This window comes from Xiphias gladius, chromosome 5 (assembly GCF_016859285.1).
Source record: "Xiphias gladius isolate SHS-SW01 ecotype Sanya breed wild chromosome 5, ASM1685928v1, whole genome shotgun sequence".
Taxonomy (NCBI): domain Eukaryota; kingdom Metazoa; phylum Chordata; class Actinopteri; order Istiophoriformes; family Xiphiidae; genus Xiphias; species Xiphias gladius.
In genome coordinates this window covers 1,533,046-1,674,205 of record NC_053404.1, presented here as the reverse complement: position 1 = coordinate 1,674,205, position 141,160 = coordinate 1,533,046, and the positions used below count along the sequence as shown (strand labels likewise).

At 43.8% G+C, this 141,160-nt stretch overlaps 8 protein-coding genes and 1 pseudogene across 28 annotated transcripts in view; 3 read left to right on the top strand and 6 right to left on the bottom strand.

The window, feature by feature from the left end:
* idi1 (isopentenyl-diphosphate delta isomerase 1) overlaps nucleotides 1-3,696 on the top strand; it is a 5,382-nt gene extending 1,686 nt beyond the window's left edge. Inside the window, exons 3-7 of the mRNA XM_040126880.1 lie at nucleotides 604-776; nucleotides 889-981; nucleotides 1,082-1,212; nucleotides 1,336-1,440; nucleotides 2,956-3,696. Of these exons, the coding sequence (XP_039982814.1) occupies nucleotides 604-776; nucleotides 889-981; nucleotides 1,082-1,212; nucleotides 1,336-1,440; nucleotides 2,956-3,168 (715 nt within the window). The 3' untranslated portion in view covers nucleotides 3,169-3,696. The remainder of the gene's footprint in view (nucleotides 1-603; nucleotides 777-888; nucleotides 982-1,081; nucleotides 1,213-1,335; nucleotides 1,441-2,955) is intronic.
* A 1,201-nt stretch (nucleotides 3,697-4,897) lies between these two features.
* LOC120789821 (copine-3-like) lies at nucleotides 4,898-14,752 on the bottom strand. Of its 2 annotated transcripts, XM_040126877.1 has the most exons (17): nucleotides 14,595-14,752; nucleotides 14,040-14,188; nucleotides 13,514-13,693; nucleotides 12,968-13,042; nucleotides 12,800-12,871; nucleotides 12,602-12,682; nucleotides 11,790-11,879; nucleotides 10,732-10,830; nucleotides 10,375-10,461; nucleotides 10,214-10,273; nucleotides 9,995-10,128; nucleotides 9,676-9,730; nucleotides 9,488-9,539; nucleotides 9,174-9,307; nucleotides 7,913-8,149; nucleotides 7,473-7,585; nucleotides 6,830-6,933 (listed from the first exon to the last, which is right to left on the bottom strand). In XM_040126877.1, the coding sequence occupies exons 2-16, from the start codon at nucleotides 14,169-14,171 to the stop codon at nucleotides 7,475-7,477; spliced, it is 1,599 nt and encodes a 532-aa protein (XP_039982811.1). In that variant the 5' UTR covers nucleotides 14,172-14,188; nucleotides 14,595-14,752; the 3' UTR covers nucleotides 6,830-6,933; nucleotides 7,473-7,474. The 2 variants fall into 2 exon arrangements, with proteins under 2 accessions (XP_039982810.1, XP_039982811.1); XM_040126876.1 differs by lacking the exon at nucleotides 7,473-7,585 and having other exon boundaries at nucleotides 4,898-6,933; nucleotides 14,595-14,751.
* An 11,430-nt stretch (nucleotides 14,753-26,182) lies between these two features.
* LOC120789818 (copine-3-like) lies at nucleotides 26,183-41,890 on the bottom strand. 7 transcript variants are annotated; one of them, XM_040126866.1, is made up of 17 exons: nucleotides 41,515-41,678; nucleotides 39,776-39,994; nucleotides 39,174-39,353; nucleotides 38,918-38,992; nucleotides 38,735-38,806; nucleotides 37,992-38,072; nucleotides 37,229-37,318; nucleotides 34,175-34,273; nucleotides 33,901-33,987; nucleotides 33,594-33,653; nucleotides 33,298-33,431; nucleotides 29,818-29,872; nucleotides 29,645-29,696; nucleotides 28,870-29,003; nucleotides 28,426-28,662; nucleotides 28,218-28,332; nucleotides 27,440-27,545 (listed from the first exon to the last, which is right to left on the bottom strand). In XM_040126866.1, exons 1-16 carry the CDS (start codon nucleotides 41,554-41,556, stop codon nucleotides 28,222-28,224), a joined length of 1,728 nt encoding a protein of 575 aa, XP_039982800.1. In that variant the 5' UTR covers nucleotides 41,557-41,678; the 3' UTR covers nucleotides 27,440-27,545; nucleotides 28,218-28,221. The 7 variants fall into 7 exon arrangements, with proteins under 7 accessions (XP_039982802.1, XP_039982801.1, XP_039982804.1 ...); XM_040126868.1 differs by lacking the exons at nucleotides 28,218-28,332; nucleotides 41,515-41,678 and adding an exon at nucleotides 41,841-41,890 and having other exon boundaries at nucleotides 26,183-27,545; XM_040126867.1 differs by lacking the exons at nucleotides 28,218-28,332; nucleotides 41,515-41,678 and adding an exon at nucleotides 41,841-41,885 and having other exon boundaries at nucleotides 26,183-27,545; nucleotides 39,776-39,966.
* A 1,446-nt stretch (nucleotides 41,891-43,336) lies between these two features.
* On the bottom strand, nucleotides 43,337-55,046 carry LOC120789819 (copine-3-like). Of its 4 annotated transcripts, none has more exons than XM_040126873.1 (16): nucleotides 54,933-55,046; nucleotides 52,939-53,111; nucleotides 52,649-52,828; nucleotides 52,483-52,557; nucleotides 50,533-50,604; nucleotides 50,360-50,437; nucleotides 50,187-50,276; nucleotides 49,372-49,470; nucleotides 49,200-49,283; nucleotides 49,005-49,064; nucleotides 48,573-48,706; nucleotides 47,677-47,731; nucleotides 47,188-47,239; nucleotides 46,942-47,075; nucleotides 46,430-46,663; nucleotides 43,337-44,610 (listed from the first exon to the last, which is right to left on the bottom strand). In XM_040126873.1, the coding sequence occupies exons 2-16, from the start codon at nucleotides 53,095-53,097 to the stop codon at nucleotides 44,491-44,493; spliced, it is 1,626 nt and encodes a 541-aa protein (XP_039982807.1). In that variant the 5' UTR covers nucleotides 53,098-53,111; nucleotides 54,933-55,046; the 3' UTR covers nucleotides 43,337-44,490. The 4 variants fall into 4 exon arrangements, with proteins under 4 accessions (XP_039982807.1, XP_039982809.1, XP_039982806.1 ...); XM_040126875.1 differs by lacking the exon at nucleotides 54,933-55,046 and adding an exon at nucleotides 53,919-54,064; XM_040126872.1 differs by lacking the exon at nucleotides 54,933-55,046 and adding an exon at nucleotides 53,791-53,895.
* rmdn1 (regulator of microtubule dynamics 1) lies at nucleotides 54,423-58,909 on the top strand. The gene is made up of 10 exons (XM_040126879.1): nucleotides 54,423-54,590; nucleotides 54,958-55,063; nucleotides 55,966-56,050; nucleotides 56,318-56,477; nucleotides 56,560-56,649; nucleotides 56,735-56,790; nucleotides 57,715-57,802; nucleotides 57,922-57,952; nucleotides 58,144-58,277; nucleotides 58,415-58,909. Exons 1-10 carry the CDS (start codon nucleotides 54,459-54,461, stop codon nucleotides 58,454-58,456), a joined length of 924 nt encoding a protein of 307 aa, XP_039982813.1. The 5' UTR covers nucleotides 54,423-54,458; the 3' UTR covers nucleotides 58,457-58,909.
* A 226-nt stretch (nucleotides 58,910-59,135) lies between these two features.
* On the bottom strand, nucleotides 59,136-93,740 carry LOC120789816 (NEDD4-like E3 ubiquitin-protein ligase WWP1). 3 transcript variants are annotated; one of them, XM_040126862.1, is made up of 26 exons: nucleotides 93,539-93,740; nucleotides 83,976-84,030; nucleotides 82,020-82,111; nucleotides 81,620-81,758; nucleotides 78,134-78,258; nucleotides 77,687-77,839; nucleotides 77,374-77,446; nucleotides 73,989-74,170; nucleotides 72,574-72,994; nucleotides 72,213-72,308; nucleotides 71,377-71,551; nucleotides 70,068-70,122; nucleotides 69,409-69,493; nucleotides 67,575-67,703; nucleotides 67,025-67,097; nucleotides 66,850-66,921; nucleotides 66,633-66,721; nucleotides 66,338-66,497; nucleotides 65,955-66,088; nucleotides 64,546-64,686; nucleotides 64,307-64,427; nucleotides 63,952-64,056; nucleotides 63,674-63,770; nucleotides 62,885-62,957; nucleotides 62,301-62,442; nucleotides 59,136-61,746 (listed from the first exon to the last, which is right to left on the bottom strand). In XM_040126862.1, exons 3-25 carry the CDS (start codon nucleotides 82,087-82,089, stop codon nucleotides 62,343-62,345), a joined length of 2,868 nt encoding a protein of 955 aa, XP_039982796.1. In that variant the 5' UTR covers nucleotides 82,090-82,111; nucleotides 83,976-84,030; nucleotides 93,539-93,740; the 3' UTR covers nucleotides 59,136-61,746; nucleotides 62,301-62,342. The 3 variants fall into 3 exon arrangements, with proteins under 3 accessions (XP_039982796.1, XP_039982795.1, XP_039982797.1); XM_040126861.1 differs by lacking the exon at nucleotides 93,539-93,740 and adding an exon at nucleotides 91,233-91,444; XM_040126863.1 differs by lacking the exons at nucleotides 77,374-77,446; nucleotides 77,687-77,839; nucleotides 78,134-78,258; ... (2 more) ...; nucleotides 83,976-84,030; nucleotides 93,539-93,740 and having other exon boundaries at nucleotides 72,574-72,830; nucleotides 72,944-72,994; nucleotides 73,989-74,164.
* Nucleotides 93,741-100,417: 6,677 nt separating this feature from the next.
* On the bottom strand, nucleotides 100,418-108,743 carry LOC120790085 (agouti-related protein-like). Its single transcript, XM_040127367.1, has 3 exons — nucleotides 108,647-108,743; nucleotides 101,686-101,756; nucleotides 100,418-101,448 (listed from the first exon to the last, which is right to left on the bottom strand). The coding sequence occupies exons 1-3, from the start codon at nucleotides 108,741-108,743 to the stop codon at nucleotides 101,239-101,241; spliced, it is 378 nt and encodes a 125-aa protein (XP_039983301.1). The 3' UTR covers nucleotides 100,418-101,238.
* Nucleotides 108,744-118,842: 10,099 nt separating this feature from the next.
* Nucleotides 118,843-132,814, bottom strand: snx16 (sorting nexin 16). Of its 9 annotated transcripts, none has more exons than XM_040126942.1 (9): nucleotides 132,616-132,814; nucleotides 131,392-131,427; nucleotides 130,555-131,086; nucleotides 129,839-129,925; nucleotides 127,989-128,137; nucleotides 127,514-127,583; nucleotides 126,547-126,683; nucleotides 126,212-126,334; nucleotides 118,843-121,818 (listed from the first exon to the last, which is right to left on the bottom strand). In XM_040126942.1, the coding sequence occupies exons 3-9, from the start codon at nucleotides 130,933-130,935 to the stop codon at nucleotides 121,701-121,703; spliced, it is 1,065 nt and encodes a 354-aa protein (XP_039982876.1). In that variant the 5' UTR covers nucleotides 130,936-131,086; nucleotides 131,392-131,427; nucleotides 132,616-132,814; the 3' UTR covers nucleotides 118,843-121,700. The 9 variants fall into 9 exon arrangements, with proteins under 9 accessions (XP_039982876.1, XP_039982877.1, XP_039982875.1 ...); XM_040126943.1 differs by lacking the exon at nucleotides 132,616-132,814 and adding an exon at nucleotides 132,245-132,601; XM_040126946.1 differs by lacking the exon at nucleotides 131,392-131,427 and adding an exon at nucleotides 124,321-124,362 and having other exon boundaries at nucleotides 121,713-121,818.
* Nucleotides 132,815-137,055: 4,241 nt separating this feature from the next.
* Nucleotides 137,056-141,160, top strand: part of LOC120789601 — a 6,144-nt pseudogene continuing 2,039 nt past the window's right edge.

Genomic DNA, 141,160 nt, shown 5'->3' with positions numbered 1-141,160 from the left:
AATAAAGCAAGCTGCACTCACGGCGAGATAATCTCAACGTGCACGTCTCCTTAGGTCGTAACACGGAGGGCGAAGGGACCGGCTGGTGGGGAACAACACCGTGGCACCGTCCAGTACCTGGATCGTTTTTCTGACAGTCAGTCGACCGTGCGCCTCAGAACAAGCGAAAACAGTCCCAGGTAAGGGACTGTTTGCCCGCGTCTTTACATCACACTGCGGGAATAGAAAGAAGGGAGCAGACAAACCGTAACATGTTCGTAATAGACGGATTATGCAGTTCTTGAAAGCGTTGCAGGCAATATTGAAACAGTGAGAAATCTGGTGAGTGTCGGAGTTAGTTTGTAAAACGTACCCGACTCGAGCGTGAAAATTCCTTCTCTAACTGCGGGGTGGAAATAAAAACTCAAGGCCCGCTCACTAGCTTTTTCTCGAGCTTTCAACAGCTCCCCCGAGTCTTCCTCGGCAGACGGAGTGTCCATGTGCTGCAGCCCCGAGAGCTTCAGAAACAGCCAGTCGGGTGTAGGAGTATTTGGTCTTAAAAAAGTTCTGACCTGCTCCGGAAAAACACACTGAAGCATTTCTACTGTGGTCTGCCCGCTGCAGTGAGGGGAGACACCCGCAGTCTGCGGTCAGAATGCCCGAGATAACCACGGATCACCTGGACGAGAAGCAGGTGCAGCTGCTGTCTGAAATGTGCATCCTCATCGATGAGAACGACCACAGGGTTGGAGCTGACACCAAGAAAAACTGCCACCTCAACCCCAACATCGAAAAAGGTGTCCGTCTAGCGTGCTGAAATGCTCACACACACACACACACCTGTAGTACATCTCCTTTTTCCCCATGTCAGGCTCGTGCTTATGGTAAATTGTCTCTTTGTTTTGCCAGGTTTGTTACACAGAGCTTTCAGCGTCTTCATTTTCAACAACGAAGAGAAGCTGCTCCTACAACAGCGCTCTGACGCCAAAATCACTTTTCCAGGTCAGCGGCACACCCCTAAACCTCCCAGTGTGACCCCCTAGAAGCAGTCCCAGCATCAGTAGGCAATGTCTTTAACCATCTCCTGTGTGTGTGTGTGTAGGCTGTTTCACAAACACATGCTGCAGTCATCCTCTACACACAGACAGTGAGCTGGAGGAGAAGGATGCTATAGGAGTGAGGAGAGCTGCTCAGAGGAGACTCAAAGCTGAACTGGGTATCCCCATGGAACAGGTAATGTACTCTGTGTGTGTGTGTGTGTGTGTGTGTTGAAGTCCTGGCTTCCTGCATCGAATGGAAGAGGATTATCGAGGACTGTGGTGAACCTATGCTTGCATCTGATCTCCTCTGCCTCAGGTGACACCAGACGAAATGACATATCTAACAAGAATCCACTACAAGGCCCAGTCAGACGGTGTTTGGGGAGAACATGAGATTGACTACATCCTCTTCATGCAGAAGGTAGCACAGTAATGTCTGATGGTCTTAGACTTGAGTTACTTGGAGTTCGATACACATCACATAACCTAATGTGAGTGTTTTCCCGTCTTCTAACCATCGGGATCGAAAAACTCTCACACCTGTTTCCCAGGTTCTGACTCTTGCATCCTGTCCGAGTGGCCAGAGATGACGAATGTGCGTGTTCGATTTGAACAACACAAGACAATTACAGGTGCCCCTGTATGAAAGTATAAAGTGATAGAAAGTAACATTAATATTGAGCGATAAAGCTGACATCAAGACTCGTTCATTTGGGTTTACATCGTACACGTTGAGCACAGACAGTTTCGGGTTTGGGACTTTCTTTGCGTCTTGTACATACCCTGTCACTTTCAGGTTTCCATTAAGCACAGATTACTCAGTAAAGCACACATGGCGGCCTCACTGTGTGCGTCAGTGCATAAATGAGTTGTTGGTCCATTGAACACCGCTTCTTTTAGGAATCTGCTGAATGTGAGCGCAGTTTATCCAAAATAATAAAGGTCTAATTTAAAATAGATTCTGACGCACGCCCCTTTGATCAGGTAATAACGCAGGACTTGGCTTTACTTTTGTGGTGCACATTTGAACCCTTTAGAAAGGGCACTATTTGTTGTTGAAAAACCTAATGGGTTTTTCAACAAAGGCTGAAAATGTTGTTTTTCAGAAAAAGGGACTCTTAGGTCTGTGACTCAAACGTAAAGAGTACACGATACTTGGAAGGGCACAAACAGGAAAGTCAAGTGAGGGTCTGTCTAATGACTCACTGGCAACGTTTTGTGGTCAAGTCTCCGGTTCTTTGTTCTCGCTGAAAACAGAAAAAGCTTTTCAGCTACAAAAAGGAACACGCATCGGTTGACCTGGTCGGTCCCTAAAATGTTTTAGCGTTCTCCAGCACACGTGGGCAATTGCAGGGCGCAGACTAAGTGCTCTGAGCTTGACTGCTGCATCTCTCTGAATTTTTTTCAAATCTTACTTTCCTCTTTAAACCGCAAGCTTCGAGAAATGATGGAACCAGAGGAACTAATTAAACTAAACTAGCAACGAAAAGTCCATTTTGCCTTTTCCACTGCATCTTAAGAACCATTTAGAAGTACATTTGATGATGAAACACACTTTTCCCACATGAGGCAACAGAAACCAATTTGGTGCCAGTAGAGTCACAGTTAAAGAGAGACTGTCAACTACATCAGCTTTGGGAAGTCACTGTTTTCTAAGATGTTAGATGGAAGTATGGGCTCTATATTAAGCTGCAACATCACAGCAGAGGTCCCTGTCATTTTCTCAGTGACCCTTGCAAAGTTGGTTGACACTTTCCTGAGGAGATACTGGATCAATGTAATTTGCAGCTGAACTACTACTGACGCAATGCCTTGAGGCGGTTGTGTTTCACAAGAGGATCGACCGGTTTGAGTGAATTTGGATTGACTTTCTGCACGTGCAAGATTATGAACAGTCACTGTGTGTGTATATATTTTTTTTTTTGTCTCTCCGAAGGCCGTGGAGTTGAGCCCAGACCCCAATGAGATCAAAAGCCACTGTTACGTGAGCAAGGAGGAGCTGAAGGAGATGCTAGAGAAGGCCAAGCGCAAGGAACTAGAGATCACACCCTGGTTCAGCCTCATCGCAGAGACCTTCCTCTTCAAGTGGTGGGACAACCTGCAGAACCTCAAACAGTTCATGGACCACAAAAACATCCACCGCATGTAACCGCAACCAGGATCAGGCCCGACCTCAGTCCTTTCGAACCTTTGCGTCTTACAGTGTTTGCCTGACAGACAAGCACAGCCAGCTGAGCTGCTGGAGGTCCCTGACCTTTAGATGTCAAAAGATAAGTATCATAAGTGTAGGATTTCCACGCCAGAATAGGGAGTGTGTAAGAGGTGAGGTGGTGCTCAGTAGGTTTGTAGCTCTGAGGTGCATTCATAGGCACGAGAGGCGACGCTAGTAGGGCAGGACTGACTCTTTAGTAAAGAAGTACGTCAGGTAATCAGTTCTGATAAGGATTTACAGACTGAGCGGAGGACATCTAACATCTTAGTTTATTAGACAGAACATGAAGAGAATAGCCTATTTTTCTATAAAAATGTAAAGTAACTGAGTACAGGTCTATAGGCTGAAATTAAGAGTCTCCAAGTCACAACAACCACTATCACTCTGTTTTTTGTTGAAAATGAAATCAGTGAACAAGCTGTAAGGTTGTACCCTTTCACACAATAAAGTATTTGATTATGGTCATTGGTAGTAGGTGGCTGTTGTTGCATCGTGCCACTGGGACATTTTGGCGATATTCATAAGACGGTAGCAACATGTTTGACAAGATACCTACGACTGTTCTGAGGAAGTGAGTTGGTGCGCCTGGAAGTCATTTACCTCAATGATACGTTCGAGACGAAAAGTAATAAGGGTATAATGGTGAAGCACGCAAAGTCCTGTCACGTAGAACAGTCCACCAAGTTTAAAAGTCAAGTTAACTTTGCCGCTGCCTTTTAGAGGGGAAAAAGACCAACTTTTTAGCTCTATCAATGGATAGTACCATAAATGAGTAGATTCAAGTAGTTCCATCGTATCACTGTATCGCCTCATGAGATCACCAGAGCACTCTGGAGCGAAACGTACTGCCCAGTGTCAGAGAGCTCGGTCTCTCCCTGAGCAGGTCACGGCTCCTCCAACAGTAGAATGACCCTAAACATCTAAAAGCAGCCCAGGACGGATGAGATGAAAACACTGGCCCGTTCTCAAGTCGAGTCTTGATCTCAATCCAACTTAACGTCTACGGAAATAGCTGAAACTCACAGCTGGGAGAAGCGGAGCAGTTTGCTCAAGAAGAGCGCTGCAGAACTACCTGCCGAAAAGGGTAGAACTGTCATTCGGCGCAACAGAAAACACCTGATCGCAGTGATTGCCCAAAGGATTTGCTACAAAACGATAGGTAAAGGGTCCCAGTATTTTTGTTCATGCCTTTTTCCGTTGTTGTATATTACGTTACATCAAAAACCAAAAGCTACCTGTCTGTTTTATTTAATGTGTAATAGGGAACAGTGGAGGCCAGTTACTTTCGTCGGTTTCAACTCGTTTCAGAGTAAAATCTTCTTTTTTAAGTGGAAGGGTCTGTATATCTGTAGACAACTATAGCTTTTACCATCAGACAACCAAACTTACACCCATGTGGCCAATTACAGCCCATCAAAGGTTTACGTTCAACGATTCTTTGTGTATCCGCCCAAACACACACAGTATGTGGAGTCTACTATTTGTCTAGAATGGTCAAATGCTGCCCTTGTTCCAACGACAACAAAGAAGTGACTTCAGCTTTAGGTGATTTCTGTATGTACACACTGTTGGGGACCGACCCTGAAAGGTACAGAGTGCTGATGAATTGCTTTAAAAAGGTGTTAAATAAGTGTTAAGTTCAACATGTACTGAATAAGAGGTACTTTATTTGCAAGCTCGATACACTTTTTGGAGGCTGACACTAAGGCACATTATCCATTTCTGTTCAGCGCTGAGCAGCTGATACATAACATGAAACATCAGATACACATTTTATAGATTTCATGGATTAATCATATAAAAAAAAAAAACAATAGTTAACAATAACAATGAAAAGACACACCTGCAGTAAACATGCAAGGATATCAATAAACCATACTTGCTACAGAGAGAGCATGTTCAATACTGATATATGCTCTGCTGAGAGTTTATTAGGAACGCCCAGCTAAAACTTAACGCATTCTAGTCCAACGGTCCCGCAGAAAATCCTCCTTCATGGAGGTTTCAATGCTCGGTTTGTGTTGAAACTGTGTTAATGAGGTGTTTATTCAACTGGATGATCATTTTGGAGGCTGTGGTCTTTGGTGCTTTCGAACTGCATTACATTATGTTGACAGCTGTTCCTAAACGACAGACACACCTCTCCGTCTAATGCAACACAGTTCAACAGCAGCGCAACCTGCAGCTTCCAAAATGATCTCACAGTTGAATCAACACCAGGTCAAAACAGTTTCAGCACAAACGGAACATTGGGACCTTTCTGAAGGAGGATTTAGTAGAGGACTGCTGCATTAGACCACATCAGTTTTAGCTGGGCGTACCCAATAAACTGACAACTGAGTCTAGATGCGTATGAGGCCAGTGTCCTGAACAGACTGTAAACCTGGCCTAAATCCAAATTCAATGGCCATAACACTGGGAAAAAAAGCTCCCGTCTGTCCGTGTCCAGGGAACTACCCCACAGTGTCTTTTGCAAATCAAAATGTCAGAGATGAAGTAACTGGCACGGTGGTAAACCACAGCAGATTAACAGAAATACTGTGGGTGATGAGACGGGCAAGGTACAACCAGATCCACCGTGCGGGTCCTTTTCTAGTTATCACAATATTTCAGAATCATGTTTAAAGGTATAAAAAGCTCTGGGTCTACAACCAGCACACACAGTTTGGCTCCCCACTGAGTAAAATAATCAAATACTAGACCTTTGTAGTATATCGTGTTACTACAGGTGAGTACATAGGGAGGCATGAAAAACAATAGACATTTATACAAATATATGCTCCATTGACCAACTACAGCAGCAACTACAAAGCTAACTGGTAGATGTTAAAAAAAAAAATATATATATATATATATATATATAGCGGTTTATATACATTATATATGAGGGGGTGACTTACCTATACCTGGTTCGCATGCATTTATCGTTGCCACGATTAAAAGATCATTTACATTATTACTAATGTAACGATGCTGCAGCCATCAAAAAGAGACATAAAAATAAACTGCACACTCAGTGCATTAAATTAATTGAACAATAATTCTTTGAAGTCCAGCAGCAGGGTAGTTTATAACCTCGTGTGTATATTCTGCTGTGAGGCTTTTTTTAAAAGCTGTCTTGTTTTCATAAGTGCTACAGAGACACGGAAGGCTTAAATCTTTGTGCCGTTTTCTCTTTGATACATTTAAGAGTGCAATTCCCTGCGCATCGACTTATTCTTTTAAAAGGATGGAATGATTTAATCAGTGTTTGCTCTTCTTTTTAAGATGCAACAGCACTGAATATCTACTAAAATGAACCTACGTGGATGTTAATATCTAACAAGAGCTAGATCTATTCTGACACTGTAAAAGAAGAGATTGGTCAACAGTGTGAAGTGCTTATGAAGGCTGTATAGTGTGTGGTTGGTCTGGTTGTCACTAACGTAGCTGCAAGCTGGTATTTCATTGAGATGGTGAGATAACAGAGTTGAGTTAGTCAGGTTTAGGGAGGGAGAGGGAATCTAACTGCGTGTTGAGATGAAGCTGGGATCTAACTTATATCTGCCGGAGATGAGAGTGGTCCTTGTAGTGTCACACAGTCCCTGCGGGGTTTGGTGCAGGACTGGAGTTGGGTGGGCTCAGTTTCATGGTATTCAAGAACTCCACCAGCTGACCTGGAACTTCTGCCAACACACTCTTTGCCAGTGCTTCTCGGGGAGCCTGAAGTACAACAAGGAGGAGTTTAACCAGTACGAAACATTCATTACGTCTATATAAATTATTCATTGTGTGATCGTTATCGCCACTGGTTTAATTAGATGAAGGGAGTATGATTGAGAAGCAGAAAGTCATGCACATGAAGACAGTTTGAAGGACAATTCCACCGGCTCCTCCAGAGCAGCAGCTTGTACAAGCTTGTTGTACAAGCTGCTGCTTCTCATATATTGATCGAGTGACGAGTCTAAACCATAAATCCGCTGACTCAAGCCAGATCCTGAGGTTTACTGCTAATGTTGAAAATACATGAAGGTAACAAGCCGTTATTGTAGCTGGATCACTGAAACAACTGCTTTGTTGTTTCAGTGATCTTGAGAGGAATTATCCCTTTTATGTAAACATGAGCATGTGGAAGGAAAAATGAGGAGAGCGGTCACTACATGTGGTGAGTCATGCAGTGATTCAGTGAGGCAGTTCATTTCATAGGAGCCAAGCAAAGACTAGGATGGTGGTGGGTTTCATGACTGAAAAATCGGGGGTACCCCTATGAAGGATTGGGATCGTGGGGAGGCTTCAGTTTGAATATACTGAAGAAGGAGGCCACTTGCTGGGGTAACTCGGCCAATACACTTTGGGCAAGAGCCTGGCTGGGCGCCTGAAATGAAATAAATACACAAGGCACACAAATAAGCCGAGTGAGATCTGAGTTGAGGTGCTGGGATTCCCTGGGTTTGACACGTGTATTGGCACTGGACGGGGATACTACTCTGCTGTGTTTGATAACTGGCTCCAAAATTATACAGGTTAAGTGAAAAATGTTGCAATGAAATGCTCAGGGAAAAAAAAAGTGTGCATGCAGTTTTTATAGCGATGAGTTGGCTTACTGAGAAAAATCAGCTGAAATCATAACCAAAACCACTCGTGTTTCCTTATTTCATGTGTAGAAATTAGCTGTACAAAAAGGTGTCAGAATGTTACTCACATTTTGGAACTGCCTGAATGGTACAAACTGGACGATGTCACGCATGGCGGCCTCGCCCGTCTTAGAACGCAGACGTCCGTCGTCTCCATCCAGGAACTCCATGGCGCTGAAGTCCGCCCCCCCTACTCCGACAATGATGACTGACATGGGCAGACGAGAGGCGTTGACGATGGCGTCGCGGGTGTCATCCATGTCCGTGATCACTCCGTCAGTGATGATGAGCAGAACAAAGTATTGCTGAAGAACAATAATTAACAAGTTGTCTGAGCTGGCGTTTGGGTCTTCATCAAAACTTGCCATCTGTACTTGGGAGATACTGGCAACAGTACAAGATTCCCAAACAAAGCCCTGTGGATTTTTAGTTTTCCTCCTCCGCTTCATTAAAGCGTCATTTAAAACTGGCTGTTGTCAGAAGACGGTTTAAAATCAAAGGGTTCACAGAGTTCCAGATACATCCAGCTATTGTGCAGCAGGAGGCCTCGTTAGTACCTGTCCTGAGCATACAGATCTAATAATAGCCATTAGCCTGACATCTGAAAACGGCTTCAACTTATTACGTAAATCACCCTGCTCCACTGTGAAAATTATATTATATTATACACAGAGAATTGGGAAACGAGTACCAACAGGTTTTTCCCTCACCCTGCCCATTGTGCCACAACCGACGGTTTACTGCAAGTGTAAATAATGCGTGCAACAGGCAGTGGCAGTGCAAGTGTAACAATGAGTACAGCAAGAAGATGTTCATTTTTGAGCAAGTCAAACCCAATTTAGTATTTTTTTCTCATCCATGTGCAAGAAAGCTGGGGATGCCACTGGCACCGCATCTTGTTCTCAACATGACCGATGCTTCCGAGGTCAATTCAGTCCTCCACACATTTCTCACACATACAAGGGAATCCAAAGTGAGATCGAGCGCAGACCTACACCAACGCTGTGAAACTCAAGCTTTGCGGTCGGAGATCATTTTCAATAGCTGGTCAAATTTTTCGTGCTGATTTTCCTGTTTCCCTAGACCTGCTATCTCAAAAACCCTAAGTAATGACTTCACTTATCTTTTTACACAGGTCTCTCTTTCAGCCAGAAGATTAATGCTGGTGAACTGAAGGAGCGCAAACCACCTCCCTTTGTAATTATCTGATGGTTGGAGAACTACTTGATCAGTTATATATAGGGAGCATATGTTCATGCAGAGGTGTGAGCCTGGTTACGGGAGATAACAGACATATTTCTGGCAACGGCTCAACAGACAAATACTCACCGATGCAGTGGTCTGCTGGAGGGCCTGCTTAGCAAAGCTGGCCACGTGGTTGATGATAGGGGAGAAGTTGGTGGGACCATAGAGTCTGACCTGGGGCAGACACACCCGGTAGGCCTCCACCACCCCTTCAACACCTACACACACACACACACACACACACACACACGCAGAAGGGGGTCATACTTGTATCAGCACGCTGCAAACTGAGCACCACTGTTTTTAAGCTGCTTATGTACAGTAGATAATATCACCTGCTTCAACCTGTCTGCAAATGTATCTCAATGAACCTACAGTACAATGATCTGTGAACACACCTGCGCAAAATGGATTTGACGGGGTGAAATTGAGAGGAAACTCGTGGGACACCTGTAACACAACACCATCAGATATCATTTCCAGCGCAAAAAGGTCACCGGATGACCTTTCAGTTTTCAAACTGTATGCAAGCAGCAGTCTTACGCTTGCGCGGATCACAAGTCTCATATTTAATTGCGAGGCTTACCTGCCATGTGGGAGGAATCTGGGCTCCAAAGCCAAAGGCGGGAAACATCTTGTCACTACACAGAAAAGACAACAAGGTGTGCTTAAAAAACATGAGTACATCAGTCACAGAATATTTTGTCTTTGTCATTTTTATAGTTTGTCTTCTGTCTTCAGAACATTTCAGAAAGTTTGGAAAAGATTTGTACAAAACTTTTGTTTGTTTTTTTAATTGAAATCATTTTGAAATTTGCTCCCATTTGCACAGACGACAAATCTGTATGTGAAGTGCTGAATGTACAATGTTGCACTATGTACCAGGTTATACGCGATGCGCCTACCTGTCATAGTCCTGGATGACATTACCCACAGACCAGATCGCAGAGAGGTACTCGTTAACACCCTGAGGACTAATGTAATGCAGAGACTGAGGAGACCTGGGGTCCCCGTTGGAGCCTGTGAAGTCGATAGCCACCTGCATGCAGAGATCATTACCCTTACTAGTCACTCAGGAACACAACTGCACCAAAGTTGTCATTAGCAGAGAAGCCATGACTCACAGTGAAGTTGATCTGACAGCCTCCCATAATGTAATCCAGGAATGAATACTCCTTCACCACCTACAGAAAAGAAAAAGAAATCTGTGAAGACTACACGCAGGGAGTAATCACACGTGAGAACACCTTCGACGTAAGAAAATAAGACACACACAGTACTATACCTGGCAGTGCTTCACGCTCACGATACCAGAGTTCCTGTAGCCCTTCTTCTTCTGTTTCTTCTTACTGTTGATGCATTCAAACTCCGCCTGAGGACAAAAACAAAACAGCATAGCTGTCTGTGTCAATGCCTGATTACTTACTATGAGAACAGAGACGGATGCTCTTATTCAAAAAAGCTAAATCAGGTAGAGGTTTGGTGCATTACTTCGTTTGCAATACTTATACAGACAGGCTGTAGCTGGAATTGTACTGCTGATATAAACTGTGAGAGTATTTGAAACGCCGGTTGTTACGTCCATACAATGTGAACACACACACACACACAGACAAACACACACACACACACACAATCATACCGGAGAAGTGTGCGATGCTTCTTGGAGGCGTGTCATTGTGGTCTCAAAGGTTCCAATGAGATCATGTGAACCATCGTTGTCATAGTCATAGCAGACAACCTGGAAACAGGTAAAAACCCTTGGTGATGTGGTTGAAACTGGCAGGGAAGAAAAATGTTAAATCATTCACACAAGGAAAAACAAACTCTTACGGAGTCAGTTCACTACAAAAAAAAAATAATAATAATCCAGACCAAAACAGTTTTCATTCAAACTATATTCTCATTTTCCACCTAAGAAACAGTCTCGACAAAACCTGTTCACAGCAAGTTCTACAAATTATCCAGAGTAACAGGGATACATAAAACAGACGTTACTGTCAGATATCTCAAAACCAGAACAAATCAAATCAAGCAGCACAGCCACATACCACTACAGGTGAGAGAAACCTTTTGTAATCTGAGTGAACTGACCCTTTAAGTCTAAAAAAAAGCGGAGATGTAAAAAAAAAAAACCAGAAGAAACAAACAACATGCAAAAGTGAGATTCAAAGCATAACTCTCTGTAATACTATTGTACATGATTTAAAGAAGAGTAAGTAGCTCGAGACAAATGTTTTCTACGAGAGAATCGAGTTGGATGACGGAAACTTGGAGGGCTGGACACCCTGCTGAGGAGGGGTCTTGTATCGTTACCCACCTACTCCATTCACACACTCCACCCGTTAAGTGATGGTAAGATGGAAAAAGACAAACACTGTGACACTCTGGGTAACTCACTTGTCCAGTATGGGTGGAAACAGCTTCCTTCCTGACATGTTTGCTTCAGAGGTTAAAAAAATATATATATCATCAAGCTAGTGCTAAATACACTATGATAAGTTCATGTGTCTCCAGCTGTCTGAGAAGGAGATCCAACACAAGTTTAATCCAAAAACTATTTTCATCATTAACCAAAGCTCAAAGGGTTGTATTATGTCATAAACATGAAAATAGAGAGCGCCACTGAAATCAGACCAGTTGTAGGTGCACGTGGCAGTTCCAGCTGTGCAAGTGGTTGGTGTTAATAAATAAGTGTACCTTTATCGGTCTGTCCATGTCTCCTCCACAGAGAGACTGCAGGGGGATTCGAAAAGGTCTCCATGTTGGATTCAAGTTGTTCTTCACCACCTGAGGACCAAATACAGGAAGATTATACAAGCACAGATTACTTTATCAGGAACAAATGAATGCGGAACACGTGCAGATTCTTAAGGTCCGACTGAAACCACGTTTTGTCGTCCTTTTTTTGCAGTCAAAAAAGGTGCCAACATGTTTTTAAAACTTTTGTTGACAGTGGAAAACAGCAATTTCTCCATCCCGGAGAGAACCTAGCTGGAAGAAACTTATTTGCTTTTTCCTGTACCGCTGCTGACAGGAGTCTCATTTAGATCAGACTGACTGCTGGAGATCTTCTCGGAAAAGAGACGCAAATCATTTTTATGCAGTTTGGAGTTGCCCCACAATGCGGGGTTCATCCTGGAAACGGTCTTTTTTTTTCTAACCAAGCTTATTTTGAAATTTGAGCTGATGTACTTCTACCTGATTAAACTAGGTGAGTATGATTGGAAGGAGAAGGATAAATATTTGTTGAGAATCCTGTTGGTGGCTTTTCATAAATCCCTGACTACAAAATGGCTGGAAAAAGAAATGCCTGGTGCTGATGACTGAATTGACCTGGTTTACAGTATCTGTGTAATAGAGAGAATAACTTTCAGCATTCGAATGCCCTTCAGGAGGTTCAGCTGTGATTCAGACTGTCTTCTGTCCAGTAGTTGCTAGTTCAATTGTCCCGCTCTTTCTACAGCTGTTAAACGGCCAGTGGCAGCGCTGTGATTGGCTGAGCGTGTTACCTCCGTCCTGTGAGCCAGCTGCCAGTCAGTTTCTGTCTGCTTGTAGAATTCCAGGTAAGGGTCAGACTTCCCAAAGAAATCCTGGAAAAACGAATAAAGCAATGAAACACTCCACCACGTAAAATGCACCTGAATTAATAGAAAGTTTTCCAAAAAATGAATGGCAGCATTTAAGAGTTTAAAAAGAATAACCCATACCTTGTTATCTAGTTTTCTTGCTTGCACCTCAAAATTCACCACCCTGTTGTCTTTTATTTCTTCCGCACTGATCTGCAGCAGAACAGAGGATAAATACATAACAGGGAAAAAACTAAATACAGACAGAAAATATTGCAAAATTTCTTTCTAGCCCTCTCTGCCACTCACTGTGATGGTGCCTTTTCCCGCCGGCGACTTGTTCTTCAAGACGAGTGGTCGGGTGACTTTTTTACTGGACACAACCTAAGATTGAGTTTTTAAAAAATAGGGTGATAATAGGTTTGATAAAGAAGAAGCAGCTGCGGCAGGCGCGGCCGAATAGATCATAGCTCACCCTGCAGGTGAGTACAAAAGAGCAGCCTACAGGCCACAAGGCAAACGAAACACACACACACACACAAAAAAAAACAATCAGGCAGAAACAACATCTGAGGTCAAATTCCACTCAGAGTGTCTACACAGCAACTGTTTATCAGGGACGTTAGGGCTCCATCTATGACACGATGAAACAGTGGCATCTTATGACACTGCCCCTGTCTGACCGATTCCACTGAGGTGTCGGTTTACGCTTGACACTGAGGGGAAGCTTTAAAAACTTTGTTCAGTGAAATTTAGACCATAAAGCCAAACAGTCTGAAGTGAATTCCTTTGTTATCAGCTTTAGAAGCCAAAAGCCTGCCTTGTCCTTCCAGGGGAGGAGAGGAGGGACCTTACCTGGCCCAAGGTGCACTCCAGTTCCCCCAAGAAGTCATCGTCACTCAGGTCAACGGTCTTGTTGTCGATGTCATAAATCCCAAACTTCAGTTTCTGCACTATTTCAAAGTAGTAGTCGATGACAAACTTTTTGGCAAACTTTGGGCAGAGGCAGTTCTGGACTTTCTCCGTGCGCTCCACCTGTTGGGAGCCAGTGGATTGCTTTGTGAGAGACTCTATTTCTGCAAACTTTAGGGAGGGAACAGTAGTAAGTATTGGTACACGTGCACTGATGAAACAGGAAAGGGACATAACGTGACTTCTGCTTTGAACAACCACTTTTCCTTCTGACGGTTAACGATCTGCACCGCTGCGCCTGGGACAATGTTTGATTTCCATTACCCCGCATGATACGTTTCTCGGAGCCGGGCGGGTCCTTCCCCGGCCGACCTCGGTGTGTTTGGCATTCAGACTTGAGCAGCTTCGCTAACATGAACTCTCTGATATTAAATGTTAAATGACCCCCAGATCCAAGCACCCCACTGACCTCATACCACTCGGAGCCAGAGCTGCTCATTAACAGGACGCAGAGGGGGTCGGACTTGGAGCCGATGTCTCTGTCCAGGAGATTCTCACAGGACAGACTCAGCTCCACCTTGGTCACACACTGGGCAGCCATGTCTGACTGGCAACAAGCTGGGCAAACGACACGCACAAGACAGGCACATTACTGCTGTGGTTGTCTCTGTTAGTATAAATGCGTGCAAGCTAGCCGGATAAATGGCGTTCAAAAGCCTTACAGTGCTACTGGGTGCTAACGGAGCGACACTAACATGCAATGGAGCCACTGCGGCGGTTAGCCGCTAGGTTTAGCTTCGCGCAGCGGCACAAAACAGTGGTGCTTCACCCAGGAGCAGCCTGGTGAACCAGTTCACCGAGTCTCATGGAAAACGTGACACATGAAGCGTTCATGAGGCTCGGTGGGTGTGCAGCGAAAAAGCGGATGGGCTAACGTTAAGGCTAGCAGGGCTAGTAGCCTGAGCGCCAAGTCTCCTGGACAACTTGCTAGTATAAACAGGTGCCAAATGAAGTCCAGACTTACCTGGTAAAGAAGGGACACGGTGCAGGACTCACTGGGAGGAAACTACTGCGTGAGAAGATGACTGCGGTGTCGGCAGGAACGGACCCTCTGCTGCCGTTCCAGCCCAGACGATTTCCGGTCTGAGCTCTGCCTTCGACGCAGCGAAAGTCCGCCCACCCTCCCCGGACACGTCTCCTACAAAACGGCACCGGCGCGACCTGACACCGTCCGATGATGTCTCTGAGCCGTGTTCAGAGCCTTCACCTTTGCCCCGGTACTTTATCCGTGTCTGCCCGGTGGAGCTGAGGCTTGTCGTCGTCGTTGTAGCTGCATCTCTGGTGCATTTTGAAAGTTTTATTTTGAAGGGGTCACCGGGCGATTGAGTAGCTGTGGACGATGAGTATAGACTGTCCCCCGGTGCTCACACCGTCCGCCAGCACCCGTTTTATTAGAAAAGTTAAATGTTTATATATATGTTATTATATATATATATATATATATATTATTATATATATATATATTATTATATATTATATATTATATTTATAAATTTATTTTTGTATTCTTTTATTTATTTATTTTTGTTCCTTTAGTGTGTTTTTACGTCCGTTTAATAGATTTAATGGCAGAGGCGCTGTGACCGCACCGGTGCATCTGTCCCTGCGTAGCGGAAGCTTCGTGCTGCTGTTTTGCTTTTCGAGTGTTTCATCCACATCTCTACCCCGCGCGAGCCGGTACGGAGCCGGTACGGAGCCGGTACGAGTAGGTCTTCACCCGCCGAGGTCTTAGTCTGAATCGTCCTGATCAGAAGAACGCGGGACTGCCGCGGCACTGGAGGCTCCCAATGAGCGTCTCCGTCCCCGAAGGACCAGGCGAGAGCCAGGGTCGGTACTTACGCGTGTGTGTGTGTGTGTGTGTGTGTGTGTGTGTGTGTGTGTGTGTGTGTGTGTGTGTGTGTGTGTGTGTGTTTGAGATAGAGAGCGGTGAGAGTGGAGAGCGAACGCGAGGCTCTAGTCATATGAGACCACATTCTCCTTATTCTGATGTTTGATGTGACCATTAACTGACGCTCCTGACCTGGATCTGCGGGGTTTTACGCACCGCACCGCTGCCGCATGCTGCGGCTCAGGAGGTCGCGGTTTTCTGTCGTCTCCCTCTTCTTCTACCAGTCTGTTCGTCCTGCTCGTCCTGCCTGTCTTCGGTGGACCAGCAGCGTTGTATCTCGGACTCTGCCCCTGCAGCTGGGATGCTCCCCGTTGAGATCCTCTTACCTCGCTCGGATTGAAACCCGAAGCCGGACCTGATCTGATGAGGAGTCCGCAACATTAAATTAAGTTGTGTGTGTCTCTAGCTGAAAAAAGCACAACCAACCGTATTTGTTGCTGTAGAGAGGAATGAAGAAATCCATCTAACGCACTTTCAAGGGAGCTCCTGTCTCCGGAACAGAGTTCCCCGCGGCCCCAATGGAGTTTCCACCACGTCAGACGCGCAGGCCAGCTCTAGGAAAATAAGAAAAGGAGCAAGACGCACTGGAAACACTGACCTGTGTCCCACAACCATGATGAACCCACTATATAGTTATATATACAACATTTACTCCTCAGACAACCATATGTTTGATATGGTGCAGCACGTCTACGGGGCCCCGGTGCTAGACGCTACCAGGGGCCTCACCGGCCCCGCCAGACACTCAGGCCGGTTCTGCGGAGCAATTAACGGACACAGGAGACAAACACAGTCAGTCACAATTAAAAGGCATCACTTCAGTTACAGGTCCAAGTGAAGAGACAGACCAAAAGCTGCAGCAGGTCCAATGTCTTCAAAGCACCAAAGAGCCTGGGGCCTGCAGGTCCTCCAGGACCTGCTGGATGTCCCGGGTTGTTCATGTGAACGAGGGAACCATCCCGTCACACTCTCAGGTGTTTCCTTGGCGGAGACAGACTGCTGCTGCTGCTGCCGCTGCTTCTCTCTTCCTCGGTGTCCTTCCTCTTCTTCCTCTTCGTCCCAGTCTTTGCACACTGCGTAGACTCTTTGCTGAACTTACAGAGGACTGACATGAGAAGGTGTCCGCCTTCGCTGTAGTCGCTCACCCTCCAGCGGTTTGTCAGCTCGGTGCTCTCAGAGCTGTACACAGGGGAGATGACTCTGGTCACAGTCCTGCCATCAAACTCCATCCGTCGGACGCAGTTTCTGCGGTCGGCCTTCAGTCCTCCCGGCTCTGCCCTCTCAGGGTGAACTGGAGTCAGTATCACTGGAAGGGCAGAGCTGGAGCCTGCAGCGGGCATCAGCGTACCTGCTGGTTCTTCCATCACAGGAGACGGTCTGGTGTTCTCCAACCGCTCCTGCTCCACGCGGACGAAGGGTGTGGCGGTCTGAAGAGAGCGGAAGGATCCCTTGAACGGAATAGTAGGGAAGTCCTTCGAGCCTGTGACGAGGTTGTGATACAGGCTCAGGATGGAGTCCCTCATGGACGGGATGGTCGTGCTGCTCAGGGGACGGTTCCTCAGGTTGGTTACTATCAGCTGAAGGCATCGTCCTGGCAGAGGAAGAGCAGCTAAATGGGAGGAAGGAGGAGGACGTCGTCAGTCTCATTAGTCAGGATGCCATGATCGGACTAATGAAAGCCTGGATTATTGAATCCAAACAGCGGCCTTGGCGACTCTAAAGCACAGTTCACATCATTTCACACAGAAGAGCACAAAGACCTGCTCAAACGTCTTATTTAAGATTGTTCATGTGGTTCGAGCCCAGCGTGGATCACGTGGATCACATTGAACAGCGTTGAGTCCAGTCCATGTATATGTATGTATATATATGTATATGTGAGATAAATATTAGGTTTTTTGATTCTTTAATTAAAGAATGTGTGTACACACGTGTGTGTCTGTGTGTGTGTGTGTGTGTGTGTGTGTGTGTGTGTGTGTGTGTGTGTGTGTGTGTGCGCGTGCGTGCGTGCGTGTGTGTGTGTGTGTGTGTGTGTGCGCGTGTGTGTGTGAGAGAGAGATAGAGAGCGGTGAGAGTGGAGAGCGAACGCGAGGCTCTAATCATATGAGACAAACTTCCCCTTAATCTGATGTTTGATGTGACCATTAACTGATGCTCCTGATCTGGATCTGCGAGTTTTCTACGCACAGCACCGAGGTATATATATAAATATAATGTATGATATATGTGTATGCATGTATATATATATATGTAAATGAGATAAATATTCGGTTTATTTATTCTTTACTTTACGACGACGTAGCTTGTGACGCTCCAGCTAACAACGACATAGAGCAGAGTCACGTGGTCTTTACCGTAGCGGTCATCCAGCAGGCGGAGGATGCCGACGGTCAGCAGGTGTTTCTCCCGGAGTAAACCAGTGGAGGCCATGCTCTCCTCGCTGCAGCGGCTGCTCTCCCACGTCCAGATGTTTGTCACCGATGTTTGCACTTTTTTTCTTTTTTTTTTCTTCTTTTCTCCCAATAAACAAATCAGCACAGTTGAGGACTCTCACCTGTTGCCGGGAGCCCAGCTCCTGTCAGTCAGGGCCAGGAATGAGATGAGAAATGTGGAATCTGTTTTTATAAGAGCATCTGACCACGTCAGTTCTCATCACCATGACTACCTGTAACAGCTTTCTGGTACCAGCTCGAATTAAAATAAAGTGTTTTAATCAAATAATTTCGATATTGACTTCAATAGGTAACATTACTTAATAGGCTATAAATGAAAAAATACGAGATTTTATAGTTATTTAATGATAAAAAGCATATAATAATAATAATCATCGTAATAATAGGGGGGTTGATTTATGATTTAAAATCAAAGCCTACGTTTCTTAGAGCTGAAAAATGTACAGTCCCAATCATAATAATTAATAATATAATTGCTTCAGTTGTTAATACATTAAACGTGTCATACATTTTCCTTGTCATGTTTGTAAACTGAATATCTCTGGGCTTTCCGTCCATCACAAATGAGCAGTTTTTGCCCAATAATAGATTTAATGGCAGAGGCGCTGTGACCGCACCGGTGCATCTGTCCCTGCGTAGCGGAAGCTTCGTGCTGCTGTTTTGCTTTTCGAGTGTTTCATCCACATCTCTACCCCGCGCGAGCCGGTACGGAGCCGGTACGAGTAGGTCTTCACCCGCCGAGGTCTTAGTCTGAATCGTCCTGATCAGAAGAACGCGGGACTGCAGCGGCACTGGAGGCTCCGAATGAGCGTCTCCGTCCCCGAAGGACCAGGCGAGAGCCAGGGTCGGTACTTACGCGTGTGTGTGTGTGTGTGTGTGTGTGTGTGTGTGTGTGTGTGTGTGTGTGTGTGTGTGTGTGTGTGTGTGTTTGAGATAGAGAGCGGTGAGAGTGGAGAGCGAACGCGAGGCTCTAGTCATATGAGACCACATTCTCCTTATTCTGATGTTTGATGTGACCATTAACTGACGCTCCTGACCTGGATCTGCGGGGTTTTACGCACCGCACCGCTGCCGCATGCTGCGGCTCAGGAGGTCGCGGTTTTCTGTCGTCTCCCTCTTCTTCTACCAGTCTGTTCGTCCTGCTCGTCCTGCCTGTCTTCGGTGGACCAGCAGCGTTGTATCTCGGACTCTGCCCCTGCAGCTGGGATGCTCCCCGTTGAGATCCTCTTACCTCGCTCGGATTGAAACCCGAAGCCGGACCTGATCTGATGAGGAGTCCGCAACATTAAATTAAGTTGTGTGTGTCTCTAGCTGAAAAAAGCACAACCAACCGTATTTGTTGCTGTAGAGAGGAATGAAGAAATCCATCTAACGCACTTTCAAGGGAGCTCCTGTCTCCGGAACAGAGTTCCCCGCGGCCCCAATGGAGTTTCCACCACGTCAGACGCGCAGGCCAGCTCTAGGAAAATAAGAAAAGGAGCAAGACGCACTGGAAACACTGACCTGTGTCCCACAACCATGATGAACCCACTATATAGTTATATATACAACATTTACTCCTCAGACAACCATATGTTTGATATGGTGCAGCACGTCTACGGGGCCCCGGTGCTAGACGCTACCAGGGGCCTCACCGGCCCCGCCAGACACTCAGGCCGGTTCTGCGGAGCAATTAACGGACACAGGAGACAAACACAGTCAGTCACAATTAAAAGGCATCACTTCAGTTACAGGTCCAAGTGAAGAGACAGACCAAAAGCTGCAGCAGGTCCAATGTCTTCAAGGTCCTCCAGGACCTGCTGGATGTCCCGGGTTGTTCATGTGAACGAGGGAACCATCCCGTCACACTCTCAGGTGTTTCCTTGGCGGAGACAGACTGCTGCTGCTGCTGCCGCTGCTTCTCTCTTCCTCGGTGTCCTTCCTCTTCTTCCTCTTCGTCCCAGTCTTTGCACACTGCGTAGACTCTTTGCTGAACTTACAGAGGACTGACATGAGAAGGTGTCCGCCTTCGCTGTAGTCGCTCACCCTCCAGCGGTTTGTCAGCTCGGTGCTCTCAGAGCTGTACACAGGGGAGATGACTCTGGTCACAGTCCTGCCATCAAACTCCATCCGTCGGACGCAGTTTCTGCGGTCGGCCTTCAGTCCTCCCGGCTCTGCCCTCTCAGGGTGAACTGGAGTCAGTATCACTGGAAGGGCAGAGCTGGAGCCTGCAGCGGGCATCAGCGTACCTGCTGGTTCTTCCATCACAGGAGACGGTCTGGTGTTCTCCAACCGCTCCTGCTCCACGCGGACGAAGGGTGTGGCGGTCTGGAGAGAGCGGAAGGATCCCTTGAACGGAATAGTAGGGAAGTCCTTCGAGCCTGTGACGAGGTTGTGATACAGGCTCAGGATGGACTCCCTCATGGACGGGATGGTCGTGCTGCTCAGGGGACGGTTCCTCAGGTTGGTTACTATCAGCTGAAGGCATCGTCCTGGCAGAGGAAGAGCAGCTAAAAGGGAGGAAGGAGCAGGACGTCGTCAGTCTCATTAGTCAGGATGCCATGATCGGACTAATGAAAGCCTGGATTATTGAATCCAAACAGCGGCCTTGGCGACTCTAAAGCACACTTCACATCATTTCACACAGAAGAGCACAAAGACCTGCTCAAACGTCTTATTTAAGATTGTTCATGTGGTTCGAGCCCAGCGTGGATCACATTGAACAGCGTTGAGTCCAGTCCATGTATATGTATGTATATATATGTATATGTGAGATAAATATTAGGTTTTTTTATTCTTTAATTAAAGAATGTGTGTACACACGTGTCTGCGCACACACAGACACGTGTGTGTCTGTGTGTGTGTGTGTGTGTGTGTGTGTGTGTGTGCGCGTGCGTGTGTGTGTGTGTGTGTGTGTGTGTGTGTGTGTGCGCGTGTGTGTGTGAGAGAGAGAGATAGAGAGCGGTGAGAGTGGAGAGCGAACGCGAGGCTCTAATCATATGAGACAAACTTCCCCTTAATCTGATGTTTGATGTGACCATTAACTGATGCTCCTGATCTGGATCTGCGAGTTTTCTACGCACAGCACCGAGGTATATATATAAATATAATGTATGATATATGTGTATGCATGTATATATATATATGTAAATGAGATAAATATTCGGTTTATTTATTCTTTACTTTACGACGACGTAGCTTGTGACGCTCCAGCTAACAACGACATAGAGCAGAGTCACGTGGTCTTTACCGTAGCGGTCATCCAGCAGGCGGAGGATGCCGACGGTCAGCAGGTGTTTCTCCCGGAGTAAACCAGTGGAGGCCATGCTCCCCTCGCTGCAGCGGCTGCTCTCCCACGTCCAGATGTTTGTCACCGATGTTTGCACTTTTTTTTCTTTTTTTTTTTCTTCTTTTTCTCCCAATAAACAAATCAGCACAGTTGAGGACTCTCACCTGTTGCCGGGGGCCCAGCTCCTGTCAGTCAGGGCCAGGAATGAGATGAGAAATGTGGAATCTGTTTTTATAAGAGCATCTGACCACGTCAGTTCTCATCACCATGACTACCTGTAACAGCTTTCTGGTACCAGCTCGAATTAAAATAAAGTGTTTTAATCAAATAATTTCGATATTGACTTCAATAGGTAACATTACTTAATAGGCTATAAATGAAAAAATACGAGATTTTATAGTTATTTAATGATAAAAAGCATATAATAATAATAATCATCGTAATAATAGGGGGGTTGATTTATGATTTAAAATCAAAGCCTACGTTTCTTAGAGCTGAAAAATGTACAGTCCCAATCATAATAATTAATAATATAATTGCTTCAGTTGTTAATACATTAAACGTGTCATACATTTTCCTTGTCATGTTTGTAAACTGAATATCTCTGGGCTTTCCGTCCATCACAAATGAGCAGTTTTTGCCCAATAATAGATTTAATGGCAGAGGCGCTGTGACCGCACCGGTGCATCTGTCCCTGCGTAGCGGAAGCTTCGTGCTGCTGTTTTGCTTTTCGAGTGTTTCATCCACATCTCTACCCCGCGCGAGCCGGTACGGAGCCGGTACGAGTAGGTCTTCACCCGCCGAGGTCTTAGTCTGAATCGTCCTGATCAGAAGAACGCGGGACTGCAGCGGCACTGGAGGCTCCCAATGAGCGTCTCCGTCCCCGAAGGACCAGGCGAGAGCCAGGGTCGGTACTTACGATATATGTATATATATCCCTGCACAGGCTGCTCTCTCACGTCCATATATATATAAATCATATATATCATATATCACATGTATGATATGTATATATATCATATTAAGCAATAATATGATATATAGATCACGATGTATATCATATATATATCATAAAGTGAAGAATAAATGAACCTAATATTTATCTAATATATATATATATATGTATATATATATATATAATATATATATAATATATATATATATATATATATATACACATATAATTATATATATAATATATATATGTATACGTATATATAATATAAATATAATATATATGTATATGTATATATTATATACATATACATATATATATATATATATATATATATATATATATATATATATATATATATATATATATTATATATATGAAATATGTAAATGAGATAAATATTCGGTTTATTTATTCTTTACTTTACGACGACGTAGCTCGTGAGGCTCCAGCTCATAACGACATAGAGCAGAGTCACGTGGTCTACTCTCGTTTACCGTAGCGGTCATCCAGCAGGCGGAGGATGCCGACGGTCAGCAGGTGTTTCTCCCGGAGTAAACCAGTGGAGGCCATGCTCCCCTCGCTGCAGCGGCTGCTCTCCCACGTCCAGATGTTTGCCAGATGTTTTTTTTAATAAACAAATCAGCACAGTGATTTTCATATATTTTCGTGTACATTTATTTAATGATAAAAAGCATATATAATAATAATCATCATCCTGATCAGAAGAACGCGGGACTGCAGCGGCACTGGAGGCTCCCAATGAGCGTCTCCGTCCGCGAAGGACCAGGCGAGAGCCAGGGTCGGTACTTACGATATATGTATATATATCCCTGCACAGGCTGCTCTCTCACGTCCATATATATATAAATCATATATATCATATATCACATGTATGATATGTATATATATCATATTAAGCAATAATATGATATATAGATCACGATGTATATCATATATATATCATAAAGTGAAGAATAAATGAACCTAATATATATCTAATATATATATATATATGTATATATATATATATATATATATATATATATATATATATATATATATATATATATATATATATATATATATATATAATTATATATATAATATATATATGTATACGTATATATAATATAAATATAATATATATGTATATGTATATATTATATACATATACATATATATATAATATATATATATATATATATATATATATATATATATATATATATATATATATTATATATATGAAATATGTAAATGAGATAAATATTCGGTTTATTTATTCTTTACTTTACGACGACGTAGCTCGTGAGGCTCCAGCTCATAACGACATAGAGCAGAGTCACGTGGTCTACTCTCGTTTACCGTAGCGGTCATCCAGCAGGCGGAGGATGCCGACGGTCAGCAGGTGTTTCTCCCGGAGTAAACCAGTGGAGGCCATGCTCCCCTCGCTGCAGCGGCTGCTCTCCCACGTCCAGATGTTTGCCAGATGTTTTTTTTAATAAACAAATCAGCACAGTGATTGTCATATATTTTCGTGTACATTTATTTAATGATAAAAAGCATATATAATAATAATCATCATCCTGATCAGAAGAACGCGGGACTGCAGCGGCACTGGAGGCTCCGAATGAGCGTCTCCGTCCCCGAAGGACCAGGCGAGAGCCAGGGTCGGTACTTACGATATATGTATATATATCCCTGCACAGGCTGCTCTCTCACGTCCAGATATTTGTCACCGATGTTTGCACTTTTTTTTTCTTTTTTTTTTTTAATAAACAAATCAGCACAGTGATTGTCATATATTTTCGTGTACATTTATTTAATGATAAAAAGCATATATAATAATAATCATCATAATAATAGGGGGGTTGATTTATGATTTAAAATCAAAGCCTACGTTTCTTAGAGCTGAAAAATGTACAGTCCCAATCATAATAATTAATAATATAAGTGCTTCAGTTGTTAATACATTAAACGTGTCATACATTTTCCTTGTCATGTTTGTAAACTGAATATCTCTGGGCTTTCCGTCCATCACAAATGAGCAGTTTGTTGCGATAGGTATTTTTTCACTGTTTTTAAAATATTTTCTCCTTCATATTAAACACAGGCCCTCGATTCTATTACTATTATTCTCATTTTATTTCATTTTTTTTATTGTAGGCTCATGGTGTATGTCCGTCTGTGAGGAGGGTGCAAACATTTAAGGTCCCATCTGAAACGCGATTCCTTCCGTCGGTTCTGTATCTTTATTGGGCCGATTCGAAAGGCGGCGTGCAGCGCGACGGTGGCACAACCATGCTGCTAATGTAAATGCCGTGAGAAAGGCCGACGGCACTCTCGGGTTGACAGACAGCCGCCCGCCACCGTGCTCCTGACAGACGGAGTTTGTTTTAATGTTGCAGAAGAAAGGCGATTTGGAGATCTGACGAAAGTAAAAAGCAGAGTCTTTTAGTTTCAGATCAATTTTCTTCCAAATGGAAGAAAAAAAAAGATTGTTGTCGTTCTTGGAGCGAGCCTCTCCATGGGTAGTAATGCAGTCCCGCGTTCTTCCGATCAGGACGATTCAGACTAAGACGTCAGGGGCTGAAGACCTACTCAGCCCGGCTCCGTACCGGCTCGCGCGGGGTACAGAGGTGGCTGAAACACAAAAGCACGAATCTTCCGCTACTTCTGCACCGATGCGGTCACAGCGCCTCTGCCATTAAATCTATTATTGGTCAGCTCCTTCTGAAAAAGCACCACTTGAATTCATGTTTTTTCCTCTCAAAGCCCTAACTCCACTGTCTGACTCTGTCCATTAAACTGTATATATGGTACCTCGTCGTAAAGTAAGAATAAATAAAACTATATATATATATTATATCTATATCTATATTTTATATAGATATTTTATATAGATATTATATCTATATATATATATATATATTTATATATGTGTATATATATATATGTATATATATATTTTATTACTGAAGCACTTATATTAATTATTATGATTGGGACTGTACATTTTTCAGCTCTAAGAAACGTAGGCTTTGATTTTAAATCATAAATCAACCCCCCTATTATTATTATGATGATTATTTATATATATTCTTTTTATCATTAAATAAATGTACAAGAAAATATATGACATTCACTGTGCTGATTTGTTTATTTAAAAAAACATCTGGCAAACATCTGGACGTGGGAGAGCAGCCGCTGCAGCGAGGAGAGCATGGCCTCCACTGGTTTACTCCGGGAGAAACACCTGCTGACCGTCGGCATCCTCCGCCTGCTGGATGACCGCTACGGTAAACGAGAGTAGACCACGTGACTCCGCTCTATGTCGTTGTTAGCTGGAGCGTCACGAGCTACGTCGTCGTAAATAAACCGAATATTTATCAAATACGTGTCCAACGTCAGAGAGGAGCCTGAGGAGCCGGTCTTGTATGTAACAACGTACAAGACGGTCCAGCATTGTTATAGGTCCAATGCCAACCACTGAAGCTGACTAACCTCGGTCTAAAATAAAGAGAACTGGTTTATTTACTGCTTACGAGGCCTTAAAATAGAAGTTTGGTTTTCAACTGTATCTTTAATTATGGAGAAAAGAAATCTCTACACACGTTATAATGTTATGAGTGTCTTGTGATAGAGAAATAACGTGATTTACATACGTGTGTGATCATTAACCTGCCGCAACAACTTGAGAAGTCAGACAGGCCTTGCAGTAAAGTGAGCCTGTCCTACGGACGACACAAATGCAAACACACTCCAACGCGTCCCCTATCGTTGTGCTCAGTCCTCGTCCTCGTCTGTATGTTGTGTTGAACTTTGCTAAATCTGTTGTTTTGTGATATTATTTCTCACAGTCAAAGGTTCATGTAATGATCTTCATGCTCTCCTGACTTCACTGTCATCCATTCATCCACTCCCTGTGTCTGACTTTTGTGATAGGCGTTTAAATGAGGCACAGAATTGGCCGGTAATTCGAGGTGAAAATACATAACGTACGTCTTTAATATTGTGACATTTAGGAGGTGACACAAACATAAAACAACAAGTATATTTGTCTCATAATGTTCCATTAAAAAATCTTAAAGTACAAAATGGCTGTTATGCAGGTTAATTTCGATTTTTTTTCCATTCCATTTCCATAAAATACTGATAAAATCAAAGTCCAGGACAAAGACAAGCATATTACATAAGGCAATGACACTGTGATCAGTGCAAACAACTTAACATAGGAGTGTATTACGATACATTTAATGACATGTATCGGGTCGTTTTCATAAGCCAGCAGAGTTAGAAATATTTTACCACCTCCCGTAAAGACAGAGTGAACTTCTGCTGTTAATCAATGTAAACGTTGCATCTTAGCAAATGAAGCTCTTCATTGATGTAATGAATCGCTCCGAGAGATTCAAGATGGAAGCACCAAATATTACGCAGAAACAGATCGGGAGAAACAGCTCCAAGGACACGATGCCATCGTTTTTGTAGTGCAAAATCTAAAAAAAAAAAAGGTATTATTTTGATCAAACCTACTAATCTATCAACACTTATTTGTAAACATCACTGAACTTTACCCGATTTGTGTTTGGTAAAGTCATTACTCTGCCCAAGGTCCATGATTTCAGTGGAAAGCGTAGCTACATTTCCCCGGGGAAAATCACCAAACAAGCGCTCACTGTAACGTGGAGGCAGTGGAGGAAAGGTTAGCAGGAACACGTTAAGTGCTCCGGCCCTTTCATGTAGAGTTTCTGACTGACAATCTGACAGACCAATCGGATGGCGGTCACAGGCCGGCTCAGGTTTTCTACAGAAACCAAAGACCTTGAGTCAAGTCGCACGTGCTTCGACTGATTCCTCGCACCAAGTGATCAAATAAGAAATGATTCATTCTTAACAATTCTGGCACTTGAGTCACATAAAGGCATATGTAAGTGTTACATTAAAAATCTACCCTACATGCATGTTAACAAATATTAGGAAATGTCCGTGTACTATGGCTTCGTACTATTGGGACATAATTTGCACAAAAGGCGACAACCAGACCGGATCTCACATGCTCGTATGACCGTGGAAGGGTTTTGGGTTATGAGTGATACACTTAGAAGAAAAGGACCTCCAAATACACAGTTTCAGAGTCGCCTACAGTAAAATCCGGATGATGTCTGACTGGACATGTGGAAGGGAAAAGCTGATCCTCAGGATACATCGGCGGTGGGTGCTGATGCTGAGGGGTCGGGGGGAGGTGCGTCGCTGCGGGGTGGCCTCAAACTCATGGTACCGAAGAAGCTCACCACCTGACCCGGGACTTCTGCCAAGACACTCTGAGCAAGCATTTCTTGAGGACCCTAAAGAGACGGGGCAGAGACAGAGGAAGAAGGTGAGCGTGACGGATACTGTATATGTACAAGATTCAGACAGAAAGAGCAGGGGAACTAACTGTAGCAAGCAAACAAGAGAAGCAGAGATGAGCCACAGGTGTCTTGTACGACCAGGTACGGTAGGACTATTTCATGGAGTTGATGATCACTACAAATAGCACGCTGCTATCACACTACCACAAAATGCTAAGCTCGCAAATTTTTGCGCAGAGTGACGTTTCAAAATTGACAGCGGCAATACCTTACTGTTTCACATCTTATCATGTTGCTGGTATAGAAATACATACGATTTCATTTTTAAAAAAAGGCACCAGCACGTGCACCGCCAGATATCTGGTATAGTGTGCAAAGCGTAATTCTGATTGATTCTTTGAGGGGTTAAAGCGAGCAGTCGTCTTTTTTGTTTGTTTTTTTTTTTTAAACTTTCTAGCAGAGTTACATGAGAAGAACGACACCGCCCTCATATCTGAACACTCCCGCCCCTCATACTGGTTTTCAGTATGAGGGGCGGGTTATAAATTCCCTGAAGTACTTCAGTGGGATCATTTTTGCTTTAATTCAAAATTCATGCGGCTGTGGATCAAATCGGGGGAGGAGGGAGGACAATGGGGTCGGTGGGTCAGTCGGGGTAACTCCTACATTTCTAGGAAGGACTCGGTTCGCTGGGGGGCTTCAGGTCAAATAAATTGAAGAAGGAGGCCACTTGGTCAGGCAACTCTGCCAGTACGCTCTGGGCAAGGGCTGCAGTGCCTGCCTAAAAATAAGATGTGAGGACATTGTTTAAGGATTTTAAAGAAGCTCAGGGTGGAGCATACATACCAAGACTGTGCTTTATGACTTAGCTTACATTTTGGAACTGCCTGAATGGCACAAACTGCACAATGTCCCTCATGGCTGCCTCGCCTGTAGCCGAGCGCAAAATCCCATCGTCTCCATCCAGGAACTCCATTGCACTGAAGTCCGCCCCCCCTACCCCAACTATGATGATAGACATGGGCAGACGTGAGGCGTTGACGATGGCGTTGCGGGTGTCGTCCATGTCCGTGATCACTCCGTCAGTGATGATGAGCAGAACAAAGTATTGCTGCAAAACAACCAAAGAGACAGAATGAAGTAAGTGGAAACTATATGCATCTCCAGTGATTGTTACTGGGTGGAAAAGAGGAACTGGTTGAGATCACGTTGTCCCTGTTAAGTTGCTTCTGCCAAACCCCAACTACACTGAAAGACATTTGCACACAACGGCTACAGTTAAACGACTATAACCGACTCTAGACTTCCATCAACTCACAGAGGCACTTTCCTGCTGCATGGCCTGCCTGCCAAAGTGGGCCACGTGGTTGATGATGGGAGAAAAGTTTGTGGGGCCATACAGCTTCACCTGGGGCAGACACTGCCGGTAGGCGTCCACCACACCTTCCACACCTAAGACAAGACAAATAAAAAGGAAAACAAGCACAAAAGCGGTGAAGAGAGCCACGGTGAGAATAACTTTATACGTATTTCCACAATGATTTAGCACAACTAGAACTGGACAGCACATTTATGATCATCAATGTGCAAAGAAATTAAAATTTCTTCTGAGATACTGCAACAAAGATTGTTAGCCCAGACTTATCTTTTCATTGCTAGGTTCTTTATTCGATCTACGACAATGTAAAACAGAAACATGCAGCAAATCCAGTTGTGCTTGTTGAAGCATTCAACACCTTAGAAATGATCAAAGTTGTTGTCATCACTTTTCTGATGACTGACTAATCAGTTAACAAATTTATAATTTCTCCCCTTGTCGTTGCATAAGGCACATGTATGCTTTGAGCATCCCATGCCAACATTTTCGTGAAAGAACTAGTGAGACCAATCTCGTGCCATGCTGTGCCAAGCCAAACCCAGGAAGAGCACGAGTAGATCACAGCAGCTTTTCTGTCGGCTGGAAAATTCCATTCAGACAAACTCCAGTTGTGACTCGCCTCTTAATTTAGCTAAATGACCTAAAGTACATTTCCTGATCTGTCTCATTAAACACACAGAAATGTGAAGTCCCATCAGCTTTAGTCTGTTATTACCTGCACAAAACGGGTTTGATGGATTGAAGTTGATGGGAAACTCATGGCTGACCTGCAAACACAAAACATTATTAATCTGGATGAGTTAACGACGCAAGACAAGCTTTTTCATGTTTTAAAGAGAAAGACTTAGACAAATATGAAAGTATGTTTTAACTGATATAAACATTCACCTGCCATGTAGGAGGGATCTGGGCTCCAAAACCAAAAGCAGGGAACATCTTGTCACTGCGCGAAGGAAGTGAAGCAAAGTAGGTGTTACAGTCCAAGCAAGTTTACACAAACAAAGGATTAGACTGCAGTACATAACACTGCTGGCAGAGGAGACCTATACAATATTGTTCCTTACAGCTTCATTTACACATAATGGGACATTCACGGAAAGAGCTGCGTGCCCCGGCTTCACACGGTGAATCCATGGATACAGTCCTGGTTGAAATTATTGGCACCCCTGAGTTTTTAGTACAGAATTCAGAATATCTTGGGAAATAAATTCAAATGAACCAATGATGGAGAATTAAAATAATGAATAAAATGTCCAAGGTTACCGAAGAAAAGAAAAAAATCAAAAACATTCATAATAGTGAAATACTACACAATAAAAAATGAAATACTAATACTACTGTCAGCCTTCACTAATATTCGGTGGCAGTGGCAGCCTCTAAACGTTTCTCGTAGCCGTCTAGAAGCTTCTTGCACCGGCTGCTGGTAGTTTCTGTCACTCTTCCACTGCTCTGCCTTCAAGCTCCTTTAAGTTTGCAGGAGTCCTTTTTTCAATGGCGGATTTCAGCTCTCGCCACAGGTTTTCAGTGGGGTTTAGGTCAGGACTCACTGGTGGCCAGTTTGAAACAGTCCGTCTTTTCCTCTTCAGCCATTCTTTTGAGCTGCTGGACGTGTCACCTTTGGGTCGTTGTCCCGCTGAAAGACCCAAGACCTTCGCCTCAAACCTAGTTTTCTGACGCCGGGTGACACATTTCGCTCCGAATCCTTCCTTTGATACGTTCAACGCCTCCAGCACCAGAGGCGGCAAAGCAGCTCCACAGCCTGATAGAAGCTCCTCCAGGTTTTACTGTCGGTGGGCTGCTCTTTTCCTTACGGGCTTCATTTCGTCGTCTATAAACAAACCGATGCACTTTATTCCCAGAGAGCTCTACTCTGGTTTCATCCCTTGGCCTTCGCCCATGGAGCCCTGCTTGGTTTAGTGCGGGGCGTCTGGTACGGGCTGAAACCACCACTCCAGATTGATCCAGATCAGCCTGAAGCTCTTCAGATGTCTTGTGTGGTGGTTTTTCCTCGACCTCTCATTGAGTTTCTTCTTAGCGCCGCGTCCTGGAAGCGTCTTAGCGGTTTTATGACTCGAAAACCTCTTGATAACATTAAATGCTGTTGAAACAGGGATCTCAGGATCTTTGGCGACTGCCTTGTAGCCTTGGGAACTATTGTTTTTTGATAATAGCATTTCCGATGCTCTCAGAAACTGGAAACAATCAGCCCCTTGTTATGCAGTAAAAATGTCAGTCATTGGTTAATTCAGGTCATGTGAACACTGAAAATTAAGCACAGGTGAGTCTTATTTGTTTTTTATTTTGTTTGAAGAACTGATTTGAATTCATCAAAATGGGGCCAATTCTGTCAAGTGTACATTTTATGTCTGTATCTTTTATTTCATTTCTTATGAAAGCATTTTGTTGTTGTTCAGTAGCCTTGGACATTTTAGTAAAATACTGTGATTGTACAAAATTGGTTCATTTGCATTTATTTCTGAAGATATTCTGAATTCTGTACTCAAAATTCAGGGGTGCCAATGATTTCAAGCAGGACCGTACAATGTCACGTCATTTTCATCATTTAACATTATCAAAGAGTGGATTCATTATCCAACAGTGCACAAGTGCACACAGTGAGTCACAGGACCTTAAGTTTCATTCCTATTAACTCAAATGTGTCATGACCGCATTGTGTTGGAAAGTCATTTATTCATTCATGCAGTTGTAATGAACTTTGAAAATTCAAGGAGAGAATGCTGGTCTGATTAATTACTGTCTTGTATGAGGCTTTTCTTTACTTTTTCTGCCCCAGTTGCACCATAAATTTTTTTTTTTTAATCGACTGATCTGATATGAGCAGATCAATCCCCTCAGCATCTTAAAATTAGCTCTTGTATCCATCACTGTGTTTCCTAGTTTACTAAACTGATTTTGTGCGTAAGAAATGACGATTGAGAAAATACATTTACTACATATTAGTTGTCTTAGAAGGCGGCACAAGATTGTGTTTCCACCGCCATTAATCTGACAACATTCACACATCCGACCTAGTCAGATTTCTGTCGTGACTTTTCTGTAAATGTTAAATTCCCATCAGGCTAACGTCAAGGACCGGGACAAAGGCAACATCTATGTCAGACTGCTGCTCATTGACTTCAACCAGACACTGGACTTTCCAGACCAAAAGACCCAAGTCTGTTAGGTTACACAACTCAACCTCCTCCACCCTGATCCTGAGCAAAGGAGTCCTACAAGGCTGTGTGCTAAGTCCTCACCTCTACTCCCTCTCCATCTGTGACTGCACACCAGTGCGTGGCTCTAACATCATTATCATCATCTTCACGTTCTCAGGGGATATTACGGTGTCTGACCTGATCAGCAACAATGATGAATCGGTCTACAGGGTGGTGCTGATTAGAACGAGAACGAGTAATTTGAAGTTTCTTGGCGTCCACATCTCTGAGGGCTTCTCCTTGACCCTCAACACCTCCGTTTTGGTCTAGAAGATGCAGCAGCGACTGTACTCCCTAAGGAAACTGAAGAGAACTCACCTGTTCCTTCAGATCCTGGTGAAATCTTATTGCTGTACCACTGAGAGCATACTCACCAACTACTTATTGGCTTGTTCTGGTACCTGCTCAAAATCCTGATCTAATCTGACCGGAAATCACTGCAAGGGGGGGGTGAAAACTGTCCAGTGCATCATTAGTGTTGAGCTACCTGCCGTCAGAGACCTCCGGCGCAAGAAGGCCCATTGCCAAAGATTCCTCTCACTCTAACCACAGACTTACAGACTGCCCTCCCATCCATGAAGTGGTACAGGCAGCTGAACAACCGTACTAGCTGGCATAAGAACAGTTTTTTCCATGCTGCTGAACTCCAACCTCAAACAGTGAATCATAACCACTAATCTGTATGTATCCCTACTTACTGCCCTTTTATTCTGCATGTATCAACCCACTGCACATATTTTAATGTGCATATCCACCCTGGCCCATAACATGTATTATTTTGTTTATATTACTCTGCCATGTATTTACACATTTTAATTCTTAACGATACTTCGTTTTTTTGGTTGCTCTATTCTGCACTTCATGTTAGATGCCTAACTGCAAGCAATTGTACTTTGTGCAATGACAGTAAAGCTGAATGTTATCTCATCCAGTCTGTAGCTGGGTTGGGACTGACATAAAAAACAGACGTTCACTGTTGGTATTTTTGTTGTTGAAGCGTTTTTGCTTACAAGCTCTTCTTTTGGATCGAATATTTTTAAATCAGTCTGCCTGATTTTCAATAGGAAGAAAAAACACACCGCTATGTTGAAATGATTTATGGTGGATTTTGGCGGATCATAATGCCTCATCGAAAACAATCTGCTGTATTTACCTGTCATAGTCCTGTATGACATTACCCACTGCCCAGATAGCTGCCAGGTATTCATTATAGCCCTGCGGGTTGATGTAGTGAAGGGACAAAGGGGACTTGGGATCCCCATTGGAACCCGTGAAGTCAATAGCAATCTGGCTCGAGAGGGACGGATAAACACAGAGAAAATCAAATCAAATAATGCTCTGACGACATCCTCATGAATGAATCGTGACATTTAAGTAATATTTTTACCCTCTTCATTCACAAACAACTTTACAAAGAGATTAAAAAAAGAACAAATTTTGAGCACTCACAGTGAAGTTGATCTCGCAGCCACCCATTATGTAATCCAGAAACGTGTACTCCTTCTTTATCTGCAATTAAATATTGATGACACAAAATTCCCAAACCATTAAAAAATAAAGCAAAACAATTGTTTGTCCATTATCTTCTGTTAAGATACAACATTCAGCGAGATAAAAAATATTGTATACCTCTGTTAGATATACAGGTAGTTTTTGAGAGAACATCCGAACATCTCTCTCTCTTCTATCTGACTCCAGATGCTAAACTAAGAAAACTGTGAGTTCAGAAAGAACAAAGAATATAAAACCACAGTACCTTGCACTGTTTTATGATGATAATACCAGAGTTTTTGTATCTTTTCTTCTTCTGTTTCTTCTTACTATTGATGCATTCAAACTCAGCCTAAAAGGATGACAAACCCACCACACAAGTGACAGGAATAAATATCCAGCAAGGTTCATAAAGTGCTTGTTAAAAGAATATAAAGCGGGGAGGTAACTTTTTTGAATCTCATCGTGTTCAGTTATTTATTTATTTTAATGTTTATGCCTAAAATGGCAGAACTGACTGACAAACACACAGAGCTCACCGCATATGACTTTGATGCCTGCTCTATTTCGCAGAGTGTGGTCTGAAAGGATCCAATGAGGTCATGAGATCCGCTGCTGTTGTAGTCGTAACAATCTACCTGGGAAACACAGATGATTAGGAGAAAACCAGACCAAGTCAGTCCATTCTCTTTGATTTGAAATGAGCAAAACATGTAGTTATATTCCACGGGAAAATGATCATCCGTTGGTGGATAACAAAGACGATGAGAAAAAAAAGCATGCTATGGGGTTGAAGCTTCGAATGTAGGGCAACATCTTGCTATTTAAAAATCTAATGGAAAAACACACAAGCCTGCTAACTGGCAGACAGAGTGAGTACAGCCCCTGACTCACTGCTTTAAAAACAGGATACACAGAGCACCTGATCAGAACCTGCACGCTGCAGCTTCTGACTACCTTCGGTGTTGAGAGAACAGGGAGAAGACAAACAGGTCTAGGCACAGCATGGAGCAACCAGTACAGGTTAGACAAACTGTGATGCTACAGGCAGTTTACAAGATGAACAGGTAAGAAAGCTCATGGATAACTGATAGTGATCCATCTTAATGGAAAACCTCTACCTTTTGGGAAACCCTTGCCCATTGGTCAACTTGCCTGTTGACAGTGGTGGAAAGTAACTGGTTACTCAAGTATTGTACTTAAACAGTAACTTAACAGCAGGCTGAAAAGCAGCGTTGTGTTTCCCTCTCTGGTTGAAATTTTCAAGACCGTTTCACCTCTGACCATCACACTGGCCTAAGTGGGCTTTGTTTCACCTGTAACTACACCCAGCAGCAATGTCATGGGGTCCAGGAGTCCATCTGTACTTCACTACGGGTGAGAAGTTAAACCACTGGAGGTCAGGGTATTTATATTCTAATGCTGCTTCAGACTTCTTCGTTTCAGCTGGAAATTTTGTACTTTTTACTTCACTACATTTACTTAACAGATATACCTCCTAGTTACCTTTTAGGTTAAGAAAAATTTTGAAAGTTCAAAAAATGAATTGCATTATTTAATATTAAAGCATGGTTCCCAAACCTTTCTGAACTGAGACCTCTTGCAAAAAAAAAAGCAGCGTCTGTGACTTCAGACGTCTGGGAGTTGGCCGTTCCACCAAAGACTTCTAACTCTGCAGATGGTTTCATTTAAATAACTGTTGGAGGCCCAAAGAGGTAAAATTAACCAACATTTCATAAAAAAGCAAAGGCAGAAAAGACTATGTTACGACTCCTCAGATTTATCCTGTGGCCCTATGGAGGGGCACGCCCCCTAAGATGGGAAACACTGGACTAAACTAGCTCCACCTCCACCAGCTATGAGAGAAAAGTGCTACTCATGGATTGATGCATCAGGATAAACAATCTAATAATGTCATACAGTATATTACATTATATATCAGTCACAGCAGCAATTTTTGTTCAGAACAAGTACTTTTGCTTTTGATACTTTAAGTACATTTTGCTGATATTACACAAGTACTTTTACTTAGCTAGGAGTTTTTATTTGTAACGGAGTAGTACATTGTTGTATTGGTACTTTTCGTCAAGTGAAGGAGCTAAGTACCTCTTCCACCCTTGGCTGTTGATAAATGTTGTATGACAATATACTATCGATGTTAGAGTCATCAGTGAATCCCTGGTAGTCTGTTGGCTCCGCAGCTCCATGGACAGAATATGCTGAACGATAGTCGGCCACTGACGTTAACAGAGAGAGAAGTTATTTTTCATCAGAGGCCCTTCAGATTTTTATATTTCTTACGCTTTAAAATTTAAATATAATTAACATTAAATACCTGATGGACCCAGGTTTATTGTGATAGACAACAACACTAATTGTCTGTGCATAGATCACAGTCTTCTGTCACACATAAGCTTCAAATCCTTTGTAAACAGGGAAATTGGCAAGGTTGTAACATTTTTGTCGTACAGAATTGTTTCTGTGTACATTTAGTAACTGGCAAGGAACCACCAGATCTAGCCACATATCTACACAATTACGTATAATTTCGCTTTACACATACTTTAAGTTCTTGTTTAGTCCCTTTTGCCAGTCCCCCCACCGTCTCATCAAAATGTCAACATGGAGCAATGAAGGCAATGACCAACCAGGGACACACCATGATTTTAGTCCCTGCACTTGCACCATTTAACAGGTTAGTTCACCAATGGGCCAAACGACTCATAACTCTGCGTATTCCTTTAAGACAGATGTACAGTAGATGCATCTAGGACTTTGACCTGTCCCGTCACAGACACTGCACCCTCACGTGAAGAGCACTCAAGACGTTGACAGTAAACTCACTTGCACTGTTGACTGGAAAGCATCTCTTCCTGATAAGTGTGCTTTAACAGGGTTAGAGGACGAAAACAAAAAACAACATACGTAAACTAATGCTTACACACATTTCGTTATTTCTACGAAGTATATTGCAGCCTTTGATAAGCACAAGAGGCAATCAATAAAATGTAAGCAGGGTTCCCTATTTTCATTTCCACTACATCTGGGCTGAAAAAACATCATAAAACAATTATTATAACAAATGTGTCAAACAAGCTGCAAAATACATTTCGTTTCTACTTTGAAACTGTCATTATATTTGTATCCATTACTGCATGAGAAGCAATAAGCTTTTACATTCGGAAAAATGTTCCAGTTGGAGCTGTAACAATTAGTCAATGAACTGAATGACGGAAAATCAACCGGCAACTATTCTGATAATTGATTAGTTGCTTAAGTTATTTTCAAGCAAAAATGTCAAATATTCACTGGGTCACACTTTTTGAATTTGAATATTTGCTGGTTTTCTTTGTCTTCTATGATAATGAAAGGGAATATTTTGGGGTCTTGTAGTGATAGTCAGCTTGGACTTCGGGAAGCTGAGATGTGCATTTTTTTTGTTCTATTTTCTGAAATGTTATAGACCTAATGATTAATCAAGAAAATACTTGGCAGGTTAACTGACAGAGAAAATCATCTTTATTTTCATTACCGATTAATCTGCAATCTTTAAGTTATTTTAAAATAAAGTGTGCGTGTGTGCGTGCCTGTACCTTTATAGATTTCTCCATGTCCCCTCCACAGAGTGACTGCAGCGCAATACGGAATCGTCTCCATGTTGGGTTGAGGTTGTTTTTCACCACCTGCACAATGCCACAGATTAACAAGAGGCACTTGGACCTGCTCAGTGACAAAAGAATCTAATTAGATCATCTACTCCATATGGGCTACCGGCGGTGTACCCCATAAGTATGAAGTTTATACAGTATTTTGTTTTTTCTTGACATATCGTGTTCACAAGAAAAATCAGTTTCCTCATTCATTAGTAAAGATGTGTCACACCAACATGTTTTAGTCTTTGCATCCAACATACCTGGTATCAATTTGACCTTGTTAGCTTAAAGTGTTAAGGAGTTACAGCAGTTTCTGGGAAAGCAGTGTTGCTTCATTAATAAAGCTATGGAGAAAGATCCTCCAAAATCTATCAGATCATCTACTCCATATTGGGTACCTGTGTTGTAAGTATTAAGTTTTTAGTATGTATTGTCCCTGACCACCTCCGAACGTGGTCTGAGCGATTGGATCTCAAATGCGTCCTCAGTGCGTCTTTGGTGCATTCACACCTGCACTTAGAGCTGTCCACTTGTGATCGCATAACCCGAGACGCATGTTAATGCCAGATCTGAACGGGGCCAAAGAGTAACAGATTCACAGAGTAAAAGTGAAACAGAGTCAGAGAAATATGGAAATGAGTTAAAGAGTAATAGAGCCAAAGAGTCAGAGTGACAGCACGGCACAGAACCAGTATATCTGTACCTCTGTCCTGTGAGCCAGTTGCCATCCAGTTCCTGTCTGTCTGTAGAATTCCAGGAAAGGGTCGGACTTCCCAAAGAAATCCTGGAAATAAACATGAAAATAATATGCAGCTGAACCGAAAAAATCACTCACTGCTATTTAATAATTAGGTGATACCTCAGCTGGCCAGAATAGAAATTCTGAAGTGGTTAACAGCAGTCCCACCTTGGCCAGAGGTACCAATTTAGTTCACCACACCACTGCAACACCGGGCGGATGAATCATAAAGGGACGGGCCGTATCGAGCCTTAGTTACATCCCCCACAGTAACCGGGGTTACATTCTTTAATTGACGTATGCAGCTGGAGTTGCGTTCAGGCACTCTCTCTAAATTCTTGGTTTCACCGTGACATATCGAGTCAGCTGAAGGTCAGCAGTGGAATGGCTTTGTAGATGTGCGTTACCGAAAAGCAGCGGAGCCTTTTTTCACAACTTGTTTAACGTCGCCTTCACTGTCACGAAACTCGTAGGAGACGACACAAGAAAGCCAAGCTGACCAATCACAGCTGTGGCCGCTGTAGCCCTGACATGTCGCTGTAGTTTTATATGGGGAGTCTAACATTAGACAGTGTTCTTCTATTCATAAAAACTCATCTCTAGTAGCAAGGACCACAGTGACGTTTCTGAATCTTTAAACTCCGGTAAGACCATCTGTATTAATATTCCTGAATTCTTAGACATAATCCAAATGTAGTAATCGATACCATTTTATCCAGTTTTCTAGCTGCAACTTCAAAGTCCACCACCCTGTTGTCTGTTCTTTCTTCAGCACATATCTACAAAACAAGAAACGGCATTGTGTTAAAAATATCATATAAGGGCAAATACACCAGAGAACGCACAAACCAAATACCCTTAATGCTCCGATCTGAATCAAAGCAACTCACGGTAATGGTTCCTTTTCCTGCAGGCGTCTTGTCCTTCATGACAAGTGGTCTTGTAATTGTCCTCGAGGACACAATCTGAAAAGTAAAAACAATTTTCTGAATCATATATCTTAGTTATCTTACCTGTCACTAGAAATGCCACAACACCTACATCACTTCCAATGACAATTCTAAAATAAGACAGAAGGAAAGAAAGAAAGAAGCACGAGGACTAAGTATGATGAATGACCTGTCGTTGTAAGCAAAGAGGCCTTACCTGTCCCAAGGTACACTCCAGTTCTCCCAGGAAGTCAGCATCTTGCAGACTGCAGTTGTCACTGTCAATGTCGTAAACTTCAAACCTCAGCCTCTGCACCATCTCAAAGTAGTAGTCGATGACAAACGTCTTGGAGAATTTGGGATTAAGGCAGTTCTTTATTTTCTCTGTCCGGCCAATCTAAACACACACACACACACACCTTACAGAGTCAGGAATTGTTTTTAGCACATAGTCTCTGTCAGGCACTCTTTTGACACACAGCAGCTACAGACATTTCCAAGGAGACAGCAACCGCAAATGAGGTATTTCACTTTAAAAATGTCTGGACTGTGGAAATGCTTAAGTAGTAGTGAAAATTCTTAAGGATTGGGACAACTCTGGCCTTTTAGGTCGGCTGTGAATCTCACTTTACTGGATCCTGTATTTTGTACATGAGAAAACCAAACGTCCTGTTCAGTGAGTGAAAGGTTAATGAATCAGTACATGTCCACTGGTGTGAGTACTACGTGCACCTGCAACTTCTCTGATTTAAAGTTTCACTGAATAGCTGGATGTGTGTGTGTGTGTGTGTGTTTAGAACGACCTTTAAACCCACTTACCTCAGACCAGTGGGGCCCAGAGCTGTTCATGAGAAGCACACACAGAGGGTCGGACTTTGAGAACGTGTCCATGTCGAGCAGTTTGTCACAGGAGATGCTGAGCGCCACCTTGGTCACGCAGTCGGTGGCCCTCGGACCTGGATTTCCACCTGCTGCCATTTCAGCCTGGAGGACGCACTCACACACAAGAACTGACAAACATGGACAAAGACAAACAGCCTTACAAAAACAGAAAGGAACATTTAATATACCACACCCCGGTGGCGTGCCGACAGGACAAGCAAGAGAAGCACTGCTGCTAGCGATATCTCTCCTTACATCTAAGAACAGCATTCTGACAATACCATTTGTTACACTTTTCCTTTCTGTCGTTTTGGTGGGCACGATGGTCGGGCTTGTCCCGTTGACAGTGGCTGAGGCTTGTCAGGCGGGGGGGGGGGGTCAGCAGCTTTTGGACGTCTGTTCATGCGCATGGTGGCTAATCCTGGGATCTTTGACAACTGACCGGCCATACCTAGCTACGGACAAGTGTGCTTGTCAAACTGGCCTTGTCTCAGCTTCCACTGCTCTGAGATCCGTTATGATATTGCACGCATTATTATACACAGTGTCGAAGCTGTACTTGTGCATTAGAAAGAAAGAGTCTTTCCTTCCCGAGCGTTAAGAGGCAGCGGCAGCGAGTAAATGAGCAAAGTACACTGTGAGTTATCATCTCAGACCAGCCGAGGTTGTCTCACTTATCACCCCGGTCAACATGGGGCTGAGGAGTTAGGGTGTATGGCGGAGCAGCTTTTAATGAGAGCTTTCGCAGACCTATTCATTCAGTTTGCATATTTACAGTTAACCATGTAACATAATACCCGAGCCTTTTATTGTTTGTCGTGCTTTTCAGATATTAGTATTCATATTTTTCCCTTTCTGCTAATCAAGGTGTGAAGTTTGAGACGGCACATCGAGGCAGGAAAATACAGGATAAATGTTTTGTCACTGGTGCGTGTCATTGTCAGGTAATGGTAGCTATTTTGAAAATGATCACAGAAGTGATTTTTTAAAAGATATTTTCCCTCTATATTGCGCATTTGATGTGTTTACTGTCATTTCAAAACAAAAACAAAAAAACTCATCCCAATACTCTCGCAGGAGAGAGACTTTAAATCGTGAGACAGGACAGCCCCTGAAATCAAGAGAGATGTGCGGCTACTACTACTGTCATGAAAAGGCTCTGATAATGATTCAACAGCTGAGCTGCACAGAGAGGCGGTGTAGAAGTCACCGCACGCCACCGCCACACCCACGGTTAGCCAAGCGGTGACTGACTTAAGGCTTGTGAAACACTTGTTCCACTCCATTTCCATGCAAGGAGGATGTGAACACTCTTTTATTTGTCCACTTCAGCCATCTCAATTTGCAGAGTTACCAACAAGGAGGGGAAAAAAAAAAAAAAATCATCCTGCAAGATGACATGCGCAGATCCATGTAGCCTACGAGAACCAAATGAAACGAACGCCAAAGTGCGTTCAGAAATCTGGTTATGAATTTGTTTCTGAGCATAAATGCTTAGCACACGACTGGGCAGAGACCCCGCGATTCGTTTAGGTCCTTCCGTGAATTCGGCGAACACTCGAGCCACAGAGAGGCGAGGGAAGGACACACAACCCCGGGGGGAAGCTAATCAGTGGACGGGGCTACCGACAGCCGTAGCCTGCACTGCACACAAGCCAAAACAGAGTAATAGTTACCGTAAAAACGGTCAGCGTCGTTTTAGCGGGTCTGTCCGTCATAAGGAGAACCGACTGACACTGCTGGTAGACAGGCTGGTGACTCACGTTTACCGCTAGTCGGACAGCTACAGTAAAACGGGTGTTGCCTCTTAAATAATGTCGCTTAACGAGTCAGCGCTCATCTACGTTTCAGCTAACGGTCACACGATACGAGGAAAACACACGTACCGTGTCAAGTCACGCACGTCGGCAGCCGCCATTAAAAGCTTCATGCCTGTATTTATTTATTTTTTACAGCTAAGACGACATAATGTCAAAGGCGGTCTCCACTCGGCCTCTCCTACCTGTGTAAGCAGCTAGCTTGATGTTGGCGGCGGCGGCGGCGGCAGCAGCAGCGAGCGCCTCGGGAGCTAACGTCTGTCGTGGGCGGTGCCCGGTGCGTTCGTTTCCAGTCGCGGGCACCGCCCGCCGCGGGCAGCAGACGCGGGTCAACGCACTCCTTACGGTAGGGGTCCGAACACGTCTGCAGCGGTGCCCGTTCAAAACGTGCTTGTTATCTCAGTAATAGTGAAGTATTTCATTCGGTCATCTAATCATCATCATCATCATCATCTTTTCACGTCACTGCTGTGTTTTTTTTATTTATATTAAAAAAAAAAACTATAAATAAAAGACTGAACCACAAAGTCAAAGGGATTGCTGTGACACATACACTCACACCTAGAGAAACCGAAATCCTGCCTCCGTGAGGCCTACGATGTTCAGCTTTTTACTGAATCTGTTTAAACACACTCACTTCGGAGGCCCTACTTTGTGGGGCCGTTGAACCGTGCTGGGTCATACTGAGAGGTGTTCCTCATATATTTTGTTCTCCAGCCCATTCATGTGCACTGAGGTTGACAACAATAACTCGACATCCTCTTAAACAGACTGAATAAAAACTGCATCTTTCAATCCTCGTGAAGGGAGGATTTATCGCAGGCCTGCTGTATTATACTGCATTCGTTTTATCTAGGTGTTCCTAATAAAATGGCAAGCGAGGGTAGATTCATTTAATCCCCGTGTGTCATAGTAACCCTTTCCCCGAACTGGAGAATCAGTATTTTGACTGATGAACTTAAAATGGGTCGGACGTGGATTTTCTTTTGATCGCCGGTGTGATATAAAGTTAAGAAAATGATTTGATTGAAACGATTTAAGGTCAGTTTAAGCCATTTTCTCACTCACCCGTGGCCGTCGAAGGAAACAGAAAATACACCGCGGCCGACTAACCACGTTAGATGAAGCATGTCGTAACGTTTTGTGACCTCAACAGATGACCCGTTCCACCTCTTACTAACCCTGATACGTCACGCTTGGGTGCTGATGAAAAGGAAACCGTCTTGCTGTGGCTGCGTCTTAAACAAAGCGCTCTGGCATAAGCTTTCGCTTCGGGTGACGGTTCGTAGTAGTTGTTCTGCTGTGACGAGCCACTTCCAGTTTGCAGAGCTCGGGTCTCTGTCTAAAATGGTCCCACGCTCCAGAGGATCCTGCGCCAGGGTAGTTTCGTAGCTGCAGCTTGCTTTTTTTCCTCCGGGGAATCCGTGCTTTGACCATCGTGATCGATGATACTGGTTATGTGGATGAGTCGCCCCAGCCCTAACCGACCCGTTTAACATTTCCCTGTTTATGTTTACTTGAGAACCGCTCGTCCGAAAATGTCCGCAGTCTCCCCTGGGCTTCCTTGGGTCCTCGGTAATGCACGCAAGAAGTTTGAAGTGGATTGGATGAGCGGTTGTCGAGAAAATCAAAGGACAGACAGACAGACAGACAGACAGACAGATTTCTCCGTTTATTAGTAGGATTAGTAGGATATACTAGAGCTGGTAAAATAGATAAATATTACACATTATGTGTGTAAAATGGTCACAAACACAGCTACACAAAAGTGGAAATTTGATTAAATATTAAAAACGTGTGGAGAGACTTTGTGTACACTCTGAGAAAGACACGCAGTGAACCCAAAGGACTACTTTTCCAAGTCACAAAGCCACAAAACCTGGACTTGGACACCAGTGACTGGTGATAGTCAAGACGAAAGGGAGCATCAGCAGAACACGAGCTCAGAGGAGAACTGTGGTTCTGTGCTGTCTAGATTCCCCTGTTGCCGCAGTGAAATCGAGAGGTTGTTGTAGTTGATTCCTATCAGAAAGTTGGACCCTAGATAAACCTGAATACAGCTTCTTGGACTGTGGTGTGACTTAGGTCGACCAAGCTGTGACATCTTGTTTCCTTTATCAGACTCATGCCACAGCCACAGAAGAAGTGGCATCTTGGCGGTCACATGTTCAGTCTCTTCCTCGTTGTAAACTCGACTTTGACAGCACCGATGAAGTGAAAAACAAAACAGTGATTTCACTAAAAAAAATCTCTTCTGTTTCTAGTAGGCTGCAGCAGATGCTTATACTGTATATCTCCTAGATCTATACACCACACACTGTATGAGCACAGTGCTTTCTCGGATGACTCCAGCATTAACGCACAAAACTGGTCTCTAAGAAATACAATGGGTTAGAGCATCGAGACATTAGCAGCAGTGAAAAGGAAATACAGAGAGCAGACTGAAAAACATTTACGCAACAAAGAAGTGTTTCAGAAATAATGACATTTCGCCAACAAAGCCATATCCACACGTCACGTGCGTAGAGTACATTGCGATTACTTGAGTACTGATTGCTTGGTGACTTCATGCACAGCGAGGCATTGCGGCACTGAAATTCCTCTTTTATTCACTTTAAAAATCACGTCATCGAGTTTTAAACATCATTATATCCAGCCATGGATTTGGGGTTGATTGGGATTTATTTTTTTTATTACTTTTATTTTTCAGCCCCGTTCATGTGACAGCACGGGCTGTAAGAGAACAATTCTTGGCACCGTTCCGCACAAAACGAGTGCGCAGGAGATGCAGGCAAGTGGTAAATATGAGGTATTTGGGTTAATTATCCCACCTTTCTAGGATGGCTCAGAAACACTGGATATATTAGGGGGTTTCAGCTTGTAAGAGTTGAAGAAGGAGGCCACTTGATCAGGCAGCTCCGCCAGGACGCTCTGGGCGAGGGCCACGTTGCTTCCCTGCAACGACAATGTCACAAGAAGAAGGCGCTAGTCTTAGAGTCCGTCCCGACACCCACGCTTTCAGTATCCGTCCCCACCGGGACGCACTCGGGTTAATAAGGACATCTTGTCGCTCCCGCAATACAAATACTGCACATGGCACAATCGAGCTGAGATGATTTGTTGGAACAAATAAGCGTCAACCATACCGTACTATTGTTACAATTAGATAATAACAGTAAAAGAAACAAAAAGAAAGCTCCCATTCAGGGGCTCAGAGGATCGAGAAGCACAAGAACTGTACTGTATATAAAAGAGAAAGTAGTTTTTTACAGTCATTTTTAAGGATGGATCAGAATAACAGATTGCCAATGTTAGGTGAAAACCATCTATGCAGGTTCTGCCATAACTTTGTTGTGTTTGAACATGAATAACAACATTCATGCTGAATCCAACGTCATCAACTTCAACTTCGTCGTTTGATTACCCTTGGTCCTAAAAACAAACTATCACATTAACCGTTTAGAATCACAGCCATTTTCATACGTAGTCCCTCATTTCCAGAGGCTCAAAAGTCATTGGACAAACCAACATAATTATAAGGATTATTTTTAATACTTGGATGAAAATCCAACGACTGGCTGAAGTCTGGAACCCATGGACGTCACCCAATGCTGAGTTTGCTCCCTTTTTAGATGCTTTGCCAGGCCTTTACTGCAGCCGCCTTCAGTTGCTGCTTGTCTGTGGGTCCTTCTGCCCTAGGTTGTGTCCTCTGAGCAGACAGTTTAGCCCTGTACACTTCAGAATTCATCCTGCTACTTCTATCAGCAGTCACACCATCAATAAACACCAGGGACCCAGTTCCATTGGCAGCCATTCATGCCCATGCCACAACACTGCCTCCATCATGTCTGACAGATGATGCGGTGGCTTTGGATCAAGCCGTTCCTTTCCTTCTCCAGACTCTTCTCTTCCCATCATTCTGGTACAAGTTCATCTCGGTTTCATCTGTAGAAAGGATCTTGTTCCAGAACTGGGCAGATTTTTTTAGATGATTTCTGGCAAAGTTCTAATCTGGCCTTCCTGTTGTTGACTGTTACCATTGGTTTTCACCTTGTTGTAAACTCTCTGTATTTACATCCGTGAAGGCGTCTGTTGATTGTAGACTTTGACAATGACACACCTGCCTCCTCCAGAGTCTTCTTGATCTGACCAGATGTTGTGAAGGGGGTTTTCTTCACCAAGGAAAGAATTCTGTGATCGTCCACTTCAGTTGTCTTTCGTGGTCTTCCAGGCCTTTTGGGTGTTGCTGAGCTCTCCAGTTCATTCCTTCTTTTTAAGAATGAACCAAATAGTTAATTTGGCCACTTCTAAAGTTTCTGCCATCTGGCTGACAGGTTTGTTTTCTTCTTTCAGCCTAATGACGGCCTCCCTCCCTCACTTGCTTCGACACCTCTTTGGACCGCCTATTGAGAGTTCCCATGAATAGCTACCAAATGCTAGTTCAACACTTGGAATCAACTCCAGACCTTTTATCTGCTTCATTTGTCCTGAAATAACGAGGAAACAGGTCACACCTGGCCATGAAACCGATTGTCGGTCAACTGTCCAATTACTTTTGAGCCCCCGAAAATGAGGGACTATGTATAAAAAGAGCCATAAAGCGGTTAATGTGATATTTCTGTTAAACCCCTTGAATTAAAGCTGCACTTCAATCCCATTTTGAGGGCTTGTTTCAAAATTACGAAAGTTGCGTCCCTGTGCAAATACTTATGCACCTAACCGTACACACACTGACTCTGTTAAGGCAGTTACAAAGGTATGGGCTGCTGCTTACTTGGAAACTTCTGAAGGGCACGAACTGGACGATGTCTCGCGAGGCGACATCACCATTGGGCGAACGCAGCAATCGGTCATCACTGTCAAGGAACTCCATAGCGCTGAAGTCCGCCCCGCCCACACCCACTATGATGATAGACATGGGCAGATGAGAGGCCTGGACAATGGCGGCGCATGTCTGGTCCATGTCTGTGATCACGCCGTCTGTGATGATGAGCAGCACAAAGTATTGCTGCGGAAGGACAGAGAAAAGATCAGACGGCGGCAGATGTAAAGAACACGAAGACCCAACCCTTGCACTGCACTGGCAGTGAAGGGCACAACAAGAAGTAGAACATCAGTTTGGTATCATGCGGATTAGGAAAACAACAGGTATTATCAATAATGCCTCAATTCTAAACTCCTCATCAGACAGTCTTGCTCTCAAAACTGATATTCTAACTACTATTTGATTTAGGAGCGTCCTTAGATTTCACACTGACCACTGAGTATTTCAACACTTGCTCTTACTGAGGCCATATTCTGCTGGAGAGCTTGCCTGGCGAAGCAGGCGACGTGGTTGATAACCGGAGCAAAGTTGGTGGGACCCCAGAGCTTCACCTGGGGCAGACACTGCTGGTATGCATGCACCACACCCTCTATGCCTGCAAAACACACACACACACGCACACACAGACGAGTATAGGGCAGCAAAATGAAGCACTACTGAAGAACTTCTAACAGGCAAACATAGTGTTGTGACAAACTTAAACCTACCCGCGCAGAATGGATTTGCTGGATTGAAATTGATAGGAAACTCATGGGAAACCTGTAAGCATGATTCATAAATAGATACATGTGTAAAGGCTTGAGAACACGGTCCGTGACAATTTTACACCAACTTCTGAATTTCAAAATGGAACGAGTCAGAAAAAACACTGCATCAGAATGATTCCATAGCTGACACAGCTCAAATCAAAGGGACACCAATAATTAAGCTGTTTTAAAAGTACAGCACCCTGCCACCCCAGGTAAACGATATCATCATCCCCTTTAGGCTGGGAACGTATGAGAAGATTTTAAACCGTCGTACATTAAATCAAACACCTTCCATTGGCTTTAACACCTCAAACCGGTAAACTGCACAACCGTGAGAGTGCGGCGTGCTCGTCTTCAAGTACCACCTCACCAAGTCAGTAAGTGTCTGATGTCAAGTCTGACTAACGACAGTAAGGATTTTCAGGATTTTCCAGAGGTGCTTCTTACCTGCCAGTGGGGAGGGACCTGGGCTCCAAAACCAAAGACGGGAAACATCTTGTTACTATACAGAAAGACAGAATAAAGAGAGGTATAGGTATCCCATAGACGCATATTAAAACAAGGCAGACCTGTCACTGGATGAAAGACACTTTCCATCTGAATCCTGTAGAGTGCATCTGACCGTCTAGATGCACAGGTGCATGAGTAAGGAAATTCAAAAGATTCTTAGTACTAAGTATTTTTTAAACACAATAAACTAGGCCGACAATCGGAAGAATGCCTATCGCCCCAGCAGTGCGGCACGTGATGTCCCTGCTCAAACCAGCGTCCCCGTTAACTCGGAAAAACCGAAAGATTCTGGACAAGTATTTGGCAGGTTTTTGGGTTTTTCCTTTTTCTGTTTGTCCCAATTTTTTTTAGCATCACTCTTCCAATTCAATGTTCATCGCTTTTTGCTCGCTTGACTTTTCTTTCTCTATAAAACGGTGACATTTGCTAGCTCTGGCTACACTGGACGTGTAATTTCCCTTCCAACAAACCGATCTTTGCGGAAAAATAAAAATAAAATAAAAAAAACACAGAACGCGCTGCCAACAAACATTCTTAAAGACTACTTCTTCAGCATAAAGTGTTTCCAGGGAAAACTACTGTTACCAATAAGGTTGACGGTAGATAAGTGGGACAGTATTTCTGAGGTGGTGGCCGAATTCTAGGAAATAATTCCCCTTGGGAAAACTTTTCAGCAGCTCCTCGTTTTTGTCAAAGCTCTCCTGTGTTAACAGTGGCGTGGCTCTGCTTCCTCGTTATTCTTTCGGCCTCTGGATCGGGCCCCTTCATGACTTATCACGGGCAGACTTAGAGTTAACGTAGTTCGTGTAGGATGAAGCAGAGTTTGGGTTTACCTGTCGTAGTCCTGGATGACATTGCCCACTGCCCAGATGGCTGTCAGGTATTCATTATAGCCTTCGGGGTTGATGTAGTGGAGGGACTGGGGAGAGGTAGGATCCCCGTTGGAGCCTGTGAAGTCGATGGCGATCTGGGCCGGATCGGAGAGAGGAGGGAGGTCAAGATACTGGGGGGGGGGGAGTCTCAGCGTTCAAATGCCAATGAGAGATAGGTTAAAGATGCATGCTAACCAAAAGTAATTTTAGGGCCATGAAAAACAAAACAAAACAAAAACAAAAAAATCGAATCAAACAAAACAATTTGTTTTACTCATAAGGCAGCACAGACAGTCGGTGTGTTCGGCACACCGATTTATAAAATGGGAACATTCAGTAAGTAAAAGTATTAAAGTCGTAACATCTCTCGTCTCTGACGTTTCCAAAACTCACAGTGAAGTTGATTTGACAACCCCCCATAATATAATCCAGAAAGGTATATTCCTTCACCACCTGAAAGAGAAAGCGCCATGGTCAGCGTGATGCAGTAAAATGACACGCGTGGTCTAAAAATGAGGCAAAAGATGTGCCAAGGCGCCGCGGAGGCGGAGGGAGAGGTCGTGAAACTCCCGCGTCCTCACTCAGTACCTGGCAGCGCTTGATGCTAATGACCCCCGAGTTTTTATAGTTTTTCTTCCTCAGCTTTCTGGGGTTAATGCACTCGAATTCCGCCTGCGGGTGAGAACAGGAGTCACGTGTAAGTAAACAACAGGCGTTTCATTGGTCGAGCTGGAATCAAAAAAGGTCAAAAAGGTCTCACCGGGGAAACGTGCGTTCCCGCTTGCATCTCTGCCAGTGTGGTTTTAAAGCTCCCAATAAGGTCATGGGAGCCGTTGATGTGATGGTCATAACATTCGACCTGAGGTCAAACAGAAAAGCTGCCTGTAATGGGTCACAAAGCCACCACAAACGCCGCTGCTGACATTCACCTGAACATACCTTTCCATTTTAATTAAAAAGGCAGTATTGAATTTTAAGACCGGTGAGGAAAATCCCCCCGCACTACGGTGAGCAGTTCCTCTGTTCATGGAGGTGACATGAACGTAATCAAGACATACAGCATTCGCTATTTGTGGTCAGCAAGGAAGCTTCGTCGAATAATAAGTGTGCACTCGGTCAAGTACCGGTCAAACCCTACGATTAACAACAAAAGGTCACGACTCACATGCACAAGTAACCGGTAACATTTCACTACCGCCGTAAAGCGGTAACTAAATACAGTAAAAAGAACACAGCAAAAAACGCACACCTTCGTGTGATGCCGCCATTCATCGTGCATGCTCACACACATCGCTTATCCGGCCGGGTCACAAGCACTCCCTTGTTTTAGAAGATGGAAGCGTTGGGGGGAAAAAAAAAAAAAAGCAATTACGAGATGCATTATTAGTGTGTTAGAGCAGTGGGGTCAATCAAGCCAACAGAAGCCGATCTAACAAAATCAGAGGGGCAGAAAGAAATCGACAGTTTGAACCAACTCAGAGCAGGGGGTCGTCTAGGGAAACAGGTTATGTTAATAGGCTGCAGATTGAACACGACGAAACAAAAAATAAAAAGAAATAATAGCCAAACAGTTACCTTTATGGGCTTCTCCACATCCCCTCCGCAGAGAGATCGTACCGAGATGCGGAAGGGCCTCCATGTCGGGTTTAGGTTGTTGTACACAACCTAGACAAACAGGTTACAATGAACGTCAAGCCTGTGGTTATTCGGCGCAAGCAGGCGAATGAGCTGTCGGTGAACATCCGTACCTCCGTCCTGTGAGCCAGCTGCCATCCACTCTCTGCCAGCTTGTAGATTTCCAGGAAAGGGTCGGACCACCACAAAAACTGAACAGCCACATCCGATTAGTGATTATCAGTGCTTACACGTTCATTGAGCAAATTAAAGGGCAGTTCAAATGATAAATGATGACCTCCGGTACCTTTCTGTCCAGCCTGCGGGCTGACACCTCAAAGTCTGCCACTCTGGAGTCTGTTATTTCCTCAGCGCAGATCTAGTGTGAAAAACGAAAAAACAAAACAGGGATTGAAAAAGGGTCTGGGCAATTTTTCGTAACTGTGGACCACGTGGCAACGAGAGATAACCCAGAAACGGCGGGAACCGAGATCGGTGAACGGCACGGAGCCGATCGGTGTTTTGAACCCAGCCACGGCGGAGGGGGCAGCTATTAACCAAAAGGCACCATAGCCAGCAGCACATGCAGTCGCAGGGTGTGTCCAGTTCTTCCTTCGGGGCTCTGCGGTCGGTCTATTCATCGGCGAATACAGTCAGAACCTGTTCCTTCTAACAACTAACTTTATTTGCGCGTCGCGCAGACACGAGCCGCGAGAACCCGTTCAGACCTTCGATGAGAGGCCCTCTTCCAGTCTCCCCTGTCTGTAGGTCATTAAAAAAAACAAAACCAAAAAAACAAACAAACAAGAACAACATTTTTTCAAATAGAATTATGTATATTTCCTGTGATTTACAGGCAGACGCAGAGTTCGAATGAAACAGGCACAAAAACTAGTTGGGATAAAAATCGCTTTACACGTACAGTGGCTTCCTACAGTATTCAGAGCCCTGCGCTCATCACACACTTTGCTGTGTTGTAGGTTTAATTTCAAATGGATGAAACTGCATTTTTTGCCCGTCAACCTACACTCAATAACCCATAATGACAGAGTGAAAACAATGTTTTTAGAAATTTATTAGAAATCGAAAACTGAATTCTGTCATTTAGAAAAAGTTTTCAGACCCTTAGTTCAGTACCTTGTAGAAGCCCCTTTGGCAGCGGTAACAGCTTCCGGTCCTCTTGGTTCAGTCTCTACAAGCTTTGCACACCTGGACTTGGGCAGTTTATCCCGTTCTTCGAGGCAGATCCTCCGTCAGACTGGATGGGAAGCGTCTGTGAACAGGTTTAGGTCTGGTCTTTGACTGGGCCACTCAAGGACAGTCAGAGGCTTGTCCTGAGGCCTGTCCAGAGGCCTGTCCCGAGGCCTGTCCAGCGTCATCTTGTCTGTGTGCTTGGGGTCACTGTTGTGCTGAGAGGTGAACCGTCGCCCCGGTCTCAGGTCACCTGCATTCTGGAGCAGGTTTTCTTCAAGGACCTCTCTGTGTTTGGCTCAGTTCTGACCAGTCTCCCTGTCCCTGCCGCCGAAAAGCCCCCCCCCCACCATCACCACCACCATGGTTCTCCCACCTCTGCAGAGGACTCCTGAATACTTTCTGAAACCACTGTAAATGTACCGTATTATGGTTTTATCTCTCACAATTTCCGTCCGAATTGGTGCGTATCAAAAGTGAAACAATATTTTGAGAACCTCGAACTGTTCCGTCCCAATATTTTGAGCGATTATCACTTTAGATTTGTGAGTCCTCACAGGGATCGGTGTCATTTTCCTTGTATTTTGGGTTCCTGGCAGTTTTGTTAAATAGGAGGTCAGACTTCAAGCGGAGTTTGTGCTTATAAAAAGGACCCGATGCACGTGCAGTGAGGACAACTTAAAAGGTGTTGAAGACAAAAATGAATGCATAGGAAACTGGCAAAAAGAAGAAAAGGAAAAGAAAGAACCCGGATGAGCAAACATGCCGCAACGGCGTCAATCCTCCAGCTAGCCTCGAAAAATGAAACCTCATACAGCACACTGAAGTCTGCGCGCCCGCTCGTCTGGATCCCACTGCCGCACAGCGAGGCACGGACTGAAGTTGGCGCTTTGTGCATGAGAAAACCACCGAGAGAAGCTCGGTCTGTCGTCACCGGTGCCGTCCGCCTGGCACGCTTGCCCGAGCGCACTGCAGTGCGTCCCGTCCACGAGGAGAGCGCCTCAGTCACAGAATCGCCCCTATCACTGCTGAACGTGATTCGGAAAGGAGAAGGGAGTCCACTCACCGTGATGGTCCCACGACCGGCAGGCCTCTTGTCCTTCAGCAACAGACGTCGAGTCATCCGCCTGCTGGAAACAATCTGGACACAAAACATCGTCAGCGTCAGGGGCCAAAGGAGAGGTGGAGGAATGACGGCGTTTTCTTTTAGAGCTCTACGAGGCGAAGCTCACCTGGCCCAGGGTACACTCGAGCTCCCCCAGGAAGTCGTCGTCGCTCAGGTCGTAGGTGTTATTGTCAATATCGTACACCTCAAACTTCAGCCTCTGCAGCATCTCGAAGTAGTAGTCGATGACGAACTTCTTAGCAAACTTCGGATTCAGGCAGTTCAGGATCATCTCCGTGCGCCCGAACTGAGTCACAAGGAAAACATAAGCGTGCAACGTCAGATCAGGTCGCATGGCGTGGAAACAAAACCTTAGGCGGTCCACCTGGAAATCCTGCGCCCCGACCCGATACGGACCTCATACCAGTGGGAGCCCGAGGTGTTGATGTAGAGCGCGCACAGAGGGTCGGACTTGGAGAAGATGTCCATGTCCATGAGGTTCTCACAGGAGACGGTCAGCTCCACCTTAGTGGCCCAAGGGGTGGATCCCAGCACCGGGGCCCCGGCTGAGGCCATGGCAGCTCGCTCCGCTAGGAGAGACCACACAGATGCACCGCGGCTAGTTCACAGACAGACAGACCGACCGACCGACCGAGTACGTGCAGTGGACACAGCTTCGAGGGGCTCGCGCTAAATAGTTCTGCTGCTTTACGTTTCTACCCCGGGAGATTTCAGGGGGACGTGCTGTACCTTACCCTGCGGGGTTTTGCTGAAGCCTTGAAATTTCGTTATTTCCGTTTTTTAACACTCATTCAGTCGAGTCCAATTTTTCAGACACGGGACACGTTGCTACCTTTCAATGCGTAAACGCCCTGGACACTGTGCAGGCGGTTAACGTGAAACCATTTATAGTGACTGACGCCCCGTTAGTCGGTGTGGGTGGAGCAGCAGCAGCAGCAGCAGCAGGTTGCAGCGGTTGTAATAAAGCTCCGGCTGGTCCACCTCTCGGTTGGACGCGGATATGCTTCTATCACACAACGTAGCTTCAACGGGCCTGAATGCTCAAGTCCAAAAGCGTGCGTGTGTGTGTGTGTGTGTGTGTGTGTGTGTGTGTGTGTGTGTGTGTGTGTGTGTGTGTGTGTGTGTGTGTGTGTGTGCGCGTGGCGACGCCCGATGCACCAGCTCCAACACTAGCGACCAGAACAGTCTCCTCAGCGACAACCGCAGCCCCCCCTTCTTGTCAGCCGAAGCTCACTCGGACTTATTTACCTGTTTGCTCGGTGACAAGTCGGTCCCGCGACCGGCCGCCGGCGCTCGTTCGTACGTAACGCTTATCTGACAAGAACAGCTGGGGACCCGGGGCGGAGCCGCCGGTCTGCGCGGCCCAGCCGACCCACCTGCTCCGGCCGCCTCGGTCGCTCCGCTAGCCCCCTCGCGTTCCCTCGGGTTACCGATAACGTCGGGACCGCCCGGTCGCGCGTGTCCCACTAAATGAAACGAAGAACACTTTATAGCGACACCGTGCTGCGCGATAAGCGGGAAAGTGTCAGGGCGGAACTCTCGCGGGTGTCGGCTGTTTCTCGTCGACTGCGTGCGCAGGGGACACCCCCCCCCCACCGGGGTGCGTTCAAGAAAGCAACCGCTTCAGCCGCGCTAAGAGGTGCCGGCTGGAAATGAGATGTCTCCGAAAAGGTTTGTTTGTCGAGATACGTGCGAGGTTTTGCTACAAACCGCTGAATCAACTCCAGGACAGAAGAAATAATATAAATGAGGGATAAAATGAGCGGAGGTGAAAAAACTCAAGGCGAACGCTGCGCGTTGTTGTCCTTTTGCAACGTTCCCGGTTTGTGCTCTTGAATGCTCCCCTGTTGGTCTCGGCTATAAGTTCGCGATTCCGCGGGGGCCCGCGACTACTGCGCCTGTGGACCTCGGACCGGATGGCTGGAAGACTGCTGACGCGGTTTGTGAGCTGGACCTTGCCGTCGGCGTCCGGCGCAGTGGGCACCGCGGTCAGGGGGACGCGCCGGTTTTACCGGACCGCTGTCGGGAGGACCGCCGCCGCCCCGACCGTAAATAGCGATGCGCTTTATTCTCACGCTGCTGTTTGCCCGCACGAAACCGTTGATCTGCGGACAGATGCTGGCGGGGGGTGAGGGTTTATCTGTGCCGAGCGGCTGCTGCTGCTCTGGTGATGTAGGTGAAAGGGCAGCGGTGCAGTTTAACTGCACTGGAAGTGCAGGAAACTCTCCTCTGAACAGGGCACTGACCTCCACACTGGCCCTCTGTCGGGTTACCTGGGGTCAGCTCAGGCTGAAAGATGAGGGAGGGGTGGGTTGGTGGGTTGGTCGGTGGGTGGGTGAGTGGGGGGGGCAGCCAGTAGCCAGCAGCCAGCAACCACCTTAACCCCTTACCTGTCGCTTCCTTCCCTCTGCACAGAGCGGAAGAGCTGCGTTCCTCCTGGGGCTCCCTGCGCTCTCCTGCCTGGGCTACGAGGCTTATCGCCGGGTGCGGACTTCAGCCGTGCTCCACGCTGCAGGAAAAGGTAGTTGGCAAACTGCGCTCCATGGGACGTGGTCAGAGGCAGCGGGTCCGCGTCACGTGGGAACTGTATTCAGTCGTTCCAAGAGCACGTGAAACTGGAGTAATCACAGCGACGCGGTCCCAGACTGCACGCGTTCACTAGACGCAGGGTGGAACAGCTGCGCGTATCGAAACACCACAGCTCCAGAGAGAGCGAATCCCTCTGGAGCCTGATCCGTCCTGACCGTCCTCTGCAGATGTGTCCGCGCGTTCATTTTGTCCCGGGGGGGGGCGTCTGGTCGTAAACTGTCCACCTCCGCGCGGAGGACAGTTCCTCTGCGGGGGCTTCATCCGGGGACGGGCCGCAAAGCGAAACTCCACAGTTGCAAACCGCTCTGGATTCCGGTTCGCCTGTCACTCGGGTCCCGTCATAGACGTCGTCAACGAATGACAACAGGTGTCGGTGTCGCACGTCCCAGTCAGGAGGTCTCCGCGCAACGACTTCCTCTTTAGATGCAGATGAGGCAGGACCGCAGACTGATCCACAGCGAGCCTGCGTTCGGCCCGCTTCCCACCGAGGCACGTTAAGGCTGGGTCGCTGGAAAACGCACAGTCGGCCCCCGGAGCCTCCGCGTTGTTCCCCCGCACCTCCCAGACCCGACTCAGAAGTCTGGTGTCAGGAGTTCACGCTCGTTCGTTGCGGCGTTTTGTTTTATCGGAGTGCTCCCACTCGCGTCGACGGACAGAAAAAGGCGCGTTACTCCGTCGCGCGGGAGAACTGCGCGGCCGCGACCCGCAATTCATTATCAACACGTCTGACCCTCAACTTCTTTTAATAGTCAGTTTTTGTGCAGCGAATGAAATGTCAGAAAACAGTGAAATGTGGCCCCTTGTTGTTCCCTGCTGTGTTTGGTGCCCGCGCAGAGGAGGTTTTGGAGCAGGCTGACTACCTGTACAGCTGTGCAGAGACGGAGAAACTCTACCGGCTGCTGCTGCACTACAAGGACAGGTGAGGACGCTGCGGCTCCGTCCGCTCTCCCCGCCAGTTACCGGCTAGTTTCGGCGCATTTTACTACCTGTCTGATTAATTTTATTTATTTTTTTCCGTCCTTGCTGATTGTTCCATATAGAACCGTAGAATGCATTTGCCTCTGCCGGCAGGGGGCGCCAGAGTAGAACATTTAATAACGAACCCCACATCTACAATATCAGAGGTGGACAGCAATGACTAGTCTCGCGGTCTCTCACACATCTGCCTGCACTCGTGTCCGTCCAGCGACGACGCCGAGTTCCTGTGGAGGCTGGCCCGGGCGTCTCGGGATCTGTCCCTCCTGCCCGACGTGGAGGCCGAGCGCAAGAAGCAGCTGGTGTTCGGGGCCTTCGAGTTCGCCAAGAGGGCGCTGGAGAAAGACGACGGGTGCTTCGCAGCGCACAAGGTAAACCGGCGCTTCTAGTGCCTCGCCGTCCCCCTCACGTGGATGTTTTTTAACTCTCAGCCTTGTTCCTCTCCCGACGCAGTGGTACGCCGTGTGTCTCAGTGATGTCGGGGACTACGAGGGAGTCAAGGTGAAAATTGGGAACTCGTACATCATCCGGGAACATCTAGAGGTGAGCGGACGTCTGGGCCAACGCGCCGCTATCGCTGCATCGCCTTGAACGAGACTCTGAAGTGAAACGTGTGTCTTTTTCCTAGAGGGCCGTCGAGCTCAACCCCAGAGACGCCACCTCCTTACACATCCTGGGTCACTGGTGAGACTTTTTGTTTTCTGCCACATGAAGTCAAACGTGGGTGAAAGCGTAGGACCAGCCAAGCCTGCCTTTAGACTGGACAGCTCGGGGCGATTCTTCCCAGACTCCGCAGAGATTAAGGGGCCTGATGGACGCCGGCAGTGGGACTGTGTGTGTGTGTGTGTGTGTGTGTGGGGGGTGAAGACTCTGCAGAACCAATGTGTCTTGGCAAAAATAAAACACTTGTCTCTATTTGTTTCCGAAGGAACGCAAAAGCACGCTGGATAGAAACCAGACGGGAAGAGAGTGTGTGTGAAAACACAAGTATTCAAATCTTCCCCACAGAAAAACACTGTTGCTATTCTTAAAGCCAACACTCTGGCTTCACTCGTCAGTGTTGTTGCTTTTCCCCGCGTTTGCCAGCAGAGGTTTACAGGGACAGACCACAGCCTGTGTCGTGTGCCACGCGGGAAGTGCTGCCATTTCTTTCTTGCGACCGGCAGAAACGAACGTCGCCGTGGCTTCCGAGCCGCGACGGGCCGGGTGCTCCGCCAGCTTAGGGTGTGAAGGCGACGTGTAATTAGCGTCCCCGGGTCGAGTCCGGCCCGGCTTATTGTCTTCACCACATGGAGACAAAAGTGCCACAAAGACCCGTAGGAGTCGGGACTCAGCGTCCACAGCCGCGCTGGCAGCTCTGGGTCCGGGGGTCAGCAGTTCATCCTCAGGGGGACATGAATGCCTGAACCACGTGTCAGTGTAGTCAACTCACTGAACTAACAATGGCTGAGCTCCATTAAGCGTCCCCGGAAGGCAGTTGTTAATAATGTTTATAGCTACACCTGCATGTTTGTGTGGAACCAGAACTTCAGGCTGTTTACGGGAAAACTGCACTGGGCAGCTTCTCAGGCTTTGGCTCATGAAATCCTCATGTCTCGTCTTTCTTAGGTGCTTTGCGTTTGCCGAGCTGCCGTGGTACCAACGCAAGGTGGCTGCTGTCATTTTTTCATCACCACCCGTGTCCACATATAAGGAGGTGAGGACGCCTCGGTCTTCGTCACTCGTCCTTTGTTTTGCTCCCCACTGCAGCGACTGAAGTTAAAACAGCTTCAGGCTGAGGGGACATCTGTCACTGTTTTTGTCTGTCTCTTTCAGGCTTTGGAATTCTTCCTGAAAGCCGAGGAAGGTAAAATGCCGCATACTAATAAACTCACCAAGGCAGCCACTGAAGAGCGGCCGATCTCCCGTTGGCTGCAGCTCAGAGTCTCAAAAAAAAAAAAAAAAAATTCAAGACAGCACTGCACTTGTAAATGATTTCTTTAAAGGTTTAAAAATCACTCACTCTACGTAAATTTCTGCATGATTTATTTCCCTCAGTTGACCCTGACTTCTACAGTAAAAACCTGCTAATGCTGGGAAAGACCTACATGGCCATGAAGGACAAGCAGAAAGCACTGCACTGGTTAACCAAAGCGCGAGAGTACCCTGCCCGCACACCGGAAGACAAAGAGGTGCGTGCACTAGTGTGACCTCGCTGCGTTCACGCGGGGAAGATGTTGAAAAGCCCGCTGGAAGCTTGATGCACGACCGGTACGGGCTGACGTGAACGTACTCGCTTTGTTCACAGTGTGTCTGTTCCTCCATAAAGGTCCATAAAGAAGCCATCGACCTCCTGAAGAAGCTGGGATGAAGCCCCGTTTACCACCGAGTGGAACACGACGCCTTTCACCACTTCAGGAATGTTTAGTAATTGCCAACAAAGTGTGTTGTTCCTATTATTTTGTTTTCTGTTTTCTTTTTTTAATTATTGATAGTGGAATTGTAATAAGTGACCTGAACTCACTCATTCCTTTGAGATGATAGGCCTGTGTCGAAACATCCAGCTTGTGGTTGATGTAAAACCACAATACAAGTACAAATCCAGGATACGTTACATGATCAGTCGCTGTATCTGTTGAAGCAAACAACACATTTTGTGTTTTAAGGGAAAAAGCTGCATATTGTAAGTGACATTTTTAGAACTTGTCCATGTTTTAATTGAGAGAAATGTGACCAATGTCACCACCAACCTGTATCTGTATAACAGTTCAAGCACAAGTAGCTGGTTTCTCCGATTCAGTAAATGTTACTCAAGTTTTCTGCATTTACTGTGATGTTTTAACTGGAACCCAGTTTGTTTGTTTGTTTGTTTTTTTTTTTTTTTGCGCGTCTTTTGACATTTTATTTAATCCCTTCCGGACCAGTGGAGTTGTAGTCTGGACCGTTAAATCTGCCTGTACACTGAAAGTGTTTCTTTAAACCAAACGAAAGACCCTGGTCACAAATGCACCTTGAGCAGAACAATGTTTTCTGTCGTCACTCCGACTGCAGTCAGGCACAAACTGAGTCTACCGGAATAAATTCAAAGAGGCAGGAAAAACGGTCAGATACATTTAGTAAATGTGGCTCTTTCAGAAGGCGAGATCCAGTCGAAGCAGAACGGACAAACCCGGAGCACATTAGTTTAGTTTTCTTTCAAACCACAGGTTTTGTTTTGTTTTTTGGGACTCCTGAGCAGATAATCGCAAACCGCAAAGGAAGCAAGCGTGGTCATGGCGGGGGTTTATTCACTTCTTTTTATTTGTATCTCATAAATCCATCTCTCTTCATTTAAAATGGGTGGAAGCAGATTAAAAATGAATCTTCTATACACATCGTCTCCAGTAAAGGGGCATTCTGTACAGTGTAGTTGGTGTTTACAGTGTGTATCTACACGTGATATGTTACAGTTTGGATGCGTGTCAGGTGGCCTAAACCGGAGTCGGCACTGTCAGATACTGAACTGATATACAGCCTCATGACTCAGCTGTACTTTGAGGGAACGCACCTGTCCAGGTGACGTTTAATCTAGTTACTGGCTACGGTGAAGGCAACCTGAAACGTCCCATCTATTTCTGATAAGAACAAAGGCATCACAGATTTCCATCAACGGAGCGGCGGCTCGTGTAATTAATTATAATATTTAAGTACTTTATTTACTTTCATTATATTTATACAACGAATATTCACATACAGTTGCTTTTTCTTTGATTACAGGTTTCTGTTCAAAAGGAAGCACAAAGTTGAGCAGTTTGAACTTCTCTCAAAAGTCACCACCTTTTGCTACAGCCTTCGTTCGGTCGTCCCTCCTCGCAGCGCTTCCACGGGGACAGCGGAATACACGTTATATACATGACTGATAACTTGACTAATCTCAAGCTCCTCCTAGAAAAAGTCTAAAGCAGCTTGCTGCTATTTGCAGTGGTCTGGGAAAAAAAAAAAAACTGCAGGAGAAAACAAGGAGAATGGCCTGCCACTGCCAAGGCTGTTTTTTCCTTCGTTAGACCACCGGCCGAAAGAATAAGCACCAGATTTGTCATTTAGAAACAATGGAGTTAGACGTGACATTCTGAAAAACACAAAGGGCATGTCCCCTGAAGCGTCTGTGGAAAGAATCGGCGAGGGGGAAGGGGGGGGCAAGAGCAAAAACACGCAACATACAGCAATGCAATGCGCCGTCAGGCCCGCAGCTGCGTCAGCCTCCAAACAGACCTGAGGCTGCTGAGGAGTTTCACCGGGGAAGGTTTCCCCACGCTACCTGACACTTTGTCATGCAAACAGCCTCAACTTAACTGATCTATAAATACACATCTTTATTAAACTAAGGCTATCTCATCTCAGAACAAAACCTGGAAATGATATTGAACATGAGCTGAATAAATTAAGGTGAATGCTCTCGGGAAACGGGGCTCAGCACGGCGGCTTGAATTTTGTCGCGTCGTGTAAATAGCAGATACACACTGTATGTGACAGAATTGTTATTTTCTAACAATACGGTAAAGGTTTATGACCCAGTCAATACTTTCAGAAGCCCCAAATTTTTTGTGGACCTGCTGGCCCCTCAAGAACGCGTAGAACTCTTTTTCATTGTCCCCTGGACAGTTTTCACTCTGTGGCGCCTGCATGCAGTGTTTGTATACATCTGTATACTGTACGTTGCTTTCGAGTCATTCAAGAGCTAAAATTTGGGGTTTTTTTTGGTGTTACACCTCTTATCCGCTTCATGATCATTTACCAAATTGAATAAACACTGTCTATAGCGCATTCACTGCCATGATAATGACATTTTGCTAGGAGTGTTACGTAGCCCTGTCTTCAGCTGACAACAGCTCCTATCAGTACATGTATAGATGTGCTGATAAAAGTACAGTCATCTGAACGTGTGACTGAGAGGTCTGATGGACTTTATAACAACGCAAAACTCTTTCAGTCGCCATGTGCTCGTCGTGTCTTTTATATTCAGGGTTCAAATCTCTGAGGGTATTTCTCGGCTTTGACATCTATAACTGACGAGCATAAGTAAATGGGACTTGCATGTTGTCAAATAAGAAGAACCATGTCTGCTGCTCTGTAAACCACAGTGGCTCCACAGACTGGAGACACTTTAAGTCCGAGAGCAAAACTCAAAGAGGCAAAACAGAGTCAGCCAAGCGCACATCAACGGCTGAGCCACTTAATCTGTTTTTGTTCTTTTTTTGTTGTGACAATTTTCCTAATAGCTCAGTGTTTAAATGAAAACTGTGACTCCGTCTTCCTCGTGTGTATCTTACTTGCCTACTGAAGCAGCAGGCTGCAGTCTAAGTGGCCTGGAACATGTCCACTGTCTCTGGCTTAATCATCTGAACCATTAAACCGCAGGCTCCACCGTCACCACACACACACAAACCCACAATATTCACTCCTTCACTTCAATTTAGGATATTTTCCTTTTCGTCCCCACATTCCTTTGCATATAGTAGCTTTTGTCTGGGAACTTCACACTAGAGTCTTTTTTCCTAAATTTAATCCAAGCGGGTCAATCAGAGGACGCTTCTTTCTCTGGGCTGGTGTCCACACTCTCATTGAGGGCCAAACTGTATGAGAGGGTTATTCTCCGCTTCATCTGCTTCAGATCAGTCCATCCTGAACAATTAGATGATGATGGTTAAAAAAAAAAAAAAAAAAAAAAAAAAGACAGTGATCCAATCTAAAATGTCTGTGTGTGTGTGTGTGTGTGTGTGTGGTGGTGGAAGAGGCAGCCATGCAAGCACAAAAAAAAACTGCAACAGTTACTATGGGTCCAACGGGATAAAAAGAAATTCAGGCACCAGACCCCAATACTACTCTTGCCTTTTAAAAGCTCTATAGAACTAGAGCTTTAAAAGCAGACTGCGCTTCTGCTATAAAATCCTCTCAAAAACACTTTCAGTCTGTTTTAAAAAGCCAGTCTTCAGTGGGGAGGAAATTAAAAAATATCCATGATTTCTGTTTTTAAACAGACGAGCAAAATGCTGAAATGCTTGCATATTTCATGATGGGTTTCATTTAATATAGAAGGGCTGGGGAACCGGATTGCAGCAAAAATGATGCTGCTTATTAAGATTTGGTGTAAATGAGAAAATAGCTTATATACATTGGTGGTTATCTTGTGCAATTTTTTTTTTTTTTTTTTAGTTTGTTTTACTTGACTGAATTACCAGCGATGGGGGAGGGAGAGAAATACAAGAGGACTCCTCCCTCTATTCTTGGCCAAATCCTTCTGTTTCCTCGATGGCAAAGAGCAGCTTCTCTTTCAGCTGTTCGAAGCTTTTGTAGGGAGGCAAGTCCAGTCGGTTAAAACTGAAAAGACCAAGAGGGAGGACCAAAGGTCAGTATAAAGGTGCATAATAAAACATTCACTGGTCATAAACCGTGTTCCCACTCAATGGTTACATATTATCCCGGGGGTGTTAACAGCTTCCTACGCAAACCGTGGCTGCTCTGATTCACTTTTCTAGGAAACTCATTGTACTTGTGACAGGGACGGGAACTCGTAAGCAAAACTTATCAAGAATTACGGGTAAAACATCGCTCAGGTCATGGTATGGTTACTCACTGCTGATTACTTCTGGTATTTTTATCCTGTGTCGTGCCATTGAGTCCAATATTTATACGAAGTGAATCATACTCAGCTACTAATTTGTGTAAATCCCTGGGAATGGTAATACACTGGAACAACATCTGGGAAAACTCTGTGTGAGAGAGGAATGAATCCCATGAATCAGATGCGAACCCCACTCACCACGTGTGGCTCCGAGGAAGCCATGTGTCTTTCCCCACCTTCTCAATGCAGAACTTCTGGGGCCCGTTACTTCCTGCAGTACAAAAGAAAGTGAGGGGTGAGAAGATTGTATAAAGGAGGGTACAAAAGTCCAAAGTGTTTGGACAGTTACACGTTGTTTGTTCTTCAGGCTCTGAGCTTCAGCGAAGTCAATTTGAAATAAAAGAATGGATGCTACATTAAAGTGCCAAGTCTCAGTTTTAATTTCAGCAGGTTTACATCAATATAGAAAGAAATGTGTAAGAGGTATGGCCCCAGAATTTCAGCAGCTTTAAAGCAATTGGACACTGGGTTACTACACGTTTCTTGGGGAGCTGTGTGTCAATCCAACATTAGTTCATGCACTAAAGTGTTCACATGTGGCTCAGAGTTGGGGAAAGCAAAAATCCATCTGAGAGAGACACATGTATGACTACACAGCAAGTCCAGGACGCTGTCCAGGATGTGGGTGGACAGGTTTCCTACAACAGGATGAATGCAGAGGTTTAGGCGAGCATTGTGTGAGCTCAGATTCAGTCAAATGCATCAAAGCTCGCTGGACGACACAAGGGCAAAGCGACCACAGAGCTTTTCGGGGTGAGGAGGTGGAATATCCTCGACTGGTCGAGTCAGTCGCCTGATCTCAGTCCCACTGAGCAGCAGTCATGGTCTGCACCGTATACAGTATGTGTACAGTATGTATCTATCGCTCTCGGTGTCTGAGTGATTTTGTGGCAGATGTGTTACTCTTTGTGCGCATCTGTCACTTACCCATGAGCTCAGCGAAGCCGCCCAGAGGAAGCCTGCAGGTTCCAGTGACAAACTGCATGAGCCGCAGTCGCACTTCGTTGTCCACCTCTTTCACCAGCTGCCGGGGAGGAGGTGACGGCAGACAACACACTGATCAGTGACCACACACTACTGACCAGAGAGACTGTCAATGTTAGACACACTAGGACCCAGATAAACCCAAATGCTACTCTCTTTAATAAACATAAAAGGGTAAGGAATATAGAAAAAAGTGTGTGTTTGTGTTGTTGTGACAGTACCTGCCAGAACCAGATGATCTGTTTGCTGTTCCTGGTGTAGTGACGATACACTGTGTTCCTCTGCCAGTCCTGCAGGTCTACCTCCTGCATGCCACACAGCATCACCTGGATCACACACACAGACACAGGCACGCACACACGCGCATAAGTGACATGCAGCAAACAGGGCACACTAACAGAACCAGAAGTATATGTGCATGGGGGAATTCACACACAAGTAGAGAGAAAAGAGAGAAATCTTTCTTCTCTCCACAAATGCACATTGTTTCATCATATTTAAAGAAGGATTATTTAACCATACTGGTTAAAGCTCCCCGGGGGGGGGGGTGTGATTCAGATAAACAGTACTGCTCACCTCCAGCTCCTTTTCATCAAAGTACTGGAGCCACTGAAGTGGAACCACCTCGTTGAAACCATCCAGGAAAGCTTTGGTCTGACCTTCCACCCCACGGGAGAACCTCCATTCTGCCATGAGACTGCAAGCCAGACGGCAAAAATGTACTGTGTAAGTTTCAAAAACAACTGTTTACTAAAAAAAGACGTTCAGAGGCCAGCTATTGCTGCCGTTATGATAAAACAGTGGTTGTACTGAACCTGATGTACTCCTCCTTGTTCTCCTCAGTGACTAGGACATTGGCGCCATCCAGTTTGAGGTCATGCGAGGTGATCTTCCCCAATATCTCCATGTCCACTGAGAAATACATCTCCAGACCACACTCTTCAATGTTGTTGTCCCTGAGGAGACATGAGATCATGTTGCTGTCACAGAATAATAAAGGCGTGAACAGCTCATTGGTGCAAAAAGGATTATTAATGTGAGTAATGTGTCTCTGCTGCAGACTCGCCTGCCTCTTTGTTTATAACTGTTCTTGCATTGCGTCTCATCTGCCATTAACTGAGTCATCCCCTCCTAACATCTCTTGTCTCTTGTCTCTTGTCTCTCTGTGTAAACGCTATTCGTGAGCTGCCCCTCGTATGTAAATGTAACCGGTCCTCTTGCCAGATGTGGTCGAGGTTTTCCTGGTCGGGGTCCCAGTGTTTTCTCGTCCCACAGTCCTCAATCCAAACACTTTTACATTTTGCCTTAAACTTATTACACTAAATATTTACATAGCATTAGATGTTATCTACTCTATTTACTTAATCCTGTCATTTTGTTTGTCCAAAATTCTGTTTGATTAATGACTCTTGCGTCTTTGTGCATTCAACAGAGAACTGTTTGTCTGATGTCTTCCATACTGGAAGAGGGATCCCTCCTCTGATGCTCTTCCTGAGGTTTCTCCCTTTTTTCCGAAAGGGGTTAAAGGTGTTTTATTGTGAAGTTTTTCCTTATTCAAACCAGAGGTCAAAGGACAGAGGATGTTGTTTGTTTAACAGATTGTAAAACCCCCTCTCAGACATATTTGAGATATAGGGCTATAAAGACGCAACTGACTTGTCTTGTCTAGAGGTTTATTCACAGCTGCAGGTTGGTTATTGTGGTCCAGACCAAAAAAAAAAAAAAAAAGCAAAACAAAAAAACTAGAACACCGTTGCCTTTTGGTTCTGGTCTGTTTGAGGTTCACACAGACTTAATAAGAAGGGAGCAAAGGTTGTAAAGATTAAGCATGTTTTATCTGCATTTACATCTGCCAAAATAAAAATCAGACCAAAAGCATCAACAGGTTAGGTGTGACAGACCCAATGACAATGGTTCTCCAAGCCGGGTCAAGGGACCATCAAAGAAAAACGGGGAAACTCTCTGGATAATCTTGATAAGAACGCACATATTGTCTCTTTAATCAAAGGGTCCACACAGAGTGAAGTGCTCTGATATTTAAAACTGTCAAATCAAAAATAATAAACTGGCTTTTTCCTTTCAAATGCTTGAAAGTAATGTGATCACTGAAGTTAGGACATGCTCGTGGACTTCGAAGACGTTCACTTTCCAGCCATGCCTCTGCTGACCACTGCTTACACACACACAAACATTGAAGGCTATGTAGACAGAGGACACAAATTACCTGATCCATATGAGTGAGTTGTAGAACTCTGGGTCAATGGACTCGAGATCTTTGAGGATGAGCTTCTTGTTCAGCATGCGTTTGTAAAAAGGCAGAGAGAAGCCTGTGTCGATGAACTTGCCGTGGAAAAGTGCCTGTAGAAATGAGTTAAATAGCAAAACTGTATTTTACTGTGCTGGTCAGTCGGAAAATATGAACATAAACAGATCGCGTACAACCGCACAGTGTATTTGTCTTTGTCACAACGTAAACGATAACAACTGTTTTTGTTACGGTATGTTTGATCAAATAGTGTTTGGTGAACACATGGAACATATTTAAAGTAAAACTCAGCCTGTTGCCCTCTTTCTGTTTGCATGTGTGTGGGCAGTATGTGAACTTGCCATCGCAATGAAGCGGCCTATGAAGCAGAAGTAGGAGAGGTGGTCTGGGTTGATAGCCGAGGCTGGGTTGATCTGCAGACAATAGTTGCTCTTGCCGGCATACTCAAACAGACAGTACATGGGGTTCAGCACTTCATGGGACAACAAGAAGAACCACTCTCTAAAAGAGTTAGGTGTGGGGCCAGGGAAGAGGACAAAGATAACAGAGGGTATGATGGGGGCATGGATTAGAATAGAAATAAATGCTTACATTTTCCAAAAAAAGCTAATTATACTATTTTATTTTCTATATTACCGAGCTAAGCCACCATAGTCGAGACCTTCCTCGCCTCTGAAGATGACGTACAGTCTCCTCCTCAAGTCGTAAGGCTTGAGGGCCATAATCTACATGCCACAGCAAACACACACAAGATCAGCTAAAACACAGTATCAGCAAGTGACATGAAATGTATCACTCTATGTATAACATTATTTTAAACTGCCACAGGAAAGTGGTCGAGGGACCCACTTACTTGCTGGAAAGAGTCTTCAAACAACGTCTGTCTGGAGACGGTGATCTTCACATGGCTCGGGAGAGCATTGGACTGAGGAAAGGCGGGACAAAACATGAATGCATGCAAAAATAGGACTAAGATGTCTGACTAAGAGCAAGAAACAGTGACGGAGTAGGAGAAAGAAATCCCCTACCTGGCACAAGTAGCGAAAATGGGCAAGCTTCCATCTGAAGCTGCGCTCATAAGCAATCTGAGGGCCTTTGGTGCTGAGAAGAACAAGATTTAAAGGTCAAAATGTAGCAAGTATATGCTGACAGATTCAGTGTGGAAGGTGCTTTTTTTTTCTATTGGGGTGAATAGTTGCATCTTCATCGTATAATGAAAAAAATGTGGCGCATGTGAAATAAGCTCTGGTATGTACTTGTACAATAGCTGTAATTGCTGTGAAATGTGACCATAGGATAACCATGAGGTTGACATTTGGCAAAATTTCCTCACTTTCTGCGAAAACGTATTAATTTCCTTCAACGGCCTTGTGTAAAATACAACCTTCAAATGAAATACCAGTGGGAGCCTTTTTTTTCCATCATATATCTGTACATCGGCTAATTTAAAGCACAAAGCGACTCTATCTGGCCCTGGTAAAGATATTTTCCACTACGCACAAGCTCACATAGCTGCAGGTCTGACCAAATACAGCCTTAGACGTGGCTTCAGGGACATTTTATATAATGTGTTCTTACACAGAGGACTTTCCAGTGCGGGGGTCGCTGAAAGTGGTGGTTCGGGTGTTGTGATCCACGAAGTAGCGAACGCCTTCCCTTGTGTACCGGATCTCCCAACCTTCAGGCAGAGGATCCTCATTCTGTAACCTACACATGCGCACGCACGCACAGATACACACACACAGACCAATCATATACAGTCCATGGACTGATAAATGTTTAACATGGGAATTATGTCCAAGAATAAAACCTGAACCAGCAACACTAAAACAACATGTGATGTGCAACACAACACTGGAAGACTGTTCAATCTCCTTGGACCTTTGTTATATTCCAACAGACTTTACCCCACTACTGGGATGTGAACTTGTTCTTGTCAAAGTCTACCTGCTTTCAAACTCAGACAGGCCAGGGACACTGTGATCTTTGCAACTGCATAAAACCTTAGCAAAAAATCTAACACATCAGCATTACCCTCGGGGTAATGTGTGAAAATATAATGTTTATACTTCCTGAAAAGGGAATGTGGGCAAATCTAAAACAGTTAGATGAACTGCTGATCAAGTTTTATCTTTTGATAGTATTTTAGTATATGATGTATTGCTGCTAAATATAAGATTTTTTTCTGAAAATTCCGCTTAAAAAAAAAAATAAGAATCATATTTTTGAGAATTTTTATGATGGACCAACTTGTACAATGCCTGTACTTGCTGTGAAATGTGACCACAGGATTACATATTATTGATAAGTTTCAACCAATCCTTGCAATGCAGGCCTGATATGTAGTAGAGCCTAAAACAGATTCAACAAAAGATTAATTATGCTATCATGGTTGAATGATGTTGGGATAATGGGTTTTCTGGCACTAATAGGGGATAGACAAATCACTTAATTGCTTTGATGAAAATAGGTCCCTGAAGATCATAAGCTGCTGTATAATATGCTAGAAAATTGCTACAAACATTTGCTTCACGGAATGCATTCCACGGCTACTGATTAAGGTCATGTAACTAGTGTAAAACTGTTGCACGGTGAAGTTCATGGTTTAGACTCCGACAGTGATTTGGATATGCTTCTCCTGACACATTTACCTTGTGACAAAACAACAAAAAAAAGGAACTGTGAAAGAAAAATTTTTTTGTCTGAATGTGCAGACAATCTGAAGCCCTGAAAAAAAATAAATAAATAAAGCAGCGATCTGCACATCTTGTTCTTGTAGATCACGTCACCGTACATCATGGCTTCAGCGACACCAGGTTAGAAAGGCAGACGTCACCTACCCTCTGGCACACACCCAGTGAAATCACTGAATAGATTTTCTTCACTGAATATGTATTCAACAACTTAATAAAGTTATTTAGCAATTACTGTTAATAGCCTAAAAGTTAAAAACACTAAAGATCCCGAGACTGCTGCTCAGTGGATCAGGGTAGACTGAGACTTCAGCCAACACCCACAGTAGATAACAGAATATAATCTGTGCACCTTCTGAGGAAGCCTAACTCTTATGGTATCAGTGAGAACATCGTTCAACTGGTTAATGCTGGTCTAAGCAGGAGCAACTCGACTTTTAATATTCTATTTTGGCACACCAGTTTGAGTATGACGTATGATATCAATGTGGTGCAGGACAGGAAAAAGCCCATTAACTTGTAGATGATCTTTCACACTTAAAATTATGATCTTTAACTGTAAATTCTCTCTTCATGCCTAATTCCATTAGATTAACAATGGGTTGGCCATCTTACTGAACTCATACAGGCTTCTGTGAGTTATGGTGTATTATACTTATCTTGTACATTTCATATGCATTTAAAGTACTTTTTTCTTATTATGGTTTCTTTGAGCTCACCCTTGGGTTCGGGGGTCTTCCCACTGCGTTGTCTTGGTGTTATGGTTGACAAAGTACACTCGGTCATTAGAGTCCACACGTCTCTCTACAGTTGATTAAAAAAAACAACACACACACACACACACACACACACACACACACACACACACACACACACACACACACACACACACACACACACACACACACACACACACACACACACACACACACACACACACACACACACACACACACACAAACAGGAATCTGTTGCTTAATAAACAGAAGAAACACTGGGCTCCATTATGTGGCAACAAATATCAGATTATCTCCAGTGTTTACTTGTGCTATAAACACAGTTATATTCAACAAGCTGTCACATTTGATCTTGTGATCTTTACGAGCAGAGACAGCAAAGGGAAAGATTTACAAGAGAGGAAGTGGAGAGGAGAGTGTAGGCAACAATACTGTTTCGATACATTGAGAATAAGGTTGGTACAACTTAAAACAGTATTACAAAACATTTGTACTTTCGTATTAACACACGTTTTTGGCATGAAAATAGGCACAATGTATACTGACACTATTCTGTACTTTTCCTACTTACTTCAAGTACAGTACATACTGACACCAAGTGAAAATGTGAATAGGATTTAGAAGGATGAATGTGAACTCACCCCAACCAGGAGGTAGAGGGCCAAGAGGATCATTCTCAGCAGACATCATGGATGCCTGGAAATGAGGGATGCACACATAGACATCCATTCAGAAAACACCAGGAAGACACAAATCTTATCAAAAATATTCCAAGTATGTAGGATATTAAAAAAGACTCAAAAAGAAAATAATCAAAAAATACATTCCACAACAGGAAAATTGGATAAAGCTCCAAATAAAAAATTGAATAAGAGGGAAAAGCTGTGTTCTGATGTGTTGACTATATGACCTCCGTGGCTGGTTACTGCTCCTGTCTTTTGATTTGTGTTGTGAGCTAATCATCATCAGTGAAGATGACATCACCGCTCAGATCAAAGGGGAGAGGGACCCTCTCAAAGATAACCCGATTAAGGCAGGGGCTGGGGTGTGCATACTTTAAGTCCTGGCGAGGCAAAGGTCTCACCTTTGGCCTGTATGAGTTGAGCTACGTTAAATTATATCATGGGGGTGAGAAAATAAAATATAGGACAATACCATTTACAGTATGAGCCGACTTAATTTATACCTTAATACAAGCATGTTGTAATGTTTGAAATTCTGACTTGAAACTTGCTTGAGTTAGGTATCGCAGTGTGTGTCATGTCTTTACATCAAATATTTTTGATTGGTTGTTATAAAGGCTGGATATGCAAAAATCAGGTCATTTTAAAGAGGTGCCTTTAAATTCTTTAAAAAGAAAAAAAGAAACAAAAAAAAAAACGAGCCATTTGAGGGCTCTAGATAACAGCAGAAGAGTTCCGGACAGTATCCATACGCGGAATATCTGAGCCATTACAGACTGCAAAGAAAAGGAAATGTGATCTCTGGCATCACAGATCACCAGAAAACGAAATTATCTTCAAGAGAGTTTTAAAAGCGGTTTCAGTCAGAGCCACACATCTCTGTTTTCTGTAGTACTGGGTAAGTGTAGTCGAACGGTCTGAGCTAAATGCACACTATTAAAGTTGAGGAGCTGATAAAAGCTAACAGCTGGAAAGATCCAGTGTGGTCAGGTGACTCAACGATGCACAGGGTTCACAGGGAAAGGATTGCGGTTTTGCAGATTGCCAGCATTTATCTTTGATCAGCATGGCCGTGTTGCTTTTTTTTGCATGTACTAGCCTGGCCCCCGTTTTAAGTGACGGGATGTTTCCATTACGTTTCCATTTAGAATGATGACAAACTCAATTACTTGGTCGATCCACAAGGCTTGCATTTTAAAAGGTGTAAATAAAAAAATTAAAACGGTGACTGAGGGGACGAGAGAATGGGTGGTGAGGATTTTCTTACGGAGTAGAGGTATCTCTGGTTGAACTGGTGCATAGCTCCCTGCAGTTGGCTGCGCTGGCTCTGCCACTGCTCAAAGTTGCGAACTGATTCCATAGTGGGACGCTGCCATGTGGTGGTGCGGGTGTTGTGGTCCACATAATAGATCCTGCCCCGGTCATCCACACGGCGCTCCCAACTGGCACAGTGAAGCAGATGGGCGGTACAATTAACAACAACACAAATGCAGGCTTGTAAACTGGTGGCTAATCCAGCCACGAGATTAAAAGGTGCACTTTACAGGTTTTAAAACTTTTGTTATTTCAACCTGACACTGACTTACAGGACATCAATTCAAAATAATTAAAGAACCTGGGGGACCTACTTGCAGATAGATTAATTCAACTACTGTAACTTTAAACGATCACCAACCAACCATAAAAACAAATTACTTCTGCCAGATACTATTTACCAAACAATAACGCTCACTGAAACTGACCAAATCACTAAACTAAAACTTGCCTCAAACAACCTTTCAGCATATTCTCTAGTGGACTTGGCATGATTGGAATAATATAACCTGCGTGTCCAGAGAAAACACCACTCTACTTCATGGGACTCAAATGCAAGTGCAAGAAATCTTGATTGAAACTATTAAACAATACCATTACTCTACAACAATTTTTGTTTAGTTGCAGCAATGGTTGAAAGCCATCTTGTGAAAACAGGGAATGAATGTGACACACGTATGCATATAGGCAAAAATCCACAGTTTAAACAGACAGATGAACCTGGCAAAGTTACAGATTCTAGTCAGAAAGGGGCTGAGGACAGACAGCGAGTGTAAGACTGATACTCACCCTGGTGGTAGTGGCTGTGGTCTTTCCCAGGTAGTAGTTCTGGTGTTGTGATCTACATAGTACGTTCTCCCATGCGGGTCTTTCCTCTGCTCCCATCTAAAACACGCAACAGTTAACAACAATTTGGAAAAGAACCAAAAAAAACCAAAAAAAACCCAAAGAAAAAGCTTCATAACGCTGTGCAACGTTGCTATATTATTGAAATAAATATATATATATAAATATATATATAAATGAAATATGAGTCCGTGTATGGGTTTGTTTGATACTCAAAAGATAGATTTTGGCTGAGGTGTCCTCATAATGTAAAAATAGGTTTGACAGGGAATGCAGAAAATGAGCAGCTGGTGGTCGTTTTTACCCTGGTGGCAGAGAATCTGAGGCTCCAGCATTGGGAACCTGCTGTCTGGGCTTGGCCCCATCTGTAGTTACAGTTGCACTGCTACTACTGTTGCCACCACCAGCTCCTGAAGCACTCGCTTCTCCCAGTGCTGGAGAGGAAGAAGACGATGATGAGGAGGTTGTGATGGTGGTGGCCCTATGGGTTGGGGAGGTGAATGTGGAGGAAGCAGCAGTAGTGCCATCAGGAGGCCTAGCAGCAGAAGAGGAGGCTGGAGCCTGTGTGGAGGGTGGCAGGGGTTGAGATGTGCTATTTGGTGCTGTGACAGAGTCTGGCAAGACACCATCTTGACTGCAGTCCTCGTTTTCATCTGCAGGGGACAGCACATCACCTGTTGTAATTGATGATGGCCCGAGAGCAACATCACAGGACTCCCCGTTGACTGCAAGCAAGTCAGAGAAAGACAATAGTGCTGTTTAAATGCATGGACCGACTCGATGTCAGTGTCGTCTCAAGTAAAAGAATTGCCTTTACATGCCTGACTGTACAACAAGGGCCCATTAGTCTAGTAGTCTAGAAACCTGCGTATGTACACATGCATCAGGGTTATATCATCTGGTTCATCAGCATGTGTCTATGTAAAGGGAAACATATCCACTGACAGAGGGAATTTAAGGGTTGAAATGGATATTCAACTTCTTAACTCAAAAACTGGTATCTAAGAAACACTCCAAACACTGGCTTGGTCTCTGCACCAAAAGTCTTTGTTCAATGCAACAAGCAGCTTTTGACCACTGGGTGCTTTGTAGGGCTGGCACTCATTATTTGAATTTCAAACTGTACATTCAAATATGGGGAAAAAAGGACTATTCTTAAATATATCAAGACACCAAACCACCTGAGAAGTTATGTGTGGAAGCGTTTTCAGTATTTTTCAGTACACTGCACTCTGCTGTCTCTCTCTTTCTGTCTATCCCTCCAGGGAGTTTTCGACAGAGGTGCTGATATCAGCAGAGTTTACAGACCTCACCTAATGAAAATGAATCTACTTCTTCTGTAGTGTTCACTAGGACCAAGTGAACCATGAAGAATTTAAAGTGGTCTGAGCCCTGCCAAGGCAACACAGTGAATACCTGCTAGAAATATGCACATCTATATCTGAGGTGCTCTGACAATGATTTACATTATTCAATCTTTGACCTGATCTTATACACCAGCTTGTAAGTAAATAGCTCATTAAGTAAATATTTTGTCCAGTTCTCGAGTGAATCATATCAAACAATATTACCACTCAAAGGGAATAATGGCCGCAAAGGAGAAAAGCACAACAAAGCACTGAAAAGGTCATAAACATGCCATTCAAAAAAAAAATTCAGGGATTTTATTTTAACCCTTCTAAGTTACTGTAATTCCCACGTTGTGAAATGCAAACTTACCTGTCCTACTCTCTGTGTCACTGTCTGAGGGTTGGTGGACTGGGGTGGAGTTGGGTGTGGTGTCTCCATTCACGACATGACCGAGGGCAGGGCTGCAGGTGCTGGAGGGCACCTGACCATCCACACCGTTGGAGGCTGAACAGGAATCTGACCTCGGGCCCAAGTCTGTACCATTCACTGTGCTTTAGGAGAAAACACAACCCATCCTTAGTTAACTAGCATAATCTAAAACTACATGTTATACATGAGATATAATTTATACGTATACATTTCTACTACAACTAAAAGAGGTAAATTCTACGAACAAAAAAAAAACTCAAGTTTTCGTTTTGATACTGGCTCAGGCACGAAATAAATTTGTTTTACAGGGCTTACTGAGAGAGAGCCAAATGTGTGCTGCTTCCACTCTTTGTGGGAGTGTCAGATAAAAGACTCTGAGATGTGACATTGAGACTATTATCTTGCAGGGGTAAGGACCGGACATTATTTGGTGGCGTGGTGATGTAATGGGCACATCTGAAGGGGCCCTTTTGTGAGCCAGCAGAGTTCAGTCAGTGCCACAGTCGTGCCCACATTAAGACCACTACAGGATGTGCCATATGTCTAAAGTCAAGGCTTTGTCTAGGCAAGAAGTAATAAGAAAAAAGCAACCAAGGAGAAAAAGTCACAAAGAGTCACAAGTGCAGACCACTCCAAAGAATGTTGATTTTACGACTTAGCATAACCGCAAAACATAAAAGATGTTCCTATACAACTACCCAATGACCGGTAACACGCACCGCAGAGGAAGTGACACCAACAAATTTCCTACCAAATCTGCCACGTTTAAATTTCAGTGTAGAGCCAAGCAGAGGCTGGCATTCCTTCCAGTGATTATATTGATGATATTTTTTCAATTTGTAGCTACTATAGCACTTTATTTTGATAATTTCATCCATGTTTCAATATTAATAGGTTAACTACAAATACTAAATCCAAGGCAACTGGTCTTGCTGCGTAAGTACTGAAATCTGATGCAGGGAGAAAAATGAGGTACAAAGACAAAACAGATGAGCAGTTATTGAAATTCTTTAACTAGAAACACACACACACAGTTTGAACCAAATAAAACATCGTACTGCAGCAGCCAGCTCGGAGGCCAGTATTAGGTGTTTTAACAGGCTGTGACACACGGTGCCTCTGCCGCCACAGAAAGGGTCTCCCTACTTGACTGTGTTAGGAAACAGTAGAAACACAAACTAACTGGAATGGAAGGAAAGAAAGGAGGAAAAAGAAAAAAATAGAAATCAAGGCAAGGTGGAAGGAAGAAAAGGCAGGAAGAAAAGACTAAAGAAGAGAAAAATAAACACAGGGAGGTAAGTTGAAAGAGAAGATCAGAAAAGATAAGAGAGGAAAGGGCATGAGGACTGCCAGAAAACACACCAAAGCATAACTGTGATTTCAGAACACGAAGGACAACAAGTTAAAGAGACAAAGAGAGAGACACAATTGGAAGGAAGTAGGTCAGAGGGTTCCCCAAGCATCTGCTCAGAGCTAAACTGCCAACTAATGCTGTTTGGCCACCTTTTATATACTGAAAGTGAAGTCACATTTTGGGAAAAGAGCAGAGAGTCTAAGGATGACTTTGGAATGAAAATAGCACTGCACTGAAAACAAATATGGAAAAGGGGGGGGGGTCATCATCCACAGTTATATCCACAATTTTAAAGGCTAATCAGAAGGTAAGATCTTGCGCTGCAGCGAGATTAAACAACCCTGGAAAGTTATCACGCTAGTGTCCTCCATTTTTGTAGCAAAGAACATAACAGTATTAGCTTAATAGCCTAACCTATGGCATGCCCAACTGACCTAATAGTAAAGTTTTATAGAGCCCTCTGCTGGCAAAATACTTCAAGCGATCTGTTGCGCTGCCTGACTGTAAATTTTGAATTTGAACAAGTCATTGCAGTTAGAATATTAACTTTTTCCTCCACGTTGGAACCACAGTTCTAAATTTGGAACAAGAATGAACAGCCCTAATAGTATACAGGAGCATGGTGTGAGCTCAGATTCAGTGAAATTCATCATAACTCACTGGACAACGATCCTCAACATATGGCCAATGCAACCACAGAGCTTTTCAGGGTGAAGAGGTGGAATATCCTCGACTGGTCGAGTCAGTCGCATTAACTCAGTCCACCTGAGCAGCAGTCCACTTGGTGAAGACCAGACTAAAGGCAGCGGACACCCCACAACAAGAAGAGCTGAAGGGGGCTGCAGTGAAGCTCTGCGAGAGCATCACCAGTGAAGATACAAAGTGTTTGGTGCTATCTGTGGTTCAGAGACTTCAGCCAGTCAATGACTGCAAAGGATTTTACACTAAATATTAAATATTTAATATGATGGTTTTGTTTGACTTCATGTGTATCTTCTCATTTACTTTTGAACTCCTAAACTTGGGGCACTATGTGTTTAAAGGGCCATATCTCCGACACAGTTCTTTCTACATTGATGTAAACCTGCTGAAATTAATGCTGAGAATTGGCACTTTACCATAGTATTATTTCATTTCAAATACAATGTGCTGAAGCCCAGAGCTTGAAGAACACAAAATGTGTAACCGACCAAATGCTTCCGGTCTTGACTGTACTAACACCTGCAAAAGTCCTCTAAACCACCTCTGTGGCAGTTCCCGCTACTATAGGTGTCTCCAGGAGCTCATTTCCCCATGAAGACACACACAAACACACAGATTCACAAGGTGAAAACGATAACAACCCCGCTGTCGCGGCTGGTAAATATCAAAATATCTCGCTTGTGTCTTGCAGTCCTCTCAGCAACTGCATTGCAGAGAGCAGCCGAGCAGCCAGGCAGCGCCCCCCCCCCACACACACACACACAACCAACCTCCTCTCTGATGCGACTAGCAGACATGCTTCCTTTGTGGCTTTCCAAAGAAAACCTCGTTAGACTCATTGAAGGCACTTTTACAGTGTGACAGATAATAAAGACTGGAATCAGTAGGGCAGCTGGTAGAACTTAAAAGCAGGAGAGAGAGAGAGAGACAGGAAATTTGAAAAAGCAAGACAAAGAGAGATAAAACACAGACCCCTCTGAGGTTAGGTATCAAAAGCTCTGTTAAACGAGCTACTGCAAGACAATAGAATATGAGTATTGACAGTAATGTAACATAGGCTTTCAGGTGCGCTAACACACAACTCCTTGCAGCACGTTAGCATTCCTTTACTTGAGGATAAGCATGCTCCTTTGTTTGAATGAGTTATCCTTACCAGGCCAACAAAAGTGAAGAAAAAGTGGAAATGAAGTAGACAGAATCTTCTTCCTCATGAAATATGTGGCGCGTCATAAACCGTCCCAAAATGGTTGGTTTATTTAGTTTGTTTACCTGTTGGCAGCCCTTGAGGAAGAGGACGAAGAGTCTCCATTTTCATGTATGGTATCACCATTCTGTTGGCCTTCTGGAAAGAATTGGATAAAACAATGTTAGCTTTCAGATTAGTATGTGCAAGTGTATGGTATATTTAGTAAATAGATTTAAAGAAGTGGGTTTTGGTGATAGTTTACAAGTGTTTTGTATCTGTATGCATGTTTTTGTTGCATTTTTTCTTCCATGTTGATCCTCATCTACTAGTTGCACATTGTACTTAAAACTGACAACCCAACCATTGCCCACCCCATCATAAAAATACTGCGCTCACTGGTGCCACTTGTGGCATTGTCGTTGGTAAGCTGCGCCAGTTCCTCCTGGTCTGTGTGTGCCAGTCCATCTAGGTAGACAGTCAGCTCCCCTGTGGGCACCAGAGCTCCTTTCTGCTCCATGCTCAGCTTCAGCACCTCCTTCACATTCTCCACTGTAGAGCCAAAGCATTCCAAGGTTTTTATTCTGTTTATTCTTACAATAGTTTTTTATGTTTATACAATACTTTGTCATTGGAAGGGATGGTAACGATGTGTATATAGCAAAAAGTTCAGAAAACATAGCCCTGATGTTGACTAGTCTAATTAAGTAATACCTTAATGAATCTGCTGTTGTGTGGTACTGTAGTAACTGTGCCACATCCGTATTTGCTAAATAATGAACACATGACCGCCCTCCACTTTCTATTATTATTTGGTTCTGTATGTTTGACGTGGCTTAATCATACATTTTCTGTCATGCTGCTCCAATGCTTGCATTAGGTCCAGTGTGGCTTTGCCCAGCAGAGCGTCTGCTTTCAGGGTGTAGTGACTCCATACTTTGAAATCCACCTGTGTGTGCGGTGTTACATTCCTAGATAGTCAGGAACAAACAAACAAACAAACAAACAAACATACACACACACACACACACACACACACACACACACACACACGTACGTAATTCTTAAAACAACTTTTAACACAATCCCACAAATTTACAACGTGATCTGAAAAAGGCAAATAGACGCAGTAAAAAAAAAACAAAAAAAAAAACAAATAGCATTGTGAAAGCACAAACCAGTTCATCAGTGTTTTTCTGCTGTAGTATTATACTATATTATATTATAAAGTCAGACAAAATGGCATAGCGGTGTTACAAATACCTCCAACACTGATATGTATTTAGCACCAGTGTACTCAATCACTAGTATTTTTAATACTTTTGTCCAGTGTGGATTCACTAAGCACAAGGACTCTTTTGATTTTCAGTATAATTTAAGAATACATAATGTTAGTGTTTCAAAACATCTATCTGAATTCCACACGTCCGGGGAAGCCCGATGAAAACGTAAAGAGCAAGACATATGTACATATAACAAATACAACCATCCTTTACCAGCTCCTCCCTTCAGCATCTGCTCCCCCTCAAAAATTCTCACAAGAATAACTTGTCGTTGCTGCATGCCGAGCGACTGATGCAGTCAGCTCACATAATGCGGCTTCCTTGTGTGATCTGTCCTCACACTAATTGAACACTACACAGGCAAAGTCATTGTATTCATGGTTGAGCACATTAGCCTGAAGAGAAATATCTAGTTTTAAAGCCTAAGCTCCATGTGTAGGCCCCACTAGTGTTCCAAATGATACAAAGAGCTCAGTGTGTTGTACAGCATTTTCCCTTGTTCTAATAATTATCAGATGAGCCACCTGAATGTTTTTTGGTCGTTATATCTAAAATTGAAAAAGAATACTTTTTTTTTAAACATGTTTCAACACAGTGTTTCCCATATATTTATATATTTGTGGCTGCCTGCCACAATATCAACATTAACCACAACATATTGATTGTCTGTAGGTTTTTTTATTTTTTTTTTAATATTTCAAATGGTAAAAACTTATCTCATTGTATAGCTGAGTGCAGTGCAAGTGGATAACATAAATGTTAATTTTTTTTTAACTCTGACGCAGAATTTTTGCTCCCTCAATCCAGATGAACATTGAAAAATATTTTCAAAGACTCAAAAGGGCCCGTCCTGAGGAGGCACAAAGACCAGAGAGTCTGGACCAGAGGTATTAGCCAAACAGAGTACCCATAAACTTCAGTAAAACACGTGAGGAAGGTGAACAGTCCGACCAGTGCAGTTAGCTATCAAATTAGTTTGTTTTGAATATTTTTCTGGCTTTGACCAGTGCTGCTGTGTCAGCTAAAGCAGCAAGAGAGGGTCAGGAAGGGACAGCTGTAGCTAATGAAGAGAGGGATGTAGGAGGAGGAGGAGGAGGAAGACAGCAGCCAACATGCTTCGGTGGGAGAGCCAGCTAGGGCAGAAGCAAAATGTGAGATTGACAGCAAACACAGAGATAGAGCTGTATATACTGTTCAGTTATTTATCTGTCACAAAGGACTTATTTATGGTTCTTACCATACCATACTTATTTTATATATGATATTATTTAATACTATCGTACATAATGTATTATATACGGTCAGCTACCACCACTAATACACCGATCGGCCACAACATTAAAACCACTGACAGGTGAAGAGAACAACATTGATCATCTCGATACCAGTGGCACTCGTCAAGAGGGTGGGATATATTAGATAAACAGTCAGTTCTTGAAGTTGATGCGTTGGAAGCAAGAAAAACGGGCAAAGGTAAGGATCTGAGGGACTCTGACAAGGGCCTAATTGTGATGGCTAGACGACTGAGTCAGAACATCTCCAAAACGACACATCTTGTGGGGTATTCCCTGTATGCAGCGGTTGGTACCTTCCAAAAGCAGTCCAACCGGTGAGCTGGCGACAGGGTCATGGGTGCCCTTGGCTCACTGATTCACGTGGAGAGCGAAGGCTGGCCCATGTGGTCTAATCCCACAGCGGGGCTACTGTAGCACAAATGGCTGAAAACCTTAATGCTGGCTATGATAGCAGAACATACAATGTATCGCTTCTTGCTGCGTATGGGGCTGGGTAGCCACAGACCGGTCAGAGGGCCCATGCTGACCCCTGTCCACCGCCAAAAGCGCCTACTATGTGGGCACGAAGGTCATGAGGCATGAGTGTCAGAACTGGACCATGGGGTAATGAAAGAAGGTTGCCTGGTCTGATGAATCACGTTTTCTCTTACATCATGCGGTTGGGCGGGTGCTTGTGCGTCGTTCACCAGGGGAAGAGATGACAGCAGGATGCACTATGCGAGGAAGGCAAGCCGACAGAGGCAGTGTGATGCTCTAGGCAATGTTCTGCTGGGAAACCTTGGGTTCTGGCGTTCCTATGGATGTTACTTTGACAAGTTCCAATTTCCTAAACATTACTGCAGACCAAGTACACCCCTTCATGGCAACATGGCAACAGTACTCCCTAATGGCAGTGGCCTCTTTCAGCAGGCTAATGCGCCCTGCCACACTGCAAAAAAATGGTTCAGGAAGGGTTTGAGGTACATGACAAAGAGTTCAAGGTGTTGATTCCTCCTGTCCTACATCCTACATCCCTCCAAATTCCCCAGATCTCAGTCTGATCGAGCGTCTGTGGGATGTGCTGAAAAAACAAGTCCAATCCATGGGGGCCCCACCTCGCAACTTGGAGGACTGTAAGGATCTAATGCTAACATCTTGGTGCCTTTTACCACAGGACACCTTCAGAGGTCTTGTGGAGTCCATGCTGCTACGGGTCAGAGGGGTTTTGGTGGATCGAGGGGAGACCTACACAATATTAGGCAGGTGGTTTTAATGTTGTGGCTCGGTGTAGAATATAATTCTGTGGGACACTGCAACAGACTCATGTTTATTACATGAAATATACAGTACATTAGCTGACTAAAAGACCCCCTAGAGAGGAGGAAAGATCTGTCGCTTTTCTTTCTCCAAAGCTTTTTACATAAGCACAGGCCATTTGACGATCAGCACTTTTTCTAGGAGCCTTCTATTTGAGTATGAGAAGACAGATGATTGTGGTGGTCTCAACTTACATTGCCTCTCTCATTTTATCTTCCCTAAATAATAAAATTAATTTAGATTCGTGGGCTATTCTCCTTCACTCACTTCTCGAGCACAATGTGATCACAGACCTGTGTCCACATATGAATATTATGTATACAGATATTAAAGACAGAAAATGGAAAGAGAAGACCAAGAAAATGTGGCATTAAGATAAAGAAATAATGCATTATGACACACACGCGCGCGCGCGCACACACACACACACACACACACAAGGAAATTGTGCTCCTTACAGAGTGAGCCTCTCATCCCATTTAGGACTGGAGGAGCTGTGAGACTTTGCCGTGCGGCGTGACTCCCCCTCCGCTGTCACCTCCACATAAATGGCAGTCCCAAACAGGCTCTTCTTCCTCTTGATTTTGGCACAGGAAACTGGCAGCACATGAAGGAAGCAAAGAGACAAGTGAAAAATCTTTACTTTCAAGTTTTCACTATATGGCTGGCACTCTTGTTCAGGTATTAAGATTTAATAAAGTGAGATATTATTGATCCCATTAGGAAAAACCTTTTTTCACAAAGGAATTCCTGCTGACACATTGCTTCGGTGTGAGGTCTCCGAGGGAGTGACAGGGTCTAGACTGTGAGACCAACCCTCCACTCCCACACATCACAGCTCGCTGTTTTTGGACTCACCAATGGCATGAAGCTGTGACGTTCCTATGTGGTTATGGCTAGACTCTGCTCTGGATGAGGCCGTGGCCATGTCATAAGCCACAGTGGGAAACCTTTAAGACCCCCCCCACACACACACACACACACACACACACACACACACACACACACACACACACACACACACACACACGAACAAAGCAAGTCAAGTCAAATTTATTCATGAATCACGCTTAAAAACAACAATGGACCAAAGTCAATAAAAATAGTAAAAACCATAAAACAACACAGGAAAACACAAAGACCAGTTTAAAAAAAACAATAAAAAGCAATGAGGCCATAAACAATAAAAAAAATAATAAAACAAACTCTCATACTGAGTGAAAGGCCAAGGAATAAAAATGTGTTTTCAGACGGGATTTAAACAGGCAGTGAAGGGACCAGCCTAACATGCAGAGGCAACTCGTTCATAAGTTTTGGGGCTACAACTGCAAAGGCACTTGGGACAACTGGAAGCAACTGGTCGGCGGACCTGGGTGATTTTGATTGAACCTGTGGTTGTAGAAGGTCAGAGAGATAGGTTGGAGCTAGCCCATTTAACGAGTTTTAGGAGAACAATAAAATCTTAACATCAATCCTAAAACATACAGGGAGCCAGTGAAGGGAAAATGTGCTTTCACTTGCGTGTTCCTGTTAGAAGACAAGCCACAGCATTCTGGCTAACACCAACAAAAAGGGGATTTTAGTAGTCAAGTCAGGATGAGATAAAAGCATGAATAACCCTTCAAAATCATTAAATGATAAAAATGACTTGACCTTATATAAAGAGCCCCAGCTGGAAAAGGCTAGATTTGATCACAGAATGTATCGGTTTGTCCATTTTAAAAATCACTGTCCATTATCAGACCAATATTTCTTACAGTGGGTTTTTCCTGTGGTTCCAGGGAACACACGTCCATTTGAGAGATATTGCAGGCACCACTGAGTCCAAACATCAGGACTTAATTTTTACTCTCATTAAAGTTTAAAAAAATTAACAATGGTTTCAAAGAGTTTCTTTCTTCTTTCTGTTTCAAAGGCAGCTAAATTTGAGTCTCATCTGCCAAACAGTGGAATGAGATGCCATATTTTCTAAGAATGGACCCTATGGGGAGCATGTAAAGGGAAAATAGGATGGACCTGAGAATAGACCCCTGAAAGACTCCACAAGGGTGAAGTGCTGAGGAAGATACAGAGTCACCAGGGCTGAGAGAAAAACTTCTGTCAGACAAGTAAGACTCGAACCACGCCAGAGCAGTACCTTTAACGGCAACACAATGCTCCAGGCAAGAGATGAGGATACTATGGTCTACTGTGTCGAATGCAGATGTGAGATCTCAAAGCGTAGCAATGGCGGAGTCCCCAGAGTCAGTAGCTAATTAAAAAATCATTACAAACTTTTAGAAGTTCAGATTCAATGTTGTGAAGGGCTTTAAAACCAGACTGGAAAACCTCAAGAATACCAGGTATTTCTAAGAAAGATTGCAAACATCAAACACACAGGGCATATATCCATTAAATGAGGGTTCCAGTACAGCTGAGAAGTCTTACGAGCCACTAGCACATTCTGAAAATTTTGTTGTTGCACTCAACAAACACCAAAGTAGAAGAATCAATCGTAAACGGATCTGAGTGAGCTGAATGCTGCTTTGGCTTATGGCTCCCGTTTGTGCTTCGTCCATGCTACTGTAATCTGCACATTTATACGCACTGTCTGTCCATTTTACAAGTTTTTGTGGTATACAGGTTTTTTCGGTTGAGATCGTACAAGCTTTTGGTGGAAAGTGGCTCAAAATCCTTTGTCTTTACTCCAAAACATTTCACACTTAATATTTATCAATATTAAATTCAACATTATTTTATTTACTTTAATCATTTCTCCATATTTTAATTCCTCATAACCCTAACGGAGAAAAAAAAAAAATCATCTATACTCACAATTGGTGTGTGCTGCTAGACCCTCCGGTTCAGCCTACTCCGTGTCCCATGGTTCCTTTGAAACAGAATAAGAACTCATTTTTAGGACAAGGCTCAGCATAGCTGGTGCAAATTGGCCTCTGATTAAGAACCTATTTATCTGTTTGGATGTTTATATCTCACAACATATCGCAACAATGGTTTCACACATATTAACAGTTGTGTTCCCCAACATGGAGGAATAAATAGGACATTATGTGAAAAGCCTGTTGCTTTGCTTTTTCCACTGTCACACAGTATTATTAGATATATCTTTTTATGCAAAACTGCCAAAAACCTAACTAAAACCAATCACACCTACAAATGACTGATGCTTGTTTTATCAGTGATCAGCTTCAAAACTCTGTGTTGCTCAGAGCTGACTTCTCCACTCACAGCAGCAAAATTGACTTCTTTTCAGTGAAATTATTTTTGAGCAGCGATTAAATTTTACTATTACACTACTGCTTTGTAAAGGTCAGCCAAATTTGAGAGCACTAGCTTCAGTCTATTCAACAAATTCCTGGTTCCAATCCCGAACCGGTTCATGATACCTATCCCTAATCTTCCAATTCGTCTCTTTGATATTCATAAAGCAATCACACAAGATGTAGTTTGCTTCTTCGTGGTTCTACTTTGCACAGACTGAGTTTTTGAAATATGAAACACAAAGAATAAGAATACTGAACAGTTAAAGGACGTTTCAGCTTTGTTTTCACTGTTCAGCTACTGATGCAGATAACTGGGTTAAAGTGAACCTGTTTTAAACCTATCTGAACACTAAAACTGCAATGTGCCATGTTCTGTTGTAAGCCTTAAAGCTGAGTCTTGGAGTTGACCTGCATCTGCACATCACAGTTCCTGAGCAGAATGTTACAGTGTGGTCCGGTTTCTTTTCACCATCTTGGTACCAGTTCCTCTAGCATTAATACCACAATGCTGGCAAAATGCATGTTCAGCCCGTTTCAGACATGCTCCTCAATTCATTATTGCGCTTGCAATTTTATGCGACGACTTGATGTTTACATTTCTGTAAAAGTACATCAGCAATCTGACTAGGTAGGACCATGTCACATTTCCATTACATGATCTACACAGATCAAGTCACATTAATGTAAATGCTACAGCAAGCACAAATTTAAATACACTAAATGCACTACAAGGAGGAAAAAAACTCACCAGAAAAACCAAATTAATGATTGTCAGACTATCAGCAAAGTATCCCTAAATGTTAACTTTCATTCATGCTAACTGATTACAGTATAAATGAATATATATGAATATTGTGAATGATTGTACTATATCATTATACTATACTGTACTGTATTATCATTTTATAAAGAAAAAACCATTATATACAGGGCATAAGTATTTTTTACAGTCCTTAATCATGCTTGAATGTCATGGTCAAACTACGAAATTAAGACACATGTTATGGAAATACTCTTGAATGTTTAAAAGAAACTGTAGCTAGTAAATGAAACTGTATGTGCAATTACGCTTGATCTCAGGGACCAAGAGAATATAACAAAACACCAAGCTGAAGACAACATGCCACAAAACGCCCATTAATTGTCAGAGTCTCAGCTCCACTCGCCACTGAGTCACACACCCCGTTTCCTGTTCCCATGCAAAAATGATCACGGCACCAGATTGAAACATTCGCTGGTTGTTCACCCAACACTGACCCCAAGTCAGAGCAGGCAGCTTTTAAGCAGCTTAGAAGGAACCCATTTAAAAAGACATAGACAGTCAGTACCAGAGCTGACTGATCAGTGTAGAGGCTATAGGGCAGATGGAGACGAAAAATCATCCATGTGTGGAGCACAGTACCGGTCACAGCTAAATCAGCTATCTTGCTACCCTCAAATTTTCATAACAAATGAGTTCAATTGTGATTTGATAGGCAAATCAGCCGTCTAAAAGTAAAAGCTCTGAGTCCGAGTTAAAGTTGACCTTATTTTTCAAAAATATCATTCAACATCAAAACCTCTCGCAGGACCTTCAGAAATGTACATAACCATTTTAAATCATTTTAATCCCAATGTTTTAAAAGTAAAACTTGTAAATTTTAGGGTTTATTTAAACCCATTATACTGCAATTATTAGAAAACACCATATGCATACAATAAAATGAGCAAAGGGCTAGTCATAGTGTTAAGAAAAGACAAAACATTAAAAAACATGTCATATCCTTTCTGAAAAATAGCTACATAGAAAGAAAATAAAATACAAAGCTTAGCATCTACCAGATGCTGGAACTTTGTTGACTTGAGATACCAACTATACTGCAATAAAAGTTTGATTTCCAATTTCAATATAAATCTATGGGGAGACAAAATGAGGGAATCAAACTACCATGAAATCAACAACTGAGCAAAATGACTGATCCTGACTATAAGGAATAGGTCGACCCCGCATATCAAACTTCCATACAGAGTGGGCAGGTGACAGCTAAAACTTAACCAATTAGGGGATAAATGATGGGAAGGGGACAGAGTTCAGCAGTCATCAATCATTACTTTCTATGGTCTTGACAAATGAATGATGAAAACAGTTATTAGCCAGCCAACAGACTGGCCCCAAGTACCGCTGGAACTACTGACGTGGACTGACTGACACATGGGTCAATAAGTGAGTCTAGCATATTTTATACAGCATATAAATATTATACACTGTATGGAAAATTAAAACGAAATAGTCTATCAATTATCGGAACTGTTGCAGGTTATTTCTGTCTATTATCTAATGGATTAATTGACAAATTGTTTCAGCTCTAATCTCTATCTCTGCACTTAGCGGTCAAAAATACCAATATGAAATGGACAACTCTGATTCTGCAACTGAGATCAAAAACTAAAACCAGTCAGCAGCATTTCGGTGAAACTGCATCATTGTTCACGATTAAAGTGTGGAAATCGCATTATTCTTTGGTGTGCTTTCTATTTAGTTATTGATCAAGTTTTTATTTTGTTCCTATCAGTCAAAAGGAAGGAGGAACTAGTGAATGGTGGTTTGTTACTATCACTCAAAGCTCATACAGATTCATACACAAATTAGCGGCTAACTAGTTGATAGCCAAATTCAAAAATGGTTGACAGACTGCAGAAAAGTTTCGTAGACATAACATGTTTGCTAAGTAGCAGTTATCTTCTTTCTTGCTTTTTGATTGCACATTATACATTTCTTGATGTGTTACCACCACCAGCTATCAAACTGAATAGCAAGTCATTGTGTGCACGCAAGTAGAAAAAAACGGGCACATTATCGTCAAAGTGTTGCATTCATAATGCCAGTAGTGATCCAAAACATCACAGGGTATCTCTGGGGACATCATATTATTTTAATCTGCACTGCGACCTTCCGGGTTTGGAGCTGTGGATCACCTTATCATGTCAGTCTTTGTATACTATGTTTGCTCAAACTGCTACAGAGTAAAAATATCAAAAGTACAGTTCAGTAGTGGTCAGTCATGTATAGTAATGTTTAACATTATAAGACACGAGCATCTCTCAGTATTACCATGTGGACAACAGTAACCATCATAAATAAAGTTAACACTGTAAATTGTTGTGTTTTTTTGGGGGTTTTTTTGGCATTTTGTGTTTATTTGGCAGTCAGTGTCGCAGGTGACAGGAAACATAGGGGGAGAGAGGGTATGACATCCAACAAAGGTCCCCCAGCGACTTAACCATTGGGAAACCATGGCGCCCCATAAATCGGATTTCTTTATCTAACTGAGATTTACAACCCACATTTCTATTGATTAACTTCACTCCGAAGTTCAAGTTCTACTACACAAGAACAGACTTGCAAATTTTGTAAATCAATAAAAGAAATCAGGTTCAGAATCACTTTCTAACATTTATATACCTTAACTTAAAAAAAATTTCATTAATTCATTTTACGATATGAACACTTCCATTAATAATAAAGCATTGTTTTTATTAAGCCTGGAAGTCTGCAGTAAGTCAGCCAGTCAGTTGTGATTTTCTCTGGGTGCTGTATTCCTACAATCAACAATCAACATACAAGCCAGGTGTGCTGCAGATTAGGGACGTACCAATCAAGTTTTTTCACCCTTTGATCCTGATCACTGCCAATACAGTGTTATAGTTCTATTTTCTTGCAGACTGTAAGAGCTAAAACCTCCACACTTTAAGCACATTAAAAGCAATCTAAGTAAAATATACTTAATAACTGAATAACACTGCTTTAAGAAATACAGACTCTCCATTAAGGATTTTCTGAAAGAGTCTTACAGCGATTCGTTTATACAGTTCATTTTGTGATATCGATCTGGCAGATCCGCTTGGGGCATCCCTAATGAAATCAATAATTTGCCATAAGCATGTATGTGGACTTGAAATGACTAGCAGACTCTGAGACATAATTTAATGAAGAGCATCATGCTTAAGAATACATGTATTAAAACACCAAAACAAACAAAGCAAACACTTTAATCAAGAGTCCCAGAGTGATGACAACAAAGTCATAAAGACATTTTATCAGTGAGTTATATAATTTAATGCAATCTTTGTAATATCTGAATTAACAGCACACTATAAAGAGGCCCACCAGAACCCCAGACATTTTAACTCCCTGTTCGCCTATCTGATAACACATGGCAGATGGCTATGAAATTATAATCTCAGTGTCCTCCTCTCAAATGTCTTGTAAAGACAACAGTGTAGAGAAGTGGGATGTGACAAGTTTATGTATGAAAGACTTGTGTATTATGTATAAAAGACTTCATGACACTTAACTACTTTAGTCTTACATAACAATTCCCTGCAAAAGATGGTATCCATTACATAATACAAAAGATACCTTAAAATGCACCACCTCGTACAGTCCGCTGGGAGAGAGCCCCAACAAAATGATCATCTGAAGTCAAATCAACAGCTGACCACAGCTCTTGGCTGCAATATGTTCTGTATGTGGTCTGAAAGAGCAATTTTTCCAAGAATGTAGTTTGACTTAATGGACAGGCCAGGCCTTCCTTCATTTCCTAGTTAGACCTCATAATGCCAGGATACAATATGACTTTAGATGGACCTATAAGGATCGGGTTTTCAAAGGGTAAAACAAAACTAACGGAAGCATGTCTGAATAAGAGCTGCAATAATTAGTCACTTCATTTATTTCACAGTCAATATAAAACTGATAACCATTGATCTTAATAACTGATTAAATGTTTCAGTCATTTCTTAAGTACATATTTTCACCATTTTCTGTCATTTTATCGATCAAACAATTAATTTTTATTTATGTAATTGGCAGATTAAAATTTAAAATAATGGTTAGTTGCAGAACTAATCTGAATGAAAGGCCCTTGGCTTCCTACAATTATACATGAAGGTCTGAATACTTTTTTTTTTTTTTAAATGTCTGTCTGCCATTGAGGGAGAATTTCAAATCGCCTCGAGATGATAAAACATTAAATATGTAGGACCATCACATGCCCAGGTGAGAAAAACACAACTCTGAGTTTAAAAGTGCAACCTGCACAATAATAATGCAACCTTGTATCTCAGGTTAGCTTCAGTTTTTCTTTTATCATTGTGTGTGACTGGTGGCTTATTTATCCTGTCTCATGTGCTGGTCAGCTTGTAGGGGCAAAAAAGCCAGCAGTGGTGGTATAGGGGTTGATTTGCTTGCAAAACAGGTAGCGCCTGTCTTACTGCTAGAAAATGCTCTTTATATTTTGTGGTGCAATTGTGTTTGTGTGTCTGCATCATGCCGAAGCCTCTTTGGGGGAAATTTGTTGACAGACCTTGCCTGCACTGGAAAACATCTGGGGAGAATATACCCCCCCCCCCCCTTTGCAGCACTGTTTAAAGGTAAAGTGAATAACAGGCTTTAACCTAGCTCTCCTTTATCTCAACAACAATCAGGGACTGTTTTTAATTCTTCCAATTTTTCTTTATGTTGGCATGACAAACTTGATTCACAAAGTGGTGGCGGGCCACAACTCCTGTTTCCCCCACAGCTGCTTTCTGGCTGTTCAAAGGTCAGTGGGCGTGCACCTGTGTGTTTGTGTTTGTTTGAATATCCACCAAAGGTGAATGGCAAACAACTGGGCCAAACCTTTATTGATAGGCATTCCCATTAGGCGTTAGCTGAGTCCATGTTTACTATGTTACCCCTGTAGCACATCCTGCTCAAAACTCTGTCTTTGCCGTCAGGGACTGTTACAGTGCAAGGGTTACATTGTTCCTGTCAAGTATTTATAGAAAGGGCGCTACTGATATGTGCTGTATTAAATAGCAGTGTGCCTACTTCATGGCAGGCCTGTGTTTACCTGTGTCTTAACTTGTGTGTTGTGCATGACCAAAGAAACACCTTCCACACACTAAATATCAACACCTCTATAGGTTAAAACATGAACAATGTTTTTTTTTCTCTACAGGAGACAAAACTCAGTAAACAAGACCACAGATTATTGGATAATAAAAGGAGTGGACTGCTCACACTTTCAAACTATCCGTAGGCCATAAACTAACAGCAGTCTGTCATATTTAACGCAAATACTGAACATAAAACACACAAACGGACGCGGTAAACGCACACTGGCTAACTCTGAATAATTCACTGACATGCTAACGGTAACTCGTAAACTAAGACTAACTCAACAGTTAACTACTGGCCTACGGGTAGTAACCGTAAAATCATAGCCATTCTGGTAAACTTGTGTTTGCATAGATGCAGCATCTGTCAGATAAGGCTGGCTAACGGTACCTAGTCATGTCTTGGCACCAGTCTTCAACCAAATTTAAAGGCAGCTAACTGAGCTATCAATAAACTATCCAGTTAGCTACAGAGGGGGGAAAAAAATCCCTGTTTAGTGTTGTTTTTTTGGAGTAACTAGCTTAACGTTAGCTGACTATCCCAACTATCGCTGCGATATCCAGCTGCCTAACCAGGTGGTAATGTCTGGACGCAAATGAAACTCTCAGTATATTGGCGAAATCTTTAGCAGTGTACCAGACACGGCTAATTTAGCCAGCTAACGTTACAAACTTACCAAAGTTAGCTATTATCCAACTGCTGCCAGTTATAGCCGGTGTGCTAACTAACTTAGCTACTTAGCAGCCGTGCTAGTGGTCCGCCATCACGGAGCTAGTCAAACAGTTTGATTCATGTGAAGACAGACTTGGTATGAATTCATTCGGACGTTACGAGAAAGCCCCGCGGCAACGTTAGGGGCTCGACTCACTTGAGCAACCCTCGCCTTACCTTGCCCGTCGTCCCGCTCCTTCCCCACGCTCTGCGGCTCTCTAATGTTACGGCTGTCGGTAAAACACCCAACCGAACAGGCCCCACAGGCTGCTACGGTTCTCTTGCCATCTCTGTGCAGAAGCCTCCGACCAGAGCAGTCGGGCGACAGGCGCGCCACCCCCAATACTGCTGTGTAATAACACGGGGCACGACTTAGCCCCAGTCAACGCTTCAGATATACTGTGTGTGTGTGTGTGTGTGTGTGTGTGTGTGTGTGTGTGTGTGATGTTGTCGCTGCCGAGACCGGTTAACGGACGCTTAGACCAGATCTCTGCATACCATCTTCACATTTAGAGTCTCATGTTTTTCATCACACTGGGCCTGTCTCCTTACTTGTCAGTCTGCTTTCTCCTATTTTTCAAATTTCTCTTTATTTTTAATTCTTCTACTCTCACAATACACCAGATCTTTTTTTTTAAAGTTTCTACTGCAGCGATGTTGCTCACCGTGGTATCTTGTCACACTGACAGGCCCGTTTCATTTCACTTTACATTTTGTGGTTGATGTTTGTATGTTGATTCCCAACCTGGGGTTCAGGACTCAAAGGCAACTCAAGATAAATCTGAAGGGTCACAAGATGAAAATCATCGGACCTCTCTTATTTATTTTTGCCTATATTATCATAAAATACTGAATAATGTTGCCTCTGCAGACTGTAAAAATCATCCCAGTGAAACCATCTGAGCGGGAGAATGTTGCTTTCCTTGGTTGAATTGCTCGCATTTCATTTCGACACTAAAAGGTGGCGAAAAAGACAAGCCTGTGCTGAGGGGTCACAAGAAGACACCGATTTATTATCTTTTAAATACTGCAAAATTACGTATAATAAAACGATTATTCTTACACTGCATTAATTACAAGGAGTGCGCCGCACAGACACATTTTTACACTTCAGACCCCAGATGTTATCTTTTGTTTTCAGAGGCAGCGGCTGCTCTTTTTTTTTTTTCTTCCCTCTTTAGAGGCTAATGTTGTGGTCTGGCAAATGTCGGTTCATGATTCTAAGGTACACCCTCAGCAGTATAAACCGGGATCATTGTGTGTTTTGGGTCTGTCTGCAAGAGCATGGCATGTGTAAGCTCTAAGTCGCTGAGTAAACAGGCTTGATATCCATAGTTTACAGTGGAATTTATATAATTAGTATGCAGGTGAAGTTGTTATTACATCTTAGGGGTTTAGACTTGGTCTTCCAATCTGATTTGATATTTCAGCACTTATAACATTTTATTCTCACTGGAATCACATTCCAATGAGTGTACAATACATCCAAAGATTTCTTGATTCCTTCAACCACTTATATAGAAAATAGATTCACTCTCTCTGAATCGCATGAAGGTGCTTTAGCAGGGGTGACAAAATTAAATGTATAAGCAAACCCAGTACAATAATAGCCACAGTATACTATTGGTTTCAAACTAGCCACATGTGCTTTTAAATTATTTTCAAGGCAACAAACAGCAGTTTACTCCATAAGCCCCCCCAGTAGGGAGTATTTATACATTTCTTTTATAAACCCTACTCTATACACAGTATAAATCGCTAGAACTGAACTACTGAGTTCTACTCCAATCAGATGTCATTTAACTTTGTACATACATGTACATGTGGCCCTTTGAAATTAAAACAGAGTGTCTTCGAACATCAGAACAAGCAGGGCTTGTACTGAAATGGAGTGCAGACTGGAAAGTACATTTTTAAAGTCAGAAATGAAAGAAACCATTGTTGAGTCAATAATATTGATCAGCAACAATATTAAACCCGAGTAGATATATTGTTTTGTGCAACAGGGCAGTAAAAATCTAAATCATTGCTGTTGCAAAACCAAAGTGATAAAATCTGTAATTCATGCTTTCGATTGCGTCGACACTTGAATTATTAATTCTGCACTAATATTAAGTTACGAGACTAACATGTTGGCAGAAAAGGGCAAAAGTGTGTACAAAGAAATCGTTTAGATGTCTCCTTTTATTTAGTTTAAGTTGTCAAATATGAGGACGGGGTGTTCCAGCTCTGCCGTGTGCAACGCTTTCATTTTCATGGAGTGTCAAGCAACTTATCACCTACAAGTGTACCAAATGGCTGCCTGTGATCAGAGGTGTCCTCAGGTCCGTCTCACTGAAAACCTCACAATGAAAAACAAAACTATGCATACATTCTGTAACGACTGGGAAAACCACTGTAAAAAAGAAAAAAAAAACGACGAAAAAGACTCAATTGCACAATTCAAAAACAGGAACTTGGTACAAAAAACAAACTTTACTTGCCACAAAAGTTCAGTACACAGGTAATCAGTCAGAGGAATGGACCAACCAATCTGGCAAGTCCGGGGAAGACTAAGACGAGGTCAGGAAAACTAGCAGAGTTTTAAAAAAAAGGAAACACAAAGAAAACTGCTGGATCATTTGACACTGGGTACAAAGATGAACAGCACTGTGAGAAGGGAACACACAGACTAATACACCGGGAAGGGAGGGATAATTGGAGACAGGTGAAACTAAATCAGGGCGCGGCAGGCAATCGCATAGGAGGGAAACACACAAGGGCAGGAAGTGAAGTATCAGAAACGAGAGGAGAGTTGAGTATATTAAAATAAAACAGGAAACGATGAAGTCAGGACACATTCATCTCTTAGAGAGAGCTATGAAAAGCTCAAGTCGCTACACTAAAGAAAGGTAGGCCTTTTCATTTTAGGACTAGACTATGTTTTTGAAAACAGTCTGCAATAATAGGCCTTCTTCATTAGTTATAGTAATTGTGTAATTATGGTAACAGTTAATATAGTAATTAAAAAGGGGTTGGAGGTCAGTGACTTTCTGATAAACATGTTGATTAGAGGCTGAAAGAATTCAGACAGTGTAGTTTCATTACGTTCAATACATCAATCTGATCACACCCTTCAATGCAGCCTGGTCTCGCAAAATGTTCATAATTTAAACTCTATGGCACGTGCTGGTGTGTGTGCGCGTGCGAGTGAGTGTGTGTGTGTGTGTGTGTGTGTGTGTGTGTGTGTGTGTAGACCAGCAGAGGACACCAAAGTACACTTTTGTCCACCTTTTAAATTGTTATACAGTGTGTGCGGTGACGTCTGGTGTGAATGTATTATAGCGTCATATCTATTTGACTGATCATTTATCCAGAGCTGCTCTGTTGTGTTGTGAAACTCAGAAATTGTCAAGTGTATTTCTGTGAACCCCGTGTTTAAATGGATACCATTTAGCAGTAGCAGCATGCTTCATATTGAACAGAGATAGTAATTCTTTGTATTTCCCCAAAACATTTTATTTTCCTCAGCAGTCTACAAAATCTATGTATACAAAATATACTTCAGAGGTATACAGTATATGAAGTCAGCATATGCATCTGTTTGAAATCAGTGGTGCGGTAATGTAGTCTGGTGCAAGGGGCCTCTCAGTATACACATTTATTGCCATTCATTGCTTCAAAATTCAATACCCTTAAATATAAAACACATTGTAAAAAAGGATATCGCAAAAACCAAATCGTTGGCACGATTTGCTCGTTACTTGGTTCCTCCAGGGCTATAAGTCAAAACTCTGCCCACTATTATATAACTTTTCGGTTATCTTTCCAGGACAACACTGACTATGAGGATCTGGAAAAATTATTGCACCTTGTAAAGTGTTTTTAGTCCTGTGCTTTCTTGTCAACAACAAATGTATGTCAAGTGGAGCCTCATTAAACCGCTCTGAACAAGCATGTCATGTCTTGATAAAACAACACTCAGTTCTCTCTCACTTGTCAGAGAAACCAGGCAAATAAATATAAAAGTAGGTATAAATCTCGCAGCGCCACCCCCTATAGAGAATGCTTTATGCTGTACGCATGTCATTTACGTTGCAAAATTTTCTGAATGCTCAACATGTCCTTGATAAAAGAATGTGAGCAAGCCCGCAGCTCAATGCAATAATAAGGACCATGGCAGACATTGAGGAAATACAGAGTTATAGACTTTAATGGGCACATCAAATTACTGTGAAATCAGCAAAAACAAATGGATAAGCCATTTAGAATAGGTTTCACCAGGCCAGCACACTTTGATATGTATTTTCTCAGGCCTTGGATCCCAAACATGAACATCAAAATCATCTGTAGCCAACATATGGTGGACATAACCTCCTGCGCATTCTAATGCAATCCAACACCACCAACCAGACATTAAATACTTTGTGAAATTATAATCTTTTGTTTTAGTTGAGAATGTCAGAGAGCTGTTGACCCTATGTCGTTTTTTTTTTTGAGGCCATATCTTGTGTTGTTTTACTGGATTGCATTACATAGGGTATGTACTTTACAACACCAACCCCATCAGCAACAATGAGTGGCAAAACAAACCAACGCTGCCATAAATATAGACGGAGCTGCCAACTTAAAGGAAAACAAATGTGCATCCTGAAAAAGTAAAGTCTGTGCGAATTGGCTCGTACTGGACAGTCGGCAGTCTGCCCTGAAACCGAGTGTTGTGACACACGGCGTATGTTGCTCAACAACAGGGAAGTAACTCGGGACACTGAACAGACACACTTGACCAACAGAGGTCCTTCGGAGCTCCGTAACGAATGACGTACTAAAAGGAAGAATCGGAGCCTATAGAGCCTCTGAGGACATAATACATGAAATAAGAGGAAGAGATGGAGACGAACTGCCGGGTGCAAAATATTCACACCCTGTCAAACTGAATCACCTCACCTAACGTATACACCAGCTTAACTCCCTGGGCCTAAAGGGAAGTCGCCTTCAGCGAGTGGATGATACAAAAACAGTGCCTGGCTGCATTTGGTTCCACATTGGCACATTGCCTTCCCACAATGCCTTCTCTTCAGTGAGCCCCCTAGTGATGAAGTCTGCGCACAAAAAGTGAGCCCGTCAGCTCCTCAGCAAAGGAACAAGGACGAGGGTTCAACCGTGTGTTGCCATCGCGAACTGTCCTCGGTTTAAGAAAAACAAGGACGTCACGACTTGAGCGGCATGTGCTCTTAATGATACAGGCTATAGATTAATTCACCCCAGTGCACTGCATCTTGATGTAATGGCCCGGTCCCTCGCCACCGTGCACCTACAGAGCTGAGTCCATGGGATATTGTTTAGGGACGTGCTACGTTAGGGGGGTCTTCGCCTACTCCTTACGCTTCAAGACAAATTGGAACCAAATTTCACTTCTTTTTCGGCAGACAATTTTCTTCCGGGCATTTACGGGGTTTCCCCCCTTTGACACGAGGGGAGACAGGATCCAGATGCGAACATGTTACCTGGAAATCAATGCAGCCAGCGTGATCTGAACAGGCTGTGGCTCAGGAGGTAGGGCGGGTCGCCCGCTAACCGGAAGGTCGGTGGTTCGATCCCCGGCTCCTCCAGTCCGTATGTGGAAGTGTCCTTGCGAGATACTGAACCCCAAGTTTCCCCTGATGTATGAGCTGTGTGTTTGTTTGTGGAAAGTGCTGTTTGTATAGAAAAGCACTATGTGCATGTATGAATGAGTGAATGTGGCAGCAGTGTAAAGCACTTTGAGTGGTCAATAAGCCTAGAAAAGGGCTGGATGAGTGGAGTTGATTTCAAAGATTTGAATTTTACAGCCTGAACTTTTAAACTGCTGCTGACACCCAGCTTAATCATGGTTATATTATGCAAAATTATTTCCACCCATCACACTCCATGAAAGGGAAGTGACGGAATAATAATCGATCACATCCTTCCAGAAAGGTCTTGCTGATGCAAGCAGTGTAATAACTGCCACCTCTCCTTGTGATTGTTATTATTTTGTTAAAACGCCGATTCATCCCGACTCGGATCGTCCCGACATTAACATTTTTTTTTAATTTCCAATCATCACAGACAGAGAACAGAGGAGAGGAGGACGGAGCAGCTGTCATCATGAGAGCAAAGATGTTTGCTCCTAAACAAACAGCAAGTGCTATTCAACGTGTTCTATGACGAGAGCAATGATTGATTTTGTTAAAGGGTATATTCAACCAGCCTGCTCTACTTATGAGTTCATAGCTTTTCAGTTTAGGAGCTCTAGTTGGGAATTAAAAACCAAGTTTAGGCACGAGACCACTGCATACAGGACGACGCAGAAAACACTACTATATTCTGTCACGTTACCTTACACATAAGCTACCACGCCCAATGGATGGCAGCACACAGTACACCGCTGACGGTCGAATATACCAACTTTACTGTGGTGCTGCAACACTCAGAATTTCACTTTGAGGTTTTGAAACTTTTTTTGCAGAAATGTACCAGTATGTTCACAAAGATCGGTGTTCTTCTTCGCACCATCCTCTCACGCTCTGTCGCGTACTACCGCCCCCTGTGTTCACCTTAGTTCGGGTGACTCTGCTCAAATCTTAGCCCTTGCTAAGGCCGCAGTGACCGTGCGACAAACACACTCTACTTTTTCTACAGAATACACATTAAAGACTGCACATAGAGACCATCAACCTAAAGAGGCGTTTTTGCATGAATTCATTTTTCAAAGGAGCAATAACGTGAGAAAAGCATAGTTACAAATGAACTAGTTCAGTATCTGATTACTGTCAGACTTGGGTGAGTTTTGGTTGAATTTCTCTTAATCAGATAAAAATCTCTCACGTAATTCACACAATCATGGACATATTAACATTAGCAATACAAAACAATACAAGACACGTACGGTATATGTAAGCACAGGACACCGGTGCTGGTGGACACCGGTGTCAAAAATGAGAACAACAGTATTGATAATGATAATACTGATAATATACAGTAAATACGGTTCAAAGGAATTCACATAAGAATGAATGAGTTTTAGTAGAATTTCAGCTTAAGTACAAGGCATCTGTCCAAGCAGCTGCATTTCACAAGAGGTATACAAGTTATTTAGCCTCCTTCAGATGTGTGTTTCCTGTCTTTAGAGGGATGAGAGATGATGCCTATCGCCTCATCCTCGTGAGGCATCAGTCTGCGTGCTGAGGGGGTGGAAAAAACTGCTGAAACACAATCGTGGCAGTGTGGGCATCTCTGTTTGTGGGCCTGTAGTGTGGGTTGAGTTCTGGCGTGCTGGTGGTTTGTAGGCGGTCCGAGCAGCGAACCTGCGGGAACCCTGTTGTTTTTGGTTCCAAATTCCCCCCCGCTGCTCAAGCCCCAAAACACTGGGAACTCTATCCATTGGTGGGCCTGCAATAATCAAGTTCTCTTACTGGCTCAAATCTCAACAACAGTCAAAATTCTTTTCTCACATCAACCTCTCAGTTCTTCTGCATCTTTGCTCCACTGGTCTCCTGCTCTAAAAATGTCAAATTCTGCCTTATATCTGGCCAATACATGGTCTGATTTTTCTATCCCCACGTTTCATACAAACAGACACACTAGGAGAAGCTATAACTAAAAACTGCTTGGTTTTTCGTAGACAAATTATCAGAAAAAGTTCAAATTTGATACAGTGACTCATAGTAACATTTTCAAACTCTTCTCAAAATATTGCTTTGATAACGTAATTAACAAATGATCAATTATCAAAATTCAGCAGCGTGTGATTTCCAATGTGAACATCCAATGGAAATTGGTACGTAGGTTTATAATATCATTAAGGAGTGTAAAAGCCTTGAGGCAAATTTCCTCAAGGTGGCGCTACATCGAAGACGTTTACGTTTAAGCCTGTATCTCAGAAATGACTTGACTTAAATTCAAAAGTGCTTTTTGTCCTGCTTCCTACAATGTAGTTTTATCAATCTGCATCATACATTTGACTTTTTGCAAGTTAACCATCCTGCCTTTTCACACTGTCTGAAATACCTAGTTTTTATCAGCTTGTCCGAGACAGTTTGTCAGATTCTCGCCATGCTTGCCAAAGGCTGTTCAACCACATTTGCTAGTTAACAGCACTGCTTGAACTGCAGAAATGAGCTTCTTCTCTGAAAATAAATAATCACCCAATAACAAACTTTGCATGTGTGATCATAAAGATCACATTAGGAGCACGACCGCAAAACTTCAGGAATGTCATCATAAGGCGGATGGTTTAACATCATTACGATGTGTTTATATTGCTCGGAGCCCTGACGGTTCCACAGTTCGAGCGGGTGAATTTGGTAGGTCGGCTGAAGGGTGCTCCCGTGGAGCCGTGGTGGAGGTCCCCAGTTCAAATCCCGATGAAAGGTAATCCACACTGCCGCTGTCATTGAGATAACCACAGCCAGCTTTTTTATTTTTTATTTTAGGAAATATTTTCAAATATCAGAAATACCCAAATTGTTGCTCCTTATCCCATATGACTCCCACGATTGGAATGAGCAGGGACTTCCTGATATAAATCACCAATTTGGCAACCAGGGCCAAATCTCTAATCTCTAACTTGCATCAAATTGCACCCGGAGGTACACGTTTAACCCAAGCACCGAGGCTGTGAGATGAAAAGTGAATCTACTATTTGTGCCAAAATCTCCTGGGCCTAGAGTAGTTTTTGTGCGTTCAAACACGCCGTGAAACAAGCCTTCCCAAATAACTCAATGGTAAGCTGTTTGTCTGTCAGTGCTTTGGTGGAGGGTTAAAATGCTGGCGGAAGTATTGTAAGCTGCTTAAAATCTTCAAATCTGAGCTTGTGTTCATTAGGTGAATTGTCTGCAACATCATCCACACCGCTTTGAACCCCAGTAGGAATTTTCGAGGCGTAAATCCAACATGTAAAAAGTCATATGTTTACTTTCCACTGTGGATCTCTTGATTATTCTTTAGGGTCCCAAGCAGCGAAGCTCGTTTTTCTTCCCATTATTACGACCGGACTCAATTTTAAGTGACTGATGAATACAGATGGGTACACACCTACATCTTAAAACTCATCCCCCTTTAAAAATCAGAATTACATGTAACCGGTTTTAATGTCACAATCAGAATAACGACATGAGAAGCAGTTACTGGTTTTTTTGATCTATATATAAACCACACTCCTCCTTTGATAAATGTTTGAGACAAGGCTCAATTTCAAATGAATGCATGATGCGGATGGTTACACATACATTTAAAAAAACATCATTTAAAACCAAAATGACCTGTAATTTGTTTAAAAAATCAGGACCATGCAAAAACATTAACAACTAAATAAATTCATCAATAAATACAGATGCAGACAAGTGACAAATTAAAGGCAAAACCTGAAAATGAGTGGAGAAGCAGCATGACGGTGCCCCCGTCCAGAGGGCACGGCGGGTCACTGAGTGGTTTGATGAGTATGAGAATGATGCGAATCGCGTTCTGTGGCCTTCACAGTCACCAGATATCAACGCAACTGAACACCAATGGGAGATTTTGTGCCGACGCGGTGGACAGCGCTCTCCACCGCCGTCGTCAAAACACCACACGAGGGAGGAATTCTTTTGGAAGACTGGTGCTCGTCCCTCCAGTACAGTCCAGAGACTTGGAGGATCAGGGATGAGGAGCCCTGAAGCTGTTCTGGAGGCTGACTGAGACACTTCATGTTGGTTTTTACTTCAATTTGCATATCATTTCATTTGTTAAATGTTTAAGAGCAGACTCGATTTTAAAAGAACACATGAATGAATACGGACGACTACACACGTCTAAGAAATACTCTCCATTTAAAATATCATATCAAATTCTGCTAAAAAAGTATACAATTAATCTAAGCATCTGAACTGTTCACTACATTCAATTCATAATTTCACCTGGAAGTCAACAACTTTGAGGAATTACACACTTTCATATTGTTTGCTCATGCACACATGCGCTTAACACTGACTTTGCCAGGAACTCAATCCAACGGTTGGGGGTTCAAACCCCCACCTCTGCCTTACTTCACCTGGCCTTAATACTAACTCTTCAAGTTCTTGAGCTGACTCTGCTTCATTATTTCAGCTTGCATTCATGAAAACCGCGTTTCATTTAAAAAAATTGAATAAGAAACGAGCTTCCAAATGCTCCCAACCTGCTCGTTGCCGCTTGCGGCAATATTTTATGTTTTCTTCTCATATTTCGAGTTTGTTCTTCGGCAGAAGCAAATCGCATTGAAGAAGCGGCAGTGGCACGTGGAATATGGGTCACAGCAGCCAGACTGGGGTAGACAGCTTTGTGTAAGCTGAGAGCACTTAGGCTTCACAGGTTTGGGTGTCACTCTAGAAGAAGGACTGAGGCCACTTGGAGGCACAGGGACCGCTCTGGGCTTCTGGAAGGTGGGGAGAACAGAAGGAGAGAGCATCAACGTCAGCTATAGTCTCACCTTTTTCTCTCCACAACAAGTTTAAGCCATGTTTATTGAAAGCCACAAACGCTAAGCTTCTTGGATCCATTCTGGGTCCAGAGAGGCACATTTAGTGAAGGGGGTACCATTTATCAGCATTTGAGCCCTTGTTTTCCTCGTGCACATGAACAATGGAAGACAAACAGTAGATCTCCAGCTTACCGGCACGCTCTGCCGTACGTGCTGTCCTCTCCTCGCGAACAGCGGTCTCTGTCTGCCTTGGTTCGAAGATCCTGATGGAACAATGTGAAGACTATGTGTTTAGGTAAAAATGCTGCAGGACGTCTCTGCCAGAGATTGCTCTGTGTCTAACCTTCAGTCACCATTAGCCCCTGTTTTTACCTCTCATGTATTATCATTATACATTCAAGAGGGTTGTCGAACAAACCTTTCCGCTGTTCTCTACGTATTTTCACAGTCCTCAAATACTCCTCTAAGTGTCTGGATTGAAAAAAAAACAAAACGTTTGTTGCATAGTAAAAAAAAAAAAAAAAAATTTTTTAGCCCACCTTCTGAGTTGTGATTATGTTTACATACAATGTAAAAAGAATGTAAGACAAATATATATGATAATATAACTTTTAAATTGTGTTTCACGTTGTACAGAATGAATGCGGACTTGTGCCATTTCTAGCTATCATCTTTGTTTGACTTGGGAAACAATGGCGGAACTAGAAAAAAGGGTTAGAATAATTTTTTTACCATGCAGCAACCTTAAGCATCTTTGCGTCCAGATGGTCATAAGAGACTTTAAAGACTCTGAAAATACATTAAGGAAAGTCTTAAGGGTAATTTAACAACCTCCTGGGGTTTTAGGGAAAACCGCTGTTTCGCTCTGTGCCTATTGCAGTAAAAGTGGTTAGGCCTTAGTGTAAAAAATACTCTGTAATTTCCGACGGTGTTTACTCTGTTTTAAAAAGTAAAAGTCCTGCATTCAAAATAGTACGGAGGTAAAAGTACACAAGTAGTTTGGTCAGTGTGCAGAGTGAAAGTACAAAGCAGCATTAAGTGTTAATACTGCATTAAAGTACCTCAATATTGTACCTAAGCACACTACTTGAGTACATGTGCTTAGTTACTTTCACCACTGCTTGAATGTAATGTGTAATCTAATACACATGAGGCACAAACTGGGGCTAGTTCACCATACAGGCACACTATTAGTCTGTAGCATCATAATACCACACTGTAATTGTATTCAAATCACTATACAATAAAATCCTGTTACGTCAAGATCATAACACAATGAAACCCAAACATCAAATGAAACAAGCTGATGTTTGCTCCATGAAGCGGTGCAAATGAAAACGATCTTTCAGTGTTCAAAAGACTGACATGTTGTCCCCTGTAAAACTGTGGGCATAATAGAAAAGGTCACATATTTGAAATTTTACTGAAAATGTAACAGCAATGTAATTCATACCACACAAGTAATAAAGTGCGTGAACATACAGGACGATAAATGCCGAGTCGATTGCAATTGGCAGCCTACATTATCACTTTATGGCTGCCACGAATCACCAGCCAGAGACGGCGGCTGTGAGAACCTGTGGAAGTTCTTTTGAAGTGGTTAAACTTTGGGTCAACTGGAGATCTCCGTGGAGTGGCAGCTACAGCAATCACAACTGCAGGAAACACTGTGACGGACAAGATAATAGCTGTGGCCAGAGTCCAGCAAAGCGTTTAAGCGCCATATTAAGTAAATATTTCATTAAAAATGGTTCAGTTGGACTTACGTAGTATTATAACGCTTTTTGCTCGGAATGGTTTGAACGGTGGCCCTGTGACATACCGGTCAGAATTTGGACTGAAATGTTTGACTGCGTAATCCAACCAATCGCCCTTCGTGGTAGCGAAGTCCCGGGTCGACTCAGTCATCAGGTCTACACTAGATGGGACAAGCATCCGACAGAGGCCCTGCATGCAGAATTCTGTAGGTCCGTATTTACCGTTCGAAGAAAAACACCAACCAATGCATGCAGGGCAGACTTAGGCCATTACCCATTGATAATTAAGATTAAAAAAAGAACGTTTACATTTTGGTTACATGTCAATTCAGCCTCCGAGACAAACATGAGATTTCAGGCACTACAAACCCAAGAACTGAACCACCAGAAGATTCCCCTCTCTGAGAGGGTCCCGAGACCTACATATCAAATAACACCCAATACTGTTCAACCTCAGACCAGCACTGCTTTCTAACCACTAATCATATAGTAAACCAAATTCTTAAATTATCAAAAGATGCCTGTCTGGAACAATGGATGCCAGCTGGGCCGTGCTACGCGGAGCACAGGGCCTCCTTCCAGATCATGTGATACCTATCAAACATGGGAGCTGCCTGACGTTTTAGGGTTTGCATTTAAACCCTTTAAATTAAAAAGTTTTTCGGGGCTGCTTGGATTAATCTGACTGTAATTCTAGCGCATTCGGCCACTGAGGGTAAGAGTTGTTATCACTGCTAATGTTATGCAGTAATTGATCACGTACTTAAAACTGTCTCATTAAAAAGATATATTGCATAAATACTCAGAAGAAGTGATACATCAGAAAGCAGGACCCCCCAGTCATCCCTCTCCTGTTTTCTACCAAACTCAAAGTATATGTAACATGTATTATTTTACAATTTTTAATGAGTTAATTTTTATGTACCGACCAGGCTCTGCAGCATTTAAGCACTTGGAAATACAATTTACAGTTAGGTGCATTAGTGTTTGCACAGGAACAAAATTTCACGTAATGTTTTCCTCTGTACACCACCACAGAAATATCACATTAACTGTTTTATAGCCATTTTTATACATAGTCCCTCATTTTTGGGGGCTCAAAAGTAATTTTTCAGGACAAATGAAGCAGATAAAAGGTCTGGAGTTGATTCCAAGTGTTGAACTAGCATTTGGTAGCTATTCATGGGAACTCTCAATAGGCGGTCCAAAGAGGTGTCGAAGCAAGCGAGGGAGGGAGGCCGTCATTAGGCTGAAAGAAGAAAACAAACCTGTCAGCCAGATGGCAGAAACTTTAGAAGTGGCCAAATTAACTATTTGGTTCATTCTTAAAAAGAAGGAATGAACTGGAGAGCTCAGCAACACCAAAAGGCCTGGAAGACCACGAAAGACAACTGAAGTGGACGATCACAGAATTCTTTCCTTGGTGAAGTAAACCCCCTTCACAACATCTGGGCAGATCAAGAAGACTCTGGAGGAGGCAGGTGTGTCATTGTCAAAGTCTACAATCAACAGACGCCTTCACGGATGTAAATACCGAGAGTTTACAACAAGGTGAAAACCAATGGTGACACTCAACAACAGGAAGGCCAGATTAGAACTTTGCCAGAAATCATCTAAAAAAATCTGCCCAGTTCTGGAACAAGATCCTTTCTACAGATGAAACCGAGATGAACTTGTACCAGAATGATGGGAAGAGAAGAGTCTGGAGAAGGAAAGGAACGGCTTGATCCAAAGCCACCGCATCATCTGTCAGACATGATGGAGGCAGTGTTGTGGCATGGGCCTGTATGGCTGCCAATGGAACTGGGTCCCTGGTGTTTATTGATGGTGTGACTGCTGATAGAAGTAGCAGGATGAATTCTGAAGTGTACAGGGCTAAACTGTCTGCTCAGAGGACACAACCTAGGGCAGAAGGACCCACAGACAAGCCGCAACTGAAGGCGGCTGCAGTAAAGGCCTGGCAAAGCATCTAAAAAGGGAGCAAACTCAGCATTTGGTGACATCCATGGGTTCCAGACTTCAGCCAGTCGTTGGATTTTCATCCAAGTATTAAAAATAATCCTTATAATTATGTTGGTTTGTCCAATGACTTTTGAGCCTCTGGAAATGAGGGACTACGTATGAAAATGGCTGTAATTCTAAACGGTTAAAATTATATTTCTGTTAAACCTCTTGAATTAAAATTGAAAGTCTACACTTCAATCACATCTTGATGGCTTCATTTCAAATCCATTGTGGTGGCGTACAGAGGTAAAATTACAAAAATTGTGTCCCTGTCCAAATACTTATGCACCTAACTGTATATTAAGTACATAGGGTGGTGACCAAAGTGATTTCACTGGGTGTGTATCCATTGCCACTAAATCTAGAGGCGTGGGCATCTGGAACAACGTGTGTCTACTCTGCAATAAATTTCAAGTTGGTTAAACTTAGGAACTAAAGTGTAACTCAAAAAGTTGGGTTATACAAATTGCTTAACTAATGATCATTACTCTGAGTTATAAGAACTGAAAACTTGCTCTCTCTCTCTCTCAGGGATGGCCAACCAGTCCGGCGTGAAGAGCCAAGAGAACCCACACACCACTGCGAAGAGCCGCACAACACGTGCATGCCCACGCTACAACAGCAACAGCGCCTTACAGGCCTGGTGCCATAATACAGCCTGTTTTCAGGCAGACAGTCTTCACAGGTCGCTTCTTGTCTCGGTTTAGTCGGCGGGACACCCGGCAGTCTCCGTTTTCCACAGTCCGTTTCAGGTCTGGTTTGGCCTCAGCCACTCCAAGCGAGTCTTTCACGCGTGTCCGTATAAACGGAGCGATGTCTGGACTACACTTGTTTCGATTCACAGACTCCTGTTGCTTCCTTCTCTTGGTTCCTTCTCTCAAAACACACTGAAGTCTGTCATCCTCAGTGTAATGTCTGTAGATGTCTGTCTCACTGACATGATGTATCTTCTCACGTCATCGGTTCCTACTCCTGTCTATCTTTCCTGGTCAGTCACATGTGCAACGTTACCACTCGCTAACTCTTCCACCGATGTCACACTCCCCTACACACGCACATCCCTCATCAAGAGAATAAAGTAACCAGGACCTTCTGGTTATAACAACTCTCACTCACTACACTCAGAAAGTTCCATCATCTCCGACCGGGACGCGGCTTCATCTGCCACTAAAAGGGGCTTTCAAAGAATCTGACTCAGCAGTGAAGGGGTCGATGAGGAATGTGATCTGTGGCCCTTTCTGCTTCAGGCTGCAGAATCTGTCCTAAAAACCCCTCCGCAGATGTTGCACAGCATGCGACGCTCCCTTCCGGAGGTGGCTCTGGAGCAGCTCGGGTTTGCCGACAAACATGAAAACACTTTGCACCAGGACGAGCTGCATTTCTAACTTCCCTCGCAGTTCTAGGTTGGGTTTGTTCGGGTGATGCGGCGTGTTGACCGGAAACCCTAAATCTGAACTCCACTGGGGGTCATGTGGCTCAGGGTTGTCCTTGTGTTTCTCCGCCAGAAACAGCTTCACTGGGTTCATAAGTTCAAAAAAAAATGGGAAATCGTGTTTCCTCATGAAGGCCGTCTCATAGTGCAGTGGAGACGCAGATCACTGGGAGGCTGTTCATCAAGTTCACCTAAGAACCAGGTGCTCTTGATGGAAAATGCAGTGAGAAGTGGAAACAAATCGGTCGTCTAACAACCAACAAACGCCTGCGTCCGCGCAAGTGTGTTTTACGTCTGGGCCAGAGCAGCTACATGCCTGATCAATCACATGATGACAAAATTATTTTCTCTTCTAAAAATATTGGCAAATGTATTTGCAGCATTTTCAAATATTCAAATGCGTTTTGCTTTGTCAGCTGTACATTTTAAAATGTAAAAAAAAAACGCAACCGAGACCATCGATAGAGGAGCCCCGGGGCCGCACAGGAGCAGGCAAAGAGCCGCAGCCGCGCCCCCCCTGGCTTTTTCTGTATCTTGTCAAACAGACATTCAATTCGACACTAATTACAATTTCAAGTGAAGTGGGCCAATGTTTTTAAATCGTTTTCTACTTTAAATCCTTATTTACATTGTATGTCATTCTAATAAATAACATGTTATACAGATGTGGACACTGAAGTGATTCTGGAAAGAGTTCAAATCCACCAGTCCCGAACGGGTGCAGAGCTTTTTATTCATAATTAGGAGTGGGAAAAAAAGGGGGGGGGGACATGTATAATATCAGGTCACTTCATTGTCACAGACGCTCTTTAAAAAAATGACCTATCACTAGTTGATTATCAAATGTATGGACTGACTTGAAAGATGCACTAAGCTTTCAGTGAAGAGAGAGGTTCTGCGGACATGGAAATGTCAAAATGAATCATCAGTATCTCATCGGTGTGTAAATATGTGTTTTCTTGCATCACACCCGGAATACCTCAGAGGTTGCCCTCTTATCTTAGTACACACTGATAAGTTCATTTCTATGCATCCCTCCTTACGAAGACACCGCAGAACCCTGCCAAGGTCCAGCCTCCCGCCTGGCGAAACAGCTGCCCTGGTTCCCAGTCTGGGACCAGGGGCATGCAGTCCGTCCAGGAACTGGAACCGCGGCGGATCCGTGGTGACGACAGTCCCCTCACCTGAAAACCCAGAAGAATGAGCAGTGCATGGCACCGAGGCTGCTCCAAGCTTCGCGGGTGTATTTCGCCATCAACTGTTCAGCATGTCCGTTTTCAAATATAACCAAAGCTTTTGGGTTCTGTTTTTTTGTTTTTTTTTTAGAGCAGATCAATTCATCTTTGAAGACAAAGTAAACCTGAAACTCTCCTGAATTCCGTCCTCACACCGAGTCCGTCCGTTTTAGTTCACGAATTCCTTCGGCCCCCGTTTTCGAGACTCTCCGAATTCCAGGCATCTTCATTTGCTCACTCGGACCAAGCAGTCCAGGTGCAGTCCCGTCACATCGCAGTCCCCCAACAAAATATCAGGTCCTGCTAAACGGCGGCTCGCACGCTCACAGATCAAAATTTTACATTCCACGCGCAATTAACACCTGGCTGTTATAAGGTCGCATAAGCACATTAACGTTCGCTGTCACGATATAGTTCGTTCTGCGCAGCCACAGTCTATATGTAACCGCTTTAATATATATATTGACTTTTTCTTCTTCCCTATAGGAAACGGCAGCGTCACATTTCCTCTCACTGTCCAGAGACAAATGCTGCGCGGGGCTCTTCCCGTGAGTCCACGGGGGACCTCTGTCATAGACCTATTCATCATTTCATGTCGTCCGCGACGTGGTGTAGGTAAAGTTTCGCGAAAGACCGTGTCGATCGTCGTAATGCGACGAGAACGAGAGGGACGGTGATCAATGAGCCGGACCAACCGCACAAGCGACGGGGCCGTCTCAACCCACCTGTGCTCTGAGGCGCTCGTGCCCCGTCGCGGGCGAAGAGTCCGGCGCCGACGAGGGCCACGTGCAGGACGCACAAACACACGAGGGCCAGCTTCATCCCGACTGCGCCCACGGCTCCGTCTCCCGCTGCACATCGACGTCTCGTTCCCCGTCTCCGCTCCGGCTCGGGACGCATTCGAGAGGCAGGCTCACACTTGCACAGCACACGCCCCTCATCCCCATGCCCCCCGGTGACCCGAGAGGACTTTAGATTGCGCTGTTGTTCACGGTGACAGATAACATCTGTTTTGCCCTTTCAGACGGGCAGAGTATTCCTAGATACAAAACCCCTGCATACACACTTCATTTTGCAACTACAGTGTTGTGAAGAACAGGATTCTGGTATGAATCCTCTCTCGTGGTTGTTATCTGCATTCATGCTGAATTGCTGGTCCTAATGAACCAATTCGAAGGAGTTACGTCGTTCAACTAGAGGCCTCATAATAAAAGATTGTCATTCAAACCCCACGGTCCCGCTCAAAGTCGAAGGACACCAGTGCTACAGCGAGTGTCCCCGTGAGCATCTCTCCAATAGGACGACAGAGGACACTATTACTATTATCTGGTGTTTCTCAGGGTCTCCGATCCTCTTTATTGTAATTGTCCTCAGGTCAGCATCGTGCCCTAAATGCTTGGGGGACGTAGATGCAGCAGATGTAGCACGTCGCCACTGTGCTCCGTATTTACCTTGTGTCCAACAACGTCCACTTTGCATGCTGATAGAGCAAATCCGATTTCAAAGGCAGCAGCTCGGCTGTAGCTTAGGTTTTACGTTGCACTCTTGTGTAACTGTACGTGAGGAGGGGGGAGGGATCCTCATCGAAATATATACACTGCCGGTCTTCGGGGGCTTTTTCACTCACTCCCCGCGTTCCCCCTGTTTATATGAAGACAAAAGAAGCAAGCTGTAACGGGTCACCCGGCTCCACAGAAACTCCCAACTGGTTTGATTCATACATTGAATTATACTTTGATTACACACATGGGAATATGAAGTTAAGAGTAAGGCCCTCTCACTCAAAACAGTAAAAATTTCACTCCGAGAAAGGTCAAGCAGCACACTCACTCCTAGCGCGTCATGCTTCATCCACACTTTGGACCGGTGCAAACTACAACACGTGGGATGGTGAGTGAAAAAAAGGGAAGGGGCCTAAAACGGAGAGAACGCTCGTTGGGCTCGTAGGTGGCACGGTGATTCGTGCATCCGACAAAAAACCCCAGTCCTCTTTGATTTAGTAGCACCGAAAACCGCACTTAGAGGTTTTCGGCCAAGCATTTCAATTGAGAATCGAAAAGACCACCGCTCTTTTGTGTCCATTTCATTTACATGTGATGCGCCGTAATGTAGGTGAGTTTTAAAAAGCCACCATTCTTCACTCTGTCAAGCTAAATTTGACCCAGATGCTTAATTTCCAAGTGTAACCACCCCAGAAAAATCCAAAAAAGAAATCCAGAGAAAAACAGCATTACAGTGAGCTAGCAGAACACCCCAAACTGAAGCAGATAAATGGGGGTCAGCCTGTCCAGTAAAAGACAGAACCCTCCCGTAATTGGAACCTGAAAGACGCGTTCCGTATTGAACTGATACGGGATGCGCTTGTGTGAGGGCGTAGGAGATCACGGTCAGTTTGTTGCAGAGATATTCTGTCCAGCGTGTGATACATTTGGAATGAGCTGCATGGTTCACGTCAATTCGTTTTGAAAGAGCGCCGGCCAATTGGGAAAGCCTGACCCTCAGCCGACCAATGGTGTAACTTCATCGGTCAGTCGGTCAGTGAAGGACAGACATTTGCGTTTATAGATGGGGGGGGGGGGGGGGGAAACCCCCCCCACAAAAAACAGCTTTTGGAAGGGAGTGGAGCCAAAGAGCCGTAATTCCCATCACTACGTGTAATGTTCCACTACCCAACCAGAAAATGCGCTTCTAATTGTTCGTTAGTCAGGACCAGGCGTTGTTACGATACGCCTGACAGCGGCATGAGATTTAACAAATGGCAACCCACGAGCGCCGTCTACTGGCAAAAAAGAGAAGAGGTTACAGAAACGCGGAAGGGGATGGGAAAATGATTACCGATGGCTCCTATCGCTCAAAAATACAAAACTGATCATACTCAGGTTTGTGCTAATACGCAGCTCTATTTTTTACATGCAAATTTAATGATGGATTAATCAACACCAGAGTCTCTCAATCTTTTTGCATTTTTGACAGAAATGTGATAAAACAAAACCCAACACACAGCCATTGGCGTCGTTCTGCCGGAGTGCGCCAGAACGATGCCCCGCCAAGGCAGGAAACAGAACGCTGGGAAGATCCCATCCTCACGACGGCGTATGTCACGTAAGAGAGCCAATAAAAACAAACAGAATTATCAAAGTTGTCAGATCGATCTTTCAGGTGTGTTGATTGATTCGCAGCCTCAACTCATGAAAAAAAGCACGTTGCCAGTAGCGGCCCGTGGCCTTCGAGTGGCACAGTGAATTCAAGCTTTTTTTTTTCTCTCTAGCCCAAACAGCAGAGATGAAACGGCAGCAAATTATCCTTTCATGTCTTGGAAGAGCTAAAACGGTAAGTAAAATGTTTACGCTGAAGTAGTTAAACCAGGATTAAAAACGGACTTGGCACAAGCCCCGTGCTCACCACGGGCCAGCTAATGGGTCGGCTTCTGCTAATGCTAACTAAAACTAGCATGGAGGCTGATAACCTAACATTAATGTTGCTGTTTTCTCGTCCATTCACATGAATACAGTGTTTCCTCAAACGGCGACCGGCCTTTATCCACTACTCATAAAGTCGGTGTAACATTTGATTGTGTGGACGAATGTAGACTTGCTACCGTCGGGACGGTGGCTTCGTAACCTTAGAATGACCCACAACTTAACCGTGCGCCTGCGTGCGTGCGAGTGGGTCGTAGGTGTGCTCCGGCACTTGAACAAACAGCAAAACGATCTTGCACACAGCAGACCGGTTACAACCAGAATTACAGCCGGGGGGGCTGAAGATTAGAGATAAGAATAATGGTTTTATACAGACTGTTTTGTTTGTTTTTTTAAATAGGGTTCTGTTTTATTCTAAAGAATGTTTCAACTGTTGTTATGCACAGCCCCAAGAGATTTCTCGAATGATAATCTGTTACACATGTTTTCCTATCGCCCCAAAATACGTAACGCCCACAAATTAAGGTTTGTGTGTTAGCTTGTCTTAACACATGGGCCCATAGATGCATGTCTTGTAAATAGTTGGAGCCGATGCAGTTTTCTTTGGTGATGTGATTATGTATAGCATGTATGGTATGGATGACTTCTGACATCCTGGTATGTGGGAATTTTTGATATTGTAAATTTACTACTACTGGTAGGCGTTGCAGTCGTAGTAAAAAGCCTCCCCGAGAAGTCTTTTGTGAAAAAGGCCTCCAGCAAACATGCTGTATTGAATTTTCTTTCCAACTCTACAGCAGTAAGTCTTACCTTACTCATTTTTACTCACCCTTCATGGACAGGTCCTTCACAACAGAAGACTACTTGAGTTCCCTCACACAGTTTTGCCCTCTAACGGGCTCTGTAAATATGTCCACTCAGCTCTGGAGTGGACCCGGGTCATGACTGAAAGAGCAAACACAACACTGAGAATTCATCTGTTGCACCAGGTGTTCCCTAACCTGCCACGAGCTATTGCCTGCAAGCTGAACATTCAGAAGCCTCCCAGATGTTTGGACTGCCGTGTGTTTTCCTTAGTTTCCACCGGAGCAGTGCAACCCCGAGGATGGTGGCGAGGACGACGGCAGCGATCACCCTGCTTTACGCCTGCGTGCCCACAGGCCGCTGACTTTGGATGAGCTGGTGTTCCATGCCCCAACTGTTAAGAGATACACTAAGACCATATGGAGACCATGTGAGCTCTCTGCTTCGAGCTCACCACGCTGGTCTTTGGTCCAGACTGAAATATCTCAACAAATATTGGATGGACTGCCAGGAATATTTGTACAGATATTCATGTACCCTTCATCAACCACTGTCAATTTAAAATTTCAGTTTTTACAGTACACTGATATATGACTGAATATAAATAAAGGTGAAAAATATTTACCTGGTCACCAAAGTCAATTCACTTTGATTCATATAGCGCCAAGTCTAAACCGAAGTTATCTCAGGGCACTTTTCACGTAGAGCAGGTCTAGACCAGGACTCCTCATAGTTATATTTACAGAGACCCAACATTCCCCCATGAAAAAAAGCATCAAAGTCTGTGTTTAGAGGAGCGGTAGTGTGGGTACGAGACTATGGGACAAAGCCAAAATGCAGAGGCAGAGCAGTGACGGAGTCGTTCTCAAGGGGGAAAAATAAAGCTGACGAAAAGTCAACATACAGACACGATCCAGTCCAGCTTCTGCTCTGTTTCTCCCCAGACTGCCAATGTTAACTCTCGCCTTCAGACCAGGCTGCCGGGCGCAGCTTAGCTTCACATATCGCTCACTGCCTTCATCGTCGGTTCGACCCAGCTCACAAAAAAACATTTTCTTGGTCGCGACTAGTGATGTCTGTCCATGCAGATGGTTTTTGACTTTATTAGAGGTGAAAGCACTTCTTCACAGTGTCAGGTCTTGTTTTTGGAAAGTTGCTTTATTTTCACTGCTGTGAACTCCACAAAGACATTTTCTAGAGCTGAAGCAAGTCGGCGATTAATTGATTTGTCAATAACAGAAAACATATGCAACAAATATGATAATCAATGACTCATTTAAGATATTTTTTAATGCACAAAATGCCCAACGTTTTCCGGTTCCAACTTCTGAAATGCAAATATTTACTGTTCTCTGTAAACAGAATATCTGTGGGTTTTGGACTGTTGCACAAACCACGACATTTAAAAATCTCTGCAAACTTCTAAAGGGACATTTTATAAATAAACAGTTAAACTGGCAGACAAAATCATCACCAGATGAAACTAGAAAATGACCGGAGTTGCAGCCCCAGAATTTTTCTTCTGGCGTATCGTCGTCGGAGCAGAAATCTCAGCGGCAGATATCTCAAATATCTCAGGCAAACCCTCAAGTATCTGCGTGGAGCGAAACAAGGAACAAGTGTCTTTTCTGGAACCCCACCCAAGCAGCAGTGACGTTCCTCGGGGTGTTTTCATGTTTCGCTACCAGCGATCGTATCTAGAAGTCAAAGGCAGTCGGATTTGATGCCAGCTCACCTGTTTGATTGCTTCAGAACGAGTGTGTGCATTCTCTCAACTTCAGCTGCAGGCTAAAACCTCGTTTGTGCTGCACCACCTGAGGAACCACGGAATGGCCATGAGCTAACTGGTAATGGGAACGAGCACGCATCTTTGGTGGACAGTAGGGCCACTAAAATCGCGTAGTTGCTTCGTTGGGTCAGGACCTGCCGGAGCCTGCCTGAGGGAGAGCAGTTCAAGAGGAGTCCCCAACCTCACAGGAAGTGCTCGCCGAGGGACTGACTGCTGCACGGTTGTACTCCGGTCACCCCCCCCCACACAAGAAGCTGTAGAACGACGCAACAAAAGGAGACATACCATGACACGCCAGATCCAGGGTCTGACATCAGAGCGAACACTAAAATTCCCAAATCTGTTACAAAACTGGGATCCCGCCAAGAGGTGGTAGCGTACACGTAAAAGTAAAAATCTTGATTTGGCTGAGTGTCGCCGCAGCAGGGAGAGGAACTGTGCGTGAAGCCAGAAGGGAGGGAGTGGCGGTAGAGGATAGGAAAACAAAATGATGTTTAGATTAAACATTGGATTACATTATTTATGCTAAATTTGATATACATTTTATGTAAATATTTTTGGACGGACCTGAACAAACCTCACGGGGAGCTGGTTTTCAAACGTGTTTCATAGCACATGTTACTCAGATGGGTGGGATGCCATAATCTGCAGCCGTCAGTAGCAGCCCAGCTCGGCCGGGCCCATCATTGGGTTCAGTTATCGCGGTGACATTTTGGCTTTCACATCGAGCGCGGACGAAACAAAAACCGTAATTATAGTGCAGAAAACCGATGTGTTGTCAAATCAAACGGATTTGGAGTAGTTTGAGGAAAAACCACAGCGGCCGAGAGCTCAACACAGTGCAGCTTCAGAAAACACATGCAAACGAAACGCGTTGCTTTCTGTGTTTGCAGCTGGCTTCTGTCTTCGGCGGCGTTTTCTCTCTTTGTAGATTTCTTTTTCTAAAAGCTGCGCATGTGTCGTCAAATCGGCGAAGATGTTTTCTTCATTTACTTGTGTTTGGTCTCTTTTGCGTGTGTAACTCTGAAGCTGCGACGTGCCGAGATCTCTCGGCCGCCGTAAAAAACAGGCACGCCTCGTTGCCGAAAGTTGGCCGGCTGTAGTCAAAATAATGCAGCCAGAAATTTGGTTCATCAGGTTTCCTTGTTTCTTGTCTGTGTTTGGATTTTCTGCCAGAATACAGACACACTCCGAATTATCTGATGCCCAAACATTCCCTGACCGGAGGCCATTAAATCTCGTGGAATTTAAAGCATTCTCTCTTCATCCGAACTACTGGCCTGTTCTCTGCCAGCACTCCATGGACCGTAAAATTCAACAAACGTCTTTAAAAGGTTTATTCCACCACCTGGCCCTATCTAAACCTCCCTTTTTACTGCACGAGTCAGATACGTGTACGTTTACTTTTGTTTGCGAAACGGAAACGAAAAGGAACGTTAGGCCCTTGAGGATTCACCAGAGGTGGTCCATCACCATCATTCAGTCCATCACCATTTGCGAATGCACGGACCCTTCCTGCGTACGTGTCGTAACTCTGTCAAGACAGTGTATTCCTCAGGGCTCCGGGAAACACACTGAGGTGAAACACAAGAAAATCTCAAGGAAATATAGAAAGAAAAAGTTTTCTCGATTGATTTTTGCTTTGTAAAGATTCTCTTATATTTCATTGTCTTATTGTGAGTCTTTTTTACTGCACACTCTTTCTATATCACATAAGTAAAGTTTGCCGTTTGAAATTGTTAATCGGGAGATAAGATAACCACATGCTGTTGTGTAGTATTAAAACCAGTATTAAAGTATAGTATAGGATTAAATACGTGTGTGCATTTTAAAAGTGAAAAATATTTGTGAGAAATTGGAAAACGAGGAGAACGCAGTTCCACACTGACGAGAGCAGACAGTGCGGATGTTCGGACAGTGACTAGAATCACATCAGTGTCAGATTTATCCCGGTTGTTTGCAGCTGATGATCCGATGTTTAAATGCAGACAACATACTAAACCTACTTTGTTCTTAATGACACTGCTTCAGCCAACTGCGTTCCTCTTCATCAGTTATTGTTATTATTGTTATTATTGTTGTTTCTGTGCTGCAGTCGTGGAGGATCTACTCTGAACCGGCTTCTCAGACTCTTTACGTCAAAACAAGTCCGATAAATAGTTTTTTTATTTTCAAGTTTGTGAGTAAAAATGACAGATTTTTACGTTTATCTTTCAGTTAAGTCCAAGTTTTTCCTTTGAGCAGGTTGATAAATACAATTGATCAAAATGCAGTGGATTAGTAACAACTTAATTTTAGGTGGTTACGACTTGATGCATTAGAAACAAGTGCTCTCTATAGAGCTTTAGTGTGGAATAGCAGGGCTGGGGTTGTTATTAGAAATGGCACTCCTCTTTTCTTCCTGTGACTCCTGCTGTTTTCTCGTTGTTAAAGCTTTGTCTTGGGTGTGCATGGGAGCAGGGGTCATCGCCGCCTGCTGGGAAAACCTGGGCTCAGGTAAAGCTTAGCACATACCCCGTCCACCAGCCGCTCCTTACATTTCTTCCTCACTCATACCAGGATGTGTGAGTACTATTCACGCAGACTGTAGCCTGCGTTATGTCTGCGGCTTAGTTACCACGCCACAATTAACGGGAAATTAGAGTAACGTGAACCAAAAAAGGAAAAGAAAAAAAGAACGACATGACATCTAAATAAGTTATTAAACAGCTCACACCTGAATTAGCACATAAGCTGTTTAATCTTGGAGGAGAAAAAAGGATAATGTGTCTTTTCGGGGGGGGGGGGGCAACATACACCAGCCCTTGTGACACTGTACCTGTACTGTCGTCTTTTTTCACTGCAACTCACAGCTTGTCATCTTCACCCTTAAAATGGATTCTGTACCAATAATGCACGATAACCTTACCTGAGGTTACTATGCTTTTAACCAGGGGTAAAGTTAATTAATTAGGGAAATGGAATTGTAGTCCATTTCTGTAATATTAGCAGTTGCAACGTCGTCAGCTAAAAACACAGTGACATAAATGACATATAGTTTCACCAAATCATCTGTTTCAGATCAAACCTGCACGATGACCTTAAATGAGCGACTCACTGAGTTTCCAACCTTATTAGAACATAAGCATTTTACAGGACGTCCTGTTTGCCTGGCTGATGCCACTCAGATCACCCACCGACGTGCGTAGTGTAAATAGTGTGTGGTGGCCACAGCTTCCCGGGATGGAACTAACAAACCTGTGCGTAAACGACGGCCTGCCGGACACCCGGGTACATCTTAGAATTGTGAAGTTGCACGCCCTGCGTGAATTGTGTGATGTATTTATTCCTACCACTGTCCAGGGGTGTCAGACGCTACACGGCGAAGTCACCTTTCCGGGGGGGGGCCTGAGGGGTTTCCAGACTGAGACAGAAGCAGAGTGTTTAGCCTTGCTCTGGCAAAAACACGGGCAATGTGACATATTTTCTGCCATGAAAGCAATAGTGGCATCCACTGAAAGCGCAGTAAATCTAAGCTAAAGACTCCAGACTAATTACAGTGACCATCAAAGTCTGTAGGCAGTTTTTCAAAATGAAGAACACAAAATTGCAGAGTATTACTGTCAACTACTTAAAAAGAGCCCTTTAGATAAATTAACTCTAAACATGAAAGAAAGGTAGAAAAGTGACATGTCCAGATTTAAAGCAGAGGGAGATGTTACACCATCCCTTGAAGATCTGAAAACTTTGCCTATTGCTCTCCCTGCTCAGGACAGCAAACTATTTCAACCCTGCGGGATGAGAGACGAGGCTTTACTGCCTTTTCACTGCGCGGCTGTGCGACAGGTACCAGAGAAGGTTCTGCAGGCGTGAAGCAGCTCTCCTCTGATATTTCAGGGATAACCCTTAAAAAAAGTTTCTCTCTTTGGCCCTGTACCTGTAAACTGTCCGTATTGTGGTGTGAATGTGGCTGACACTAACGTGGGCCCCCCCGATGGTTGCGCAACTCGGCAGCGGACATTCCAGCTGTGTCCCGTTTCTCAGAGGTGACTACATCCATGAGCGGTTGAAAACCAGACTTGGAAATGGAAATACCTCCCTTCAAAGGGATAGTTAGCAGCTGTACAGTCACAGGGTAAATAAGTAACGATGTCTCCCGTCTCCGAAACAGCCAGAATAACTGAAAAGCAGTCAGAGGACGGGGATAGCCGCTCCGTCGCCCAAATGGCTCATCTTGAGAAAATATCATATTTTTGATCTTCATCTCTATCAAAATACTAACTGGTAGACATTAGTGCTGATTGGCTGATGTGGCCCCGACATTCAAAGAATACAAGAGCGCAAAGGATACAGGGACTGTGCCAAGTGTTACGTGAGGCAAAGTCACACCTACTGGGTTACAGCCAATTACAATATATTTACCGTAATACTGTAATGGGACATGCTACGTAAATGCCATTCAAGTTTGCAGCATTGCTTAAAGCAGATGTGTGCACCTTTGTTCTAAATCGGTTGTTTTCTACATTCCTTCTCATCCAGACTGCTGAGGTGAATGTCAGTAAGTACTCAAAACTTGCACGGAAAAGCCAGCGACGGGTTAAATCGTGTTGTGAAATCAACTCCCGGAAACAGGAAGCTGTAATGGGCAGAAAGGGGTGAAATGCTGCTGTATTTACTGCTCCCTGCCTCCCTCCCCTCTAGTAAAACTGCTCCTTTATTACATTACTACAGAGGGGGAAGCTCGGGGCCATTTCTAAGGTATGAATTTAAGCTTTGAACATATGATATTAAAATGAGCTGTGGTGTACATCTTCTCTGCGGAAAAGAAAAGTCTGACGGTTCATTTCACCCGAGTAGAAACTCCTGACTCCTGACCATCCGACTGCATCAAAGCAGACTTTAAATGGGAGGAAGCAAGACACACGGCATGTGTTTTTAATATATCACTCCAGGTTTTATTCGCGTGTGAATTCAATATTTCTTTCTGATAAACATCTCTGCTATAGAATGTGTTACAGTATATACAACATTCATTTCGGACCAGATTTTTCTTTGAATTATCCCTTTAAATCCAGGGCATTAATAGTGGTACCAAATGTTATTTGTATAAATCTTTTATAGTGCAACTCTAGGTGTATATGTGAACTAAGACTCCATATTGATTCATGTACTATTACAAAACATGTCCATCGGTGTATTCAAAGCAACAACTAATACATATGAGTGTCATTTAAAAATTATTTCCATCAGAGGAACATGGTGAAACTGTTTCATGTCCAAAACAATTCTACAAAGCTATTCAAACACATGAAAGGAAAAGTTAAGTGAAAGACATTCAAGGCACTTAGAATTGGAACGCGTGAAAGGAAGTTACACAGCAAAACAACACAAAAAAAAAAACTCCACACTCATTAAATCACGTATTAACAGATTAGCTCCAATTGGGAATCAAGACAGATTCAGTGATTGAAAAGGCACGTTTCTGTCTCAAACACACGGAGTGGTAAAAACCATATACTAGCAGACATGCGTTACCATTCATTCATAAAGTGCATCACGTGACCTTCCCCAGGCCTAGTTTGAGACAATTCAACATCGGCTGTGGCTATAATAAACATCATTACTCATCATGAAAAACAAAACAAACCAACAGCTGGTCGGACACACACTACCACACATGGAACCTTTGCCCCTCAAGTGTTATTTGGGGCTAAGTAAATGGCTTTTGCGGACGATGTGTAAACCTGGCAACAGTCTCCACGCCGATGCAGCGCCAACAAAGCTCAATAATGTTTAGCAGTCACTTACGTTCTTTGTACCGTGGCCTTGAGTTCCTAAAACCAAGGCTGTGGTGTTAAAATGAATCCCCCAGGTCCTGCTCTAAATGTAATCGTTCCCCCCTTTCTTTCATAATTGTGGCTCACTGGACTCTCAGGTCATAACTTCTGCATTTTTCCAGGTAAATTAGCACCACCGTCGTACGACGGCGGGCTTCTTTCTGCAATCCTCCACCGGAGCTGAGGTTCATCTTGAAATAAATAAATGATCAACTGTTTTCAAGTCTCTTAAAAGGTTAAATTTCACCCAAATTACAACAGACTTACTCTCACTTACTCGTCGGGCATCTTGCCTTGCAGACAGTTCTAGTTTTACAATTTGTGCTACGATTTTCACACATCTGGCTCCGAAACTTCTGCCGCCTCCCCCAAAACAATTCGGCTCGCAACGTTACTCGGGATACCTCGCCGTCAACTGGCACTATTTCTCTGACGGCAATTCCAGTGAAAACTCAACTATCAACCATCGGGTGGGAGGATTACCCTGATTAACGCGAATGAGTCGCTGTGGAGTTTTTCCGAACGCAATTTAAAATGAGCACCACGAGCAGAATTCCATTTGCATAAATTGTATCGAGATGGGGGAGGAAATCTTAGAGGTGGATATCTTAAAATCTTAAGCAGATAAAACTGAAACTATCTGCCTAGAGACACCAAAGTAGGGGATTTGCATCTTTTGCTAATTGTTTGACCAGGTCTTTTAATTATACCCATGTTGCAATGATACAAGTCCAGGCCCAGTCTACGCTCCATTAACAGGCGAAGCGCCAGAAGAGGTTTAGTGTTTGAAATATTTACGCACTTAACTTAACCTGTCATAGTCAGTGCCTAGAAGCAAACCACCAGGGTACTGTACAAACGCATGTGTGTATTTGTATAAGTGATGTTGCGATGTGAATTGGAAAAGACATGATTAGTGTACGCATCGGACATTACAGTTCTCAAAAAGCAACAACAAGCCACGTTTCCTTGGCTCTCTGGTGGTACAGTATGTCACAGACTTTACTGTCTCTCACAGGACAAATGACGCATGGCACTAAAAATGAGGGAATGTAGGCATTTGGATGCAAACTGAGCTTGACTGAAAGTGAAAACAATCAAATGACAGCTGATGGCAGTACAAAGCAGTGACACAGAAGTACCTGCCGACAGAAAGTCATCGGTCCTCTGTGATACCCACCTGGTTACCAATGCTTGTCCTGAGACATTTAATTTATCCAGACTTTTTCCTCACTTCTGTAGCTACATGGGGGCACTGTTTTTCTGGTTAGAGAAGATGGCCTCTTGTCACAAGTGTGGAGCAATGAGGCAATGCACGTCTGCAGAAACTGGTTCAATGAGGGTTCAGGCCTTCTGTAGATTGTCACAATTGTGATAGTCATCAAACCATCCAGGGTTATCTACTTCTTTTGGTCAAGAAGCCAAACTTTGGCTTGGTTACCGAAGGATCAAACGGATCCAATCTGCGGGCCACGGTTGGAGGTTCAAAAGTGAGCGAGGAGGACCGAGAAATCCCCACACGGTGTAAGAAAGAATAAGCATGGTCTGAAGTTTGAAGAAGTAGAGCCTGGTAATTCTGGATATACAGTAATTCTTATAGCAAGTTGCACGAGGTCCAGACTGAAGTCCTCTGTAGGTGCCAGATAAAATATTCTATGGCCCATTGTATAGGGGGAAACATACATGTAAGTGAAACAGGCTGTTTCTGTATAGATCCTTTCCCTTTAAACCCTAGCCCTAACACAAATCTTAAGGGGAAGGGTGCATCAGGTCCAACTTGAAGATGAAACAGGAGTTACTACCTGGAAGGTGGAAAGGGGAGTCGTGATGGGAGGTGGCAGATGGTAAGGTCAAAGGGAGGGCAGAAAAAACAGAGGACAGGTATGATGAAGCACTCCAACATAAGGGAGGAGAAGACTGGGGGGACAGGGGAAGAAACCAGTGTTGGTCGTCAGTGTTTCAGCTTCTGGTGGTAAAGCTGGGTGACCTGGATGACCGGAGGAGAGGCGCTGAGCGACGGGCCGCACCAACAGGCAGAGGAGCGCACCGGCTGGACCTCACACTTGCCACTGGAGAGGAGGAGATCACAGCAGAGGAAGAACATTCAGCATCTGACTCAAATTAAATGCAGTGAAAGAACAGACAGAGAATCCAAGAAGAAGCAGAGAAGAGCCTGCCAATAGCACGACTCGACAGCCATCCATGTAGAAAGAGACAGATACAACATGTTATTAACGCCACAACACAAGCAAGTTACAGGTACAAGTCCACTTGAAAACACAGCGGGAAGACAGGTTTTCTCTCTGACTCTCTCCCATCTCACACGGCATGACAGATAATAAAGAAACATATCAGGGCCTTTTACTACTGGTCTACAAATATAACATGCACACACAATATGCTGTAGACAGCAGCAGCAATCCACACAATTTGTGATTAGCTGAGATTCAAGTCTACGCCTTTAATTACTATAAGCTACGACACAAGACACTACGAGCTTTTGTCGTAAAACATCAGAAAAATCAAAAGACATAGTAGTTTTCAGACTTTTAGACGGATGATGCTGATTGCTGTGACCCAAATTAAGATTTTTTTCCCTGACTGTCATAACAACAGATGGGAAGAGGAAAGAGGAAAACATGAAATCCAAAAAACCCACAATGCCCACGTGCAGTCACCGAGCACTTTATTAGGAACACCTGTTCATATGCTTATTCGTGCGATTATCCAATCAGTCAATCCTGTGGAGATACAGGTCAGGAGCTTCGGTTCGTGTTCACATCAACCATCAGAACGGAGGAAAAAAACGTGATCTCAGTGAATTTGAACATGGCATTATTGTTGGTGCCAGAAGGGCCGGTTTGAGTTTTTCTGAACCTGCTGATCTCCGGTGATTTTCACACACAACAATCTCTGGTTTTTACTCAGAATGGAGCCAAAAACCAAAAACATCCATTGAGCATCAGTTCATGATGAAGAGAGAGGTCAGAGGAGAATGATCGGACTGGTTGGAGCTGACAGAAACGCTACGGTAACTCAGGTAACCGTTCATTACAACTGTGGTCAGCAGAGAAGCATCTCAGGGTGAACAACACGTCAGACCTTGAGGTGGACTGTCTACAACAGCAGAAGACCACGTCAGGTTCCAGTCCTGTCAGCCAAGAACAGAAACCTGAGGCTGCAGTGGACACAGGCTGCACCAACACTGGACAGTGAAAAGCTGGAAAAACGTAGCCTGGTCTGATGGATCTGGATTTTCTGCTGAGGCAGCAGGTGGTGGGTTCAGAATTTGGCATCAACATCATGAATCCATGGATGAGTCCATGAGTCCAGGCTGGTGGTGGTGTAATGGTGTGGGGAAGGTTTTCTTGGTTCACTTTGGACCCATTAATATCAATAAACCATAGTTTGAATGTCACAGTTTGTCTGAGTGTTGATGCTGACCACGTGCTTCTCTTTATGGCCACAGTTCACCACCTTCTAATGGCTACTTCCAGCAGGATGGTGCGCCATGTCACAAAGCAAAACTCATCTCAAACTGCAACTTCAGTGGCCCCCCCCGTCACCAGATCTGGATCCAGTAGAAGACCTTTGGGATGTGGTAGACCAGGAGATTGGCAGCATGAATGTGAAGCTGAGAGAATCTGCAGAAATGATGCGATGCAATCCCGTCAACATGGACCAGAACCTCAGAGGAAAGTTTCCAACATCTGGTGGAATCCAGGTCAGGAAGAACCGAGGCAGTTTTAGAGCAAAGGTTGGTCCTGCCCAGTATTAGTATGGTGTTCCTAATAAAGTGTGTAGTGAGCACAAACCACCAGGTGAAGGAGAGGCACTAGCAGCACGTGGTAGTCACATATGAGGCAGGTGAGCGGTGTGGCACAGACAAAAAGGTACACAGAGCACAGAACTTTGCAGTACAATGAATACACACCACAGTTGGGGACAAATCATTTTCAGATCACTCAGTACAAAGAGTGGAAATAAGACTGAATTCTTCACTTCACTTGAGGCCATTTGGCAAGCTGTTGTGACACCTAGCTATCAAAATTAATTTTGTGGCCTGAAACTCTGTTCTTATAAATGACAAAACTCTCAAGCCTCTGGTGTTCAACACCCTTCTTTGAAGGTTTCTGTCCATACGGCCACTGTAGTTTACAGGGATGGGGAGGGAACTCGTTCAACAGAAAATAAGATCTTAGCAATTTTCCTAAATTAGGTGCACTGAAAGTGAACTCACCCCAACATTGATGAACATCCTGACTGCAAACACTCAAAAGACAGGTTTGGATTTTCTCAAGTAAATCTCAAACGCAATACTCACATGTTAGTTGTACAGCTAGGGTGGACAGGAGGAACGATACAGCAATAGTCCACTAGACATTCAGCATGTGAGGATTGTGTTAACACAGACTTGAAAATAATCCGAACCTATCCTTTGGCACCCTGACACAAAAAAAAACTGTACACCCTCATTATAGTACAGCAGTTAACAGCGGGATGCATGTTACTGAGAAGAGGGAAAGACAGTACGCCATAGGGTTAGTCTGCCGAGCTGTTATTTGAGGTACCTCACATATTATGGGGCCCTTTTTCAGTTTGGGGCAGCACTGCTGTGAAATATGAGGGGGGGGAAAAAAAAAAAAAAAAAAAAAACAAGAAGGGAAGGGAAAACATTTTTATAAAGTAAAGCAAAAAGTGCGACTACAATGAAAATAATTATAATGGCTTTAACCTTTTCACTTTCAAATCACAAACATACAAACCGATGAAGCTTTTTTATAAGTACAAATCTGAGAATGATCTGTTTATCCAGACATGTGCTCGAGTCCAAAAGTACGGCTCTCATTTAGGACTGAAATTCATTAAATGAAAATTTTAGGTTATGCATTTCTTGACATTAGAAAGCCAGAAACCATAATCCCCCCTCAATGTGCAGTATTAGGATCAGTTGCTCGGAATGAACAATGGGCATCATGTGGAGGGTAAATGTGAAGAGAAGCTGATAAGTTGGTAAGAACTTATAAATCAAGGCTGTGCAAAAAAAAAAAAAAAAAAAAAAACAGGAGGCTGATAGCTGGCGAGGACTGATTAATCAAAGGAAACGTGATGAGTTTAGTGTTTTCAAGACCAGAGGCGGAACTTTGCCCCAGAGTGGAGGTATCACCTATGAGATATTGGACCAACTACATCCATAATCTTCAGCAGTGTAAATAGTTAAAGGAGCTTATGAGGCCTAAATCAGAATGCTTAACAGGAGCAACCTCGGACGACATGACATCAGTTTTGAAAAAAAAAAAAAAAAAAAAGTGACCAGAATTACACCATTAGACCAGCAAGGCTGAGGAGTCAGAACTGGATCAGTGGTACTAGACTTTACCTGCCGTTAGACTCAGTGAAACTATCTTGCATTTGCATGTTTTCCCATTCCTCTATTGCTACTTTTGCTGGAGGATTAGAATACTTTCCCCACAACTGGTAGGGACAACGCTCAGGGTGTAAATGCATTAGTCTTGTGCCTGTTTGACATCAATATGTCTTCTTTGTAATTTGATTAGGTGGTAGAGGCTCATCCTGGACAAGCCCACACTGCTCAGGACCTATCAATCAAGTTAAATACATAGATAGTCAATTAGTCAGGGTCTTATTCATGTCAGCTGCTCCGAGATCCAGGCCTTTATTTGAGACCTTCATTTCCTCCTGCTTTACATTTTTCTATGTGATAATATTTTAGTTAGAAGACTCCAGGTTTTTCAGTCTGCTTCCTCTTGCCGTGCTAATTTTTGTTGACACAAACTCAACTTATCCCCCATCTGTTTCACATTAGGAGCTTTCAGCGCTTGCTGGGCTTACTTCACTGAATGCTAACTGAGAAAAACAAGTAAAGGAAGTCAGGAGTGTCATTAGCAGCAGCTTAACACCGAGAAACAAGAGAGCAAAATTAGAATTCATCAGAGAATAATTTATGCTCATCAGAATGAATTTTGCTCTGAAAACCTTAGAGCGAGCGGCGAAGGTGCTGAATCTGGAGTGATGTTAACGTTCTGATGATATTAATGCGCATTCAGCCGAATTTACCACGTGAGTTGGCTGTTATTTGAGACCTGGCACTGTATCATCATAATCACTGTGGTTACTCTGTGTGTGTGTGTGTGTGTGTGTGTAAAATGGAAGAAAATAGCCTTAAAGCGCACGAAAGTGCTTCAACAACAGTGAAACACGAGTCAAGACGCCGCCACTGATCAGAGGGACGACTAAAAGATGAGGACTGAAACAGACTGTTAAACTGAGAGAAGGACGCAAAGGTCTGGCTCCTGAATGATTTATATGTTGCAATTTCACCACTAAACCTTGTCCCTTGACCCCTGAGCTACCTCCTAGGAGCATTAAAGAAAGTCTACTATGGGCTATTTCTGTGGCTATGCTTGTCGGTGGTGTTTGTGTGCATGCTTTTTTTTTTACCCAGTGTCGTCAGGCATATCCTGATCAGCCTCTGCAGCGGACGACTCCACATCGGCATCGGCACTGCTCTCACTCCCCTGAGCCGACAGACCACACGGAGACTCTGGGCTCAAACATTCACCACTGGGACAGACAAAGACGCATACAACCAAGTGGTTCATATTGACTTAAATACATTCAGTGCTCTTTTAGCGCTTAAAGCTCCAGTCATTTGTTCTGCCTATGATGCAGCACATGGTCGGAACCGGATGTGACTTGTATGTGTGTAACTTGTACGTTAAGTGTGTGTCTAATATCTTGGATTCATGTGTGTATGTTTGTGCATGTCTACTGACTTGATGTGTTTCTCCAGTAGCAGGATGGCCTGCTCCCTCTCCTCCAGCCTCCTTTTCAGGGAGGCGATTTCCCTCTGCTTCTCTAGCAGCTCCTTCTGGAGACGATAGTTGCTCTCCTCCAGAGTCTCACAGAACGCCTGGAGGGGGGGGGGGGGCAGAGAAAAAAAAAGAACAGAAGATATATTATCGGCTGGTGGAGACAAAGGCAAACAAAGTGACAGTGGTTTTAATGTTGGGGCTGATCGTTGTCCGTATTTGCTATCGTCTCCTGCTTTCTTCCTGTGCCTGTCACTTTCTTTGCTCTTGTTTAGCCCCACTGGTTTTAATGTTGTGGTTAAAAAGACAGTCTGCACATTCCTCTCAAGTCATTATTTACATCTTCAGTTAAACTGGTTTTAGACATACAGGTTTGAGGCGTCTGCCTGAAAAACTTTCCGGGTCAAATCCAGTTTTTACGAGGAAAACTACAGGGGATACATGAAACGTATTTATTGCCTGGTGCATCCCTGTAAAATCCTGGACTGGTATCATTTTACGTTCTTTACTACAGTCACTGCCGATGTGATGCCTGAGGTTTGGCACAGTAGTGACTTGAAAATGATACTAGTATATAATTTTTATTCCTAATTGGAAAAACAAAAAATGAGAGCGGGGAATGGGAATGGAAATCACAGAGTGACCACCGGCTTAGCGTAATCTTTGACTGACATTCAATAAACATAGGCTGTACAGCCATAGACTTGAAATGAAAAATGGAAAATTGCAGTCACACAATTTTTCTTCCCCCTTATGGTAAGGATTAGTAAATATCACCCTGAGGATCAAAATAGGAATTTGGCGTGAAATAGTTTCCTATACTTCCAGCTATAGACATGACCTGGACAGTTCTCTGAACTATTAATGTTCAATACCCAGCCCCATGTCAATAAGGCATTAAGTTCAAATGGGTGGTGTGTTGCACACTTACCCTGCTCTCCTCCAAACTATCAAAGGGCCCGGGTGGGTCATCCAGACATAAAAACTCTCTCACTGCCAGGCTGTCAAGGAGAAAGAATGGTGTAATATCTGCGCGCGTGCGTTTGTGTGTTGCTTGACAGCGTGCTCAGTAAAACAATAAACAAAAGTACTTGATTAACTGTATGAAATAGCCGGACACCGGTATCTGATATCTACCTGGTAACAGGTATCTGGTCCACATAGTGCTGACATGGTCGACACAAAATGAAGAGTTAGAAAACAAGACAACAGCTTTTGTCTGCACTGATGTCTCTGTTTGGTTTTCTTATTTTGCCATTAGTGGCGACATTTAAGTTTGAATGTTTCATATTTAAAGCTCGAATTATCAGTTACCAAGTGACCACTTTGCAAAGCACATAGTTTATACAAAAATGCTAAATAACTCCATTTTAAAATGGAAATCAATGCAGAGTCATGTCACATACCAGTTGGCAATGTCCTTATGTGCAACCAGGTTTTGCAAGAAGGCCTGTAGTCCCAACTGTCTGTCTTCCAGGAAGTCGCTGTCATAGTTGTCTTTAAACCACCGCTTAGGAGGCAGCGAGAGGCGGAAGCCTGGAAACATCTCCTTCAGCTAGACAACCCCCCCCCACACACACACACACACACACACACACACACACACACACACACACACACACACACACACACACACACACAAACAAAGAGTGAGTATCACATGATGTCTCCCCTACTTACAGTTACAGCACTTATAGTAAAAGACTACGATTCAGCAACACTATGACGTCACTGACATGCATGGACATAATGCAGAGGCAAAGGTGTAAAGCTGGTGAGTCAGTGCAGAGACCATGACAAACAGTTCCTGCAGTCTCCCTTTCTCATAAGCTGAATAGGCTTTTTTCTTGGGAGACACTTTGATATGTCACAGTAGGAAAAGCACCGGTGTCAATAATAAGGAATAAATCTGAGCCAGTGTTATGTTATCAATAACACAAGGGCCTTTCCTGCCATGACGAGTCACAATGTCTGCTGTGTAAAAGGCCTATTGTCTTTACTCGGTCTGCTTATGTGTACTGGTGTGTTCATAGTGTTACTGGCTGTGTAAGACAAACCACACTGTGCCCCGGCCATACTGCTGGACAGATGCATTTTTGACACATACTAATGTAATAATACTGATGTTAAAAAACTAAAGCTAAAAGCTGTTTTTTTTCCCAGATTTTGACCTAAATACCATACATATAGGTGACAACCCTTGTTGTCACCCCAGGCCTCAATCTGAGCTACGACTCTTTAGCGGAGGAAATTTTTGCTCAGCAGCAGGTGGGTTGGTGTGTTAATGTGTGTCTGCACACTAACTTGTTGACACACCTGGTGGCCTGAGCCATGCGAATAAACTTGGAGTGGAACAATGCTGGGAAAGGTCCAAACGTCTACAGAAACAATGTTTGGCACCAGCCACACAGCGTGGAGGGCAGGGCTGCAATTTGAAAACCCGATAATGTAGCTATTACACAATTACGTGTGCGTGTCTGTGAGGGTCACGTGCAGCATAACTTTAACTTAATTGCTTTTTGAAATACTTCTTGATGATTGAACATAGGAGTAGCATCCAAACGTTTGTGCTCATGTGCCTCAGTGATTAAAGTATGACTAACGAGGCTCCTACAGTTCCGGCAGATGCATAGCAAAAGACCATTCGACACAGCATGAAAGTTACAGCTGCCTGTGTGGAAAAGCCACAGGAATGGAGGAAAGGATGTCCACAGCCCCTCTCTGCCCTCTCGCTCCTTGTTGAATGTAGGGTGTTCCCATCTCCTGCGTTTCCATTCTTCCTGCTTAGGCTTACTGTGTCTGAATATGTTCCACCTTTTAAAATTGTGCATTGCATTGATAACTTTAATCGAGATTTTGCAGGCCTACAGAGATCCCTTTTGCCTGTTTGATGCAGCTTTCTAAAAATGATCTTTTTATTTGTCAGTTGTTCTTCTTCATACAGTATCATCACATGCTTAATATTTCTGTGACCAAAATGCCCTTCATGAAACCACGAGAGACCTGCTTCCCTATTTGGCTCGGGCCTGTTGCTGTTTGGGAACAGTGGACTTCTTTGTGTAGTTCTAATCACTTCCGCAGTGCACTCATAAACAAAAGAAAGCATGCTGAAAACAAAGAACTGATAGTCAGGAAACAGTGTCGGCAAATGTGGACGGATGATCACAAAGCTGAGGTTAAGATTGCCTAGAAATTCTAGACTGCCCACGCTTTCCACACAGTCGCATATACGTACAAACAACACACTCAGACGCACCTTGTCGTTGAGCCGGGAGAAGTCTGTGTACCTTCGAAAAACAACCCAGCTCTCATCTGGAGTCTTCCTGACCAGGATCTTATATACCTACAGCAGGGTAAGGGCAACACAGACACACACAAACGCACAATCACACAAACTGCTGGACTTGTGAGAAGCTGTCCTCTACCAACTTGTGACAAACGTGATGCTTACAACCAAGTATCGTATAAAAGGAACAGGCTGTTCACTGACATGTTGTAATACAGTAAATGTAAATGATTTCTGTCCTCCTCTTTTCTCATCATAGCCCACAACCATTTCCCAATATTCAGCTTCTGCGCTGGAGTGAACAAAAACTACCGACGGCTCCTCAGTTATGAGGAGGCGCAGAACAACTTGTTCTTCCATGCTTTTTCGAAGTGTTTGAAACTAATGTGTAATCCAATAAGAAAAGTCTGTGTGCTGGGTAAACGTTGACCTCAGGCTTTTAATCTCTTACGTGCACCATGCTGTGCGCTTGTCTTCAGTGTGAATGTCTATCCCTTTTCTAAGCGTGCTCCTGTTACTATAGCTCTAGGCAGGCAGACAGATGTGCCGTGCCTCACCATCATATAAGTCATCATGCGCTACAAACCGTAGCATTCAATCATAAATCACAGGTGTCACACTATCATACTAACCAAGTTCCAAAAGACTGTCATGACATCACATTAGCGGATTTTCTGTTTTCCTACCGTGAACTTGGCCCTCTCCTCCATGACTTCATACCCCAGCACGGTGGGGGTGATAGGCCTCTCCTCGCCTTGCTGGCTCCCGGCAGGATCCGAGATGGAGCGAGGGCAGCTGGAGTACTCTACAGAGGGCTCCAGAGTCCCGTTGACCCTGGCCCGGGTCACGGGGCTCTGGAGGGGGGGCGGCGTCAGGCTGCGGGTGCGGCTTTCCGTGCAGCGGGATTGGCGCTGGGGACCTGATCCTCCACATCCTCTTCCGTGGTCGTCCGAGCTGCTGGAGACGCTGCCTAGTGACGACGCTCGCTGTGGCCGTCTCAGCTTGCTGCTGCCCCCTGACAAGGCTCTGTCCATAGGCACAGGCACAGGCACAAAGGGCGATGCCATCTTCCTGGGCTGCGCGCTCCTGCCCCGCCACTGCAGTGGTCAAAGTTTTTCTCACACAGACACTGACCTTGCTCTGCTTCAGGGGTGCGGTGCGATGATGGACTGAAGCAGTAATGCTCACCCCGAGGGGACGACAGAGACTCTGAACACCCTGCGCAATAAAGAATAATTATGTGTCTACATTGCATTTACCTTGATTTAACTTGGCTATAGGCTTCCCTAAATATAGACCGCCTCCTCAGAATTCCCTTCCCCCAACTTACGCAAATGGAGCTCAACCTGTAAACAGACATTACCCGAAAATAAGGGTACCAGACTGTGAGGAGAGATGAATTATTGACATGAGCTACATGTCCTTCATAATTTATCGATTTTTACATTGTGTGTAAAAATCCATGACATCTGTGGATAATCAGTGTGTCAAAGCCTCTTGACAGTTGATCAGCTTTTATGCACCTGTTCCAGTGGAAGTCTGACCCATCCTGGTGAATGCTGCGAAAAAAAAAACAAAAAACAAGAAGGCAGGAGCCATGATGCCCGGATTTGAGTTAAAGGAAGGGGAGCCTGCATGTTGGTTTTCATGGAAGAACGAGGCCTGAATTCAATTTGTGTTCAGACTGAGAGACTGCGAGCTAACTGCCAATATGTCCACATGAATTCATTATGAGTGGAGCTGAGAGAAACCGGCCCTTTGCCTCTATGAAAAACCCTAATGACAGGCTGCTAATATATGCCAACTAACAGGGGTATATAATGTGTACAAAGACAAAAATAACCTCAACGTCAAATCAAGGCCCGAGGACAAGCGAAAACAAAAACACACACGAGTACAAAGAGGAAGAAAAAGGTAAATAGAGGGAGATGACATGTCGTTACTGCTCACTCACGCTTTGACTGACTACAGATGTTGTGGTGCGACTGGCACACATGGCGAACACCTGAGACACGAGCAAACATAACCACGGAACGCTGCCTGCCCAACATCCGGCTTCCTACTCGTTTCATGCTTTTAAAAAGGCGACTGGCTGACAAGCGTTTAGCAGGTGAAGTTAGCAAAGCGAGCTAACTGCGATCCGTGACGTTGCTCTGCCCAACAGTACAGACCCCATCCACAAAATGTGACATTTTAGTTAGTCGGTACGACGTTTCCCTGCTTTTCGGCTCAGGCCCAAACGGTAGCGACAATAGCTGGGGCTTTGGAGCAGCCACAGTTAGTTAAGGTATTATAGTAAATACTGCATGGGGTTAAAACAGTTTCATTTTACAGATCGCCGTAACAGCTACAACTAAAAAAAAAAAAAAAACTCACTAGGTGCAGTTGCTTGCTGGTCACGATAGTCCAAACAAAGCAGACTAACTGGTATCTTGTTACAATAAGAGCCCCTAATGATAATGATAATGATAATAATAATGATAATAAATTAGTAGATTTATGCCGAATCGAGTAGCCATTCCTAAAAGTTCGTAAAAGGTCTTCCGTTATTTTCTTTCAGCTATTTTGCCAATAATAAATACGGCAACGCTTAACCGACACATTTTTGAACGGCGTTTGGCGTGTCCTCTGTCCCGCTGAAAGACCCTGGGATAGAGGCTATCAAATTACGTCCACGTTAGCTAGCGAGCTAGGAGCCCATGTGAACAAAGCGAAGACGTCGCATGACGGCAGGGACTTTCGCTTACCGAAGGGAGCCAATATCCTCCCCCCCCTCCAGAAAACGGTCCCACTATACACCCAAAGCCTGCTGTCCGGTTGTCTCGTTGCCGTTCAGCCACAGCACGATCTCCTCCCCTGACCGGCTCATGTTAGCTTGCCTGAACGGAGAGCGCGGCGACAGCACTGCTCGAAGACGTCCAGGTGAGGGCGCCGTTGACACGCCCAATGCTGCGCCGAGTCTCCCTCTGCAGCAGGAGCCGGTTAATGGAGCCTGGGGAGGGCCGACCCGCCTGGTGACTTTCGGCCCTGAACCCCATGGCGGATGCGGAGCTCTCTGTGCGTGCCTGGGATTTTTTTGTTTTGTTGTTGTTGTGGTAGGTAAGGGTATTTGTCGCCGTGCATCAGTGAACTAACTATAAACTTGTCGAAGTCCAGTTTGACCCGAAAAATCCCACGAGTTCCTCTCAGCAATTTGGAAAAAAAAAAAAAAAAAAAATCCTAATTTGTGTTTCATAAACCCAAATGGCCCTTTTCTGCTTTTCAACGGTGGATCATAAACACATCTTTAAAAGGGAAGTTAATCTATATACAGTAAAAGACCCAAATTACAATCTGTTGTCTAGTGGCAACAATATCAGCACTAGAGGAAGAGCCATGGAGGCTATGCTGCTTAGCACACCTTTAACCCCAGGGGAGGAGCTGGAGGAAGTAAAACCAGGCTTGGTGGGGGCTGACTGCCGCGAAATCCTGACCTTTCTCCTCCCTCTGCGGCCAGAGTTACTGTAAAAAGAAAAAACTTCGAAAGCTTGTACAACTTGCAGTCGTACTCCAGCCAAGTAGATGACGCTGATGCGTCTTGAAGTTGACAAAATGCAAAAAAACGCAACCACAATTTTTCTGCATGCGCGGACAGATCCCCCCCCCCCAGAAAACTATGCATTCAAAGCCAAACGGCTGGTGCAAGACTTATATTTTTAGATTCCTCGCCAGAGCCAAGAGAAAGTAGTGACCAAACAATATATGACTAAATGAACGAATTCAAACATTTTCTTCAAATGTCTCTGTAGTTTATTAGCTGGTGTTGGCGATGTGAAGAGGATGACGGAGACTCCGCTGACACCGTCTCGATTGCACATACAGGTTTATTACAAAGAAGTAGAGCGTCAAATGGAGCACCTGCAGATCTGCTCGTGAGAGGGTGTGAAGCCGACGAACCGCTCTCCCACTCCGCCTCGACCGCCGACTCTTAAATAGGGCCGTTGTTTTCCTAAAACCACTCGCCAACATGTGGTTTTTAACTCCCTTTTCAGACCGCGAGGCACCTTCCGAGGACCTTTGACCCAGGGCCTCTATTTAAACACACGGCTTCAGTTCTACACATATGACCATACACCTCCTTTTTCCTTTAGTAATCGTTTCCTTTCAGACTGGGCCAAGTTGCACCAGAACTGCAGATCTTTCTCGCTGATGGCAAATACATCCCCACCTCGTGGTTTGAACCACTCGACACGTTTCTTGCGTCACAGTGCCCTCGTAAATTTTACAATCACGTTTCTACAGGGTGGCTCTGAAAATTCTTGCTTAATCTGCCGTTGGCTGCACTTTGCCCTCATCTCAGTATCAGCCCATGCGTCGGTCCCACCACCCCTCCCTCTTCCTTATCACTTCATTTGTTCAAGGTCATGCGAGGCATCCGTAGCCCATCCGTGCCCATTGGCGCAAGACAGGTACCTAAACCGCGGTTGTGCCTTTCAGTGATGGGTGTGATGGGAGCTGCTTTAGTTTGGGTGTGTTAGCCTGTAATATAACAAAGAGCTGGCTCAAACAGAACTGTTCCTCCTACAGCTGAAAGGCTACAAGGGCGATAAGGAGAGATAACGGGGGTCAGCCGGGCTTTATGCAACTAATTTATGCCCTTTTCCACCGGGTTTGCAAAGGCAACAGAGGTCAAGTAGTGATGAGTTTGGTGAGATTTCATTCGACTATAAGAACTGAAATCGATTTAGATTTATCCCTGAGCGAAAATATCGTTGTTGGAGAACGCTGCCTTGTTGTTAAATAAAACACCAATGAAGAAGAGTAATCTAAAGGTTTGCACAGGCTGCTTAAGTTTAAAAATTTAAAAATACTTCAAACCAAGAGGCCAAAAGTTTGGTTTTCATGAAAACAACATGAATTTAGTAGCTTCTCTGAAACACTCATGTGGCGCTTGAGCGTCCTCATAAAAACGTGTAACAATGCACGAGAGGAAACGTTCTCATTTTTATTCTCCCGCGTGCATTTGTGAGAGGAAACAAGAGGGACTAATTCCTAAAAGAGACTGAGGCCATTACCTGTCCTGCCGTACAGGACATTGACTTTCTGCGAGATCATCAAGGGGCTGTGGCCACCCAGCACCCAGCACGCTGCCTGCCAGCGCGGGAGCAGACCAGTACGCACCGCCAGATTCAGGGACGCTTTCTCTGGCCAGGCCGTCGGGCTACTGAGCCGTAACCCCTGAAATATGTGACTCGCAGCATCTGTTAAAAAGGCCTACCAATTATTTATTCACTGGTACCTGTATAACTTGCTCTGTTCCTTGTTTAACTTGTTGTTATTGTGTATAATTACTTTTGCCTGCACTATTGTCCCATGCTGAGCATTTAATTGTACAGATGACGTGTTATTCTGCACAAATGGCATTAAAGTTGAGCTGAGTCCTACCACTTGTAACATCTTCGTAAACCATTTATGTTTCATATAATCAGGGGGACGTAATTTTGTCCAGTTTTGTGGCTGAAACTTCTGCAACATATTATTGCATCAACAGAAAAAGAAAAAGGGGGTTGGTTGGTTCAGGGTTCAAGCTCTGTCATGTTCGCAGGTTACTGGCCATACGCTGAAGTTCGTAACGAAAGAAAAAGGTTTCTTGACCTTTATTTATAATTTACATTAAGCTAGAATAGAGACGACAGTGGGTGGATAATGTTTGACACAAAGAAAAAAAGCACGAGTCAGGAGTTTGGTGGAACAGCAGCGTAAATGCACACTTTAAACTGGGCGTAGGAAATGCAGGACACATGAGGAAATGGTGTGTTTGTCGGACACAGAGTTATTTTATTATAGAAGCCAGAGCAGCAAAGCAAAAATGCGAGTGGTAGGGTCCTGGCCTGAGGGAATTTCAGAGCTGGAAAGTAACTAAGTGCATTTACTCAAGCACTGTACTTAAGTGCGGTTCTCAGCTACCATACACATTTCTTACATGTTCGTGCATTAATAATACAATCAAATAGCATAATACTTCATATAACACTGACAGCAGCCACTTTGTCTGCAGGATGAGTACTTTTACTTTTGAGACTTTATGCTTATTTTGCTGTCAATACTTGTGTGCGTTTACTTCATTGACCTTTTCGGATGCAGGAATTTTACTTGTAATGGACTATTTGTGGTACTGCTACTTAACTTAGGTAAAAGATCTGAATACTTGCGTGTTGTTACAGTAATGCTGAATGCAAATAACAAAACTAGCGTGAGTTAGTGTAAATGGAAAAATAAAAAAAAACCTCTCATTTTATTTTATTGGATTCACTGCATATACGGATTTGGATTAATTATGTGTTGTGAATAAAGTCGGGTTTTGTTCCCACCTGGGAATGTCGATGGAGCAGTCTCACATCTGGCTGAAAGGCAGATGTGAGACTGATGGATGCGGTTGAACTGCAGCGCAAAAGCAGAGGAAGCTCGACAGTCTCAAGAGGAGTGGTCCTGAACGTTTTAACGTAGGTGTTGACAGTTTCTGATGAATCTAATACGGAATTTTAACTTGTATGTGATTCTGACTTTGTAGGTTGACACAAGAGTTTGATCTTGCCTGAGAGTCATCAGGTATTTTTAAGAAAAACGTGTGTACATGCATGCCCTGGTTTGTGTGTGTGACTCCAACATGAGGTTGAAGAGCGATTTCGATACGGCAGACCTGCGGACCGCCACAGTATCTGCTCAGGCTGGCAACAAAGCCGACATCCCAGGGGCGATTAGTGATGAGGGTGGGTGGGGTCATCTGCAGAGGGAACACGTGATTTTGCCTCCAGAGTATTACACACTTAATTACTCGCCGCTTTGCTTGCTCGTTTCCGGCGTCTTGGAGATACAGACCTTCATGTGAAGCCTTCATGTGAAACACAGAAAAACAAGAGCATTTATGCAACAGATGGGAAATTCGGTGTCTTCACACTCCAACAGCTTTTCATCCTGACAGTCCTTGGTTTTCAGACACTGTGGAAAAAGCAGACGAGTGGTGAAAACCCATTTGACTTAGAATATAAGAATAAGATGATCAGGACACACGGTTTTTTGTGGAAGCAGCTTTTTGATCGTTTACACCAGCCCACCCAGCAATGGCACTATAAACACACGTTGGGCGTGTGTGTGTGTGCCTGTCGTTTCCTCTTGGATAATTAATATAAAAAGAGGAACTACCGCTGCAGTTTCATACCCTCCAGAGAAACGAGTGGTTTTTCGTGCTTGAAACCTGAAATCCCGCTTGACGTGCCACTGTCAGGTTGACCGGGACGGTGCCTCGAGTCCGGGGAGGCCATTTTCAAAGTGGCTCCAAGAACACCGCTGGAGGCCCGCCCGTCGGTACATCTGCTCACTCTGGCTGTGAACACAGGGCGCGGCGCTGTCACCGCACCTGCGCTATCAGCTGCTCGCGGCCCCTTCGGCTTCCATACGACGACGGCGACGCACGAGAATGCGGAAGGCACCCGCCTGTAAAAGCTGAAGCGGGCGCTTCCCGGTGAAGTCAGTCTGCTACGGAAAGACTCCTGATCGCTGCGGGCCTGTGAGGACATCGGTGTCGGTCAGTAAGTGCAGGATGCGACTCGCTCGCGTGTGTTGGCATGATTTGGTTTGGTTTGGTTTTTAACGTGAGCTGGCGAGACACGCAGACCTGGTCTAAGGCTGCAGGGGGGCAATATATATATATATATATATATATATATTTATATATATATATATATATATATATTTATATATATTATGTATATAATATATATATATATATTTATATATATTATGTATATATATATATATTTAAGGTGGGTAAAAGTTAGGGTAGGTAAAGCAAACGCTTTAAAGAATTATATAGAACTAACCCTGCTTGGTATCATTACAGTCAATGTAATTATAAATTAACCAACTTTTGAGTGGAGTTTGGCTCCGCGATTGAGTGAAGTACTAATTGGATGAAGAGATAAAAGCATTTTTAAAATTTGTAAAGTAATAATGAATGCTCTGCCGTGTTTTCTTCCTCTCAGACACAATGGCCTCATCATCAACCCCTATGTCCAAGGCCAACACCACCTTCTCTCTGGCTCTGCTGAAAACGCTGGGTGATAACGACAAGACCGCAAATATCTTCTACTCGCCCTTTAGCATCTCTTCAGCCCTGGCCATGGTGATGCTGGGGGCCAGAGGCAACACAGCTGCACAGATGTCAGAGGTACACACACACACACACACACACACACCATCTCACACACATGCGCCGTTTCGGTGAAAAGTAATAAATTAACGTTTTTGCAAGGTGTCCCTGTTGCTTGTCTAGTGGACAAAATGATGCAGAGTTCCCATAAAAAATAAAGTGCGTTAAATTTTATAGGCGTGAAGAGCGGAGTGGAGCCCTGGAGGTGTGAAAGCCCACGCCCAGTATGAATCACCAGTTATATCTTCCAACATCTGCAAAAATGACAAAGATTTGCTCCATTCAGACTCTGATCAGGGAGCGGCTCTCAGTTGTGTTACTATAGGAACATGAAGCATAATATGGAAGTGAGAGGGCCATGAAGAACTAGGTACAGTAAAGCAATATGTAAACCTTATCAGTTCCCATTATGTGCATATGTCCCATGCATGGTAATAACCAGTACACTGAGATAGAGGTAGAGGTAGTTGAAATGTAGGTGGAAGTTGACATGGTGTAAAACAACAACATATAGTGACGTTTTTTCTAAATGGTTGCTAAGGCAAAGCCACACCCAGTTAAGGCTGCTGGATTGGAGTATGTGCGTGTGCACAAGGGCCTCACCCTTAATCCACCAGGTTTCTGTGGTTAGGAAACAACTCCAGTCATCAGAAGTGATCATGTTCTGGGGGTTCATGGATTTGTTAAAGAGCAGGATGACAGTTGATAGTAATAAGGTGGATTTTCTGTCAATACATTATGCAGTATAATAGCAGATGAAAGCAGTATTTTCTGTATTTTGTCCCTTTTTTCTTTGCCCTTCTGTCGTCTGACGCAGTAGCAGTAGGGCTAAAACCTGACTGTTCACTATAGAAACCAAGATGTCAGGACACAACCTGTTGTGAATGAATTGCGTCTCGTGTATAAAGGCTTTGTTTCTCTCAGAAGGTGGTAAAATTGTAAGTAAAGTATTCGGCTTTCAGTTAGATGTGATGACAGCTGTACTGCACCACAGCTGCACCAAGAACCAAAGCGGGGGGGGGTGGGGGGGGGGCAGAGACGGTGCGTGTCGGTGTCAGAGTCAGTGGTGTACTTACTGTGTTCGTTACCATGTCAGCTGGGTCTCGGTCAGCACTTTCACCCAGACGGAATCCAACTGAATTATGATATTTACCTGGGAAGTTGTTCTGATCGTAGGCCAAACAAACCAGTTTGACCCTGCCTGTGTCACGAGTTGTGGTAATAAAGCTGTGTGTGCCCGCACGACTCGGTGAGTAAGAGAAAGGGGGTGTGTGATTGTTTATGCGTGAAAGAAAGCAGAGAGAACAGTAACATGGGGCTAGTGGGAGGAGGCTTTAGCAGTCAGTTGCCAGAAAATCCAGTCGTGGGAACTTTTTTTTTTTTTTTTATTTGCAAACTGTCCAGCATCTGCTTTACCCAGGAAATACCTCGTTAAGCAATTCCGGTTAGTCCGATATGACGTGGCTTGAATTCGCGAGAACTTGCCACCCACCTTCTTCCTAAACTACCACCCTCATGATTCAGTCCAATTTCGAAATGTACAGTACCACATTGGTACCTGCAGAAACACATTGCTTCCCATTACTTCGGTGTGAATCCACGTGTCAGCTACTGTAACTGCGACACAGAATAAGAACGGGAGAATATTCGGCTCCGTGCTGGAGTTCTTGCCTTGCTGCAGTTACTTAGAAGAACTCAGGGCGCGGTCAGTACGCCCTGACAGCAGCATTGTTGAGCACCTCCACTCAACATCACGCGGAAGGACAGTGTGATGCCAATGCTTCTGCTCCCTCCAGTTCTCCAGTCAATGTAATTCATTCAACAGGTGAATAGCCTGAGTTTGATGATGTGGAAAACCCATGTATTCCGATGTACCATGTAACTACAGTCATCATCTCCCCGTGTCTTTGTGCACGAGAGAGGTTTTTACTCACTTCTCTCCGGTCGGCCGTTCTAGCTGGCTTCGTTTTTGAACCAACCTTCCCAGTCTGAGGGTAACGTACACGGCCTGCGGAATACGACTCAACCCACACGTCACGGCTTGGATGATATTGTAACACTCGATGTCCAACTTAACAGTGAACGCTACCAATTGCACCCCTAGGTCCTCGGCTTCACTGAGGCAGAGAAGCCGCAGGAAGCAGGAGCACAGCCGATGCAGATGCAGATGCAGATGCAGAGTCAGGTCCGGTCCAGACTGCCACAGTATCTGCTGCAGGTGGTAACGAAGCCAAGAGTGCAGGAATGATAAACTAACGGAGGGGCGTTTTACTAACACATGGTCTGGGTGGTGTCGTGTGGTGAGGGGATCCCAGGAGACAAAGAGAATTTCCACTTGTTCTTCTGCTAATCTCCAAGACGCCGCTGCCTTGAAATGAATGAAGGAAAACACGGCAATGCGGATGAGCAGCCCTGCTGAAGGTTTAGTGTGTGTTGACTGTCAGCTCCGAACCTCACAGTACTGCATAATTCACAGAAAATATAAAGACACATAACCAACAATAAAAGAATATTTATAAGCATTTTCATTTATTTTCACATTTATTTGTTCACGTATTTCTGTATACATTTATTTATATTTTTTAAAGATATATATGTATTTAATTTCGGCATATAAATTTCTTAATTATTTTTTCCTGCATGAAGAAGGATTCATGTGTGCAGGAACTGACTACTGTGCCTGGGCAGGAAGGCCCGACCAAAGCCAGCTGATTGTCAGCTTGGCCCATCAAGGAAAAGCAAAAGCTCTAGGGAAAAGTAGAAGGAAAAATAGAGAGATAAAGATAAATAAATGACAGTAAATAAAAATGAATAAATTAACAAAAAAAAAAAATTAACAAAAATTTACAAATAAATGTGAAAATGAATAAAATTCTTATGATTATTCTTTTATTTTTTGTTATTGGTTTTTATATTTCCAAATTTTTTTTATAATTTAATTAATTTCTCTATATATTTCCACATTTCTTTACTTACTGATGTATTCTTTTACTTCTTCCTCTGGATATGTCCACGTTTGACTTCTCATTCTTTTACAGATTTCTCCTTTTTTATGGAACTCCTATGACTCCATAGTCCCGGCTTTTCTGTTTATGGTTTCTCTC

Bases quoted from the DNA above. Each gene is read 5' to 3' on its own strand.
- LOC120789821 (XM_040126876.1), bottom strand. From the start codon at position 14,171: ATGGCTGCCCAGTGTGTGACCAAGGTGGAGCTGAGTCTGTCCTGTGAG. The intron at 12,872-12,967 runs GTGAGTGGCAGA...GTTCTGCTGCAG, and splicing joins CGGGAAAAGGCACCATCACA to ATCAGTGCGGAAGAAATAAA. The intron at 9,731-9,994 runs GTAGGCGCATCG...TTTTCTGTGTAG, and splicing joins GTCATCCAGGACTATGACAG to TGACAAGATGTTTCCCGCCT.
- LOC120789818 (XM_040126865.1), bottom strand. From the start codon at position 41,556: ATGACGGACAGACCCGCTAAAACGACGCTGACCGTTTTTACG. The intron at 37,319-37,991 runs GTACAGATATAC...GGCATTGTGCAG, and splicing joins AACTGGCTCACAGGACAGAG to GTGGTGAAAAACAACCTCAA. The intron at 33,432-33,593 runs GTGAGTGCTCAA...CTCTCGAGCCAG, and splicing joins GCTGCGAGATCAACTTCACT to ATTGCTATTGACTTCACGGG.
- LOC120789819 (XM_040126873.1), bottom strand. From the start codon at position 53,097: ATGGCCTCAGCCGGGGCCCCGGTGCTGGGATCCACCCCTTGGGCCACT. The intron at 52,558-52,648 runs GTGAGCTTCGCC...TTTTGTGTCCAG, and splicing joins TCGAGTGTACCCTGGGCCAG to ATTGTTTCCAGCAGGCGGAT. The intron at 46,664-46,941 runs GTAAGAGCAAGT...GTCCTTCCGCAG, and splicing joins TCCAGCAGAATATGGCCTCA to CAATACTTTGTGCTGCTCAT.
- rmdn1 (XM_040126879.1), top strand. From the start codon at position 54,459: ATGGCTGGAAGACTGCTGACGCGGTTTGTGAGCTGGACCTTGCCGTCG. The intron at 54,591-54,957 runs GTAAATAGCGAT...CCCTCTGCACAG, and splicing joins GGACCGCCGCCGCCCCGACC to AGCGGAAGAGCTGCGTTCCT. The intron at 58,278-58,414 runs GTGCGTGCACTA...TCCTCCATAAAG, and splicing joins GCACACCGGAAGACAAAGAG to GTCCATAAAGAAGCCATCGA.
- LOC120789816 (XM_040126862.1), bottom strand. From the start codon at position 82,089: ATGGCCACGGCCTCATCCAGAGCAGAGTCTAGCCATAACCACATAGGA. The intron at 81,759-82,019 runs GTGAGTCCAAAA...ATGTGCTGCCAG, and splicing joins GTCACAGCTTCATGCCATTG to TTTCCTGTGCCAAAATCAAG. The intron at 66,922-67,024 runs GTAGGGGATTTC...GCCTTTCCTCAG, and splicing joins ATTTTCGCTACTTGTGCCAG to TCCAATGCTCTCCCGAGCCA.
- LOC120790085 (XM_040127367.1), bottom strand. From the start codon at position 108,743: ATGAAGCTGGCCCTCGTGTGTTTGTGCGTCCTGCACGTGGCCCTCGTC. The intron at 101,757-108,646 runs GTGGGTTGAGAC...TTGTTCCATCAG, and splicing joins ACGAGCGCCTCAGAGCACAG to GATCTTCGAACCAAGGCAGA. The intron at 101,449-101,685 runs GTAAGCTGGAGA...CCCACCTTCCAG, and splicing joins ACGTACGGCAGAGCGTGCCG to AAGCCCAGAGCGGTCCCTGT.
- snx16 (XM_040126942.1), bottom strand. From the start codon at position 130,935: ATGGCATCGCCCTTTGTGCCTGTGCCTGTGCCTATGGACAGAGCCTTG. The intron at 127,584-127,988 runs GTATGTGACATG...TCTCCTTGACAG, and splicing joins CATAAGGACATTGCCAACTG to CCTGGCAGTGAGAGAGTTTT. The intron at 126,684-127,513 runs GTAAGTGTGCAA...CCCCCCCTCCAG, and splicing joins ATAGTTTGGAGGAGAGCAGG to GCGTTCTGTGAGACTCTGGA.